At 41.6% G+C, this 116,353-nt stretch overlaps 1 protein-coding gene and 1 long non-coding RNA gene across 8 annotated transcripts; one reads left to right on the top strand and one right to left on the bottom strand.

Annotated features, from left to right (window-relative positions):
• Positions 1–72,892: 72,892 nt before the first annotated feature.
• stox2b (storkhead box 2b) lies at positions 72,893–114,301 on the top strand. 5 transcript variants are annotated; one of them, XM_012856943.3, is made up of 4 exons: positions 72,901–73,797; positions 108,463–108,615; positions 109,417–111,778; positions 112,117–114,301. In XM_012856943.3, the coding sequence occupies exons 1-4, from the start codon at positions 73,458–73,460 to the stop codon at positions 112,319–112,321; spliced, it is 3,060 nt and encodes a 1,019-aa protein (XP_012712397.1). In that variant the 5' UTR covers positions 72,901–73,457; the 3' UTR covers positions 112,322–114,301. The 5 variants fall into 5 exon arrangements, with proteins under 5 accessions (XP_021168883.1, XP_012712397.1, XP_021168882.1 ...); XM_021313208.2 differs by lacking the exon at positions 109,417–111,778 and having other exon boundaries at positions 72,893–73,797; positions 112,117–112,224; XM_021313207.2 differs by lacking the exons at positions 108,463–108,615; positions 109,417–111,778; positions 112,117–114,301 and adding an exon at positions 78,950–79,888 and having other exon boundaries at positions 73,709–73,797.
• Positions 87,082–89,410, bottom strand: LOC118559367. 3 transcript variants are annotated; one of them, XR_004928800.1, is made up of 4 exons: positions 89,138–89,410; positions 88,798–88,859; positions 87,703–87,729; positions 87,082–87,614 (listed from the first exon to the last, which is right to left on the bottom strand). It is a non-coding gene; the product is annotated as an uncharacterized LOC118559367 (long non-coding RNA). The 3 variants fall into 3 exon arrangements; XR_004928801.1 differs by having other exon boundaries at positions 87,082–87,383; positions 87,462–87,614; positions 88,798–89,144; XR_004928799.1 differs by having other exon boundaries at positions 88,798–89,144.
• Positions 114,302–116,353: the final 2,052 nt, after the last annotated feature.

Here is a 116,353-nt window from a genome sequence, read left to right as displayed (position 1 = left end):
AAAAAAAAAAAAAAAAAAACGCGCAAGCGGTTCGACCCCGCCAGTCCCCAACCCTAAGCCGGGCATACACTGTACGAGTTTTCAGTGGTGGTACTAATATACATCTCAAACTGTACGATGGAACCGCGGGGTTTAAAAGTTCACCGCTCACGATCTGTGCGGCGCGACGCTCGGACGCGACCGGACTGCGTGCCCCCTCTGGGACGCTCGCTGTGGTGACAGAGGCAGGCGAGCGACGGTGGGTGACAGGGACCCAGAGCAGGGGGTCGAGCCCAGCTCACGCACCGCACCGGCGGCCGCGCGGCACGGCAGGTCGCCCGGCCCGCCCGCGAGCGGAGGCGTGCCGAAACAGGCGGCCAGCGCATCGCGCGGACCGGAGCGCTTGCCCTCCCCAACCCCCGCGAGCCGACGTCCGGTCCCCGCGGGTCCCGGGCCGGGCGAAGGTCGCTTTGGGGATGCCTGCTCCCCTCCCTCCCTTGGCGGGGACGGAGAGGAGGGGAGGGCGCTCCCTGGTAGCTCTGCTTGAACAGCAGGATGCGCTCACGAAAACCTCACGACGGCCGACTGAATTTCAAACATGTTTGATTTTCACCGACCATCTGATTTTTTATGTGAAATTTTCTTCTGGACTTCTTTCTTTATTTCATTGTGCTGTAGCATAATGTGTCTGATTTTGTCCTATGGGATCAATTCTGGACTTCAAGACAGTAAAAGAGAAGTATACAGTTCACTTAAAATGTCTCTCTCAAGTCTTATTAAAATGTAATATCAGCTTTTCTGGATGCCTAGTAGGTGATCATCAACACTCAGTTGTGTTTTATTCAGAACACCTGCCTGAAGGGTATTAGAAGGTGCGAAACGCGCATAACATAACAGTGTTAAAGCGCCTGCCTGTGGCAAGTTTAGACCCAAAATGGCGCCACTCGCTGAGTTGGCGCAACTTTCATTTAAGGGACTTTAGGTGGGCGGAGTCTACTTACTGGCGTCCTTTAGACTAAACTGAATAACCAGCAATTTATGAATTTAATGAACCCAATCCATATTCCAGCATTTTGACTGTTCACCTTGCCAAAGCGCTATTCAGTCATAAGTGATTAAGGAAGTATCACTACTAAATATATACGTGTTTGTGGTGGTTTGAGGTTGTTAACCTGAAGGTTTGGAATATTGATTCCTGAACTGGAAATCAGCTAGATTGAAATAGACAGCAAAGCCAGCGTCTGCTACTGATCAATCATTGTCAGTGTCGTGTTCTGCTTTGAAAAGAGAGACCTTGCCACCCATCTGGTGGACGTTGTGTGTAATTGCAGCATAATTGTTTTAAAGAGGGACACGATTCCCCATTTGCTGGACATTGTGTGTAATTACAGCTCAGTCTTCCCAAAGTGAATAGCACCCTGCCTCCATCTGGTGGCCAGGATAGGTAGTTGCAGTCACGGTTTAAAGACAGCTGAGATCACTTTTGAAAAGTCAGTTTCTTAAAAACTTGCCTTATGGTTAAGCCCTTTTGATATTTTTAATTTTTATTTTATTAATTTTTTTTCAACTTATTATATTATTTTTTATTCCTTTTGAAAATTTCTTTTTATTATTTTATTTTGGTAATTTTTTTTTCTTGTCTTTCCTCCCTCTTCCCCCTTCTGCTCATCATAAGTGGTCAAAATTGAGCTGTGATTTTGAAACTAAGGTTGCAATTTAGCGGTTTTAACTGTCATTCTTTGCCACCTGTGAAGTTCCAAACACTTTGCCATTTTCCCACACAGTGTGTAGAGCACCTGTTCTTAAATAACTTGCATCACAAACAAAGCCACAGCTTTATCATTTAATTACTGGCCGAAAGGTTAGTGGTCCATGCCACTCACAGTTAATATTCTAGAAGTTAAACAAGCATATTAACCGTTCCTAAACATAAAGTTGTAAGTCACAGGGTTGATTTTTCCCCTGTGCAGCCTAATTAAACGCACGTAATTTGAACACACTTCCTGCAGTAAAGTGTCAGTCATAGTGCGAGTTGCTTAAAGTGAAGCCACTTAAACAGTTGTTGCATAGCTCTCAACTCTCACCGCATTGACCGTGTGACACACGCATGTCACTACCTTCACACGCTCACACGCAACACATGGCATTTCACACTCAAAACATGGCATTTCTCACGCCTAAAAATCACAAAGCCCATCTGGGCTGCGGACGACAAAACTCTGCCTTCTGCTGAGCTGTTTCGGCTTCTTTCACAACTTGTGGCCATCAGTAATTCCTGCTGCAGTCGTGTTAACAGAGCAGCAGGAAGAGTGATCGAGTTATGAATAATTTTAGTCTTAACCAGTGGTGGAAAGTGAAGCCGGTGTTATGCTCAAAATGCATGCCTGTCGAGATATGCATCCCCTGTCGTGGAGCGCGCCTCGCTCTGTACCAAATGAATATAGACGGAAAAACGAATTAAAATACGACAACCGAGCGACTTTATAAGCGTTCTTATATTAATTATATAAAAACGTTTAAATGTACTTCTAGTGTGAAAAAAAACTGTGTGTATTTGGCAGATTCGTTTACAAAAGTACGGGTGTTATGAACAACATTAAATCCAAAGTTTTTATCCGAGGTACGGCTGATTTATTTGTTGTGGTCTCTTGTCATTCACACACAACAATAAACCGTGAGAGCCGACGTGAGGTTTGAAACTGCAAAGCTTTTTCTTAAGCGGAAGATCAGACGTGCATCCACACAGCTCAGCGTTCATAGACCAGTGGGATGCATTCGTGAGCGTCAGAAAGCTATGGTGCATTCAGGAGCATGGGACATTTCAAACTTACAAGGAGAAGAAGCATAAAACGGAATAGAACTTAACTCATACAATAATCTATTTATCCAGAAACAGTGTGGGCTTTCTTACAATACTGAATGCTCTATAATTGTATTTATGTTTTGATTCTGCACATCTGCTAGCTTTTTATTCTGAAAAATCTATAATATTACAGCAGCAAATTATCAAAGTTTTTCAAAAGCCTGTTTAAAAGCTCCAAATGGGGCTTCAGATCATAGAGCGACAATTGCGCTGTCATTGTTTTACAGGGCAGAATTTGTATTTGCTGACAATTGTCCTTTAATTACAGATGGATATACAGGAATACAGTAATACAAGTGTCAGCTCCTCTGAGATAGCAGGGGATGCGTTTTTTGGCAATGGGGCTGCCAAAAAACGCATCCCCCTATGTTTTTAATCTAAAAATTGTCCCACACACCTGAAATTCACACTAGTAGTTCAGAACACATGTGTAAACACGTAGAAAATGTTACAATCAACTACAAGTGTATATTTCTATGAAACAGCAGGGGATGCGTTTTTGGCAACGGGCTGGTTATAAACTGTAACAGTCTAGAAGTGCATTGAGCTGAAAAGAGGGGGACATCAGCAGCTGGATGGTGCATAAAGACGCAGCGGGAACATCTGTGTGCTTTAGTGTTGCTGCTGAGGGAAAATGTTGACCATAAAGACTTGATGAAACTCAGCCTGATTCACCAATCAGGTTATAGATCTACAATGATAAACAAACCCATAGATTAATGTGTAACAGTGTAATAATTCGGTGAATAACTTAAAACTACTTAATTTTATTCAGTATTATTTGAACAATTGTGTGTTTTTTATGTTTTAATCCATTAACTGAACAATAAGGTATTAATACGTCTCTTTCTCTTTTTAACAAAAGCAATACATGTCTACTTCAATGTCTGGTGGGATAAAAATGAGATGGAGTTGAGACTCCACCGGCTCTTCCCGGGTCCAGTTAGCCCCGCCCCAAACAAACCCCGCCCCAAAAATTAGCATAATCTCACTCTTAACTTTTGATAAAAAGTTGAGAGGTCTGGTTGTTGTTAACAGTTGTTGTTTAGCGCTGAGCTAAACTAAAGTGTGTATGCGTTGTTGCTTAGTGCTAAGCTAGAGTACAGCGTTGTTATTTGTTGTCTGTTGTTTAGCGCTGAGCTAAACTACAGTGTTGTGTCCGTTGTTGTCTAGTGCTAAGCTAAAATACAGCGTTGTTATTTGTTGTCTGTTGTGTAGCGCTGAGCTAAACTACAGTGTTGTGTCCGTTGTTGTCTAGTGCTAAGCTAAAATACAGCGTTGTTATTTGTTGTTGTTGTTGTTGTGTAGTGCTGAGCTACAGTTGTTGTGTTGCTATCCATAGCTGACAAAGAATGGATAGTAAAGGTTCTTCAGTCAAAGGAGCTGAAGGTCCAGAATCCTCCATTGGAATGGAGGCTCAGGGTGTCATTAGCTCACTGCTTAAAATGACACCAGAGGACCAAGACCGCTTGAATCGGTTTGGTATAGAGGACTGTGAAAGGAAAATTCAGGAATTGGTGGAGGAGGTCCAAAGCAAGCCTAAACATAGATTGGTAGCAGATGTTTTGGGTGAGCTCACTGCATTATACCACCGAAGGTTAACGCTAGAGACTGATCTGCGTAACAGAGAGGTTGAGATGCGGATCGCAGCTGAGGAAAGAGTCAGGGAGCTAGAACAGAGAAGTGTTCAGGGCAGCTGTCATCTCAAGGAGGAGCGAAAGGAGGATTGCATTAGCTCGCAGACAGAAGGATCTGAGTGTGAGAACCCCAAAGGAAAACATGGGGATCACACCTGGAGGACATTGGATGAACTGGGCCCTCAGACACCTTCTGAACAAAGGGTAAGCGAAGGTCAGGACAGATATAGAAGTGTGATACGGAAAGAAATGCCTAAACAACTTACGGTGGCAATCAGGACTGATCCACATGATGTAAATCATGGAACAACACCTGCTTCTTACCTGACCCCTGACACTGTCCGCTATGATCTTTTTTCCACACCAGGGCGACGGGAGCACCGTTCCTGGGACACAGGTGAACCCCACTCCTCTGAACTGCGTCCACGGACAAGGGTTCATGACAGGGAGGGTCCCCCGGCGTCTCACGAACGGCCGCCGATGCTAGGTAGGTGGTCAGAACTGGAGCCCCCTTCCCATCGTGGTTACCGCAGGCAGGAGTCGTCAGGAGAGGACTCAGATGGACCAGCCCCGATCCCTGAACAGGGACTGCGGATGCGTCAACTTGAGTCCCTGGCCCGAGACATAGAGCGCTTTGATCCTAGCAATACAGAATCCACCATTGATGACTATCACAGAGAGGTAGAGCGCTGTCTCCTAGACTTATATAACCCCTCTGCTCGAGAAAAGTTGAAGCTTATCTGGAAAACCACGTCCAGAAGTGTCCATGTTTTCATTGTAAGCCTCCCTCCAGCTACACATGACCGTTATTCAGCTCTTTGTCAGGCTTTAAGAGAAGAATATTCTGTGTTCACAGACCCAGCTTCTGCAACTCTTGGAGCTTTTGCAATTCAGCAAAAGAGAACTGAAGCACCCAAGGAGTATTACCGCCGTTTGCGGGCTGCTTACTTTCATGGTAAGAGACTTACAATGCAAGAAATCAGGAAATACGCGCAGGTGGCATGGAAAACGCGTGTCCGGCCCAACAAAGGAGCCGATAGTGAATAAAAGGGTTCTACAGATTCAGACCGAACCAGAAAAGAGCTTAGGTCTGGAGGGACATGAGATGCCTCCCTTCAAACCTAAAACTAAATTTGGGTCCAAGAAGCAACATGGTTTTGAGCCGCAGCAGAAGAAGGCTTCTCAGGATAGGAGAGGTCAGCACGACAGCATGGAAGGTGAGAGGTTTCAAAAATGGAACAGGCCGGATCCAGCCTGATACGGTAAGCAAACTGACAGGTCGGAAAAGCCGAAAAGCACACATGACAACAAAGGCTGGAACCTGCGTATAGAGGAATCAATGAGAAAGGAGATGGAGGAGACTTTTCGCAGGTTGCTAGCCGAAACAGTGCGTCAGTTTGCGCCGCAGCCGTCCTCCCCACCATCCAATCCTGCCGACCCCCCTGGGAAACCAGGCCCAAAACCCCCGTCAGTATGACTAGGCGTGGACCAGGCTCCCCCTTCTAACAGAGTTTATCTGATTAAGTGGGGGAACCAACCAAAAGTTTACCAACAACCTTCTAAAATCCCATCAGCAGGTGATCAGAAAACCCCTTTTCTAAGGTTTTTAGGTGAGCTAAACCATCATGAAAATGTGCATCGCTTATACTGCTCGACAGTTATTGGAGGATGTGTGACTGCAAATGCTCTTTTAGACACAGGTTCCGAGATCAGTCTGATGTGCTCGGATTTGTTTGATGAGGTGACCAGAGCTATGGTGTCTCTTGGGAAGCCATTCCAGGTGGAGACCTGTAACGTGGGCATCACCAGCTACACTCAGGATCAGTCATGCATGACCAAACGGGCGTGGTTAGACATCACTTTCCGTGACATGACCCTGGTGCACCCCATCTACATCTGTACTTTGGACACAGAACCTTTTCTTGTGGGTCAGGACCTGTTGAACAGGTTAGCTCCACTCATTGACTGCCATCATGGTCATCTTTGGGCCCAAGTGGGGACTACCAAGCCTCTTACTTCTGGAGGTGGACCATCCATCCCTATCCACCAGGTGACCTGCTCAGAAGAGCCCAAAGAACTTTTTGCATCATTTCTGCCATCAACAGAGCCGATTTCCAAATCCTCGGACACGCCACCGCTTCTCAGCGATCAGAGAACTTCTCTCTGCAGCCACACATCTTTCCTCTGCTCACTTAAACACTCTGGAGTTGAGCCCTATAACCCCAAAGTGGCTGAAGGTGTGCACCTGGAAAGCACATTCATGCCAGATGTGCTGCTGGCTCTTTGGTCAGAGAAATCTGCGATCAGCAGAGATCTGTATAGCTCTCTGTGCCGTGAAAAGCCCCGTCTGGCTAAAACAAAACACAGCCACTACTTGCTCTCAGCAGACTGGCCTCGCTGGCTTCTGAAAGCAACGGGGGTGTGCATACTTTATGCACAGATTGGCACAAGACAGCTCTCTCATCCTTCCAGCATTGTGGAGAGTTTGCATCCTCCAGTGTTTGTTGGTGCTGATTTTCTGGTACGGCTAGGTGCACAGCTGGACACTTGTAACCAGGTCCTGTGGGCCCAAGCTCATGTGACCCCAAGTTCCTTCCTGGGCATCCCTGAAGTCATGCAATCAGGGCAAACCTTCCCACAGGCTTGCCAGGTGGCTAGCGAAATAAACATGCTAATACCACCACAGACTGCACGTGCACCTATCAGATTAGCCATCCCGAAAGGACAACAAATAAAGAGCACACAGGTTTTCTTCCAACCCCTTTCTTATTTCCAGGAATCCAACCTGGCCATCCGGAGCACACCCCTGCTTGAGCTGAACAACCACTCAGCTTACTTTTTAGTGGAGAATCCAACCCCCATGCCGATCCAAGTGGTGGTGAAGAAACCTCTTGGGGTGCTCATCGAAAGCTCTTTCCACGACTTTGAGCTGAGCATTCCCGTCATTGGAGACCTGCCCTTATCCTTGACTGGCAGACAGGACTCTCCAGACACCGTGTTTACTTTTCCTTCCAACATGATCCAAATCAGGCAACATGAAGCTCTGCCTGCTGGACCCATTTGTGGTGCAACGCTTGAAGCTGAAGGAAACCTGTTGGTGTATGCGATAGCAACCAACCCAACAGAAACAGCACCAAATCAACCAGAGAACCGGGACTCACCCACTGAGCCCTGCCTTGGTTTTGTAGCAGAAATCATGCAACAGCTGGAAAAAGCTGATGCAATGACCCCTGAAACAGAGGAAACAGCACTTAAGGAGCTGTTTTATGAGTTTCAGCCTATTCGGCCCAAAGATTCATACGTTCACATTGACACACGTCCATGACTCACCAGTAGGAGGACACAGAAGCTGCAAAGCTATTCTGAAAACTCTCCAACAGGTGGCGTCCCGGCCTTCAACGGCCCAGGACACGCAGGAGTATGTACAAGGCTGCTCAACCTGCAGCCAGTTACAACCCACATGACCGCCAGACCGAGCCCTGCTTCAGCGAAGGAGGGTTACATTTCCGTGGTTACATTTGCAGACTGACTGGATCTGTCCAGTCTCCAAATCGTCAAGAGGTAACAGATATCTTTTGACAATAACATGCGGCTTCACAGAATGGGTCAAATGTTTGCCGGCACCGAATGCCCCCGCTGTCGCCACAGCAGCCCTGCTGCTAAACCACGATTTCAGCAGGTGGGGCCTTCCCCTGTCCATCGACTCGGACAGAGGAACGCATTACACGTCAAACATTATGACCGTGCTTTTCGACATGTTGGGAAGTTAAATTCCACATCCCCTACCACCCACAGTCATCGGGACAGGTGGAGCGAATGAACTGCACCGTGGTCAGCATGTTAAGGGAACATGCCAGCAGCCATGGCAGGGACCGGGACATAAAGCTTCCCCTGGTCCTAATGCTAATCCGCTCTACCTCACCATGCTCCACAGGGGTGACACTTTTTCAGATGATGACAGGGAGACAAATGACCCGTCCCCTGAATCTGATCTACCAGCCCGAAGACGTCAGTGTGACAACCGTCTACACGGCACACCAGTGCATCGCTGATTTAAAAGACCGTCTCCGAACGACTTTCACGTGGGCTGAAGAGCACCTAGAAGCCTGCGTGCAAAGTCCAGAGTACACAAGGGTTCATGCGAACCAAATTAAAACCGTCCACCAAACTCTCCTCACAGGGAACGGAGCCTAACTCCGCCCCCGCCGAAGAGAACAATGCATAGCATTAAATAGGGCAGGTGCATGTTCAATCAGGACATTTTAAACATGCACTAATAAAACAAATGTCCATACATAACTTCACGTCTATTATTTCACACTCAACAATAACACCATGCATGCTTTGGAAACGCTCACAGAAGTGGTAAAGAATGACATGATGTATACTCAGGCGGTTAGAAACTTAATGCAGGACCTCACTCGAGAGGTTAGGTCATCCATAAATAGCCTTGCTGAAGGACGGATTCCTCCGTACCTGGTACCAGTAGATTTGGTTGAAAAGGTTCTCAAATCTGCCTGTAGTGAAACACTGCAACCACCGCAAACACGCCTGGCGTACAGCCTAGGTAGTGCAATTCCAATATTTGTAAATCCTGACAACTTGGAGATAGGATTTATGCTAAACCTTCCCATCATTGAAAGAGCTAACGTGTATAGGCTTAAATCAGTATTGAATGTCGGTTTTTGGCAAGGTGACACCCACGTACACCTACAAACCCCCTCAATGTTGGCCTATCATGATGCTGACCCCAAACTTTATTTAGTCCCTAATTTGGATTTGTGTACCAAAACCAAAGACATCCACTGGGTATGTCCAAGCAATCCATTTATCAGAGATGTTACCAATTACCAGTGTGGTCTAAGGCAGGTGTGTGAAACTCATTTTGGTTTAGGGGCCGCATACAGCTTAATCTGATCTCAAGAGGTCCACACGAGTTAACTCATTGCAAGATTAAATAGAACTAATAAATGTGGACTTGTTGATTTTTATATTAAATTAATTTCACTTTTACACTATATTATGAATAACCTCAGCGTTTTTAAGAAAAGTATGTGCAATTTCAACAATACTTTTACTCAGTTAAACATTTACTTGTGCATTATGCATAAGAACTGATCACAGTGATTATAGAATGTTGAAAAACATTTATTCACATTTTTTGGAACTTAAAAACACTGTCCTGCATGACAAAATACATCAAACAGATAAAGATTAAGAAATTGCCAGACAGGACACTGAAAAAATAAAAAATAAAAATGTTTTTTTTTTTTTTTTTTTTTTTTTATAATGATAATGCATTTAGCCACAGGGCCGAACTAAATTGTTCGACGGGCCGGATCCGGCCCGCGGGCCGTATGTTTGACACCCCTGGTCTAAGGAATGAATCCCCTGAACAAAACTGTCAGGCTAGAATGACCCTTAAAGATGCAGGTGTTGAAACCAAAATTGAGCGGGCAGGTAACCGCTGGCTCGTTAGCACCCCAGAGGCAGAAGCCCTGTTATCTTACGAGCAGCACGACACAGTTACTAGACTAAAACTGCCCAACCAAACCATTTTCTGTTCCCCACCTCAAGGTGCTGTAGTCCACATTGGAAACATGGTCCTGCATCACTTTGACATTGACAAAGATGACTCAGAGATTGAAATAATAGATGTCTTTAAGGGATACAATTTCAGCATTGATGTCGGCATTGAAAGACAGCTTTTACTTGCGGGCACCCAGCTGATTAAATTCAGTCTCACTCCATCAGAGTTGAGCTCGGTCCCTCTGATTCGCTTCCCCAGAGCTACAGACTCGACCGACACTCACATTATGACCATTATTGTGGTTCTCCTTGTATTTGGATGGGCCATCACTACTGCGATGGCGTATGTAGCATACAAGCAGATCAAACAGTTGCAAACCAGGGTTGACACCCTCACCTTCGTCGTCCCCAGGTTCGTAACATCAGCCCCTCAAAGGCCACAAGCTGATTAGACTACGAACCGCTGTCTCTTTCCTTTCCCCTCTCTCCTTTCCTTGGTTCAAAGTTCAAACCTGATGACCAATGAATGTACCGACAATGGTGATTGTGAAGTTTGCATTCATTTTTTTTACTTTATTGTTTGCCTTATTAGCCAATAGAAATCACTAGCTCCACTTTGCCGCTTGAGCAAAGTGGAGGACGGTTGCTTCGCATCGTCCATTCATTTCTGATAATGGACACATCGTCGGGCATTATCCCTTACATAACTGTGCTTCGATTGCTGGAGATCCCTGCAAACCTGCACAGATAAGCCGGTAGCCTATGTGGATGGATTGAAGTTACAGAGCCTGTGTTTGAACAATGAGGGAGGGAGTTATAGATAACTTGTGGACCCATTTTCTAGAATAACAGGGACAGTCGATCTGTCCCCGTTTAAAATGTACCCGAATTTGTCTGAAATTTTAGCATTTTATGAATGAGAACTAGGTCTGAAGTAAACAGCGGGAGCTGTTGTTAGACAGACAGAAACCATGTTCCACACATGAGGATGCGGTTAGACAGCGGCCTCCTCCCCCTTCCCTTCTCTCTAACAGGGTCTTTACAGTCTTCACAGCCTGAAGCCTGCTCTTAGGAGATTGTTAATACACAGCTTTGTTTATTTACAAACATGCTACAATGTTGTAAGACCAGGAGCCCGTTCTTTTAAAAAAAGAGGAAGAAGTTGCTTTTTAAAATATAGTTTAATACATAAAGGCGACCATTTTGTAAAACATTCTTGTATTTCACTTTTACTTGTCCCTGTGTTCTAGTGGGTCCCGTGGAGGCTCTGACATAAAAGAACAAAGCAAATATGAAATGATTAAAAAGCAAAAATACATACTGTAGAAAGTGATAGAAACATCTACCATGGACAGCACTCATGCATGTAATTTGTCTGCTACTTTTTGCCAGCCCTCTCTCCTGGCTTTAGCAGACTTTGAAGTGTTACCTGTTGTTTTAATTAATGACTCAAATTCGGCATAACCTTCCATTAAAAGCTCTTGTTCTGTTTGTGAGAAAAACTGTGGCCGTTCTTTGGCCATGCTGAACAGCCAATAGCAGCGTTGCTGATCATTGTTTCTACTATCGACACGTTTCCCCTTTTAAACCGACGCATGAACGCACAGTTATCTCAGATAACTCAATCAAGCCATGCTAATCATAAACAACAGGTGTGTTCGAAGAACCCAATTAGCTGGATCATGATTAGCCGGATGAAATCATCTTGGATGTCTCATTTGATCTCGGATGTTTTAAGCAACGTACGAAGAATGGGCCCCAGAACCTTGTTCCTAGAACCTAGTGTTTCAATAAAATACCTTGTCTAATCCCTCATTCTTCTCCACCCTAGATCCACTCCAAATTTTCTGTCTTTGCTTTGTCAGTATTGTAGAAATTAAGACTGTATATTTCATGTTGTTTGTGTTTACCGCAGGTATGATGAATCTTTGCATAGTTTATTTCTGTCCTTGACATACTTGAGTGTTTGTTTTTCTCTTTGACATTCAAGGTTGTTCTCTTGGCCCCAATGATCCAGTGAGTATTGCCTTATCTTTACTGAGAAGCCAATCAACATATGCCTACAAACGTTCAACACCATGTGTATAAAAGGAGAGTATGAGGAGATTTGTGTGAAACACACACCTGTTGCTGGTGAAAATAGAAATACCAAATGGATTCAATGAAACACACTATGCTGTGCTGTTTTCTGCTTCTTGGTTTTGGTGAGTTCATCATTAAATTAGCTTTTTTTTTTTTACTTACAAAGGAAATTTCTTTGGGGGGGAGGGGGCTCTGTCTTTGTAAAGAGATTTTTATCTCTTTTAGATCAGGCAGATGAAAGTTAGGATTTCTTGATGTGTATTCTTTGTCATATGGGACAAAGTGACGTTACTATTTGTATGATAAGTAACAAAGGATGAAGGAGAAGTAAAAATAGAAATTGCTCTTTTTAAATACAGTCATTTGGCAAAACTGAATTTTATTATGTTGCATTAAACTAGCCTTTTTTAACAAACTAGATTTTCTGACTTGAAGTGATTACAAGGGAAATTTTAAAACATAAAGACTTTGACATACCATATTAACTTTTATACAAAAGAGTTTAATTAAAAACAATGACAAGACGTACTAGAATAATCCTAGTGCACATCTTATAAACTGGGGAACATGATGGTCTAGAGAAGTTTGACACATTCAAAGGAAAAATGGTCTTTCTGAAGTATCGTCAAGTATGTGAGTGGTGAAATATTTGATACTGTTTAATTTTTTTATGATCTATCACCGTGTGAAAGCTTAATTTATTCATACAGCATTTTATAAAGAAAGATAATTTACAAGTAAAGTTTAACGCGTGCACACATGTGCAGTCTTTTGTCAGGAGCATGGCATTTTGACCCAGACTCTGGGAGATCGTGGACAAGTTTCTGCAAAGCCAGTACAAGCTCTTTTTGGAGATGCAGAGGTGGGTTTTCTCTCAATTTTATTTAAAAAATGCTTCACGTTTAGAATCATGTTTTATATTCTGTCCAAAAATACTGTCAGAGCTGATCAAATTCCCAATTCCCTATGTTATATTTGGATTTTAGTAAAATATTTTGTGCAGGACTACAACTTTGACTTTGAAAACACATTTTTTTTGCAGTTTCAGAGGTAAGTTTTTGCTGTGAAATACCAGACAGAAAGGCTTTGTGAACAAAGCTTTATTCTCCCTCTTCGGTTCTCAACCAGACTACACTAAAGAGAGATATTTGTACTCTTAGTATTAATTACATTTAATCAGCTCTTGTTCAAAATCTTAAAATGCTTGAACTAATCAAAACTACATTGATTTATTCAATACTACATACCAAACAATTTATAATTTTTTATAATTTATCATTTTTATGTTTTTAAAACAAATTATTTCAGTGCATTGAAATGACCCTTTTTTGATGCCCACAAATACAGTAACTGACAGATCACAAATATTTTCCAAAGAATATGTCCTTACAGTAATTAGTTCAGTTATGAAGTGTTGTAGTTTTTGAACTGAGGCTGATTAAAGATGGATCCGTCAAATGTGGTGAACTTGACAATCCAAATGCAGAAAGAAGGCATATATATGCCTTCTTTCTGCATATGGATCGAACACTGACACTACATTTGGATCAGACAAAAGTTTTACAAAAAAAAAAAATCTAAAACTGGAGTCAAGGGACCGTCCAGTACACTAATTCACTGGAGGAACACAATTAACAAAGAAACAGACTGGTTGCAAATGCAGGAGGATCTGACAGTTCTGACATTTACTAAGGAAAGCAGGAAACAGGTGAATCAATGGCCAGACAAGAGAAGGCTGAGGAGTACAGGAAGCTGAGACACTGCTGGATGGTAACCAACACAAAGAGCTTAACTAAATACAAAGAATCTATAAACCAAAGGGGGAAAAAGCCTAACATCAACATCGGAATTGTAACCAATGTTTTCTTTTTTTTTCTTTTTGAAAGTCTGTGCGTTGTGAGTGGGGCACTAGGGTGGGAAGGTGTGAATGAGATTGTGTGTTATTTTTTTTACTTGTCAGGTTTGGGTCCAAACCGCTCCCTCTCCCAAGAACATCTCAAGTCTCCGCTAGGTACGGAGCCCCCCGTCCAACCCCCCTCCTCTGGCTGGCTCCTTGGCCCACTGGTGCATTGGCGGTCCTCGGGTTCGGGGCCGATTCCCGGGCGGCCGCTTCACGGGGACTGGCCACCCGGGGCTCGGTTGGGGCTCTTTCCGGGGGACGAGGCGCCCCTGGGGCCTTGGGGCCCTGGGGCCCATGGCCGGTTCCACATCAGCGTAGCTGGCTGCCGGTGGAGCCCAGGGGCTCACCCCCGCAGCTCCTGGGAGCTTCGGCATTGCGACGGCTGGGGGATTTCCTCGGGGTCATCTCTCCTCTTCCCTTGGTGGGGGGGGAAGGGCAGATTTCCTGTGTTCGCCCCTCTTGGGCGCCCTGCTTTGGGGGCCCCTTTGGTGGTCTGGGGTTATGGGTCCCCCGGCGCCTGCCTCGGTGCTTGTGGTGGGGGGCAGATCTTTGGTTCTTTACAACCATTATTGAGCATTTTTCTTTTGGATAAATTTTTCATACACAAGTGTACTCTCACAAACACCTACAGGTGCTGGGTTCCAGGTACTCAGTGTTCACTTCTATACAGATAGCCCATCATTTATTTATTTATCTTTTTTTTCAGCTATCACATTATACATGTCAGATTAAATAATAATACATAACATTCAGCAATGGTATCAAGGTGTTACTTTATTGTATCTGTTATATTATATCCGTTGGTTGTGCAGTTCTTTTTACATCTCTCTTTCCAGGTGGTGAAGCAGACTGAAGACGTTTTATCATTCTCTCCATTTTATCTCCTCTTCTCTTTCTTTTTTCTCTTCTTGTTCATTTACTCTTCTACTTTCCCATTGTAGTGTCCACATAATTTGAAATACTCCCCACATGAATCACAATAAAACTATTTACATGCATAAATCAAGCATAGCACTATGGTGAAAGCTGACTGCTCCACTTGTGAAAGTAAAATCTGTCGAGCTCTTTTTGGCATTAAGACAACAATTCTTATTGCCACATTGCTAGACAGGACACTGGGAAAAAACAAACAAAAAAACATTGGAATCGTAACCAACGTGAACAATAACATAAAAATAGGCAAGAATCTCAACACAAATAAATTAACCAAATTGCAAGACCCAAATGACAATAATAAACAATCCATGAATAAATTGAACTTGAAAAGCAGAGCGACAAGATCCAAATTAAAAAGCACAAAACCAAAGTCTCATAGATCATCACAGTTCCATATGCCTTACAGTAGTAAGTAATAAGTTTTTATTTAAACTGTGATTCTGATGTTAACTTCAGGGTGGCAACAGTCCATCAGACTGTAGACAATAGGGTGATAAGTTAACATGGTTAAGATGGTTTGCTAAAATGCAACAATCTAATATACTTTAAAAGCAAAACAGGCTAGAGTTAAAGTTACACATCTTGATGAATAAAGTATTGTATAATACAAAGAAAACAACAATCCTCTACATGTCAACAAATAAGACAGATTTTGAGCTTTTGTTAAAAATCTTATTTAAATTAAGAAAATTCATCAAATCAACATTAAAACCAACTGCAATAAATGCTCGTTTAACAACTCAGTCTCAAACATACAAGCATAACACCAACTATACTATTGTTATGCAATTACTCCTGTTTGATTATGAAGATTATTATTAATTAGGCACCCGCCTAAAGGTTTCCATGACGATGGAACTCTGGGAGCCAGAGGGAGAAGCTCCATTGGGATACAATGGCAACCAGTGGCGGCTGGTGCTAAAAAAACTGAGGGGGGCGCACACAAAAACAAATGAAAAACAAACAAAGCAAATCTTAAAAAATAGCACTATTTGAACATGAATTTTGCCCTCCTTTCCTTCTGCCCAGCAAATTTCTCAATTATATTCTTAATTGTTAAAGTCAGTCATCTCTGTGACTAGTCTTTTCTCCATTGACAACATGGCCAATGCATTCAGCCTGTCCTGAGTCATTGAGTTTCTCAGAAAAGTCTTGATTCTTTTCAGAGTTGAAAAGCACCTTTCAGCTTTCAGCTGTGGTCATGGGTGTGGTGATGAGGGTCTTCAAGAGCGTGACAGTTTCTGAAAAGACTTCTTCTAGATTGTTTTCCTGATTTTAATAACATTTGCTGCCATTTTTTAAGGCTGTGTTATGAAATGTGTTACAGCATTTTTGTGGGACAAGATTATACAAAATTCAGTAACCAAATGTTTTATTCCCCATTACCCATAAACTTCAGTACAACTTAAATAATAAAATATCTTGCTGACAAACATTACATCAACATACCTACACAGCATAGACACAACTAAAGGTATTTCTAACTACAAAGCACATCTTCCTAATATATTAAATAACATTACAATAAACCAGTGTAACAGTGATTTTCCACAACAACTCACCTCTGCAGCAATCCTTTCATGGTCTTCTAAACTGAGTATCCAACACTAATTCACTGGCTGACTACTAGCTACACTGCTTTATCCAACCATGGAGTGGAGAGATCACTTGCCTGCTGCTGAATTTGTAAATTAAGACGATCCGGTCCAAGCTCCTTTATCCTGTTTTTTTTCTTCAAGTGAACGCTTTGTAAAAGCATTTTTTTGTAAAGACAAAACAGAATTTTCTCTCATTTTGAAACTACTCAACTTTGCAAGCATAACCGTGAATCAACCTAACGAACTGCAGCTGAGCTGAGTCGAATCGGGGATTGTCCAATCACACAATGTTTTTAAAAAAATTAGCCAGTACTGACACTCTACCAGTAATGACGCAACAGAATAGGTGTGTCCGGGACGCAGAGCAGTGCGCCCCTATGCAAAACCCTAGATAACCAATTAAAAGTCAGCCTCAGATCACGTGCTTGCCCAAGTTGCTGCGCCTACATTCACTCCCATTAGACCGGCGCCCTGCACATAGGAAAGGAGGAAGTGTGCACAATGTGAGCAATTAAATAGAATTATGTATTTACTATTTTAATAAATTCTAACATGTCTATTGGACACACAGTATGAATAAATACATTTCTAAGTACTTTGCAGTTCAGAAATCATTTATTATCTAAACGATTTAAAGGGGGCGGCGCCCGAGCGCCCCCTACTGGCCAGCCGCCACTGATGGCAACTTTCGACGCCCGCTGCAGCAACTGTGATTAATGTAGGAATCTGAAATTTGCACAGTCACTTCCTCTTGACATTTTAAAATTTTCATGTGACTTTCAGCCATGTGTCAGTTTTCTGTGCCATTTTGCATTTAACATGCTTTCCTATTGGGCCTTTGCTTCCAACAGGAGCTGGCATGATGCCCAGAAACGACCCAATTGGCCAATACAGCACCACCCACCTGTGGGAAATGGTGCTACACGTCATTTTGGTCAAATGTTGAGTTCTGGGCCCAGATGTGGTGAGGCTGAGTTTCTAAAGGAGGCCAATCTGTCCCATGAACTTTGGTCACGTTTGGTGACAATAAGTATTGGCACCCCTATTTGAGGCACTTCCCAGTACAGGATTTGGACCAAACTGACAGAGTACAATCACCCGGTCATACTGAACACAACCATGTTAGCGGCTAACAGTTAGCATGTTGCTAACCGGAAGTAGCTCTAGGAAGGTCTCACCAACTTCTGCTTCACAGAGTTTGTACTTTTCATGCTACACTGAAGTATTTAATCATGTTTTAATAACACCAATTTTCCATGCTGCTTGGATGCAGACCTTCTCCTGTCGGCTGGTTTTGACGAAGACAAATCCTTTTCACACTCAGAAAATTTGATTTAAAATCCCCAAGTGATAAAAGCCTACGACCAAGGAACTCAGAAGCTTTGCCTTTGACGGTTACGCGCACCACCAGACGGGCGCCTTCTTCAACAGAGTTCCCCCGCCTTTTCAAAAAAGTGCAACAAATACTCATGTTGTTCACGTCTACATGCCTATGAGAAATAGTTTTTTTCTGCGTTAACATCAAAAAGAAGTAGCGGTCAAGCCTGCAGGTAAAGGTTAATATGATTCTTACTGTCAACTGGCCGCATCAGAGGCCTGTGCATCTCTAAGAAGCAGATTAATTTCTCCCACTGATGGGCGATAAGCACAGCTCCACTACTTCCTGAACCTGAGCAGCTCCTTTGTTTTTTTGTCTTTAATCACTGGATGAACGAGTTAGGCAACAGAGTCCGCAGCTCAGCAAAGAGTTAGCCAGAGCACAGCAGAAGGTCCTTCAGCATGCAGAGAGTCCACAGCTCGGCAGAGAGCTAACCAGAGCTCAGCAGCAGGCCCTTCAGCACGGCAGAGAATCCACAGATCGGCAGAGAGCTAACCAGAGCTCAGTAGCAGGCCCTTCAGCACGGCAGAGAATCCACAGCTCGGCAGAGAGCTAACCAGAGCTCAGCAGCAGGCCCTACAAATGATCAGAAGGTGCAAACCAGGCAGACAGGCGAGGAGTAGGTGTTGAATGATGACGGACTGGCAAAGAAGTTGTCAGGAACCAGGGACGGATGGACCCAGTATTTAGCCAGACACGAAAAGTGCAAACAAAAATGCTTTAATATAGCTCAAAAATAAGCCAGACAGGCATAAGCAGGCTCAGTGGTCAAAAAACAGTCCAAGGTCGATACACAAAAATGGCAGTCCAAAACCGGCAGAAATCCAGACAGGGATAAGGCAAACTCACAATCAAAAGCAATCCAAAAACAGATACTAGTCAGGTAATACAAATAAATATCCGACAGGAAAAACAGGAACAGGATCAGGCTGGCTCAGAAACAAAGGCAATCGGGTCAAAATCAACAGGGCTATCAGAATACAGAATGCTGGCTAAGACTCACCAAAGGCTTGAAAAACAATGATCTGGCAGATTGGAGAGGTTTGTAGCAGGACTATATAGGGGAGTGAGCAGGTGAACAGGAGTGACTAATCACAAGTGACAGGTGGAAATAATCAAAGGGAAGGTGGTAACTGAAATGAACTGAACTGATTCGTTAGTGACTAGAGGTTGACAAGTGAGCAGATCTGACTGGCTGGTAACTGGTGATTGGGGAGTGACAGATAAACAGATTGAGTGAGCTGGCAGCTTGCTGGGAGGAGACAGAACTGAACTGGAAACAGAGATGTGAACTGATCAAAATAAAGCAAAGAACAAACAAAACAAAACCCAAATCGTGACAGAAGTGAAGGCAGAGGGAGGTTTAAGTAGGGAGGCTGGCAGGTGAAGTGAGTCTGGCTAATTAGTGACTGACAGATGAGATTAACTGCAGTGGGAGTGATGGGAAGGCTGAATGAGAGGGGTAGGAGGAGACTGAAAACTAACCTTAAATAAAGCTATATCCTATCTAAACCCAGACAACGAGGAAGAACTGAAAAATAGTTAACAAAAGCCAGATCCAAACTAAACCCTGACAGTGGTGATGTGAGGTGAAAAGGTGTTACACATGTTAAAAAAAAGCACAGACTTGGAGACCCCTTGACAAGAATGCAAGTGATTGTGTGTGTAGTGCAGCATGAGCATGTATGAGGCATTGCTGCAAAGCCATGGACAATGCAGTCGACTCTCCCTGTAGCTCTACGCTTCTCCACGAGTGAATGCTGCTTGTCGGGACTTTGAAGCAATCAACTGGTTCCCTTATTTAGGACATTTTTGACCAATCTGTATAATATGATTGAATTTGACTTTGTAAAGTGCCTTGAGATGACATGTTTCATGAATTGGCGCTATATAAATAAAATTGAATTGAATTATAAACTTACACAAAGTGTGTACAACTACATTATGTGTATGTGTATGGTAGTAGTTGATGTGCAAGTATATTGTTTGCTCCTATAAGGTGAGTTAACTTTAGTCAGTGAGTCAGCTAACACGTGATCATCTCTCGTTTCTTCAAGGCCTTCTGTGTCTGAGGAGCCATCAGCCATGGTATCCAAAGGTCTGGATAAAATAAGAGAAGACGACGATATATTATGTGCAGAACATACATTTTTAAAACACAAGAAAAAAATACAACTAAACTGCCTCTTCATTCTGCCAAAGCTAGGATAGTGCAGTAAAACTCAAGCTCAGTACAGAGACTCAGAAGGAGGTTATATCCTCAGACAAGTCACTCTGTTTTACATAGCATACTTTGCACACTACATTACTCAATTAGTTTATCACTCAAATCATGTCATTGCTTTATCACTTGAACTTTATTAATACTTTTTCTTCCTTCTTGTCAACAGCTCTTTCCATCAGTGTTCCTATTTTCCTCCACTCTCATTTAATCTCCTTTCTATCTTCCTATCTTCTTCCTCTCTTCTCTTGTATCAATCTTACGTTATTCTAAAACAGAGACATTATATAATTAAAATCACTTACACAAACATTAGAATGTGCAAGATGAAAACGTATTATTATTATTATTATCTCATCTGATTAAATACTAAAAATGGTAATTACCACAATATTAGGAGCTACAAGCAAAAACAACATAATAAATTAAACAGGTGGTTATCTCTTCGTCCATCATTCTCAGATCATACAGATCTTGTCTCATTCAGTTCTCCTGTTACTGACTCCTTTTTTCATGAGGAACTTTCATATATCCAAACTGAGTAGTAAAAAAGCACACCTAAGCCTGGAAGTCTATGCTCATAAATCACAACCATAAATCAGCTAAACAACTTGTAAAAACTCTACTTATAACTAACTAACTATCTGAAATATAAACTAAAGGTCACCAATCAGTTCTAAAACCACTTTAGACAAACCCTTGTTGATCCCTGGAGAACCAGCATACCAGATTAGCACCTTATAAAGAGTTTTCAATCATTGTGTTACATTTTATCCGAGTGTCTTACTCATGCGAGCAGCAACTTGTGGTCTTGTCTTACTTTTTTATTGATTATTTTTTAATCAATAAACCAAACATTTTTCACAGGATCAGCCCGATCCAAATAAAATGAATCGTTTAACACACTTACCATAACTCAGGGAGGCTCCACATCAGTTTCCACCGTTTATGACCATGAACTTCCACATCTTCTTCTTCTGTTTTAAAAGTGGTGCGCTCTTCTTCTTCTCCGTGTTTTAATGGGTGCTGACCACATCCAAAGGGATCACTACCGCTCATCTAGTGGCGCTTTGTTCCTCATCTTTATATTATCAGCAGCGCAACCAACTACCATAACACCTGTTTCTGGGCGCAACAGCTCTACCGTAATAACAGTCTACATGCAACTTTTTCACCCTCGGTAAAATCGGGGACATTTCCGTGGACAGCTTTAGCCGGGGACAGGTGGTCCAAAACGGGGACATTCCCCGGAAATCGGGGATGTCTGGTCACCCTACCCTTACAGGACCTTTTAAAATAGCACTGTTGGTTAGTCACATGGGACAGCCAAGAGGAAAGGCTGCACATTAGTTGAGCTCCTGAAACCTGTCTTTATTTTCATACATTTGAAACATACACTTCGGCTTAAGGTCATATTTCTGAGCATGTTGCTGATTGGAAACACCCTTTTTCAAAGGAGCAATGGCTATGAGGCTAACTACTAAGAAACAAGCTAGCAACCACACCGACTACAACATAGATAACGCCTCACTCCTGGTGAATAAATCCAAAGCACAAGATGAGAGTGCTATTGTGACATTACACGAACAGCTGAAGAAAATGAATAACATCCTGATGACGGTGGCAGCTGACGTGACCACTATTGAAAATACAACTGAAGACCTAAAGGAATCGGTGGAGAGATTTCAGGTGCAGATAAGCAAATCAGAACAGCGCATTTCGGATCTGGAGGATGACAACAATCAGGTTGAGAGCAAGTTGGACAAATGTGTAAAGAAATTTGAAGCATTGTGTGTTGAAGCAGATGAAGAAAATCGAAGTTGAAGAAATAATGTCCGCTTGCTGAATCTGAAAGAGGGGCTTGAGCAACCAGGGAAGATGCCGCAATATGTGCACGAGATCCTTGCAGATGCTTTTGGGTGGGGGGAATTTAAGGCTTAGGGTGCACACAGAGTCCTGAGCCCACCTGCTCTAGATCACAAGCTCAGGCTCCTTCCCCACCAGAGAGGTGACATTCCACGTCCCAAGAGCCAGCTTCTGCAGCCGAGGATCGGCGATATATATTGAATATATATATATTGAATATATATATATATATATATATATATATATATATATATATATATATATATATATATATATATATATATTTTTTTTTTTTTTTTTTTCCCCCGCTAATGTCTAACAAAGCTCTGATGCCTTCACAGAGCAGCTGCAATATAGATAGATAGATAGATAGATAGATAGATAGATAGATAGATAGATAGATAGATAGATAGATAGATAGATAGATAGATAGATAGATAGATAGATAGATAGATAGATAGATAGATAGATTTTTTATTTATTTTTTTTGTTATGGCCTGGGTCTTGGACCATAACAAATCCAAAGGGAAGCCCCACATGGGATAACTTAAAACGGGATTTATTTAACAAAAATCATAACTGGTTGGAGAAGAGAGGGAAAGAGAGAAGTACATGGCAGAGAGAGAGAGAGAGAAAGAATGAGCTGAGCTCCTCCGAGCTGGTCTGATCTGAGCTGCTCCCAGCTGGGGTTGATCATCTGGTGCTTGGGCTGAAGCGGAGCTTGCGCTGTCAGGTGAGGAAGTTTGCTGCCGTCAGTCTGGCAGCTGCCTTCACTTCCAATCAGCACCAACTAGAAGCTCTACACAGGGACTCAGAGAAAACTATATATATATATATATATATATATATATATATATATATATATATATATATACTGTAACTGTGTTTTTGTATATAGTAATAAAAAATAATTATTAAAGTGTATGAGTGGCTGTGTTTTGCAGCATACATAAATTCTGTCAGAATATTCAATTACTTTTAACCACACTAAGAATATTTAAATGCACTGAACCATTTGTGATAATAGCTATAGCTTTAAAGTAAAAAAAAAAAAACAACGTGAAAATTAGTTCAATAATCAGCGAGTATAGTTGACTAAAATTGCTTCTGCACCTGGTTAAAACATTACACTGAGCGGAGTTGTCGACCGCCCCAAGGTGGCGCCCCTAAATCTCGTCAGCGCCTATAGGCGAGAGTGGTCGATGCAGGGTCTACTCTTTATATATGGCCGTTTCTCAATATGCGTTCTTGAGCGTTCTCGTGTGCTCGTGACACGTCATCAGCCTCAGCCCGAGCACTGTTCCAATACCACTGAGCTATATTATATAGCTCAGTGTCCAATACCCGAGAACGCCAAATTCCCTGAATTTGGAGAACGCTGAATTCCCCGGATGTTGTTCTCGCCCGCCCTCTTTATCGAGCATGCATAAGAGCAGACTTGTGCGTTCTTTAAACTGACCGCTTGCCCAGAATGCACCCCGGCCGCAGCTTGATTCGAGACAGCGCAAACAGAGCTCAAAGCGGTAAGTAAAAAAATTCCCTTTTCTGCTGCTGTTGTTCTTCAAAAGTACGTTTTAAGATCGTTTGAGTTGAGAACATTATACTTTTAAGCTTCCCTATGTGGCCTGTTTACAGAGTTAGTGCGTAATTAAAAAAAGTAGTGTGCGTAATACCGCTGGTTATGATTTATTTTTTTTGTGTTTATCTGACTGACGTGTGTTGCTTTATTAACTCAATACTTTCTGGAATAAATTGTAAATGTCTGCCAAGGACGACAGCAGCATATAAAATAAATAAATAAATAAATTCTATAAATGTTTTTCCTATCTAAGTGAGTTTCTTCTGAGTCAGGACACAAATAATTGAGAGGAGAAAGAGGGAAAGAAAACAATACTAATAATAGTATATGAAAAAACAGACATTTACTTTATACAAATGTTTAATCTTTGGAAAAGAATGAAGGTGTAATATATTCAACAAATTATTAACAGTTACTAACATGGTTTAAAACAAAGACATAACTCCTATTAAGATCTTATACAAATAGACAATGCCTATAAACTTACAATTAAAAATAGTTGGAATGGAAATTATTTAACAATTATTTAATGTAATTTCACAGGTGGTGAAAAAATGAAACGAAGCAGCATGTGAACATGACTCCAACTGATCTACGTTAGGTCAGGTGTAGTCATGTTCACTTAAACATGCAGCTAGCTGGAGCTGCTCCCTGTCTTCAGCCGCTGGATGGTCATCCTCTTCTGAGGTTGACCTCCTCGTCCTCCTCTGGGTCCACCTCCTCGTCCTCCACGTCTAGCTGGTCCCCTGCCTGTATACTAATATTGTGGATGATGCAGCAGGCAGCGATTACTTTTGGGGCAAACGTTGGGCGGACCTCCAACGCCCTAAAGAAGATGGAACGCCACCGTGTCTTCAGACCACCAAAGGCACGCTCAATGATGTTAATCAGCCTTGGCGTGGTGTCTGTTGTAGCGTGCCTCCACTAGACCTGTACCAAATATATAATTAACTTGTAATTTAGGTAATATGCTGATATGTCTTAATCTTCTATCCAATTTATATAATCTATGTATCAATTGTGTGTCATTGTTGGCTCTATTTAAGGACAAGAAGGTAAGAGATCTTACTGGCAAGCTGTTTTCACTGCGGGCCAGCCAGTAGAGGGTCCGCAGCACCTCTATGTCTCGTGGCCATCCATGGGCCTGGATGGATGGGCAGCAGCTGAAGGAGGAGGACGATGGTGGCCCTGTTTAGCCTGAAGGCTGGTTTCAGGTCCCCTTCATTAAAAAATATTTGGAGGATTGGCACAGAAGTGTTTATCCTCACATATTTTGTTTCTGTTTCTTCCTGTAAATAAAAAATGCCAAATGTTACCATAATTGTTTTTTTTTTCAATTCTCACCTTTTCACACCATAAAACTATACCTGCTTAACATGCAGAAATTATAATTCTCAAGAAAGAAAAGGTAAAATGTATAGTGTTGTAAAACTAGTCAAGTATAGTAAATGTAACAAATGGCTTCCTTTCTCTGGTCTTTTTACCATTTCACTGAAAAATGAGCTGAACTAACTGCACATAATTTATAGATTAATCACTGTAAAGGTGGACAGACATACAAATATGTTTTTTCCTTTCTTAATCAATGCTGTGAAGGTCAGGAGGTGCAATAAAGTAGCTTAACCCTACTGTTACTAATGTTAAAATTGGGTCTTCATTTTAATTATTTATAGAGAAATAGTCACAATTGCAACCTGATCACGTTTTTATTACCATCCTCAATGTTTTTTTAAAGATAAAAGTAGGAAATAGGCTGTCAATCTTAAAATGCCTACCAGTTGGCAATAGATGGATGAGCAAAGCCTGCCTTCTGAGCCTCCTCTGCTGCATCACCTCCTCTTCAGCCTGCTGGTAAAGCTGACCAACAACCGAAGCAACAGCAATATTGCTCGTATTCCTCATTTTGCTTCTACAAAGTGCTGATTTTTTAAAAAGATTCAATCGCCTCTACAACTACAATTACAACTCCCAACAAAGAAATTCCTGCTATTGCTGGTTTTATACCCACAATTTTGTAATTTTTTTTAAGATATTGTAACCTCTGTTGAGGGCTCCCCGAAATCACCACACACAGAGTTGGGTAGTCAGAACATTCACGTTTTAATGGCGGAACACACAGGTCTTTTCATTCGAACACATAGCCTTTTCGCTCACGGTTCGCTCCCTCTTCTCTGCCGCTAAGCCTCATGGGAAAACACATAACAACATAACATCACCCTCTAATCGCTACATTGCCCCCCCTCAGACGGTTAGCTGCCCCCAGCAACCAGGAATGCCTAAGTGAAATGAACCACAACATTGTACAACAACAGAACTCTTAACCCATTACGAATTAACTACAAAGTCTCTGAACCGTGCAGGAAGGCGCCGTTGTCTGGGGTTAGCACGCCGGGACTCACCCATGACAACTTGAGGCGTAGGCGAAACCACTGGCAGAGGGTCCGTCTTCAGCTCGCTCACCGCAGGCTTGCCTGGCTGATATGGGGCCAAACGGTCCCGGTGAAGAACCACCAGCCGGCCCCTCTTGCGCAGCCGCACCCGGTACACCACATCAGAAAGTCTGTGAATCACCACAGATGGCCCAGCCCACTGACTGGTGAGCTTTGGGGACAGTCCTTTCTTCCGTTCAGGGCAAAACACCCAAACCTTGTCCCCAGGCTCGAAGTTCCTCCCCCGACAGCGCGAATCATAGGCCCGCTTCTGCTTGAGTCCGGCTGCAGTTAGGCACTCCCGAGCCAGTTCATGAGCAACCCGCAGACGCTGCTTTAAATCACAGATGTAGCGCAGCCCTGGCCCAACAGGTTGCTCCGTTTCGGGGGGTGGTCCAAACACCAAGTCCACTGGGGTGCGTAGTTCATGGCCAAACATCAGCAAAGCAGGGGTGCAGTGAGTAGACTCCTGGACCGCTGTCCGATAAGCCCACAAGATGACAGGCAGGTGTAGATCCCAGTCATGTTGCCGTTTATCCACCAGAATAGCCAACTGGGTGGACAAGGTCCGGTTGAACCGCTCAACCAGCCCATCGCTTTGAGGGTGAAGTGGCGTGGTTCGTGTCTTCTTGATGCCAAGCCTCCGGCAGACCTCGCCAAACACCTCCGCCTCAAAGTTCCGGCCCTGATCACTGTGCAGCTCCTCGGGGGCACCGAACCGACAGAACATCTCGCTCACCAGTCTTTCAGCCGTGGTGGCAGCACTCTGGTCGGGGATGGCATATGCTTCCGGCCACTTAGTGAAATAGTCCATGGCAACTAGGATGTAGCGGTTCCCTCTTTCCGTCACAGGAAATGGGCCTAGTACATCCACACCCACTCGTTCCATTGGAGCACCCACCTGGTACTGCTGCAAGGGGGCATGTGAGCGCTGGGTTGGCCCTTTCTTTGCTGTGCAAGCATCACAACAATGGACATGGAGCTCCACATCTTGGCGGCAGCCGGGCCAATGGAATCTCGACCGGAGGCGTTGCAGTGTCTTGGCGACTCCAAAGTGACCTGCCCCCACAGAGCCATGGACCATCTGGAGCACCTTGGCCCGCAATTGTTTGGGCACCAGCAACTGGAGAACGTCACGCTGTGCTGCTGGAGCTTGCCACTGTCGATAAAGGAGCCCACCGTGGCAACAAATGGTGGACCACTGGGAGTACAGTGTCTTAGTCTCTGGATCTAGAGCTGCTATCGCCTCCCAGGTGGGCCGCTGGCCAGCCTCCACCCACTGCTTGATCCGAGCGAGAACAGGATCCCGATCTTGTTCCTCCTGCAGTTGTTCGGCCTCCATAACTTCCACACCATCCACAGACTCTTCGGTCACCCTGAGACACCTAGGATGTTGTGGGTTTTTGCTGGTGACTTGTAGAGCCACGGTCTGGGGGCCCATTGACTCACGTCCTTCCACCCGTTGACACTGCTTACAGCCAATTCCTGTTGCACACGGCCGGCGGGACAGGGCATCAGCATTGCCATGAAGCCGACCAGCCCGGTGAACGATTTGGAAGTTGTAATCCTGCAGTGCCTCCAACCACCGTGCTAGTTGCCCCTCTGGCTCTTTGAAATTCAGCAACCAGGTCAGGGATGCATGGTCAGTGCGAAGAAGAAACTTCCTCCCATAGAGGTAGTGGCGGAAGTGTCGAACCCCCTGGACAACAGCCAGCAACTCCCGCCGGGTGACACAATAGTTCCTTTCTGCCCGGCTGAGGGTGCGGCTGTAATAAGCAACAACCCGTTCTCCTGTCTCTCCCCCTTGCGAGAGCACCGCCCCAATGCCTCCATCACTGGCATCAGTATCCAGAATGAAGGGTTGGTTTGGGTCAGGATACTGCAGTACTGGGGCCCCCACCAGTGCCATCCTGAGGGCAGAGAAGGCAGCAGCACAGTCTTCATCCCAGTGGAAAGTTTGTCCCTTTTGGGTCAGCCGATGCAGGGGGCTGGCGAGAGTGGCAAAGTCCTTTACAAATCTCCGGTAATAGGAGGCTAGCCCCAAGAAGCTACGCAGCTCCTTAGTGTTCCGAGGCTCTGGCCAATTTCTCACTGCACTGACCTTGTCTGGGTCTGTAGATACTCCGGCTGCACTGATGATGTGGCCCAGGAAAGTGGTCTCTCTCCGGAGCAGGTGGCACTTCCGTGGGTGAAGTCGCAGGTTAGCCTGGCGAATGGCATCAAACACTTCCTGAAGGTTGGCCAGGGCGGCCTCGAAACTGTCTGCGTGCACCAGAAGATCATCCAGGTAGACCGCGCAGCGGCTTCGTGGAATATGGGCCAACACCCTTTCCATGAGGCGTTCAAAGGTAGCTGGGGCGTTGCAGAGACCAAAAGGCATCACCTTAAATTGCCACAGTCCTTGACCAATGGTGAATGCTGTCTTTGGGCGAGCTTCTGGAGACAGCTCCACTTGCCAATAACCGCTGCGAAGGTCAAGGGAACTGAACCAACTGGACCCAGCAATGTAGTCCAGCGTATCGTCAATGCGTGGGAGGGGGTAGGAGTCTTTGCGGGTGTTTTCATTCAGTCGTCGGTAGTCAACACAGAACCGCCAGTCTTTGTCTTTCTTTCCCACCAGCACTACCGGTGCGGCCCAGGGACTGTTGGAGGGCTCTATGACATCGGCCTTTAGCATCTCTTCGATCTTCTTCTCTGCCACAGCCCGCCTTGAAAAAGGCAGACGGTGGGGTCGTAGACGGATAGGTCTCGTTTCTCCAGTGTCGATGTCGTGCTGTACCAGATTAGTGCGAGTACACTCCTCATCCTTAGCAGCAAAAATGTCAATGTAGGCCTCCAGCAGGTCCTGTAACCGTTCACTCTGCTCCTGGTCCAGTCCTCCACAGCTTCGCAGGCACAGCTCCCGTACAGCCTGCCTTGTCTCCTCTGATGGCAGTTCTGCATGTGCCTCCTCCGTCTCCACCAAGTCATCCAGTGGCCTTTGAGGAGCCCCGTTGCGGTCTTCTGCTAGTGTTGGTGCATTAACCTGTTGCACCTTCTCTTGACGTTGGGAGTGAAGTTGAACGGCTTTGTGGCCCATTCGGAGCGTGGCTGAAGTAACATCTATGATGCCCCCCCACGCCGCCAGCAAGTCCAATCCAATAATACAGGGGTCCTGGATTTTCGCTAGCCAAAACATGTGTTGACTTTTCTGACCCTCCACCTCCACATCAAGGACCCGCCAGCCTTTCATCCTTGAGCGCTCCCCAGTGGCCGTGGTGATGTATTTCTTAGTTAGGGACCATCCTCTAGGACTTGGTGCCTCTGTTCCAGGCAGTATGCCCGGTCGAACCAAGGAGGCCGTGGAGCCAGTGTCTATCAGAGCACAGAGGGCAACACCATTTAGCATAATGTTCACATATAGTCCATGTGGGCTGCCCAGTCGTCCCAACCGCATTGCATTTTCAGTTGTAGGGGTGTATTCTGGTGGTGGCAGGCCCCCTCCAGTACCACCCCAAATCAGTTTAAAGGAGGCTGTAAGTCTCCTTTACGTGGAGCTGGTGCGGGACAATCACGAGCCAGATGCCCCAGCTCTCCACAACGGTAGCACTCTGGTCTTCTTCGTCGCCGGCCCCCGGATGGTGCTCGCGGTTGGACAGCTGTTGCTTGTCTCAGGTTATCCTCATCATCGCTCTCAGTACACGCTTGGTTTGCATACAGCCTCACCCCTGGAGCAGTATTCTTGACGCTTAGAATAGGCTCTACCCTCTCTGCCTCCTCCAGCACCACTGCCCAGCTGTTATGGGGGTGGACACTGATATGTTCACGAAGTCTGGCTGGCCGAAGTCCCCTAATGAAGGCTTGGAGGGCAAGTTTCTCCTGTATTGCTTTCTCCAGATCAGGGTAACCTTGTCGCGTTTGTAGCAGAATGTCAGCGGCATAAGAGCCTAGGGACTCACCTTCCAGGCGCCGGCGATTAATCAGCTGTTCCCTTGCATGCTCGGCATAAATCCTTCTGCCAAAACGCCTCCGGAGAGCTTCCTGGATCAACGGCCAACTGTGGCGTTCTTCTTGGCGTAGGTCAGACAGTACTTGTAGGGCACCTCCCTCTAAGCTCAAGGCGACTTGGAGCGCTGTCTCCTCTGGGGACCAGCCACCCAGTTCGGCAGCCATCTCCACCTGGACAAGGTAACCATCCAGTGCCGTCTCCCCATTATAACGCGGAAGCTTGGGTAGAGTTGGAAGGTGACGCCGTCGGGGAACCTCCTCCCTAGCGATCCTCTCCTCCGACTCTTGCCTTCCGATGGTAGGCGGGGAAGCAGGGACGGGGGCACCCGTCAGCCTCGACAAAGGCCGCCCTCGGACAGCGCTTGCTCCATCCGGTCGGCTGCTGCTGTCTCGAGTGTCCCTCGCGCTTTGCTCCGCCGTCTGCCTTAACAAAGGCAATTTGCTTCTTCTTCTCCGTCTTTCCGAGCCAGGCTGCTCCTCCGTGAAAGCGAGTTCTTCTTCCAGTTCGGCTAGCAGCCGTTCAATGTTCTGTAATGATGTCATTTTTAGCATCCCACTTCTGACACCAATGTAACCTCTGTTGAGGGCTCCCCGAAATCACCACACACAGAGTTGGGTAGTCAGAACATTCACGTTTTAATGGCGGAACACACAGGTCTTTTCATTCGAACACATAGCCTTTTCGCTCACGGTTCGCTCCCTCTTCTCTGCCGCTAAGCCTCATGGGAAAACACATAACAACATAACATCACCCTCTAATCGCTACAATATTTTATTAGACTTTTTAAAAATTACGTTTTCAATAAGATATGATGGTGTAGTGTATAAATAGTTTGAACGTTAAAGAAATGCTCAAGAGCTGCGGTGTGATGACGTCACGAGTACGCTTCTGTTCCAATACACAATATGTGCTCCGTGCTCGCGTTCTCGTCAAGTCCGATCTTCCTGTGTTCTTACCGAGAACAGACTTGACGAGAACGCGATTATGGACTCGCGTTCTCGTGAATTGAGAAACGGCCTCTGTCTATGGGTGTAGGTACCAGATCGTCTCGGGCTGCCAGATTGGCTCGGGCGCTACCCGATGACGTCTATATATGGCAACTCAACTCAAACAAACTATGTTATGCCCGCGGTATCCATTTGTTAAAAATTTATTTTATTTTGTTAATTTACCGTTATTTTCCTGTAAATTAGTCGAGGCATGAAAACTTTTAACATCATTTTGGAATACTTGTGTGGTAGTCTGACAATTTAATCGGTAATTTTGCAGGATCAAAGTTACAACCTTAGAGAAATTTAATTCCTCCAATTTTTTTTAAGTTGTGAAGGGAAACTAAACCATAAACTCATTTCATTTTTAATAAAAGTCAGCAGCCAAATTTAATTTTATCACGGCATTCATCACTTTAAAATCAATAACGTTCATTCCTCCTTTTTGTACTGATGTTGTTCTTTCTGATCACATGTTTTTTTTATTATTCCAGATGAAATTGTGATGAATTTGATTATTTTTTTATTGTGGTATTTGGTACATTTAAGATATATGCTGGATAAATTAGTCTGGCTAGCCCTTCCATTTTTGTTAACAATATTCTTCCAAACATTGAGCCAATTGTCAAATTTTTGTTGATTTTTTTTTTTTTTGTAAAATGGCTTGAATATTTGTTCAAGCTTTTGAGAAAAAAGAAACCGCTAAATTAACTTAATAAAATTGATTCGTTACAAATGCAGACAGCGGGCTCTATGTAGTTTGTTTGAGTGGTGTTGCCATAAGGTGACGTCATCGGGAGGCGCAAGGCCCACGGAGAATGTGGTGACGTCATCGGGAGGCGCAGGGACCATGGCGATTTTCTTCGTAAAATTGTCCGTTTACAAGCCGCAATCCCGCTCTCGAATAAAACCTACACCCCGCTATAATTACTTTAGTAAGTTGTCCAGACCAATTACAATATTTTGCGCAATTGAGCAAACGTTAAACCAACAATGTATAGTGACGTCATCAGAAGACGCAGGACCCGAGTCAATCTGGCAGCCCGAGGCCGTTTCTCAATATGCGTTCTTGAGCGTTCTCGTGTGCTCGTGTACTCGTGACACGTCATCAGCCTCAGCCCGAGCACTGTTCCAATGCTGAGAACGCCAAATCGAGAACGCGCCGAATTCCCCGGATGTTGTTCTCGCCCGCCCTCTTTATCGAGCATGCATCAGAGCAGACTTGTGCGTTCTTCAGACTGACCGCTTGCCCAGAATGCACCGCGGCCGCAGCTTGACTCGAGACAGCGCAAACAGAGCTCACAGCGGTAAGTTAAAAAATTCCCTTTTCTGCTGCTGTTGTTGTTCAAAAGTACGTTTTAAGATCGTTTGAGGCGAGAACATTATACTTTTAAGCTTCTCTATGTGGCCTGTTTACAGAGTTAGTGCGTAATTTAAAAAAAGTAGTGTGCATAATACCGCTGGTTATGATTTATTTGTTTTGTGTTTATCTGACTGACGTGTGTTGCTTTATTAACTCAATACTTGCTGGAATAAATTGTAAATGTCTCCCTAGGACGGCAGCAGCATATAAAATAAATAAATAAATACATTCTATAAATGTTTTTCCTATCTAAGTGAGTTTCTTCTGAGTCAGGACACGAATAATTGAGAGGAGAAAGAGGGAAAGAAAACAATAGTAATAATAGTGTATGAAAAAACAGACATTTATTTTATACAAATGTTTTATCTTTGGAACAGAATGAAGGTGTAATATATTCAACAAATTATTAACAGTTACTAACATGGTTTAAAACAAAGAAATAACTCATTAAGATCTTATACAAACAGACAATGCCTATAAACTTACAATTAAAAATAGTTGGAATGGAAATTAATTTACGCATTATTTTATGTATTTTTCCAGGTGGTGAAAACAAAAGAAATGAAGCAGCATGTGAACATGACTCCAACTTATCTACATTAGGTCAGGTGTAGTCATGTTCACTTAAACATGCAGCCAGCTGGAGCAGCTCCCTGTCTTCAGCTGCCTCCTCTGGGTCAACCTCCTCATCCTCCACGTCTAGCTGGTCCCCTGCCTCTATACTAATACTGTGGAGGATGCAGCAGGCGGCGATTACTTTTGGGGCAAACGTCAGGCGGACCTCCAGCGCCCTGAAGAAGATGGAACGCCACCGTGTCTTCAGACCACCAAAGACACGCTCAATGGTGTTTATCAGCCTTGGCGTGGTGTCTGTTGTAGCGTGCCTCCACTTGACCTGTACCAAATATAAAATTAACTTGTAATTTAGGTAATATGCTGATCTGTCTTAATCTTCTATCCAATTAATATCATCTATCAATTGTGTGTCATTGCTGGCTCTATTTAAGGACAAGAAGGTAAGAGATCTTACTGGCAAGCTGTTTCCCTATAGGATGCACCACAGGCCAGCCAGTAGAGGGTCACCAGCACCTCTATCTCCTGTGGCCATCCATGGACCTTCTGGATGGGCAGCAGCTGAAGGAGGAGGACGATGGTGGACCTGTTTAGCTAGAAGGCTGGTTTCAGGTCTCCTTCATTAAAAAATATTTGGAGGATTGGCACAGAAGTGTTTATCCTCACATATTCTGTTTCTGTTTCTTCCTGTAAATAAAAAATGCCAAATGTTACCATAATTGTTTTTTGTCACCTTTTCTATGCATAAAACTATACCTGTTTAACATGCAGATTATTATAGTGCTCAAGAAAGAAAAGGTAAAATGTATAGTAAATGTAACAAATGGCTTCCCTTCTCTGGTATTTTTACCATTTCACTGAAAAAATGGGCTGAACTAATTTATAGATTAATCACTGTAAAGGTGGACAGACATAAAAATGTTTTTTTTTTTTCCTTTCTTAATGATCAATGCTGTGAAGGTCAGGAGGTGCAATAAAGTAGCTTAACTCTATTGTTATTAATGTTAAAACTGGGTCTTCATTTTTATTAATATAGGAAAATTTCAACAATTTCAACCTGATCACGTTTTTAATATCATCATCAATGGGTTTTTTTTAAAGATAAAACTAGGAAATAGGCTGTCAATCTTAAAATGCCTACCAGTTGGCAATAGATGGGTGAGCAAAGCCTGCCTTCTGAGCCTCCTCTGCCGTATCAATCTTCTCCTTGCTCGGATTTGCCTCCACAACTGCATCACCTCCTCTTCAGCCTGCTGGTAAAGCTGACCAACGACCGAAGCAACAGCAATATTGCTCGTATCGCTCATTTTGCTTCTACAAAGTGCTGATTTTTAAAGAAGATTCAATCGCCTCTACAATTACAACAATTACAACTCCCCACAAAGAAATTCACGCTATTGCTGTTTTTATACCCACAGTTCTGTTATTTTAGATATTTTTTATACTTTTTAGAAATTAATTTAAATAAAAACGTTTTCAATAAGATATGATGGTGTAGTGTATAAATAGTTTTGAACGTTAAAGAAATGCTCAAGAGCTGCGGGTGTGATGACGTCACGAGTATACTTCTGTTCCAATGCACAATACGTGCTGCGTGCTCGCGTTCTCGTCAAGTCCGATCTTCCTGTGTTCTTACCGAGAACAGACTTGACGAGAAATGAGAAACGGCCCGAGTCAATCTGGTACCTACACCGGCGGTGTGCGAACCCCGCCAGCCGCCCGGAGCTGCGGCGGGGTGTGAACCCCGCCCGCCGGCCGGCACCGCCGCGGTGCGCGAACCCCGCCGGCCGGCACCGCCGCGGTGCGCGAACCCCGCCGGCCGGCACCGCGGCGGTGCGCAAACACCGCCGCGGTGCCGGCCGGACATGTGGCGGTGGCCAATAGGCCGGAGTGCGCTTGGCTGCGAGGGCCGATCGACGCCGCTTGCGGCTTTAACATCTTTCATATGCGGCATGTCAGCGTACCTCGAGTCGCTGTTGCGCGTTCCATAACAACAATGTTTAAAAACCATGGTTAGGAGACGTCTTAGACTTGGAAAAAGCGGTAGTTTTACCGAGTAAAACCAGGGTAACTACAGCGAAAGAGTTATTAGTGCAATGGAATGTTACTGCTTCATGTCATACATCACGTCACGGCATGTTCCTACAACGAACTTGGATCAATAGTGACTCGACTCGGACTTGACTCGGATGAGTAGTGGACTCGACTCGGACTCGACTCGGATTTTTTTTTTAATGACTTGGACTTGACTCGGACTTGAACACTGGTGACTCGAACCTGGACTCGGACTCGAGGCATAGTGACTTGACTACAACACTGGTGACGTCATCAGAAGGCGCAGGACCCGAGTTGATCTGGCAGCCCGAGTCAATCTGGTACCTACACCAGCAGCGTACAATGGGGCGTCTACGTATATAATGTCTATGGATTTGCTCCGCATATCCATCTGGAAACCTTTCGTTGAAGTAATTTTGGGAAGGGGCGAAAATACTGGTTAGCTGATTGGCCTATGTTGGTGATAGACAGGCCAAATAAACCAATCAGATCAACGAAGCATATGATGTACTCGTCAACATGCTTCGTCGTCGCTCTGTTACGAGCGACGACGAAAACACAACCACAAGCCAAGCTACTCTTGCTACTGCAGGTAAAGGCTCGTTAGCTCAGCAAAGAAATACTCTGTAATTCCGATAAAACTTGCTCGATAGCCACGCTAACGCTAGTTTCATCGGCTGAAGCCGCCATGTTCTTTAGACTGAACTGTCGCGCTTCTTGTTGCGTCACACCTCAACCCGCCTCAAAGCCAACACTGATTGGACGTTCGTTTGGTGAACGGCTCCAAATTTTCTTTAACGGAAAGTAGCCAGACTGATCTGCGAGTGAAACCTTGAAAGCTCGTGAGATCAGGATGGTCTCACGAGGCTACCCCCCGCCCCCCCCCCCCATGCATTGTAGACATAATCCTAAATTGCCTACCAATCAATGTAATTTGTGTGCACTTGTGAATCCGAGTGAGTGAATGTAGCTCTTGTATTAAGTGCTTTGAGTGGTTTATAACAAGGAAAATCACTTACCTGGTGGGCTCAGTTTTTAGTCTGTGTAGAAAAACTGAAATGCTTTATTCTAATTGTAATTATTAATTTGTATTTCTCCATTTGTGTCTAGCCTGACTGTGATAGTTATGAAGAAAAAGGCTGTACAAAGGAGTATGATCCAGTTTGTGGAAGTGATGGAAAAACATATGGAACTGAATGTGTCCTCTGCCAAGAGAACAAGTATGTAACACATACGTACATGTACAAGCAAACACTCATAAATGTTTGCATTACATACATACAAACACAACCCAGTATGAAAAGTGCTTTTCAAACTACACCTTCTTGAAATGAAATGTGTTGCAGATAGTTTTGACTCTTTCTCAAAACAGCAAATTATATTAAAGTGAATGGAAATGTGAAAAATGTGCTTCAGTTAAAATGAAGATATGCCTTGAAATAAAAAAAGCAAAAGACTGTAAATTATTACTTGTCTGCTGTTTAAGTTGTGACAAAAGCTTTTAAACTTTTCACTTGAAAGGCTTCTTTGTGATGAGATGAATAGATTTGTGCGTGCATTGTTTCAACCCAGTTTTCTGTCAGCAGTGCTGTGCCAAGTCATCCTTAATGCTAACTGCTTCTAAACTCAGTTCAGCTAGATTAAAATGAATTGATTTATGTCCATGGATCACTGCCTACTAGTGATGGGTTGATGAGGCGTCGTGAAGCGTTTCAACACATTGTCAAACTGTATTGATACTGTGCCGATACTGTGTCACTGAATACTGACACCTGCTGGACCTTAAAAATCCCTACAGGCAACCTGGTTGACAGAGTTAACTGACACTGATTTGATGACCAGGTATACACAATACAATTGAAATCATTGTATGTTGCATTGTATTATTTTATATTTTCATTTGAATTAAACATATATTTGTTTTTTTTTAGATACATACAATAAATAATGTGAACGAGGATGCTTGTGGACTGGCTTTTTTATGTATTTATTTTTACAAATGTTTTGCTGCTATGTCCTTTTAATGCAGCCCCCCCCCCCCCACACACACACACACACACACACACACTCACTCCCCCTTTTGTGTTGAATGAGTCACGTGTGAGAAAACAGCTTTAATTCTCCATCACATAACTTTCATATCGCGCATGCATTGACTTTTTCAACAATTCTCTTGTTCACACGACTTTGACTTTTTCAAAAAAAATCTCTTGTGGTTTTCAACAGCAAAGGCATTGTTTCTTATGGTTTAATATTGTCCATATGCCTTCTTTAAAGATTTCTAATTCTACTTGTAGGACATGCGTACTTCTAACCTTATTTCCTGTCATTGCCATGGTGAATCACGTTATCTGTGTTCCAGGGCTTTTTTTCATGCTCATGCTCACGTTCAATGGTTGATTGGGCACTGTGTTTAGTTACCTGACTGATATAATCTGTTCTGAAATCGGAAATGCTGAGTATGAAAAAGGGAGGAAGAACTACTCACAGTAGCAGCTTTCTACTAAGGGTAGATCAGCCGTTATTTCTGAAACGACGCTCGGCAAAGACGCACAGCGCAACCCGCCCAACCATAAAGGCATCTGCCCAACCCATCAATCAGCGGTGCGCTCCGATTAGCACCTGGGGCTTACAGAGCGAGACTGTGGTACACCATCACACCAGAGTTGCAAAATGTTTAAAAATTAACCATTATTAACCGTTATTTTGTTTTGGTCAAAGGTGGTTAGCAGGGCTTTCCAATTTTGTGGGGCCCAAAAAGCTCTGACGCCCCCTAAGGGGAGAGTGATATGAGGAAAAGAAAAGACAGAAAAGTAAATACAAACATTTAGCCTATGCCTGTGGCTGTCAGTGGAGACAAAGTTCCCCCACCTCTTCAAAAAAGTGCAACAAATACACATGTTGTTCATGTCTACATGCCTATGAGAAATAAGTTTTTCTGTAAAATAAATGGTAAATGGCTTGTACTTGTATAGCGCTTTAACTAGTCTTGATCTCCAAAGCGCTTTACACTACAGTTCAGTCATTCACCCATTCACACTCACATTCACATTCACACCCTGATGGTGATGAGCTATGTTAGTAGCTACAGCTGCCCTGGGGCAGACTGACAGAGGTGAGGCTGCCATGCACCGGCGCCACCGGTCCCTCTGACCACCGCCAGCAGGCAATGCGGGTGAAGTGTCTTGCCCAAGGACACAACGACAGACACAGAAAGAGCGGGAAATCAAACCGGCAACCCGCCAATTGCAAGACGAACTCCCTAACCTCTGTGCCACATCGCCCCAAACATCAAACCACAAGTAGCGGTCAAGCCTGCAGGTAAAGGTTGATATATGTTTCTTACTGTCACCTGACCGCATGAGGGGCTTGTTTATCTCAAAGTAGCAGATTCATTTCTCCGACTAATGGGCAATAAGCACAGCTCCACTACTTCCTGAACTTCAGCAGCTCCTTTGTTTCCTGTCTTTCATTACTGGATAAGATGATTAATCCAGGTGTGTCTGACTGGTTACTGAGGTCAGATACACCTGGATTAATCAGTCTGTCCAGTAATGAAGCAAGGGAGCTGCTGAGGTTCAGGAAGAAGTGGAGCTGGGTGATTCTCACAAACATGGTCCAACATGTAGCAAAAATTAAAAAACTTTATGTACACACAAAAACACTCACTTTTTATAAAATAGATCCTAATCTTACTTTTCACTGTAAAATTATAATCTATATGCACATTTTCTAGGTTTTTTTAAACATTTTATACTAACTTTGAGCAAATAAATTCATTACTGTAACACGATTTCTATGAAGAAATTTGAAACCACAAAACCTTTTTTTTTTTCAAATTTTTTGGACACCAAGGACTTCAGTGTGCACAGAGAGACCGATATAAACAAAATTAGGCATTTTCAACAAAACATTTTATTTTACTGCAAAAAATCATTTCTTCACCGTAACAGTGATGCAAATTTCAAAGTCAATTTTGATTGTGATTTTGTATCAAATAACTACATTGAAAAAACAATATAACCATAGTATAAAGGGTCTGGCACATTTCATCAAGGGATTAAAATATAAAAGCAATTCATATATCTAATCTAAATAAATCCTCGTAAAGTTAATGAAAAAACATGTTGGTAATGAATAACAATGTTCCGGTAGTGAACCCTTCATAACTATATTAATATTTAACTACACAAACAACAAAATACCCAAGTAAAACATACATTAGCAAATTTTTTTCAAGTTTATTAAGTCGACATACACAAACTGAACAGAAAAATAGTCACATATTTGCGTCACAGTGCTCATAGTAACAGCTATAAGGATTCGGAAGTGAATTGGAAGTGCCTTGCTGATGAACAGTAAGGCAGTGGTTCAGAAATAGTACAAACTGAAGTAATATTTATTTAAAATAAATTGGCAACATAAAAATAGCGCTATTTTAAATGCACCGTTTAAATTTGCACATATTTGTGAATTTGGTTGAAGTGCATAGAGCCCGTTTGTGACAACAAAATGGGTTGTGGTGATGTGAGGTGAAAAGGTGTTAAACATGTTCAAAAAAGCACAGACTTGGAAATCTCCTTGACATGAATGCAACTGATTGCAACTGATGCAACTGATAATTTGCACACTACATCACTCAATACGTTACTTTATCACTCAAATCATGTCAATGCTTTATCACTAGAAATGTATTAATACATACCATACATTGTAAATATGTGAAACTGGAACATTAACTGAACAGGGTCTGAGGCAGTGGCCCTGGTAATTTGGATGAAATAATAATAGAAGAGAAGACAAGACCAGTAAAAAGGAAAAATCTGGCCAATATAGCCAGTGGGATGAGCCGAAGCTGTCGGAGCTGTGACGTGGCGTGATGAAGGCGAAAACGAGGGCACCGGTGAGGCCTGCTTCTGTAGATGATTTAAAATCTCTCCGACGCCAGCCTGTAACTGGGTGATAGATTTTTCTACACCTTCACGCCACTGTTTGTCTGTCAATGTGTCCATCTTTTTGGCCAGATTATTTCTGTAATGAAACCGAGACAGGACCCAGTAGTTGAACAGACACGAGAGAATAGTATACTTACACAGTCTTATTGGATGTGTACTGCCACGGATCAAAGGAGTCGCTGGCGGCGGGACCCGGAGCCACTTTTCATTAAACGAGGTCCAAGCCGAAACAGGCTCTATGGGAGTCCTTCCAAGGACTGGTCCGAGTACAGTAGTCGAAAGGCAGGCAGAGGGCCGAAACAGGGACAGTCCAAGCTCAGAGAATCACAAAGGAGGTCAGGTCAGGCAACAGAAAAGGCAGTCAGGTCCAACAAGGGCAAGGCAGAAATCAGAGAATCCAAGGTCAAAAACAGGTCTGGTACCAAGCAGGCAGGATATGCGGGTGGATCAGATGAGAGGTAATAAGAAGCAGGCAGAGCTGAGCAGGTGTGTAGAGTGAATGATCAGACCAGCATCAGTGCCGAGATCATGACAGGGAAAGAACACTCTGGACTTGGTTCACACCAATATAAAAGAAAAATTCAGAGCAGACCCCGCCCCCACCTCGGCTCTTCAGACCACCTATCTGTAATGCTAATTCCTGCATACAAGCCCCTGCTGATCAGAGCACAACCTACAGTGAAGCAGGTGCGGGTGTGGACTGCGGGGGCCATGGAGGCACTCCAGGACTATTTTGAGTGCTCTGATTGGGACATGTTCAACATATGGCAACAAGATTAACATTGATGAGTCTGCCATGTCTGTGTCAAACTACATTAACAAATGCACTGAGGACGTCAGCACCACTACGAACATCATCACCTGGGCAAACTAACGACATTGGATGACTCACGAGGTTGAACAAATGCTAACAGCACAGAACTCAGCCTTCAAGTCTGGCGACAGTGAGGCACTGAGGACAGCGAGAGCCAACTGTGGCTCTACGGTTCCCCAGGAGTGAATGCTGCTTGTCGGGACTTTGATGCAATCAACTGGTTTCCTTATATAGGACATTTTTGACCAATCTGTATAATCTGACCCAATCTGTATAATATGATTGAACTTGATTTTGTAAAGTGCCTTGAGATGACATGTTTCATGATTTGGCGCTATATAAATAAAATTGAATTGAATTGAATTGAACTTGAACCGTCCCATCAGGTTAGGGAAGCAGAGCCACAGTCGGAAAATACAGGATCTTTCCCATGGCTCCAGCAGCAGCAGGAGCATGTGGCTAGGCATACGGGCGATCACAGACTACAACACACCCTCCCCCCCGGTGGGAGAAGCTGACTTCCGCCATCTTTCCAAGATGGCGCTGCGCAGTCAGCAGCCAATCACCCTGGCTTCGTCTTTTCTTTTCCTACTTTCTCTTCTTTTATAGTGTTTTTTGAATTGTTTTTATTTTAGTGAATACAGTATCTGGTATTCCAAACTTATGTGCACTGAAGAAGCCAACTTTTGGGACTTTAGTGCTGAGCTTTCTGCTACTTTCGGTACTTTTTGATGCTGCAAGGGGAGACCCCTTTGTCCGCGACTCCGAGCGTCCCATTGTTTACACTAGGAGTCAGCTTCTCAGACTACGGGACTCTGCATCCTGTCCCGGGATGTCTGATTTCGTGAGGAAAAGTTATTTACCATTGGTTGTCATGGGAAACGTAAGATCTCTCCGCAACAAGACAGAGGAGCTCGCAGCACTAACCTATTTCTAGAGGAGGTACAGGGACGCTAGTATCATGTGCTTCACGGAGACGTGGTTAGATGGATCTGTTCTGGACTCAATGGTTTCCCTGGACGGCTTTAAACTCATTTGTGTGAACAGGACTTTGACGGAGAGTGGAAAAAAGAGAGGAGGGGGCTGGTGTTTGTGAGTGAGAGATGGTGCAATGCGTCTCATGTTCACGTGAAGGAGCAGATATGCTGCTCGGATGTGGAGTTACTTGCTGTGAGCGTAAGACCCTATTATCTACCGCGAGAATTTGATCACGGATCGTGCTGTGTGTTTACATCCCTCCCTCCACGGACGCCACTGCTGTGTGCGAGCGGATTCATCGCGCAGTTACCAGACTGCAGACACAGACACAGCACCCCCACGCTCTCCTGCTCATCACAGGAGATTTCAATCGAGCCTCCCTTCATTCCACCCTCCCCACGCTCACCCAGTACATCACGTGTGCAACAAGGGACAATAAAACTCTGGACCTTTTTTACGCAAATGTTAAGGACGCCCACACCTCTGTCCCCCACTCGGATGCTCAGATCACAACCTTGTCTACCTGCTACCCCATTACATTCCACTGGTGAGGAGAACAAAAGCGCAGAAGAGGTCACTGAAAGTCACTCTGACCTCCCGCCTGATGAAGTCATGGAGCGCCTCATCCTAGTTCACCTATGCACCGTGGTGAGCCCCATCCTGGACCCACTGCAGTTTGCCTACCGGCCCAACATCGGAGTAGAGGATGCCATCATCTACCTCCTGCAGCGGGCGCTCACCCACCTGGAGACCACCGGGAGCGTTGTGAGAGTCATGTTCTTTGACACCATCAGACCAGTGCTGCTGAGGGGGAAGCTGGAGGACGCTGGAGTGGACAAACATCTTGATGACTGGACCATTGACAACCTCACTGACCGCCCTCAGCATGTGCAGCTGCACGGCTGTCAGTCAGAGGTGGCAGTCTGCAGCCCCAGGGCCCCCCAGGGCACCATTCTGTCTCTGTTTCTTTTCATCCTCTACACCTCGGACTTCACCTACAACATGGACAGCTGCCATCTTCAGAAGTTCTACGATGACTCAGCCATTGTGGGCTGTGTGTCTGAGGGGAACGAGCTGGAGTACCGGTCGGTCATCATGAACCTTGTGGGCTGGTGTGAGAAGAACCACCTGTGTTAAAACACCAGTAAGACCATGGAGATGATGATCGACTTCAGGAGAAGACCCCCACCTCACTCCCCCATGAACATCCAGGGGCAGGACATAGAAACTGTGAAGAGTTTCAAATACCTGGGTGTTCACGTCAACAATAAAGTGGACTGGACTCATAACACCGATGCTGTATACAAGAAGGGCCAGAGCCGCCTCCACCTCCTCAGGAGGCTGAGGTCCTTTGGAGTGAGCATGCCCCTGCTTAAAAACTTCTATGACTCTCTGGTGGCCTCAGCCCTCCTCTACGCTGTCTTCCGCTGGGCCCCAGGCAGCGCAGAGCGGGACAGAAAGAGGCTGAATAAGCTGGTGAGGAAGGCCACTTCTGTACTGGGCAGCACTCTGGACTCGGTGGAGGAAGCGGCCGAGAGGAGGGTGTTGTCCAAGCTCACATCCATCATGGACAACACCTTTCACCCCCTGCACCAGACTGTAGAGGAGCTGAGCAGCTCCTTTAGTGACAGACTTAGACACCCTGTCTGTAAAAAGGAGCGCTTGCCAGGTCATTCATCCCTGCTGCTATCAGACTTTACAATGCTGCATTATTACTGTAATAACTACTGTGCAATTCTATTTAATACACTGTGCAATAACCTGTGCAATACCCTGTGCAATAATACTGTTGAACAGTGGCGGCTGGTGCTAAAAAAACTGAGGGGGGCGCACACAAAAACAAATGAAAAACAAACAAAGCAAATCTTAAAAAATAGCACTATTTGAACATGAATTTTGCCCTCCTTTCCTTCTGCCCAGCAAATTTCTCAATTATATTCTTAATTGTTAAAGTCAATCATCTCTGTGACTAGTCTTTTCTCCATTGACAACATGGCCAATGCATTCAGCCTGTCCTGAGTCATTGAGTTTCTCAGAAAAGTCTTGATTCTTTTCAGAGTTGAAAAGCACCTTTCAGCTTTCAGCTGTGGTCATGGGTGTGGTGATGAGGATCTTCAAGAGTGTGACAGTTTCTGAAAAGACTTCTTCTAGATTGTTTTCCTGATTTTAATAACATTTGCTGTCATTTTTTAAGGCTGTGTTATGAAATGTGTTACAGCATTTTTGTGGGACAAGATTATACAAAATTCAGTAACCAAATGTTTTATTCCCCATTACCCATAAACTTCAGTACAACTTAAATAATAAAATATCTTGCTGACAAACATTACATCAACATACCTACACAGCATAGACACAACTAAAGGTATTTCTAACTACAAAGCACATCTTCCTAATATATTAAATAGACAAAACAGAATTTTCTCTCATTTTGAAACTACTCAACTTTGCAAGCATAACCGTGAATCAACCTAACGAACTGCAGCTGAGCTGAGTCGAATCGGGGATTGTCCAATCACACAATGTTTTTAAAAAAATTAGCCAGTACTGACACTCTACCAGTATTGACGCAACAGAATAGGTGTGTCCGGGACGCAGAGCAGTGCGCCCCTATGCAAAACCCTAGATAACCAATTAAAAGTCAGCCTCAGATCACGTGCTTGCCCAAGTTGCTGTGCCTACATTCACTCCCATTAGACCGGCGCCCTGCACATAGGAAAGGAGGAAGTGTGCACAATGTGAGCAATTAAATAGAATTATGTATTTACTATTTTAATAAATTCTAACATGTCTATTGGACACACAGTATGAATAAATACATTTCTAAGTACTTTGCAGTTCAGAAATCATTTATTATCTAAACGATTTAAAGGGGGCGGCGCCCGAGCGCCCCCTACTGGCCAGCCGCCACTGCTGTTGAATAATCCTGTTAAATAACTGACTTCAGCTGTATAGTTATCTCACTACCTCACTGTTGTTCTTTACCTGGTACCACTTAATGTACAATGGTCAATCCATTTGTATATAAGTCACCTCAATGTACATAGGTCATCCTAAATATCCGCTTTATTTCCTTTGTATTTTTTTTATACACTGTATATATGTGGACACACTATATACCTTTTCCTACTTTTGGCACCTTCTTTTGTTTATTAAGCCGATGTGTGTCAAGAGAATTTCTCCACCGTGAGATTAATAAAGCCTATCTTATCTTATCTTATCTTATCTTATCTTAACGGACTAAATAACTGCTTTGGGAGGTTTGAGGGACTAAACAGCACTCCAGCAGTGAAAGTTGTTCCCCATCAGCAGGAGGAGGCACTCTGCTTTGACACAGCCGACGTGTTGAAGACCCTGAGAAGAGTCAGGCTCCCTCCAGGGCTGCGTCCTGAGCCCCCTGCTGTTCACTCTGATGACACACGACTGCTCTACAGAAGCACCATAGAGAGCATTCTGACCACCTCTCTCTCTGTTGTGGAGGCTGCAGCGCCTCCGACTAAAGGACGTGAGGAGAGTGGTGAGGACAGCAGAGAAGATCATCGGGGCTCCTCTTCCCTCCATTAAGGACATTTCATCTCAGCGTTGCGTGTCCCGAGCCTGTAACATCATCAGTGACCCCCTCACACCCCCACCATGGACCGTTCTCCCTGCTGCCCTCTGGAAAGAGGCTTCGCAGCATCTGCTGCAGGTCCACCAGGTTCCACAACAGCTTTTTCCCCGTTGCCATCAGACTTTCAAACTGTTGAACTCTGAACTGGACTCTGCAATCACACATGCACAGAACAGAACTTTATGACCATTTCGCATAATTATTTTGCACTGCCAACGTTGCTGAACTTTTATAATCAATTTAAATTTGAAAGTACACAACTGAACGTTGTTGAAGCCGTCTTGCTTCCCCGGGTTCGTTAATTCGTTGTGCAGGACTTAAAACAAAAACTCAGCCAAGACGCAGAATTTAGTTTCACCTTCGCGAAGGGAGAGCAGGTGCGCCCGCAGGCCGCAACTCTGACTCTCGCTCTCCCACCCGTTCAGGCTCGTTTTATTAATTACAACAAACAGGATTTCACAGCAAATGATGCACACACCTTATCAGTTCTTACTCCCTAAAAACTATCTTTTACCAAATGTGAAGTTGTTGTTCTCTCCTGCTCCCTGGGAACTGGCCTTGAGACTCTTTTCTGCTACTTTGCTCGCAAACAGCGCATTTTACCCTAATCTATTTACATTTTATTCCTCTGACCAACAGGTGCGGCCTTGAAGCATATTAAGGCTTATTAAAAGCATGTTAAACCTGCATAAATGTGTATTAAAAACGGATCAAAGTTAATACATTCCACAACGTGCATTTTTGCACTGCCAACATTGAACTTTTCAAATTAATGGCTTTTTTTGCACCATTATCTTTGCACTACAAACGTGGTTTGTCTTAGGAGAGGGAGGCAGTGCAGTACCAACATTGTTTATAGTGGGGGTGGTGTGCTGCTGATCTCGACTTGAGACGTCGTGCGTCAGTGGGCGGAATACTTCGAAGACCTCCTTAATCCCACCAACACGACTTCCATTGCGGAAGCAGAGCCTGAGGACTCTGGGTCGGGTTCTCCCATCTCTGGTGCTGAGGTCGCCGAGGTGGTTAAAAAGCTCCTCGGTGGCAAGGCCCCGGGGGTGGATGAGATTCGCCCTGAGTACCTTAAGGCTCTGGATGTTGTGGGGCTGTGTTGGTTAACGCGGCTCTGCAGCATCGCGTGGACATTGGGGGCAGTTCCCCTGGATTCTCCTTCCAAAAAAAGTAAAAAACAAAACAACTGGACTTGTTTTTTGTAGTTGAAGACGTTTCGCCTCCTCTCCAGGAAGCTTTCTCAATTCAAAAAGTCTGGAGTAATGTGAAGTAACAAGCTTTATACCACTGCCTAACAAAGACCTTGTAATGGCTTAGATAACATGCAAGTTCAACCGAAACAGGTCCACCCCTTAGTAATGTGCGGTCGTTTAAGCCATTAAGACAGCAGATTAAACCGAAACTGGTCCACTCCTCTGTAAAAAGGGGGGGCTAGGGTTCTTATTGGCCTGGCTTTAAGGAGCGATGTTTTGATTACCCATATGAGGGTGAGAATTGAGGTAATGATTGGCCGGAATTAATCCTATAGCTGTATTGTACGTTTTTGAGAGTTGGAACCTAAGGCCCCCTCCTCTGTTTAAGGTTGGTTTTTCTCTCTTAACGTAGATGGCTTCATTCACACCCCTTTCAAACCATCTGTCTTCTTTGTCCAAAATGTGAACATTTTGGTCCTCAAAAGAGTGTCCTTTGTCCTTAAGGTGTAGGTGGACAGCAGAGTCTTGACCTGAGGAGGTGGCTCTCCTGTGTTGAGCCATGCGTCTGTGGAGAGGTTGTTTGGTTTTTCCAATATAAAGATCAGAACATTCCTCACTGCACTGAACTGCATACACCACTCCGCTATATCTTAGGTTCGGGTGTTTTGTCCTTGAGATACACTAGCCTCTGTCTGAGGGTCCTGTTAGGTTTGGGATGTACTGGGATCTTGAGTTTTTCAGAGACTCCAGCATGACGATATTTTTGCGTTTATTTTTCTCACCATTATGTTCTGCAGCGGGTCTTTTGGATTTTCTTGCTGATTTGACAAAAGCCCAGTTAGGGTACCCACAGGTTTGGAGGGCATCTCTGATGTGTTTCTGTTCCTTGTGCTTCCCTTCTGTTTCAGTCGGGACATGCTGGGCCCGGTGTTGTAAGGTTCTGATGACCAAAAGTTTGTGGGTGGTGTGAGTCAAAAAGAAGATATTGGTCTGTGTGTGTGGGTTTCCTATACACTTCAATGTTGAGGTTTCCATCTCATTCCATGTTCACCAAACAGTCGAGAAAACGTAGCTTGTTGTCGTTGGCATCCTCTCTGGTAAACTTGATGTTGTTGTCCACCGAGTTGATGTGTCTCATGAAATCTTCCACTTCTTTTAACTGGATTTTGACAAAGGTGTCGTCCACATATCTAAACCAGTGGCTTGGTGGTGTTCCTCTGAAGGTTCCCAAAGCTCTCTTTTTCCCCTGGATTGGCAGACTGGGGTGGTGGTCCCCCTATTTAAAAAGGGGGACCGGAGGGTGTGTTCCAACTACAGAGGAATCACACTCTTAAGCCTCCCTGGTAAGGTCTATTCCGGGGTTCTGGAAAGGAGGGTCCATCGGATAGTCGAATCTCGGGTTCAGGAAGAGCAGTGTGGTTTTCGTCCTGGCCGTGGAACACTGAATCAGCTCTACACCCTCAGCAGGATCCTGGAGGGGGCATGGAAGTTTGCCCAACCAGTCTACATGTGCTTTGTGGATCTGGAGAAGGCATTAGACCGTGTCCCTCGAGGGATCCTTGTGGGGGGTACTCCGGGAATTTGGAGTACCGGGCCCTTTAATAAGGGCTGTCAGGTCTGTATGACCGGTGTCAGAATCTGGTCCGCATTGCCGGCGGTAAGTCGGACTCGTTTCCGGTGAGAATTGGACTCCGCCAAGGTTGCCCTTTGTCACCGATTCTGTTCATAACTTTTATGAACAGAATTTCTAGGCGCAGCCAAGGTGTTGAGGGGATCCGTTTTGGTGACCTTAGGGTTGCGTCTCTGCTATTCACGGATGACGTGGTCCTATTGGGTTCATCAGGGTGTGATATACAGCTCTCACTAGAGCGGTTCGCAGCCGAGTGCGAAGCGGCCGGGATGCCTCCAAATCCGAGACCATGGTCTTGAACCGGAAAAGGGTAGAGTGCCTCCTCCGGGTTGGTGAGGATGTGCTGCCCTAGTGGAGGAGTTCAAGTATCTTGGGGGTCTTGTTCATAAATGAGGGGAAGATGGAGTGGGAGATCAACAGGCGGATTGGTGCGGCATCTGCTGTGAAGCGGGCGCTGTACCGATCCATTGTGGTGAAGAGAGAGCTGAGCCAAAAGGCAAAGCTCTCGATTTACCGATCTACGTTCCTACCCTCATCTATGGTCAGGAGCTTTGGGTCGTGACCGAAAGAACGAGATCCCGTAATGAGTTTTCTCAATAGTGTATCTGAGCTCTCCCTTAGAGATAGGGTGAGGAGCTCAGTCAACCGGGGAGGACTCAGAGTAGAGCCGCTGCTCCTCCATGTCGAGAGGAGCCAGTTGAGGTGGCTTGGGCATCTGGTAAGGATGCCTCCTGGACGCCTCCCTGGTGAGGTATTCCGGGCACGTCCCATCGGGAGGAGACCCAGAGGGAGACCCAGGACACGCTGGAGGGACTATGTCTCTCGGCTGGCCTGGGAACACCTTCGGCTGGAGCTGGCCCAAGTGGCTGGGGAGAGGGACGTCTGGGCCTCCATACTGAAGCTGCTACCCCCACGACCCGACCCCGGATAAGCGCGGAGACAATGGATGGATGGATGTATGGACATGGTTGAACATTCTTCTGCACACTTTTTTTTAAAACTGTTTTTCTCCTGCACTGTTACATTCTTATCACTGCTGTACTTTATATTGTAATATTATTTTATTTCAATTCCAATCTCATTACATTGTTGTAAGCTGCTGGTGAAGATTCTCAGTCATCCAGGTTTCCAGTCCACTTTCCAGTTAACTTTTTTGAATTGTTGCAAGCTGTATGCAACAGAATTTCATTTTGTATGCATATAAAATGACAATAAAGTTTGTCTAAGTCTAAGTCTCTTCTCCTCCTCTTCTGCTTGAATGAGGAGCTACAGCTGGTGTAGCGGCAACCTTGCAGCCACCGCTTCAGAGTAGGAGTATAGGCTAGATCCCAACGCGCGTCTTAGAAAAATATAGACATTTATTTGTCTTTAACTTGCATACACACAAAAGCGCTCCCGCATCACGCGGTAGAAAAACTGTTTCCACTCTACCTGACAGGCAGGTAACGGCACCTATATTACGTCAATAGATCAGCTTGTCAACGTCCCGCCCACCATACAGGAAGAGCAGCAAATAGGCACATCAGAATGAAAACATAAACATATTTACAAATAAAGATTCAAAAATAAATCAGCAGAATTAGAATGCAAATATGTTCATAATAAATTCAGAAAAACAAAAGAGATGCAAAACAGCTCCAACAGCTGGGGTGGATCCTGATGGATAGATTGGACCTTCTTTTATGAAGGGCAGTGAAACTCCTTTAATAGGTTCAAATAAAAACACTGATGTGTCTTCAGCTTGTCTGGTGTGTGGAGTTCATAGGAGACCTTACTCACTCATTTAGTGATCTGATACGGGCCATACCATTTGGCCAACAGCTTGCTGTCACTGGTGGGTATAAGTAGTAATACCCGCTGTCCAACCTGAAAAGTACGTTGTCATACCAGAATTCCTGATTAACTGGTGAGGTCCTCGTGTACTCCTATGCTAGAGTGGCCATCTGCAGTCTGTTTCTTATCTTAAGAACACAGGCAACTGCAGTGTCCTGTTGTGATGTAGGTATCTCCCAGTGATCTCTCAGGAGATCCCATGATCCCCGGACCTGACGACCATAAAGCAGTTTAAATGGAGAGAATCCTGTAGTTGCCTGTGGTACTTCTCGGTATACAAACAGAAAAAGTCCCAGTCAGAGCTTGTTTGAGAGACAAACTTCCGCAGCATGTTTTTAAGAGTTTGATTTAATCTCTCAACCAGTCCGTCCATCTGGGCATGATATGGGGTGGACCTAATACCCTTAACACCTAGCAACCCATAGTCCTGCTGGAGTGGTTTTGATAAAAAAAAAAAACAATTATACCACAGTGAGTCAGGACAGCAAAGCTACTGACATGAGGCAAGTTTGACAGTCAGCTGTTGGGTTGACCTCAGCAGTGGGGTACTCCTTCCATCACCATGAACACAGCAGAAGTTAGCTAATGCTCTGATCCAAATGTCCCTTGACACAATACTAGAGTGAACAACAGTTTTAAAACCGCCTGAGTCTAATGCAGCCTCTTTTCACTCACTATCGATTAAGACCCAGATCGTTAAAAGCTTTTGTAAGATGTAAGAGGCTGAGAGGATCTATGAACCGTGAAGAGGAGAGACTTTAGACTGTCTGGTAGAAGGACATGTATACTGGGTGTGACCTGGTTCATTGCAAAGGTAACAGCAAGTGTCTTGCCTGGATTTGGAAAAGGATGGCTTATTATATATTCTTGTGCTACTAGGCTTAGAAAAAGACTGTTTGAAATTGCTATGGGACTTACTTTCCATTTGTCCGCCCCATCACCCCCATAGGATTTATTTTGTTAAGTGAAGCGGCTGTCAAAGTGGAAGGTAGTTTTGTGGAGGTGTTCCCGTCGGCCAGAAGAGGCCGACGGGAACACCTCCACAAAACGGGCAGCATCCTTAGCAGGCTTGGTGTCCCTCTCATACTTTCATTTCTGGTTTCATCATCCTCAGGAATTGTTCCAAAATGAGTAGTTCTTAGATATCCTTTACTGTTGAAGTCTTAGGTTTTACCCATTTGTTGACGGGGTCTTTTAATCTCACATACAATTCATCAGGGATGGGTACCTTTCACTTTTCAACCGATATGGTACCGATGCCCGTTACCTGGGAATCAATACTTAATCGGTACTTAACGGTACCTATTTTTTGTATTTTTGTGTGTTTATGTAGTAATAAATGTTGCACTTAAAACAAATTTTTATCAAAACAACAGTTATCCAGGTACAGAGTTAACGAGGTGAATACGAGATTGAAGCTGTGTGTAAATAAAATTCAGCGAATTGTTTTAGTGCAACTGTGTTAGCGAACAAAAAAATTAATATAAAAAATATGATATTTTATCCAGCTTTGTAAATCAGGGCAGGATACATTTGCAATAAGGGAACAGAGGCTGTCCTATCTGTACTACAGGCGTGTACTACAGGCGTGCTTGCGGTAATATGCTGATATGTCTTAATCTTCTATCCAATTCACCGCTCTCCGAAGACAATAACTCCAGAATGATTGTTACTTTCATGGGAAGTCACCAATAACAGAAAAAAGTCGCTAGTTATTTCGCTAGTCACTTTTTCGATCTCTGGATGGGTCTGAAAAGTGTCATACTGCTTTTTCTCAGACATGCGTGCTTCATTTATTGGACCTGTGGCTACTGATGACTTCACACTCCTGTGCGTGCAATGCTGTTTTCATGTTCAGTATGGAAAATCGCCCACTCTTCCACTCCCTCAGTGTCACAGTGATGTTTTAGGTACCGAGACATGGTACCATTGGATTTTACGTAAATCGGTACTCGGTAGTACTGATGGGGTTCAGTTGGGGCCTATAAAGTTACCAAATTCGGTACCCATCCCTACAGTTCACATGGGATTTCAAAAGGGTTGATGTCCAGTGAACGAAAACGCCTCTGGTATGTGTCACATGTAATTTCATACTTTGCCAACATCACTTCTTTAACCTTGTCATAATTGGCTGAATCATCAAAGTCCATCATAACATGTGCAATTTTTTATTTGACAAAAATAAGGGAATAAGTTCAATGGCCCATTCTTCTTTTGGCCAACCACAGACTGTGGCTATTCTTTTAAATATCATTAAATAATATTCAATGTCATCATCAGCTGAAAGAGAAGGTATCTTGGGCTCTTGAGGTAGCTGTAGCAATGTGTGGGGAGCTCAGTTGTTTGATCACTTGCAATCACTTGGTGACCAGTTCCATCAAGATCATTATCAGCAGCAGCATTCACAGTTCTATTTTCCAAGTCTTTCTTAAACTGCAGGCTCTTCCAGGCTCTTCTTTGTTCTTGCTGTGATAAATCGGTTTCCACCTGCTGATCTCTGGAGGCTTTGTTGCAAATAAGAGACAAGAATGGTTAATTCTTCCAGTTTATCAGGATGGCTGGCTGCTGCTGGTCCCTGCTGGTCAGCTGAGGGAGTTGGCTCACACCCATCAGCACCATGGTGCTCCACTTTTTTATACTACGTGTCATCTTCTGTGTTCTTAACTGTAACTTCTGAGACCACTTGTCAGATGCTTGTCAAACTTGTCGAGCAGCCATAGAATTCAATTCAATTCAATTTTATTTATATAGCGCCAATTCATGAAACATGTCATCTCAAGGCACTTTACAAAATCAGATTAAATCAGATTATACAGATTGGGTCAGATTATACAGATTGGTCAAAAATTTCCTATATAAGGGAACCCAGTTGATTGCATCAAAGTCCCGACAAGCAGCATTCACTCTTGAAGAAGCATAGAGCCACAGGGAGAGTCGTCTCCATTGTCCATGACTTTGCAGCAATGCCTCATATTGAGCAAGCATGAAGTGACAGCGGAAAGAAAAACTCCCCATTAACGGGAAGGAAAAACCTCCAACAGAACCAGGCTGCCTCGACCGACTGGGGGTTAGAGAAGACAGAGCGGAGACACAACAAGAGAGACAAAAAAAACACAGAAGCACACATTGATCCAGTAATCTGTTCTACATTAGATGGTAATAGTGGGTGATCTGTCTTTCATGGATGATGTCACAGCTAACAGAAGGCCAGACCAGATGTACCTACTATGAAGAAAAAGAAAAGAGAGAGAACAAAAAGTAAAAAGCTGAAATGACGACAAGCAATGCAAAATTGGAGAACCGTAGAACTCAGTAGAGTGAGAAAAATAAACCCTGATGTCCTCCAGTAGCCTAAGCCTATAGCAGCATAACTATAGAGGTAGCTCAGGGTAACATGAGCCACTCTAACTATAAGCTTTGTCAAAAAGGAAAGTTTTTAAGATTAGTCTTAAAAGTAGACACAGTAGAAGTGGGACCCAAACAGCAGTCGGAAAAAAAAGGCAAGAAGTGACATCTGTGGAAGCTTCATGGGTTTTTTATTATTAGCCATCAGTGTAACAACCTGCACCAACACCCAACAATAAACAACAAACAGCAAACTGCTTAAATATAAATTAAATTTAAGTGAGGGAAAAAAACCATTATTACCATTAGAACCAGACTGGCAATAAAAAACATTCAGGTTTGGACAGAAGAGGCCTGCTCAGCTCTAGGGGACTATTTTGGAAACACTGACTGAGATGTATTTAAAGATGGCGCTGACTTAGAAAGCTACGCATCATCTGTGCTTTCCTATATCCACTTCTGCTCTGATGCTGTCCTATCCACTGAAGGTGGTAGGATGAGAGGCTGATGGTTCTCCAGCCAGAGCAGCACCATCAGCCTCTCGTCCTACAGCTCCACCAAGTAACCTCTTCCCTGAAAAAGGTCAAGACCAACAAGGCCGCAGGTCAAGACATGGTGTCAGCCCGGATGCTTAAACCGTGTGCGGACCAGCTACCAACCTCACCCTGCAGCTAACCACGGTTCCTGCCTGTTTGAAATCGCCCCCTGATGGGAAACTGCAGTCCAGCGCTTTAAAATCACCCCACTGCTACTAGCCCCTCATACTTTACAATCACTATAATGTAACTGCCTACTTGCACACTATCGTCTCAGAATATCTGGGTGCACATTGCTGTGGACGAAGCCTCAGGTAATCATTGTTCAATGGGCACCCTACTACCTCATTATCTGTTATCTGTGGCTCTCCTGAACGCCAAAAATGTTTTAACCCTTGTTCATTGCATGTTTGTTTGTCAGTCTTTGCATCATTATGTGTAATGTGAACTGCAGTGGCCAAAGAGAAATGTTGCCGCAGTACACACGGTGACAAATAAAATATTCTTGATTCTTGAAAACACAGTTTACATTTAACCAAGAGAAAACACAGCAATACATTTACAAACAAATACATACTGAAAATACCTTAAAAACATTCCAATGGTTATTTTAGGATATACATTAGAAGAAAATTCCTTTCTGACTAGAACCACCTCTATTTAATCCACATCTCATTTGAAACCATCCCAAAAACAATAAATTGGGCGCAAACCGCAAGGGATTAAACATGGGAAATGAATTAAAAAATAGCATGGTACAATAGAAAGAAAGAAAAAGAGAGAAATTATTATTATTGTTGTTGTTAAAAAATAATGATAACAATAGCGCTACTACAGAGTATAAGGTCTACTGGTGGTTCCCAGAGTCTCTGAAAGTAGAATTTTTTTTAGTTATCAGGCTCCTCTCCTGTGGAACCAACTCCCAGTGAGGCAGATGCCCTGTCTACTTTTAAGACTAGGCTTAAAACTTTCCTTTTTAATGAAGCTTATAGTTAAGAGTTGCTTAGGTTAACCTGTGCTATCTCTGTAGTTATGCTGCTATAGGTTTAGGTTGCTGGGGGGACATAATGACCACTTTCCCCCACCCTGCTGCTACATTCCTCTAATCTCCAGTTTTGCATAATTCGCTATTACTTGAACGTTTAACTTTGTTCCCTCTCTGCTTTTTCTCTTCATAGTATTGCATCTGGTCTGGTGTTCTTTTTAGCTGTGACAACATCCTGGAGGGGGGCATCGGCTGAGGAATTGTTGCCAAGAACATTATGTTCTCCTGCTATGATACACTTGGCCCTGTCGTGGTTAACCCTGTTACTCTAAAATACATAGTCATGAGCTGAGGTTTAGTGCAAATAACTGTATGTGACTGCCTCAGACCATATCTGCTTATCCGAGTTTCTCACCTAGATGAAGCAACTAAAGGAGCTGGTTACCTGCAATTACCCTTTCAATATTCTTTCAAGTAGGAAGTACCTCTGGATCAGTTCTTCTGTGTTCTTTTTGTGTACCTGCTCTGTTTTGTGAAAAACCCAGTCAGTTGTGGCAGATGGTATGGAAGCCCGTTTCCCCCACATGAAAGTAAAAAAAATGGCACATAGAAAGTCATAATTATGAGGTACAAAGTCATAATTATGATACAAAGTCATAATTATGAGATAAAAAAGTCATAATTATGAGATACCTAGTCGTAATTATGAGATACTAAGTCATAATTATGAGATACCAAGTCATAATTATGAGATACTAAGTCATAACTATGAGAAAAAAAAGTCATAATTATGAGATACAAAGTCATAATTATGAGATACAAAGTCATAATTATGAGATTAAAAGTCATTATGACATACCACAGCAGTTGGAGACTGACCTTTGCGTAACAGCATGCATTATCAGATTCTTATATGCTCCAGAAACTTACAGTAGCTTGCTTTTTCTGTATACATCCTCTCTTTTTGAGGATGGGAAATAGACAGGGATCCGTTTCCTTTCCACTGCAATTAGACAATACTTTGGGTCATTTTAAAAGCAGTTTCAAATAAGGACAAAATAATGCTTCAAGGCATAGTTATGCAAAGTAAGCTGCTGTAAAACAATAGGAGACTAACTGAAATTAGTGTGATTTCTCAGTTGTTTTCTATTTAAGTTTTAGATCAAACTGTTACATTGGAAACAATCTGTTGAGGATATAATGATATATTTACAATAACAGAACTGAAAGTAAAATGTTGTGTGAAAAAACAAGTTTCTATGAATAAGGATGATTAGTACTTTGTTCCATTTGCTTCAGAACTCAAACTGATGTCACGTCAAACTCAACCATCTTACTCTTGTTAATCAGAACTAGCAAGATGTGTTAACTGTAGTGGCCACCAGACAAACCAATCATTTGAAATATCAGCCAGCAAGATTTTCATATAATTTCTTTGTTACATTGAAAAACAACAACACATTCACCTCCAGAATACTTAAAGTGTGTACCGGTACATAAACCATGTCACTAACATAGGACGCAAAACTTCAGGAATGCAAATAAGCAGTATTTTATCAAACCTAATGCTAGATTTATAAGCATGGGTGCCTTATTGCATTTTTGACTCAGTTAACTCCAGCCTTTGTAGTCTCAATTATAATTATTTAAAAAAAAATCATAACAGCAATAGAAAACTTTGAAATATGTTACACCCAAACATTTAATAAACAGATTTTACTGCATACTCAAATTTCTGTTTTAAACTTTTTTTTCTAACTTTGAGTACTTTAACAGAAAAAAAAACCTAAACACCAGTATGTGAATGCTTACTACTATTACTACTAAGGCTTTGCCGGTCTTTATATAGTCTCGGGGCACAAAACAGTGCAAAAGTACAAAAGTGTGTGGGTATAAATGAAAAGAATATTTTTAAAACAAAATGGTAAACTTCCATGTTCCTCAGTTGAAATTTGTTACACTATGTCCATCACCCATACACTGCTTTCTAGGACTTATTTCGCGTCAAAAATCTGGGTAGTTTTCATAATTAACTGGCAACTCCAGGTAGCAACCGCATGTATGGGCAACTGGGCGTCTCTGAACACCTTAAAGTTGAGTGAAGCTAATGCTGATGTTACTTCCGAGAAACAAATCAGATCCCGTGCAAAACCGAAGAAAACGTCACAAGTGCTGTTTGTCTGATTTCCTGAGATAAGATCTTAAATATTTAGTGATATTTTTCTGCTGTTCAATCATGATTGTAGGGTATACTAGTGAATGCATTACCTTTCTGCATGTTGGCTGGAGATTTTCATAGGCAGCTGTAATACATTCCAGCTCAGACCTCAGTAGGAAAAGCACAGTGCTCCACTGCTCAATAACAAAAGCAGGTTCCTGAATCAGCTTTTGGTGGGCAAGCTCCTCAAGTAGTAGTTCAAAGTTATCAGCTGTTGGTACTCTTCGACAGTAATGGAGATCCATGATTTCCAGTACTGCTCTTCACTGTCCACACTCTCAAAATCTGATCGACAAGATTCAAACACGACTCGATCTGACTCTGTAACATACCTGAGGAAGCTGTCAACAAGAGGACTCTTTATACAGCCAAGAGCTGCTTGTTCCAGTATTACTGGGGCACGTTTTATAGGCAGGCACTTCTGTTTTTGCCAGCCAAAGGCTAGGATTCGGCCAATGCTTTCCCATTCTTTCTGTCCAAAATCGTGACGCAAGAAGGCACCTTAAAGTTATTGCCCAGTGTACACTGTTCATAAAAGTCTTGCCAAAACTCGGAGAGCACATCCCTCAAAACTCCTCCATCATCAATAGCCTTTTCTTGCTTTCCATCCGGGAGCACCACTTGAATAGATATGTCCTCCTGAGTAACGCTTACATCACAAAAATGTGAAATCAGTTCTTTAAGGATTTGGCCATGGTGAAGAACAAGGATTTTTTTTTTACTTTTTCCTCTCTGAACAATGGGCTCCTGAAAAGAATCAAGATGAGAAGAAGAAAGCACTGGGCTAGATGACTGTGGAGACAGCAGAAGGGTGTCATCAAGACTAGCACTATCTGTATTTAGAAATACGTCCTGTGAAAAAAGTAACCGTGCCACTATCTTCCAAAATGTCCACATTCATTGCTGCATCTATCTCATGGACACTGGATAAATTCCTGTGGATGGAATTCTAAACAATAATAACTGAGTTCCCATCTTTACTAAATGAGGAGGCGGTGGTGATGAGTTCCAGCACCTTTATTGAGAAATAGAGCAGAGATCACATAGATGCAAAGTAATCGCACCCCACGGTCCCGCTGCAGTCTGCGTCTGCCCTGTCTCTGCCTGTCTCGCTTTTCGGCTCCCCCTAATACTGCACAGTGGCCTTGGCTTGAGACATAACAAAGACAGTTTATCCTAGACAATCAACATGCTGCACAGTATCTACGCAGCATTGAGCCTTGCACTCAGCAACAGTGGATCTTATACACAGACATCAGGTCTCCAGGCCTCCTCTGTCCGAGTGGTGTGAGGCCATAGTGACTTCAGAATAATAATTCTTATAACAATCCCCAATGTCAACTGTTAACTAGGTGAATATTATCACTGCTGCTGTTTGTCAGTACACTGCTGTTTCCAACATATATGACATCCTGTTGGGCATTTGCACTGGCGCTTTCTGTTTCTGAGTCACTGGCACTGTCCTTTCTTTTGGTTGTTAAGTAAAAACGCAAAAGGGGTAGTTTGTCTGCTCATAAAGTTCTCCAACAGTGATATGCTCATCAAGTGAATGTTCCTGAAAATCTGTTATATCAACCTCAAAATCCGTGATTCTTCCCTGTGTGTTTCTTTGAGCAGGAAAAAACAAACCAACTGCCTTTTCAACTAACTCATTTTTTCTACAGTCCTTTGACAGCAATTTTTCTTGTTCCACCACCTTTCTTTGTCCTAACTTGAGAATATTTTCCATCTCGAAAATTCAGCCATCCTAATTCAACTTTCCATACACTTTTTTTTTAGCATTTTTGATGGTTTCATTTTCTGAAACCTCCATATGATCCTTGCTTTTGTTTCTTGAAATCTTTGCTCTCAGTCTGTCAAGAAGTTTTGATTTCCGGCCAGCAGGATCATTTTCCCTCCGTCTGCAATATCCAAGAAGGGCCAGTCGATCACCGTAATATGGGAAATACACCTTCAGCTGCTCATCTGTCATGAGCGGTATAACACTGGAATCGATCTACAAAAGAATGTTAAAACAATTATTTGTTATTTTATATATTTATAAAAATTAAAATAAAAAATCTATACAATAAAAGAAGCAAATGAAAAATCAGCTCTCTTTGCCATATCTCTGCAATAGTGTTTTATTATAACTGTTAAATGGAAAACATTTTCTTAACATTCTAACTACCTTATCCTTTTCCAGTTGTTGTATGACTTCCTCTGAAACATCCTGTGATCTTAAGAAGTCATACAACATAAATTAATTGCCATAGATAGAATATTTCTATTTAAAAACAGTCAGAATAGTTTCTATTGTGTTCCATATGATCACTAACTACTCTGCCATAACTTGACAATGAGGTTCCTAGAGTCTCTAAAAGTAGAATGGGAGGCAGATACTTTAGTTATCAAGCTCCTCTCCTGTGGAACCAACTCCCAGTTTTAGTCTGTGAGGCAGACACCCTGTCTACTTTTAAGACTAATCTTAAAAGCTTTCTTTCTGTGTGCTTAGCTTAACCAGGGATGTCTGCACAACAGTTTGTGAGGGTTTTCCACAATCACGTTCATCTCCACAATGATCACCAAGTTGATGTGTGCCATAGATTACACGATTATTGTGACAAGGTGAAAGGCAATCACTTTAATTGCTGTAAACAGTAAAATTTACTTGTGCGTAATGCTGCACTGTGAATGCATTGACAGTGCTGGAAGATCTTAGATGAAGAATTAGGAGGAAATGCAGTTTTAGAAATCCTTTTATGTCAACCTTTCACAGCCACAGGTTTGCATTTAAGCCTCCACCCTGACCAGACATTATTTCCCATGTTTTGCATAGAGTGCCTCTAGATGCATAATTATGCATGCTGAAAGCTGAGTTTGAAGTTCTTCTCAAAGCAGATGTTTGTGCTCCAAGCGGACCCAGTGAGGCCTGGACTCCTGCTTCTTCTTTAACCCACTAGCAATAGTCTTAAGCCTACAGGAAATACCACTATAGCAAATAGCACTTTTATTTATCTATCGTAACCCAAAATTCTACAAGCCACAGCCCTTTGCGCTCTGCGCTTCACTGCGTCACACTTTTCTACACAGATGGCTGTTGAAGAACAATAGTCTTTTTGGGAACTGATTGTCCGGTCCCAGCATTATTTATGTTCAATGATAAACATCATGGGCAAAATGCATAAATACAGCCTGTAAAGCGCTCTATTTAAAGAATGATGAAGAGGAATGAGGAATCTGAGCTGAAGCTCCCAGTGTAACAAGACCCTAAAAACACCCCTTAAAAGTAAACATCGACATTACTGTGTGACTAAATTTAGTACGTGCACCTGAATTCAAGAGCAAGGCGACGCAGCAGTCCAACAGTGCACCCACCCCAAAAAGAATCCGCCGCTCTTCTGTTTCTCTGTGCCCCTAAGAAGAATGTCCCTTTTGGCACACATCATGACAACATTCAATACCACTTTCACATGCTCACAGTTTCTCAACAACTGTGATGTTTCCAACATCTCATTGCATTTGGCTTATTACAGTCTCCATTTATTAAGCTAATTTCTCTCTGTGCCGCTGGATTACTCAGAACTACAACATGACGCTTGCTGTTTTCATATATAGGACAAGCATACATTAAATTTTATTCTGCCTCGTTTTATTTTATTTGGTGGCTATTTTTATGAGTGACACCCCTAAAATTAAATAAATGAATAAATAAATAAAAATGTCCCAAAGGAAAGCCACTTTATTGGGTGGACCCTGAAACAAAGTAGCCACCCATAGCTATGCTTCTGTCTCCAACCATCAGAGGGCAGGGAAGGTGTGCATACTGCTCAAACTCATGCAGAAGTCATTATTTTTATTTATGTGGAAAAAAAAATTTTTTTGGAGGGGGGCTTTTATTCCTTCCTCTCCCTCCTTCCTATGAATGAGCGCACAGCCTCAGAGGACTTTCAACACGGAGCACGGCTTTCAACTGACATTGAGAATAGGAGTCTTGTTTAATTTTCTAACAACTTCTTTTAATGTGGGCAAAATCTTTGATTTTACCTCTGACTTTCTCATTTGATGAACACCTATCTTTAAAACTTTTCCAGAGTATTTTTGTTTTTTCCCCGTGATTGCCACTTCACCTTGGTGAAACAAACGATCAGTTGACATACTAACATTCATGAGGTGCTTTGTATTGACAATTAGTAGATGAATCTGGGCGTGTAGAACGCAGAACCTAAGAAGGAACCTTGTACGGAAACCTTCAGGAAAAGCTGTAAAATGAAATTGCGTGCTGGTGTGTGTTCTCATGATTTTGTTAATCTGAATTTTTTTTGCTCTACGCCATTTTCTTTTTCTTGGTGTACATACACTCTTAGTATGGATTCTATGCAATGTTTTATAAATGAGACCCCTGCTCTCTAAACACTAGGCAACCATCTAACAGTTACAAAATCTGAACTCTTGTAACTTAAGTATGAAATGTAGTAACTAAACTTAAATCCGAAACAAATAAGAAGTTTTATTGTCATTGTAGTGGTAGTATAACGAAACTAGAAAATTTCTGAAGAAATTTAGCAAGGCGCCTGCCACTTGGTGCGTACCGTACCGTCAGAAATAGCAACAGGAAGCAACACTGCGAATTTCAACTTCCTACGGCCTTCACAGCCCCCCCAGCGGCCGTCGAAAGTGGCCATGTTAAGTCAATGGACCTCCTAGGAGCCTCTTGCTAGCAGCGTTGTCATGGAGACTCACTGACAGCTGCAGCCCTCTCTCTGTCTGTAAAGGCAGAAGAACTCTGGCTAAGCAGCTGTTGGTAGGACCTTCCTAAAGCTATTTCCGGTTTTCTCTCGTAAAGAGAATTGTTCTTTAGAGACTGATGAAACTACTTTGTATAAATGCCAGAGGACTACGTCAAAAGAAAAGCTGTTTTTATTTTTTGTAAGGACTACGATGCTGATATTATTTTCATCCAAGAGACTCATTCATGCAAAGAGGACGAAAAGTTATGGAAGAGTCAATGGGGAGAGGACATCTGGCTGACTCACGGATCCAATCACTCAGCAGGGGTTGCTATTCTCACTCATAAATTTAAAGGGAAGATCGTTAATACTGTTAGGGATACCAATGGTCACTGGATTATTACTATTACCTGTTTGGAAGATGCTTTTTTTATTTTAGGCAACATCTATGGGTTCTGCTCACTCTCACAAAATTCAAAACTATTGGAGGAACTGGACTCGGGGTTAAATGAGTTGATGTCTAAATATCCTGCAGCTAAGGTAATTTTGGGCGGTGACTTTAATATGGTTATGAATAACCAATTAGACAGATGCCCGCCAAAACAAGCTCCAACCTCAAAAAAACTAATTGACTTTACAAAAAGACTGGATCTCATTGATATATGGAGGGAAAAAAATACATTATTAAAAACATTTACTTGGAGTAATAAAAACCATACGCTACAATCCAGGATAGATTTCTGGTTGATCTCGGCTGACTTAGAGCCCTGTGTTGAGTCATGCTCTGTTTCTCCGGCTGTTCTAACAGACCATAAGGCCATTTCTTTATCTATTCAGAACAGCAAGGAACAAAGGGGGAAATTTTCTAGTGGGTATTGGAAATTAAATAATTCTCTACTGTCTCATGAGGAACTAAAAATGCAAATAGAACTCCTTATCTCAGAACAATGGGAAGCTGCAAGAAAAGGGAATCATTTTGGGACTTCGTGGGAACTTCTCAAATACAAAATTAGAAGCGTCTGCTCGGGTTATGGCAAGATAGTGGCACACAAAAAGAGGATTGTAACATACACGCTAATCAACAATATTAACATGCTTACTGAAAAAGAACAGCTGAGCCAAGAAGATAATAATGCCTTATTAGACTTACAAAACCAATTAGACGTTTTATATGAGAACAAAGCAAAAGGAGCTTTTATAAGGTCACGTAGGAACTGGATGGAACAGGGAGAGAAAAACAGCAGATACTTCTTTTTCATGGAAAAAAGAAGACAAGAAATCAATGTTATAAGAAAACTTAAAATTGGAGAAAAAATTAGCGAGGACAGTAAAGTTATTTCAAACTATATATCGGCTTTCTATGAAAAACTTTACTCAAAAGACAATAATCTTAAAGACCCAAATGACATCTTTAGCCTTATCAACCCACCTAACTATGTAGATGAAGAATATAATCATATCTGTTGTCAGGACATAACTCTTGAAGAGATTAATTGGGCAATAACTCAATTAAAGAACAATAAATCAGCAGGCTGTGATGGTCTGACTTCCGAGATGTATAAAAGCTTCTCTGAGTCATTAGGTAAATTTCTTCTGGCCGTCTTCAAAGAATCTCTTGACAGAGGGGAGCTTCCTCCCTCTCTGAGGCAGGGTGTCATAACACTTATTCCAAAACCTCACAAAGACTCTCTATTAATTGAAAACTGGCGACCCATTACTTTGCTAAATAATGACTATAAGATACTAGCATCTATCTTAGCAAAACGTCTCAAATCTAAATTACACACTTTAATTGACGATTGTCAATCTGGTTTCATGAAAGAGCGTCACATAGCCAATAACATTCGCTTAGTGCTGGATCTAATAGAATACAAAGACTTTCTAAAAGATGAACACCTTATCTTATTCTTAGACTTTCAAAAAGCGTTTGACACGTTAAGCCACAAATTTATTATTGACTCCTTAAACTTCTTTAATTTCGGTCAGACTTTTATTAATGCTGTGAAAATTCTGTACATGGGAGGAAACAGCTGTATTAAATTGGCGAATGGAACCTCACCTAGATTTTACATAAAGAAAGGTATCCGCCAAGGCTGCCCCACATCGCCTCTTCTATTTTTAATTGTAGCTCAAATTCTATGTAACCAAATTCACAAGAGTCCATTCAAAGGAATTACACTAAATGAAAGAGAAATAAAGATATCACAGCTGGCTGACGACACAACATTGTTTCTAAAAAATGAATCCCAAATAGAAGATGCACTAAAGGTTGTGAACAAATTCTCAAAGAGCTCAGGCTTGAATCTAAATCTATCAAAATGTGAGCTGTTTTCTCTTAAAAATAAGCACTCGGGTCAAATTTGCGGGATAAATATAAAGAACTTAGTAACCTATCTTGGAGTTAAAATTAGTCATAATCACAATTTAATAACAGAGAGTAATCTTTCTTTACTGTACAACTCTATTAATAAAAAATTTGATTCTTGGCTTACAAGAGATTTATCTACATTTGGCAGGGTTCTGCTTTCTAAAGCAGAAGGTCTCTCACGAGCAGCATATTTATTTACATCTATAGAAATACCTAAAGTTCACTGTGCTAATCTAGACAAGCTATTATATAACTTTATATGGAGGAAGAAGCCCCATAAAATCAGAAAAAACATCTTGACTAATAAAATTGAGGAAGGGGTTTTATCGGTAATCGACTTCTCTCTTTTTAATGAGATATTAAAAATCAACTGGTTTAAAAGATTCCTGAAAAATCCAAACAGTCTGTGGAACATTGTTCCAAATTTCATCTTTGAAAAACTCGGTAAAATCACATTCTTGCTTCAGTGCCCGTACTCCATCAACAGACTGCCAATCAAACTGTCAAACTTCCATAAACAGGCTCTAACTTGCTGGTCGCTTTTATACAAACACAATTTCTCCCCTCATAAATGTTTTATCTGGAACAATATGCACATCATACATAGAAACAAGACTCTCTTTATACAAAACTGGTTTAAACATGATATTGTTCTGGTAGCCCAACTGTTAAATAACTCAAAACAAATTTTAACATATGACGAATTCACTCATAAATTTCACTTCCATCCTCCAAGAAAAGAATTTGACGTTGTAACCAGAGCCATACCCCATGGGATCATCACCCTACTTAGAGACGAGAAAGATTTGGATCAAATGAATGTTTTTGTCTCCAGCAATATTTCGATAAATGGTTTATCTTTTCTAGACAGAAAAGTCAACAACAAAGTAATTAAAAACCTTATATGTGCAAACTCTATCCCTGCCTCCAGGTACAAATGGTCCCCCTTGTATGAAAACATTAACTGGAATAGAGCATGGAGTAACCCACATAAATTTTTAATTACAAACAAAGTAAAAGAAATAACATTTAAAATCCTTCACCATTATTACCCCTGTAATGAGCTCATTTCAAAATGTATCCCCCCTGTAGATGTAAAATGCTCCTTCTGCTCTTTGGACATAGAATCAATAGACCATTTATTCTATAGTTGTTCACATAGCTCTTCTCTGTGGAATGATATGCAATGCTTTATTAATGGTCACTTTGGCTCAAACATTCTTTTATCCAGTTTTGACATTTTCTTTTATTTCTCTGACTCAAACCCCTCTATACAATATATAGTCAATCTATTTATTTTGCTTGGAAAATTCTTCATCCATAAATCAAAATTTATGAAGAACAAACCTCTTTTCAGTGTTTTAAAAATTGACTTAAAAAATTATATAATCTGCATTTCTGGATTAAAGGATAAATCAGCATCAAAATGTTTACAACATTTATCTACTTTAAATTTGTAATTAATTTGACTGATATTTATTTTTTGTTACTCTGGCTATGTACTTTAATTGTTGGGACCATAAGGGGTTTGATCCCCCATTGAAAAGCATTGGATGTTTGACACCTCATAGCTTAGAGATGCTTTATCCGACGTAGCCCAAATTTCTTGTGGAGCTTTCTCTCTAAAGTAAGAACAGACTCTGTGAAGCAAAAGTTGGTGAGACCTTCCTAGAGGTACTTCCGGTTAGCCACATGCTAACCGTTAGCTGCTAGCATGGTTGTGTTCAGTATCACCGGGTGATTATACTCTATCAGTTTGGTCCAAATCCTGTACTGGGAAGTGCCTCAAATAGGGGTGCCAATACTTAATGTCACCAAACGTGACCAAAGTTCATGGGTCAGATTGGCCTCCTTTAGCAACTCAGCCTCACCACATCTGGGCCCAGAACTCAACATTTGACCAAAATGGTGTGTAGTGCCATTTCCCACATGTGGGTGGTGCTGTATTGGCCAATTGGGTCGTGTCTGGGCATCATGCCAGGTCCTGTTGGAAGCAAAGGCCCAATAGGAAAGCATGTGAAATCCAAAATGGTACAGAAAACTGACACATGGCTGAAAGTCACATGAAAATTTTAAAATGTTAAGAGGAAGTGACTGTGCGAATTTCAGATTTCTACATTAATCACAGCCACTGCAGTGAGCGATGAAAGTTGCCATTGTATCTCAATGGAGCGTCTCCCTCTGGCCCTCAGAGTTCCGTCGTCATGGAAACTCACTCACACGCCTGCAGCGGCCGTCTACAGAAGTGCAGACACTTACCGTCAGAGTCTGCCTATTGGGTTATAATGGAGAACTTTGCCTCGAACAATGCTTCATATCTCCTAATCCATAAATGGTAGAGACGTAATTTTTTCTGTGTTTAGTTCGTAACGGATAGAGGAAGAAGATAAGCTATTGTTTTTTGCTGGAAAAAGTTTAATAAAGGCATATAAATTTATGATCTAAAGGAGATTTTTATGGATTTTCAGAAATCCTCTAAAAACGGTCCCGAACAAATCGCTGTAGCTCAGAAAGTATAAGAGATATCAAAATAATTATTTCACTGTGAGTATCAGCAGGCTTTTGAGGACTATGGTGCACATTTTTATGTTTGTACAAGAATCGGTGTAGGCACAGCGACGATGTAAAAAAGTGGATGATGTGGGAGAATGCAGCTCCAAAGCATTTTTATGAATTTGCACATTCGCTACTCCCGAACAAATTGTTCCTGCGGAAAAACCGTAACAGTTATCCACAAAATTCCTTTTTTGTGAGTGCCAGAAGGGTTGGGACATTCATATGTGAAAGTCTCATGTCTGTACATAAAACGGTTTAGGAGTAGCGACGATGCGAAAACATGTGATGTTTTGGTTATTTAGACGTCATTTTTCAAAACCGCTCCATAGGAAATGAATGGGGGAGGTTTCGGGTTTGTGTCGGTTTGAGGTGATTTGCGAAATATCTATAAATGCCACACCAATGAGGGTTACATTTCCCGAATCCTGACAAAAATACCTACATTTTGATGTATGATTTGTCTACATAGAGTGAAAATTGAGTGAGTAAGGTCAAGTTGTTCGGAGTTTTGAAATCTTTAAAAAAGCTAGAGTGGGCCACTCTAGCGGTTGGAGAATTCCGTCATTGACTTTCATTGTAAACGATGATTTCACTGATTTTTGGACATGAGCTTTGAGGAGTAACTGTGAGGAGACGATAACAGATATCCACATCCCGTTTTCACTTCTGAGTAGTTCACAGATATATCTACAAACTGGAAGTTAAACGGTGTTCGTAGGTGAAAGCATGACGACACAGTATAGCTTTGAAATTGGTCATTTGGAGGCTTTTTTTGAGGCTTTCTTTCTACCCGACTCAATTCATTCCTATGGGTTTTTTGGGGGTGGTTTTTCGCTAATTTTGTTGCCATGGTAACTCGAAACCCCAATAAAAGTAGTAGCACACCATTCCCGACCGAGCCGCACATTTTGATACCTATATTGTGGGAGTGCACGCTACGGTTCGGGCCGCATTAACAAAGCACAGCACTGCCTCCTCACTGCACATGCAAGGCAGGCGCCTAATTACAAAGAGATGGCAGCATCTCTTTGGCAGCAATTTTTATTGTCAAACTTGAACAATAAACAAACAGCCTCTAACTCCACAACCAACTTCAAAAGTTGGCTTTCCCCACATTTCATAACAAAAGCACAAAAGTTAGCATAACCTTTCCTGGTTGACATAATCATCAACATATAGGTATGTACTGACAACTCCATACTGTTTAGGGACCCAACACCGTTATTTTCTGAGCTGACTTAAATTATTGGCCAAATATGTTTTTCACAACTGAAATAGTTTTTTCAAACCAAAAAGAAGCTATTTGTTTGCAGTGTACATACAAAACAATAGGAACCCTCTCTGGGAGCTAATAGCTGGTTTTGCATCAAAATGTGAAAAAAATATGTTGCTTGGTTCGAGTTTAAAAACTAAACATTTATTCCTAAAGTAGCTAAACACAATAAGGTCCTTCAGATTACCACATAGCTTTCATTCCTGTGTCTGTTCTAAATCTACATGCTGACAGATATAAACTGGGAAATTATATCTACTGATGACACTAAAACATAGTAGTAAGGCTGCTTTATGATAAGCATTTAGTAACATGCATTTCACAAGACTTAACCTTTATAGTCTAGTGATCCTTAAATCCTTAACATCTATAGTTCTATTATTTGATCTGTCCCCTTATGTGGTGCCGTTCGGAGACTATGCATACATGCAAGTTGAGGGCTGTTTTAAGCTCATATTAGATGGTGGTTAATATCAGGCTAGGAATTTTACACATTGTTACGACCCCAAAGGTCTAGGGGTCCAGGGGTCCAGGAGAGGTAACATAAAAAGAACCAACACAAAAGAGTATGAAAACAAATGCAACAATTTATTGATAAGTTGGCTATAGAAACAAACATGATGGAAACAATAAATACACTACCAAAAAGGACAGGACGTGATCTAATAACAAAAGAAACCCAAAGATGACTTAAGGCCATAAGAACTAATGTGTGCTAACTAAAATAAACCACAAGACAGAACATCCAAGTAATGACAACCAGCAACTGAAAGGCTTAACCAGAGTGCCACGGCAAATTGCCCAACGAGTGACACAGCCTACAATAGTCAGGTTAACAAAGTGTCAGAAAACGAGTAACACAACCAGCATTGTCAGGTTCAAACAGAGTGTCACGGCAAATTGCCAAACGAGTGACACAACCTGCAATTATCTGGTTAACAGTGTTACAGAAAACAGGGGACGAGTAACACAACCAGCATTGTCAGGTTCAAACAGAGTGTTACGGCAAAACACCTAACGAGTGACACAACCTGCAATTATCTGGTTAAACGAGTGTTACAGTAAAACAAAAACACATCACAACAAACAAAAAACACAACCAGCAGTGTGGCAAGCTGCTCTAGAACACAGCTGCCCTGATTGCATGGGAGAGCTGAGTTTAAATAAGGAGGGCTCTCCATGGATTGGTGAGGCAATCAGGCGAGTGTCCAATCCAGAATGAGGATGATAGCAGAAGGAAGTGGCTGAAGTTAAACGAGGAGGAGACATCAGGAGGTTTGCAAGTTTCCACAGTGGCACTAGCTGGCAGGAAGATGCAACTACACCTGCAAACATATTAGAAAGAAAAACAAAACAGACAAAAAGGCCACTGGCCGTAACATTAACTCGCCTCAATCAGTGTATTAATTGACCTCTTTTCACACTTTGACATAAAAACGATCTAATAATCCTTCAAATTATCCACATACTTATCACAAGTTAAAACATCCTAGCATGAGGCTAGCTAACTTTGCTATGCTAACTTTGCGGCAAAAGCTGTTTTAAGCTTGTGCAGCTGGAAACAACAGCACAAGTGAAACAAGCATTCTAAAGCCGCTTCAAAACGAAAGAATTAAAACAAAAACATCCAGCAGCTTATTTCTGATACTTACATTTCCCTCGATAACATTTGTATGATTTGGTAAATCCTGTCTGCAGACGTCCCTGTAGAGACAGAAAATTAACACACGTAGCCTACAATGCAACCCATGTGATCAAAGTAGGCTACCAGTATGACCCTAAACTAATGAGTGCTGTGACTCATAGATGCTAATTATGCTTACCAAGTATTTAGGAGCAATGCCTGTAAATGAGTTCGATCAGCCACGCTGTTCCTCCAAGGAGGCTTGTCTCTCAATGGCTCCGGTGGGCTTATCTCATAGTTTGAAATTATGACTTTGTATCTCATAATTATGACTTTGTATCTCATAATTATGACTTTGTATCTCATAATTATGACTTTCCATGTGCCATTTTTTTACTTTCATGTGCCGGAAACAGGCTTCAATAAGATGACCATTTACACTGAGCCTGGTTCTGCTGGAGGTTTCTTGCAGTTAAAGGGAGTTTTCCTTTTCACTGTTGCTACATGCATGCTTGGTATGAGGGATTGCTACAAAGCCAACAGCTCAATGCAAGCGACTATCCACTGTCACTACATGCTCATTCCGGCAGAGTGAATGCTGCAAGTCTGTGACTTAATTCCAGCTTTGAGTTTTCTTTCATAAAAAACTGTTTAACCAAGTTTCGGAATGATTCGATAGAATTGAGTGTAAAGTGCCTTGACATGAAATGTTTTGGTGCATGTGAATTTGTGCTATTTGAATAAACTGAATTGAAGCTGAATTGACAGCTGTCCCTTGACATGGTTCCATATCCTATCAAAGTGATAGAATAACATTATGACAGTGTACTAGGTTGAAAGAATACAGATTATAATTTTTCATTTGTGACACTTGCACACAAAATCATGTAAATGTCAAAACCAAATGACTTGATACCTTTTATGGCAATGTATACATGTATAGAACCTTATGTCTCCATGTAAATTGTTGTTGCACATAAATCTTAATTATATTATAGTAATGATTAATAATGATATTTGATAATAATTGGCAGTACACTATAAAACATCACAGACTTGAAGTTACAAATTAATTACACATAAATATAAGATTTTGAGTTGATAAGTACATGTAAAATACATACACACACACACGCACACACACACGCACGCGCGCACACACACACACTAAAATGCTATTGTCCTAACAGTGCATGTAATTTTTTCCCCTTCCTTACAGACAAGAGAAGAAAAATGTCAAAGTGGTTGGCAAAGGACCGTGCCCTCATTAAATCTATGAACGACAGAGACAAACAACCCTTACCAGCCATGGATTGACTCCCTGTACTTGGCCTCCTCAATAAAACTACATCATGCAGCATGTCTGGTGTTATCATTCAGTACTCATATCTGTGGTCTAAACACAATACTGTGTGTAGGCAAATGATGAACTAATTTTAGAAAACGGAATAAACCTTTTACTGTTAGAAAATACTGTATAGATTAGATAAAGGTCCTAATTAAAATAGGGTATTATTTTTTAAAAGATTTTCTGTGCAAATCCAATTAAAACATTTCTAATGAAAATGTACTCCTACCTCACACCATTGGACCCTACACGTAAATTAGATTCAGAAATCATTCAACTTGAACTTTCAATTAAAAATAATCAAGCAAGCACATTTTAAATTCAGTAAAACAAGAGACAGCAATTCTGTTTTTTATTCTATTTAATTTTTAACTGGACTTGTTTTTCAAACTTCAGATACACACAACATTTTTTTTTGTAATCCTTAAAACAAATTTTAACTGCTTAACGGCAGGGCAATAAATACATATATAATATATCTACAACAATCTAACAAGTAAAATCCCAGATGCAGAGAATTGAAGTGATATTTTTTTCTAAAATTTTTACACGTGTGATGTACTTTTTAATTTTTTAAGACCGTGTGCTTCACCTTTTGGCTGATTCTATGGCAAGCCATTTTAACATAAATTCGGTTTTACCGCCCTTACGTTCGAGATATCTCAAATTGTTTTATGACTAGACGTTTTAGCAATTTAAGATATCTCTAATTGTATTTTGACTAGTCAAAATATCTATTCGAGATATCTCTAATTACATTCTGACTAGTCGAAATGACATCAGATTTTCCATTGAGTTGTATGGAGACGTCAATTCAAGATATCTCGAATGAATTACTGACTATCTGAAATACCCATTTCAGATATCTACAATTAAATTACGACTAGTCAAAATTACAATTCAAGATATCTTAAATTGAGTTTTGACTAGTCATAATTCTAATTAAAGATATCTCAAATGCCACCATAATTCAAGATATCTTAAATGTATTTTTGGATAGGCGAAATGCAGTTTTGACTAGTAAAAAATAAATTTAAGATATCTTGAATTGTAATTTTGACTAGTCAAAATTCCTTTTAAGATATCTTGAATTGTAATTTTGACTAGTCAAAATTCATTTTAAGATATCTCTAAATGAATTAGAGATATCTTGAATTATTCAGCTTTTCCATTTAAGATATCTTAAATTGACATTCTGACTAGTCAAAATGACGTTACTGATATCTTGAATTACGAAACGGCTTGCCATATATGGCAAGCCGTTTTAACATAAATTCGGTTTCGTCTGACTATCCGTAATTACATTCCAGATATCTTAAAATGCATTTTGACTAGACAAAACTACATTTTGACTATCCGGAATGGTAATTTAAGATATCTTTATTTACATTCTGACTAGGAAGAATGATAATTCAAGATATCTTCAATTACATTTTGACTAGTCAAAATCCCTTTCAAGATATCTCAAATTACGTCACCGGATTCGTCATTGAAAGCGTCACACATCCGTAGACGTAATTTAAGATATCTCGAACGTAATTATGACTAGTCAGAATTACAATTTAAGATATCTGAAATAAGACATTGCGTGTAAGCAAGATATCTTAAATTGTAATTCTGACTAGTCATAATTACGTTCGAGATATCTTAAATTACATCTACGGATGTGTGACGCTTTCAATGACGAATCCGGTGACGTAATTTGAGATATCTTGAAAGGAATTTTGACTAGTCAAAATGTAATTGAAGATATCTTGAATTATTATTCTTCCTAGTCAGAATGTAAATAAAGATATCTTAAATTACCATTCCGGATAGTCAAAATGTAGTTTTGTCTAGTCAAAATGCATTTTAAGATATCTGGAATGTAATTACGGATAGTCAGACGAAACCGAATTTATGTTAAAACGGCTTGCCATATAATTCTCTGTTTACGCTGTCGTGACGTAGCTCCGTAATGACGTTTGCTTTCACTGTCTGGATGAGACTCTTGCATGCAGGTATGGTGTCAGGCTAAGCTGCCGAGCCAACAGAGGACCGTGCACTACATCGACTGGACATCTGGCTGCCTTACACCTCGTGAGGGCTAGAACAAAGAGTTTCTTGACTGCCAGCTGTGGATGAACCTGGGTGAACTAACCACGTTAGCATTTAGCTAGCTAGTTTGTGATCTAGCAATGAGCTACCTAAGAGCCTGCCTGCTTGGTAAATGTTCCAATGTCATGTCATGTATGCGTTTGAAAACAGTTCTTCGCTGAAAACCAGCTCCGTTCACGGCCTGACGCCCTGCGCTCAGAGAGGGGGGGGGGGGGAGACCAGAAATGACTTTAGTACAACCTTGAAGAGCTAAGGCAGATTTTGGGCTAGCACCGTTTAAATAAAAAATAAATTGTAGGCTATGCCGTCAGTGCAGAGTTTAGCCGCACTACTGGCTAGGGTTTTGCTTCCCATTTTTTGGAAATGACTATAATTATATAATTAATAAGCAGTTAGAAGGCCGTAGCAACAATGGAATCATTCTTGCAGATTGCTCCCCATTCTTTGGCAATAGTGTTGGCCAGAGATGGAGGCGCAGAGGCACCAGCTGCAGCTGGTGTGTCAGAGAGCGAGGAGCTTCCGAGACACCACACAGGTTATGAGATTTTTGCCGATTTCAAAGCAGAAAACTCTCAGCAGCATATATGGAACCAGCGGATTATCGAAGCTGTGGCGGAGACTTTCTTCTTGGGCTGGATAGATGAACACGTACTACTGATCCAGGGAAAAGAGAACCATCTGGAGGTACTAAGAGAGGGATGGATGCGGAGATCTCTTAACCCTCCCCGGGGCTTCACCATCAAATGCTTGGGTAAGGCCTATGCACCCGCCAGGGTAGTGCAAAAAATATTTAATTAGCCTTAAAAAGAAATGAATTCCGTAATTAGTTAATTTTATGACATTTGCTCTCATACCCAATCATAAACAAACCCTGTGCTTAGATACGCATGCAAAATTACATGTTTTTTATGTGTGTAGAAAGCACTGAAGCTGTAAGTAGCAGTTGCATTTACTTGGAATTTTTGAAATGAGAGGAGCCAAAACCTAACCTGACAACAGCCAGATGCATGTCTCGCTCCGCCTAGCTCCACTCACATACATCTGGGACATCGCCCATTGAAAGTGATTTCCCCAACCAAATTTATGTTCTGGCCAATCAGGACGCAGGGCGGGTGTTTCCTGGATGTGACGTAGCGGAGAAGCGACCGTGAGATTCCAACAACAATGGCGGCTCGCATCGAGGAAGCAAGCGTTAGCATTGATGCTGCTATTTCTTCTGTGTTGTCCAATCTACCTGATATTGTTTCATTAAAAGAACATCAGAGAATGGCTCTGAAGGCTTTTGTTGGTGGAAACGATGTTTTCGCCCTTCTCCCGACCGGATTTGGCAAGCGGTTAGCCGCTAACCGTTAGCGGTTAGCGCGAACCATGTTAGGAGGCCTTTAGTCCTCAACGCGGTCCGCCCGGGATCGATTCCGACCCGCGGCGATTTGCCGCCTGTCCCCCCCCCCCCCTTCTTCCTGTCTGCTCACTGTCAAAAAAACCTGCGTCACGTTAGCTTCGGTGTGAGTGGTTGAAATAGCACGTCGATAAAGATGACAGACAAGTGGCTTATCCAATCATATGCAAGAATTTTTGATAAGCCCCAGCCTTCAATAAAGGCAATTCCTATGGCGGTGTCCCAGATGTATGTGAGTGGAGCTCGGCGGAGCGAGACATGCATCTGGCTGTTGTCAGGCTAGCCAAAACTTACAGGATCTCAGAATATACATTAATCATATTCCCTAATTTAGGCTACCTCGTGGGTTGGGTTATTCCTTCAATACAGCCCAGGGTTTCATGCATATCTGAAGCAAAGCTATTACATTTAACTATGTCACTGTCGTTAAATGTTATTGAAAGGGCTGTGTTAAACAAATCTATTTTCGAATTTTGAATTGATTCTAATATTAATTCTTAAAAATCCATTCATATAACCAAAGATCGATTTTAAAAGAAACAAATAAATAAATTTCACAGTGTTCTTAGATGTGTGAGCCGGCATTACTTGCACGGACATGAGTCCGCACTGACCGCGTGTCTCACTATAAACTCTTCGGCGGCAAGAAGTCTTCACATTAAACTGTTTCATATGTAACACTGAGCTTGATACACTGAGCTGCTCCAAGCAGGCGGTTGCAAGGACATTCAGCATCACAGTCCCTCCCTCTGTGCGCACTGACAGGTGTGCGGTGGGTGCCTGCTGGAAAGGAACTGCTCTATGTACTCAACTAACTAAGCTACTCAAACATTTTATAATCCCTTCCCAAGCTTTGTCTAACTGGGAAAAAGTGTGGGAATTGTAGGAATGTGTATTTTTTTTTTTTTATTAATCGAATAGAATACCAGCTGTAGATGTCTCTGGTGTCCTCGGTTTTCTACCCTGGATCTGATTGGTTATTCTGCCCCACAACATGTTTGTGAAAGCAACTGTCTCAACATTCCGGAAGAGGGTTTGGTCCATACAGCCGCCATTAACTATCAATGCTTTATTCATTTTCAGTAAATGTTAATATGATACTAGTATCAATATATTGCATAACTACACAGTCATGAAATTCAGTTAACAGCTAAAAATTTTTTTTAATAGCAGCAATCCAATTTCAGATCGAATCGAAAATAATCTATTCCAAATCTGGAGAATTGGAATCGAACCGTTACTTGAAATTTCAATCGAAAACACAGAACTAAAGATTGCATTATAAAATAATGTATTAGTTTTTATACAATGCCTGAATCTACGGGACATACATCTAATTTTACCAGAGGCACATGCATTGAACGAGGTGATTAAGTGATTCAAGCTTTGTGGTAATCAGGTAATTATTTTAGTTCAACAGTTTCAGAAAAAGGAGACCATTAAAACTATATTTACATTATATTTATATCCTGCTTTGTAATCCAGGGCAGAATCACCGGCAGCTTAGCGCATGCATTACACATTTGCAATGTGAATACAGGGTACAGCAGGTCTCCTCTGCTCCCTTTCTTCTGACTTCATACAGGGCTTTCACAATGAGACAGCTGCCCGTGCCAATGAGACGGCGTCTCATTGGCACGGGGTTTCCGGGGGTCATTAAAAATCATTAAAAGTTATATATATTTTTTTTAATTAAGGCCTTAATTGGCATTAAAAGTCATTACCTGTGATTATAAGTGGCATTTAAAATGGCTTATTTTTTTTCTAAAAAAAAATCTTCACAAAAACAGTTTCGTCAGATATATTATATCAGATATAACTGATTCCTCGTCTGTGCGCTTGCGACTTCAAAAACTGTCCACCTCCCCAGCCAATCACAGACATGTTTCTTTCCATCCAATCAGAGTATTGCTTGTAAATACTGCATTCAGATGGATTAAATCAAAATGCTGCAGCTTTTGGCAGAAATTGCTAAACATAACGGTGGGATTGAAGAAAAAAACAACCAATTAACAATTTAATATTTTAGCCTAAAATATTTAGTTTAAAATAATTCCTTGAGTTATTAAGTAAAGTGTGAAAATGTTTTTGTCTCTTTTCTTTCCAGCTTCTGGGAGGTGATGCAAAAGTTTCGTGTTATCATAATCACCGTCATTGTCATTGTTTAAACAGCACTTTAACACGAGGTAAAACAACATAACATCTAATAATATGACTTGGGTAAAGACTCAACAATTTAAAACAATAATAATAATAATAATAAAAACTTGATATCAAACATAATAGAACCAGCCGGCACAGCAGAAAGAAAAAGAAAGAAAAGTTGAGAAAGATAAAATCTCAGTAAGGTTGAAGGGCAATGAGTAAAAATAGGTTTTAAGACAGGTTTTAAAACTGGACAGTGGAGGGGCCTCTCAAATGTACAAAGGTAAGTCGTTCTATAACTTAGGGGGACCCAATAGAGAAGACCCTGTTCCCTCTAAGCTTCTGCTCAGAACAGTGAATGACCGTGAACAGTTGGTCAGCAGACGTGAATGAGCAAGCAGGGGTGTAAAGGTGAAGGAGAAGCTCATTTAAGTAAGGTGGGCAAAGCTGTTTAAAACCTTAAAAACAAACAGAAGTTCTTTAATGTGAACTCTAAGATAAACAGGCAACCAGTGAAGGGAGGCCAGGAGGTGTGCAGTAGCGTTTGAACCAGCTGCAGACATCTGAGTGAGGACTGACCGATTCAGAGATAAAGAGAATTACACTAATCCAGCCATGATGAAATGAAGGCTTGGAGTGTTTCCATATTTTTGCATTGAAAGAATAGGTTTTACCTTTGCTTTGTTCCTTAAATGATAAAAAATTACTTAACTGAGGTCCTTTTTTGACTGTCAAGTTTAAAATCCTCGTCCATTTTAAAATCGAGGTTCATAAATTGGGGCCAAACATTCATTGTCAGGGAGTCTAAATCAACAGGATCAACACTTCTTTGGGTGTTTCAACTGGTATATTTGACAATTCATGATTTGCAAAGCCAAAGTGATTCAACTTTTGATGTTCTCCTCGTCATTACCTTTATCTCTTTCTACAGATTCTCTTTCTCATTCTTTTCAGGACTTTCCATATGCCTTATCATCCAGGTATATTGAAAAACCTACAGTAAAGTAATGAAATGTTCATTCTGGGTGTAGTGTATAGGAATTTCTTCAATATAAACCAAAGTAAATTTTACATTACCAGCCAGAAGCTGGAAAAAATCTTTAGAAAACAGTATTTTCAACAGTATTTTCACAACTCATGTAGTAGCTCAAGGAAATATTTTAATCTAAATATTTTAGGCTCAAATGAGTAAACGCTACTGATGGATTTTTGGGTAAACTAAATAGAGCAGTGTTACATTTTTGATTGTTTCTAAAACAGCATTTTTCTGAGCTGCGTCTAAAAGGGCAAACATTGAGAGTATACCTACTTCTCCAGGGACCACTACACCACTGCGGACAGCCACAGATCAGCTGCAAGGGGCAGACAACAGCTAACCATGTCAAGAGACCTTTTTCACACTTCTGGGTTTTAAAGTGGATGTGGGGTTTGACAACTTCCGATGGCTATAACGTTAGCATTAAAAGTCTAAGAAAATGGCTCAGTCTCGGCGCAGTTGTTTTTATTCAGTACCTGGTTGTTCATGTGGGGCAAGAAAACGGCCATAGCTGTCCTATCATGCGTTCCCGACGGACCCGGACCAACGGAGGGAGTGGATCCACGCGATCCGAAGAGATGAAGGTCCCAACTTTTGCATAAAGACAGGGAGCACTTTCGTATGTAGCCGCCACTTCACACTGGAAGATTTTATTAGCGAATCCCCCACCAGCCGCCTTTAAAGTGGAGCTGTTCCTTCCCTTTTTGCCTGGAATACCTTCACTGCACCAGCAAAGAGAGAGTCTGCTTTCGATAGGGCTAAGAAACGGCAGTTTGTCCTCTCTTAGAAAGCTGGCCAGGCTGAAGATGCTACTGTGGACCATGATTATGTGGCACATCCACCCGCAGGTAAACATCAAATTAAGATAGTACATTGTATACATTTGGCATGTAAGATAATTTCAGTCAAATATAACTATTGCTATAATAATTTTATTATTATGTTCACATAATAATAAAATAATTACTAATCGATTATGTGGTAGTTGTGTATTTTGTGCTACATAACTACTACACAAATGTGGTAGTTATTTAGCACAATTTTGTGGAGATTATGTATATACATACATGCTCCGACTTACAACATGTATTGATCTTCACATTACTAATGTTACATCTATATAATTAAAACTTCTCGCCACCCGCATGTTATATTTTATTTTATGGTTTTACAGCTGCACTTGATGAAGCTCTGGATTACATCAAGGAGTTGGAGGCCAGACTTCAAAAAGTGAATTTGTCTGCCACAATTTTTAGCCGCTACTGTGCCTCTGATGACAAGATCCGATTCTACACCAAATTCCCATCTGAATGTGTGTTCCAGATCTTCTGGGAGTCCATTGCACCCTCTGCATCACACCTGGTGTACTAGACCAGAGCACAGAAACTTGAAGAGGAAGCCTGTGCTGAAGCCAGCTCTGCCCGCTGCATGCCTCTGATTGATGAGTTCCTGATGTACTCATTCAGGGTAGCAGTGGGCATGAAGGAGCAGCTCATTGCTGACATATTTCAAGTCAGCATAGCCACTGTCAGCCGAGTGACCATCACTTGGGCCAACTGCCTCTTCACTGTGTTCGCTTTCATCAACCTGTGGATTAGTCGTGAGAAGGTAAAAGCCAGCATACCTCAGAAATTTATGAAGTTCTCTCCAAATGTCCGTGTCATCTTGGACTGCACAGAAGTTGCTCTGGAGACGCCATCATCCCTCACCTTGCAGTCTGAAACGTTCTCTGCCTACAAGAACCACACCACTCTGAAAGGGCTAATCGGAGTTGCTCCCTGTGGGTTGGTGACATTTATTTTAGCATTGTACACAGGCTGCATCTCAGACAAAGAAATAACAAAGGTTAGTGGAATCCTTCCTCTGCTGGAGCTGGGAGATGAAGTCATGGCAGATAAAGGATTCCTCATTCAAGACCTCCTTCAAGAAGTTGGAGCCAAACTCATCATTCCGCCATTTAGGCATCCTGGCCAGTTCAGCAAGAAAGAGACAGAGGAGACCCAGACCATTGCTCGCCTGCGGATCATTGTGGAGCGAGCAATCGCTAGAGTAAAGTGCTACCACATCTGGGATTCTCCGGTGCCTCTCACTTTAATAGGAACTGTCAATCAAATCTGGCACAACTGTTGTGTTTTGGCTAATTATCAAGGCACATTTTGTGTTGCTGACTAAATTATTTCTGTATGTTAATTGTAGTGCTATGTAAAAAGTTATTTAAAGACTAGACTAAAAATATATATTCAATAAAACGCATTTGAGCAACATACTGTACTTTTTTTTCTGTATTTTCTTGTTTAAGTGAAATTGCAAGGGAAATAAATAAAGTACAATTTACAATATCTAAAAACAAAAAACCCTTTACTATTTCACATCCTATAATTGTACACCATACACTAATTTAAATTATCCTGCAAATTAATATTTATCAAATATAAACAACAATAGTTGCAAATACTTAAGACAACCTTAAGAAGAAGCAACTTTAAAACACAGGTTATAAGACAACTGCACTTAAAACAATTTTTTGTAAATTATGCAACTGCCTTTTAAAGAAATTTGCACATCTGTGTATGTTTCATTAATACCAACTATTTACAGTGATTGACACAGCTTGAGATTGAGTATTTGAAATGCAAAGGAACAAAAGGTTAAGTTACACATTTTATCATTCTTGTTGCATTGACATGAACGCTTTAATAAAGGTGTTGAAGTAAAATAAGTCCAGTTTAGATTTCATTTGATCAATGAAAGACTCATCACGCCACATCCGCTCAACAGTTATTGTTGTTAGCGTGTCCGTGACAAAGTCGCACCATTCCAATCCGGTGATTGCCAGCTGACCCTGTACCTGCCAGTAATATGCGTGGGAACGCCTCAAAATAGCATGGCCATCTTGAACCTTGAGGTGAGCAACCTGAGACACATCATTCTTTGTACTGCTTTTTACCTCAACCAGTCCAAACGGGAGTGATTCTGACGGATCATAGACCTTGCCATCTGGACTTGCACCAAGATATGATGTGTCAGGGCGAACAATGAATCCCACCGGGAGCACATTGACCTTCAACATCTCAGCATAGTTTGCCACCACCTCAGACTCCATCTGCAGACCACGCTTCATGGTTGCAGTTTGTCTAGTTGACCCCCTGAACATCCGAGATGCCAGTGCCGTGGCAGCAGACTCCTCCTCTGCACTTCCTCTGCGAGCATCACGGAAACGGCTAGCAGTAAGTCTTGGCTGTCGAAGATGTACCCATGCAGGACATCTCGAGTGCTCTCTTGTTCTGGCCTCTATTTCATAAGGCATTTCCAGTGACACTTACAGAGACTGAAGATGCATAAGTTGACCGAGTGTGGGCACAAAACACATATTCGGAAGACTATGCAGCATCAAAGGAAGAGAAGGGAAGTCTGGAGCCATGTGTTGCAGAATAATACTTCCAGAGGACTTCTCAGGTGGGCACTGATAAGACATAGGTGAGCCCTGTGGCACAGGCCCAAATTTGGATGGAACCAGCTCCAAATTTGAAAGACCATCTTGGACAAGAGCGATAAGTGGTTGGGACTCCAGCTGGCGGAGTTTTTCTCCTGATGCCAGAATGTCGGGATCTGGAAGTGGTCCTACAAACGTCGGGATCTGGAAGTTGTCCTACAAACGTCAGAAACAAAATAAAAATAATAATAATCATAGTAACTTTTGACAAAGGAAACATAGGTGCAAAAAACTAAACCAAAAGTTGTACCTGTGTAAGCTCTGTAAAGTGTGGAGTGCAGATATCTCTTCCCCATAGTTTTGGGCTTTTGCACCACCATGTCGCTGACAGGTTCAGGATGTATCCCCTTACAAGAATTGGACAGAAAGATATGTCAAATTAAAGAAGAAATAAAGGGATGGGTTAGCAATTTCTTAGGACTTAATGGGACTGATTTGGCACAGTTTAGACTTTTACCAAACTTGCAAATAAAGCTAAATGATAGCAGTTGAGCCTGTATTTTTTTCACTACCTAGAAAAAATATTTTTTCCCAAAAAGTATGAGAAATTATATTTGACACTGGTAATATTGAGATTACAACAAATTTTATATGGCATTTATAAAATACAGGTGGTAAAGGAACATAAATGGCTGCGTGACACAATGGAGGAATAAATTGTTTACACAACTATAGTGCTGTTATTTTAAGATCATATGTATTTAATGTAGTTTATGTAATATATTTACTATATTGTAGGATATGACGTACCATAGGACAATGTGTTCCACTTTTTTTTCTTACCTGTGTTCTTGGTCTGTGCCATCTTTGTAACTCACTAGTGCAGGCCAGTGCAGCAGGAACGTTTGGCAGCTGGAGTTGGGAGTAGTGTGCAGTCTGGTAAAGAAGTGCAACTACATGATTGCAAAAACCTTTACCAGCTGCACAGCTGTAGGAATAATCCAACAATTCTGCATTTTCTTTTCCAACACCCAATGATATCTAAAACAGAAAAGTGTTTTAGCAACAAATTTATACATAAATACATATAGCATGTTTAGCTTTAAACACGTAATAGCTTCTAGTTTGAAGGTAAGGTTCAACAACAGCAGAAAGAAAACACAGATTATGTTGCAACTGCAACAGAAACATAAAACATATAGTAACCACTGAACAGGAAAATGTTAGAATATGCTCTGAATAAGTAGTCCAGAAGTCATACGTGAAAGTTCTTCAGCCGTCAAATATGAACAGGAACTCCAACCAACAAACAAGAGCCAACCGGCTTTCTGACTGTTTCAAACCTGCAGCTTGTGTGGTTCCTCATTTTTCCTCATGGATCTGAAGCATCTAGCTCTGACAAGTACCTGTCCCTCAACAATATTTGACACTACAGGCATGCAGAAGTAAAGCATAGTTTCAACATCAAGCATCATCTAGTATCTCAGAACTAACATAACATTCTAACATGCTGTTTTTTCACAAGCTGTAGTGGCAAATACATTTCAGAATGTCAAAATATAACTGAAAAGTTTAAACTATGTCTGTCTCCAAGATTCCATGTAATTTAGCAAACTAAGTTAGGCTTCATTACAATGTTTGTGTAGTTCATATCTTGCAGCTCTTTTTTTACCTTGATAGCTGTGGATATATTCTTCTTGTATCTTGTATCCTTTTACAGATTTGTTGGTGGGGGAATTCGCCGCTGCGATTTTCTCTGCATCCGCGAAAGAAAGTGCTGGCAAATTAAGTAAGCACGATGAAAAGGACCGGAGGAGGAGAGACATTTTTCAGAGTAAAACAGGAAGTGCCCCTGCCCTTTCACACGCAGCTTCTGGTTATCGTGAAAAAGGTCTAGTTACCTTTCTGTAACCAACGCAGTCACATCCGCAGTAGCTACCGCAAACAGCACAGCAGCAGCTGGAGGAATCAGATGGTCTTGGGACACATTGTCCTAAGACCGTGTTATATATATAATATGTATATATATATAATATGTATATATAAATACATATATATATACATATATATATATAAATACAACAACATATATATATATATACATAATACACACATACATATGTATTTATTTGATATATTATTATATATTTATATTATATATGTTTATATAGTATCTTTATATATGTGTTGGTATATTGTTAATCTCTAATTGTGTGTATATGAAATTCTATATGTGTGTGTAGTATCTCGTATCCTATATCTATGTGTGTGTATCTATGATAATATTATAATAAATATCTAGTACACTCTATCTACACATGTCATATATATATATATAATAATATGTGGTTATGTATATAAATACTATCATCTGTGTATCTCTCTCTCTAATATTATGTGTATATATATTATATCTATATATTGTGTAATATTATTTATCATCTCTCTCTATATATCTATATATATATATCTATCTATATCTCTATCTATATCTATCTCTCTATCTATATATATGTGTCTGTGTATATATATCTATATATACATAGATATTAGGGCTGGGCAACTTAACGCGTTAATTTCGATCAGTGGTCATATATATATATATATATATATATATATATATATATATATATATATATATGTGTATATATATATATATATATGTGTATGTATATATATATATATATATGTATATATATCTCTATATATATATGTATATATCTATATCTCTCTCTATCTATCTATGTATATGTATCTGTCTCTATATATCTATATATCTATGTATGTATATATGTATATATGTGTATATATATATGTATATATATATGTATACAGTGTGCGATTTGCAAAAAAAACAGAGGGGGGGATCATTTCAAAAGTTTTATTAATGAATAAAAGTTTTATTAATAATGGTTAGCTAGCAGGTGCTCTTTCAGGTAGCTAGCTAGATCCAGTAGGTTAGACTATTGTTTTTAAACTTGCGCCATCTACTGTCGGGACTCGGGAGTGGGTATTAGTTTACTTTAACCGCTTTGAGCAGAAAACGTAATAATACTCTTTAAAAACAAACAACAAAATTAATTTACAAATGTGAAGGACACAAGACATGTATTAATATAAATCCATAATATTCAGGGGTTAAAGCAAAAATAATCAATTTGACTGAAAATCTTTCTATTCAGCTCATATTTCCGTGGCCGTGAACGTCATGCCACCTTAGTAACCTAATTTGCTTACTGTGCAAAGTCCACTTTAACCAAATCTGGTAGTTCCATTGACAATTCCTGTATCTCTCCACCTTCCATATTCAGAGCCTTGGCACCATCCTGGACAGCCCTCTGCATAATCTCCTTCACTTTCCACATCCATAACATCACCTGGTTAACTTTCATATTTGCACCATCAAGCAAGTTCTTCCTTCGCACATTTGCCAAACTGGTCCACAGTCCACTCACCTTTCCACTTTTCAATTTCAAAACCCTCCATAAACTGCAGCTAATTCAAAAGACAACAGCTTGCATCATTACATCATCTTCTTCACACCTGTACATTAACTCCACTGTCACATTCAATATAAATCAATCCTATATACTCTGTGTTCCCACCTCTCGGTCATTAACTGCCAGAGATGGTCAACAGCGCCTCCACGACCTTCTTTGTTACAGAAAAGTGCAGGTGGAATAATGTTTATGATTTTTTTTTTTTACTTTTTCGGAATGAGACCCAGTCAAACCGGGACATCGTTTCACATTCCAACCCTCCTTCTTCTTAAAAAAAAAAGCGCGTCATGCTAAATTAGCCGAGCCAGAGCGTTACTCTTTCAGTTTTAAATAAAACATAACAGCAACAGACACACTTACCGAGGGAAGAGACAAATGTACATTACATTTAGAACACATTTATTCATCCATTAATTATCATACACGCACACCTATCCCTATAGTGGGATTGTTAAGGCTGCTGCGGTGGATTCTGGACAGATTCCCAGTCCATCGCAGATTAAGAAAACCATCCATCCATCCATCCATCCATTTTCTGACCCCCGCTTAAACCTTCATGAGGTCGCGGGGGTGGCTGGTGCCTATCTCCAGCGTTGATTAAGAAAACAGATATAACCAAATACTTGCTGGTGCTGAAGTTCGAATAACAGATTTTGATGTTGTGAATGGTACTCTTAAAATAAGAGTACCATTCACATATTTTAGATTTGAATAAGTTCAAATCTAAAATATAATAGCCTTCGCCTCATTTAATAAGGACTAGATAGAGGTTTGGTCGGTGATACAATTTTGGCCAATTTAGTACGTGCACTTTTGTTCTGTTTATTTGCCAAATATTTTTCTTACTACTCATATTGTGAATACATTGTAAAAACAAACTAAAGGACTTTTGAACTTCTAACAAGTGGCATTCCGAAAACTATAATATACTTGGTTGCAGTGTTGACTCAACTCAGTGTTGACTCAACTCTTATCATTGTTTACCATAATTTCTCATTGGAAACTTTTAATACAAGGACTCCAGCTGAACCAGTAAACTGATTGGTGTCCCACTATTCCATTTAGAATTTCCACATCAATTCTACCAATTGCAATCGATTCATAAACTGCGTTACAAAGACCTTAAATATCCAATTTTTGCAAAACCCAAGGGGATTCATTTGAAACTTTAAGTCTTAAAGAAAGGTTTTTGAAAGTTTATTTGACAAGAAATAATCTTTGGCGCTCAAAACTGTCAGTAGACATGGCGCTGGTAACTGCCAGAGGGAATGATCTGCTGTGGATGAGTTTTCTTTTTTCTATATAAAAACCTTTTTGAATGAAATCATTGGATACATAAATTAAACTAATGTGTAAATTCTAACTATAACTGTCTTCATCTCACCTGCTCAGCCAATATCCTGATAACACGCCTCCGTCCCAGCCTAACGGCGGCGGTCTCATCTCCTCCACCCTTTATAAAGTCCGGCTTGATGTGTGCAACTGCTCCTCACCTGAGGTTTCTTCACCCCTACACGGTCTCCACCTTTGCACAGCATACCTTTCATCTTATGTTTGTGTCATGACTTTGTAACCGTACAAAATGTTTCTGTATGTGCTTGCTTTATTACAAAAAAAGAAAAAGTTGATTCTGACTGTTAAAACATAAACAACTTAGCCGTTTATCAGTTTTGTAAAGAAATTTTTTATTGATTCCAGTCATTGTTCAAAAACAATAAGAAACATTGTATTTACACATATAAAATATTGCACGTTATTAACTTTGCTTGTATATCTAATTTTCAAAACAAGATTATCCAATTGTTAAACAACGCTGTTACAATATATTTACAACTACTTTATTGGTTCTACTTTCTCTCTTCAAGATATTACAGCCACAATGTAACAACACCATTTAAATGAAAACCAAATAATGATAATAATGTAATACATTAAAATAACACATTATGAAAAAGAATGACTGCATTTGGCAAATGTGCTTCAGCAGAAATTATTTAAAATGGCATGTCACAAAAAAAAACAACAACAACAATATGTGACAACTGAAATGTGTAAAAGACTGGAAAACAACTAATATTCTCCTTGCATTCAGTATTAAAGGCATACTATGCAACATTTTTCAGTTAATTAATGTGTTCCATACCATTTTGGATGATTAAGTGAGTCATTTCAGGTCGAACTAAGGTTTTCTCGGCCGCCCTGGTGGGGGAAATACCGCACTTGCAATTGCAGGAGCACTCGGCCCGCACTCACAGGCTCAGTAGTCTCGTGTGCATCGCGAGAGTCGGTCTTGCTTTACGGCGAGAACTGCTATACGCCCCCAGTGAAAGGCATGTTCGTTGCTAGATTTGTGCAGTTATTATGGCGGAACCAGCGAGAAAACAGCGAAAGCCCATGTTGGAGCAGGCAAGAAAGAGGAAAATGGCTCTGGACAGAGAGAAGAGTCCTACACGGGTGAACATCGGGCAAGCTTTTTCAGAATGGTGAGAACTAAAAGAAAAAGAAGGCTGCAAGGCTGACGCGGACCTCGCGTTTCTGCTGATGCGATTGTAAGTAACATAGTAGGGTTTCCCTCACGCTACCGCCTGGCCAACATTCCAAAAAAAAACTAACTCCATATGCGCGCAAAGCTAGTCTCCCCCGCTCTGCCGGTTGCAAAGCTTGCCATCAGAGTAGTAACAAGGGTACTCTCCTCGTCTTCCGTTTCCGGTGAAGCCCACACAGTCTTTATATTACCGGTTGCAGGAAGAACACATTTCAACTGCAAAAGGAATCCGATTTTCTGCCTTGAATGACTCTGAAAATTTACCCCAGTGGATCTCACCTGTTAATAAAAAATAGATTTCATGTAGTTCAAATCTAATTTCGCATGTTTTAAGTGAAAAAGGTCAAAGGTCCTTACCATCCAGCCAAGCAAAGTGAGTCTTCTTCCCAGAAACAAAGCACTTGAAGGCCAATGCCGAGGTATGTCTTGGCATGCCAGGGTGAGGTAAGCTTTGTCTCCCTGTGCTAGTACCACCACCTGGAGAACAGCTTCAAGTCCATTCAAAGGCATCTGAAGATAAAAAAAGATAAAATAAAAAAACAGGTGCACTGTCATACCGGAAGAATGGCTATGACACGTGATTATGAATGAGTCTTACCTGTAAGATTGGCGATATCCTTTGCACCTGCATGGGGAAGAGCATTAAACAATAGTTAATACTTTATATCTCTCTAGATCTTATCCTTTCCATCTCTAATGGTATAAAAAATGCTGTCCAAATAATGAATTTTTATTTATTTTTTTAAATCATTTAGGGTTTTAGTGTCATTTGCACAGTGTAAATTTAACTTTAACATAAATTTAAGGACAAAATGTAATAGCTACTGACCTAAAAGGAAAACGTCAGTACTCATCAGGAAATATACAAATGATTGGTATAAAAAAGCATGTTTGAAATTAATCACTGCAGATTCTTTAACATTATTGTTACTGTTTTGTAGGATTTAACAATTAATTTTAGAAGTACCAATAGCTTCCAGATAACAGATATATATTTTGCAAAAAATTAATTAAAACTGTAAAAGTGATATTGCTCAAACAGCCAAGGGCAGGTATTAACTAATTCTATTTACTCAATTACTCTGTAACTTTTGACAAAAAAATAAAAAAATTAGGACTATTTTTCCTTATGTTATAATCTTGAGTAAATTTTGTTGATACGCAACCCAATGCGTGTAACTTAACTGAATGAAGAACACATTTTAACCTATAAAAAAATAAAACACGATACACACATAAATGTTATTCATGCTAGGTTTCTTCTAACCTTAATTTGTTTTCTTGTAATAATATTTCAAATTTTTGGTTATAAAATGCCGAACAGTGCACATAACTTCATTTTTATTCATGTCTGCAGAAATAAATGGCCAATGTTACATTGCACATTATGATCAGTAAAACAGGACTTAATAATAGCCATCTCACCAAATACTTTGTTACTCTTGTGTGTGTGTTTTTGCACAGTTACTTATTAAAAATATATTGAAGTAGTGGTACTCGTGGTTATTAGAATATCACATCTGGGTACTACACCCACCTATGATGGCAGCTGTTAGTTTATAAAAAATATTTGACTTTCCATAAATGTAACATGAGTGTTCCAAAAACATATTTAAAAATAAAAGAAAAACACTTGAAAACTGATAAGCATGTAAAAAAATATTTCAGATTTTTCAAGTGTTATTTTACATACCGTTATGTTGAGCCATAGCAGCTTTTGCTATATGGTTCTTTACCTTGTACGAATCATCAGCACTGTATGAGCAAAGGGGACATCAATATGTTGCAAATAGATATATATGTGGATCTGTGTGATTAAAATAACAAAGTTTGAGCATATAATACATTTCTCAACTTTTCTATTTCGATTTAATGGTGCCCTGCAGGAAAATATTATCTATGCTACATGTTAAAATTAGCCTTCCCTGTATAAATTACGAATTTCACTTGTCTACAGTTGTTAATTATATTTTCAACCTAATTTAAAGAAATTATTTACTATGTGAAAACAAGTTTTAAGAAGGTAAAAATACCTTTTGCTGACTTCGTAGGTTTTGCATTGTGGATCGTGTGCCGAACATCAGTGGAAGAACCTCTCAAACTTCTTTCAATCGACCTCTCAACTTCACTTCTTTAAGGTACTGGTGATTATGAAAATAGCGCCCCCTTCATTTCCGGAGTGCAATAGTCCCATTTCCATATAAGGTATGGGACTGACAGTGGTCCGTCCCCGCCCCTTTCTGCAGGCTGCAGCGAGGTCCTTCTCAGATTTCTGCTTTGCAAAGACCCGCCCTACTCTCCTTCTGATTGGCTAATGTCCTGGCTCTGCCAGATTTCATTGGTTGAATGCAGCTTCTGTTTAAAATCTTAAATAAAAAGTCTACACGGAACATTCTGCGCTCATTTTCCAAATGACGAAAGTCCCTCACTGCGACGGAGAACATTAAACCCCTGATAATATTACTTATTCAGATCACAGGGGGAGGAATGTATCCCCCCCAGGGATAAAACATGAAGGATCAGAGGGGGGGACATCACAACCAGAGGGGGGGAACATCCCCCCCAGCAAATCGCACCCAGTATATATATATATATATATATATATATATATATATATATATATATATATATATATATATATGCATGGAGAATATATGTGGAGAAGACAAGCTTTGCGCGGAGCGGGGGGAAGAAGACATGCTTTGCGCGGACGACCGATGGGGAGGGTGGGGAAGACCGGCGGAGCGGAGCGCCTGTTATTTCACTATATATAAACAATAATAAACATGCAAGCATATCGACTTAGGTTTTTTTGAGGCGGCCGCCTCGCCAAGATAGCGCTGCGGGAAACAGTGGTACAATTATTCAGCCTGTTGTTGCCTCCATTCTATTTTTATTTAAAATTGCCTTTCAAGATGACATGTCTGTTCTTAATGTTGTATATTATCAAATAAATTTCCCCCAAAAATGCGACTTATACTCCAGTGCGAGTATAAGTCTATCTATCTATCTATCTATCTATCTATCTATCTATCTATCTATCTATCTATCTATCTATCTATCTATCTATCTATCTATCTATCTATCTATCTATCTATCTATCTATATATCTATCTATATATATATATATATATATATATATATATATATATATATATATATATATATATATATATATATAGGAGAGTCACGGGTACTTGTTGATGGCATTACAATTATTTCTAAGACCATTAAAAGAACATTAAAAAGCATTAAATTAGAGTTACTCATTCCTGTATAAACCCTGTCATAGCAGCTGCCTGTGAGACAGTTCTGAGGAATTAGGGCGACATCATGTAGCTCTAGCTGCTGTAGTGATACAGTAATGGTAGATTGATTTCTGCTTTCACTTGAAGCTGCTAAAGTCATCAAGCTTTGTTTCTAGTCTGTTTTTTGAATAAAAGTTGCCAGAGGGGTCTAAAAAGTCCCCAAATATAATAAGGCGGTCACTAAGATGCCATCACTTGACTGTCGTCTCTAGTATTCCTTCACTATGGAGAGCAGTGCAGCCCAATAGCCACCAGTAGCTTTATGCACTAGCAGTTTCACTGCGGCCAGCGAGGAGCCAGAGGTGTGCACAAATATACAGTAGTTATGCTATATCATATGCTTTCATTGTTTTATACATTCTGAAGGTGTGTCAGCTTTTATTTGGATGTGGCGGTGTGCCACGATCAACTACATGTTGCAGAAACCCTGCAGCCATTGATTCAATTGTTTTAATACACTTTACACATTACAAAGCCATGCAATTTTCTAAAAGTGGTTATTATGATCTATAGTAATATTATTCCAAGGGGCCAGTCAATGGACCAACTACATGCACACACACACACCCACACACACCCACACACACACACACACACACGTTTTAAATACTTACTGAGGACCGTCCTGACTTCCATTCATTTTCAACCCTTTCTATGGCTTAACACTGACCTTTAACCTAATTGACATGACAGCCCTAAACCTAACCCCTTGATCAGAAAAATAGTGAAGGTCCTTACTTAACATCAAACTGCACACTTTACTAGCAAAATGAGCAAAGATATGTATGTTCTCAATAAGCTACAGATACATACACAAACAAACAAACAAACAAATACCCTTAGGGCTAGTCGGTCTCTTGGCTGGTTATTGATGAATTATATTCTTTACACTTTCTAGATTATTGCCCCAACAGTGCTCACTGGAATATTCAGATATTTAAAAATACATCTTTTACAAATACCATTGCTACTATTGTGCAATTACACATGTTTTTAAGTTATTTATTGTTTACCTCATAACTCGCAATCTGTTGATTATCAGCACAAACAGCTTATATCAGGTCAAGATTAAAGAATGATTCCAGCACTGGCATTTTTCTAACAGCAAGCTCTGCACACATATGGAAAAAATGAGGGACAACTTCAAGTATAAAAAAATCTTAACAGAAATAAATGCTCATTCAGAGGACACCATTATATAATGTTGTTTACCTGAATTAACAATAGGGTTGGACGATATAGAGAAAAAAAAGCATAGCGATAAAATAGAAATTATATTGATCAATATTGATAATCATCAAAAAATTCAACGCATCTTCTTTAAGTGTAGCCCTAGCCATTTTATGCTGTTGCTAAATAGCTTAATTTAAGATAAAGAACACACCTCAACTGGCTTCTCCCAGGGCAGTCAACTTTTTTACAGTAGCAGGCCACACACTATCAGGTAGGAGGGTGCACTTATACTGGTGCCCGAGCCCCGAAGGGGAGAATTTTGAAAAATAGAGTCTCCCTGATGTATTTTGGAAGCTTTCAAGACAGGTGATTATTTAAAGAATAGAGTCAGAATGCATGTTTTAAATTGAATAAAAAGCAAAAAAAGTGAATGATCAATTCTTCAAAAGCGACCTCTGTTTTTTTATTATTATTCTTAAAACGTTTTTTCACATGTTATCATGTTTTAACAAGGTTTTGAACAAATTTGCATAAAATTAGTCAAATTTGAATTACTAGCACCATATAAACAGATCAGATTAGGTGAATATATGACAATTTACTAACTTCTGAGCGTGCAGTGAGACAACACACGCGCGCTCAAAACCGGTCTCGCGCACACTCAGTTCCTTCTCTGCTCATTCCATGCTCAACACCAGCTATGCTGTGCGCTCGCTTGGCTGTTTCTCTGCGAGCGTCACACGAGAAGAGTTTTTCAGAGTTGAGCTAGGATTGGTTCCTGCGCGCTCAACCAGAAGGCACAAATATCGCTCCATTATATAATCGGGGAAATGTAGGCGGCGGCAAGAGCTGCTATAGATGGCGTTTTGCCGCCGTTGACCAGCTACTTTTGACTGCCCTGCTCCTCCACGTCGAGAGGAGTCAGTTGAGGTGGCTCGGGCATCTGGTTAGGATGCCTCCCGGACGCCTCCCTGGTTAGGTGTTCCGGGCACGTCCCACCGGGAGGAGGCCCAGGGGAAGACCCAGGACACGATGGAGGGACTATGTCTCTCGGCTGGCCTGGGAATGCCTTGGGATTCCCCCGGAGGAGCTGGCCCAAGTGGCTGGGGAGAGGGACGTCTGGGCCTCCCTACTGAAGCTGCTACCCTGGCAACCTGACCCCGGATAAGTGGAAGAAGATGGATGGATGGATGGATGGATGGATGGATGGATGGATGGATGAATACACAAACACTGAATTCAAACTAAACCCATTACACAACCAACATTTTACCAAAACTGCAAGTTTTTAAAAAAAGAACACATGTTCTCTGAACTCTTTGAAGGGGGCGGAGATCCTCAAAAAATCCAATTGATGCACGTTGCGCATGACAAAACCAAAAAAAAAAGTAACGTGCGAGATTTGACATGGCACAAGAGCGCCACAGTGACACAGGACTGAAAATGGAATAGAGTCATTGATGAGGGTGAAGAGAGCTAAACAGCAGGGTAAATCGTTACTATGTCTGACGTTTGTTTTGTTTCAAAGTGAGGAAACCCTGACAGCTTGGGATCTGTGAGCGGAGTCCTGCGCTGCCGAAGTCGTGCTTTATGGTGCCGTCTGAATGTCAGCCTGAGGATCATCTAACGCGGCTGTTAGCTTGTTAATGACAGGGGCTGTGTTTACATGCGCAACGTTTCCTGATGTGATTAAAATGTGTTTGGATTAGAAAAATATTCTGAATGCACCGTTTATATGGGCTGAAAGTCAAATAATCCGATCATGACGTGTGTTTACTTGCACCAAGCTTTATTCAAAGTAGAAACTCTCTGATGTTAGCAGAGTTGTTGAATTTCCATAAAGCAACCGCAAAAGTTTTATACTTCTTCATGTGGAAGTAAAAACTACAGCAAACGCGGATGTGTGGATGCTGACTGTTATGAGCGCATAGAATGGACCGCATCAGGTTCTGAGATGATTGAGAACTCATGCTGTTGCTGTTGAGAGAGCGGGAGGAAATTCTGATCATCCCAAAATATTCTGTACTGCACAGCACTGCAGCCCCATCCTCCCCGCGCAGGCGCTGTAAGTTCATGAATTAATTGGAACAAGTGTTTAGATGGATGCTGATCGGGTTATGGATCATAAAGCAGCCCTGTCAATCACAATACAATTTTATTCTGATAGTAATAATTGGTTGATTAAGCTTTAACTTTTCATTTGCAGACAAAGTCTGAGTGAAGGTACTGTATGGGAGAGAGGAACAGGGCTCTAAACTAAAATTTCAAGAGTGTTTATTGTTGTTGAATTACACAATGTTTTAAAGTTATTTAATGTTTAATAAATAACTATCTGTTAGGTATTGTCTGGTGAATGTCAGCTCTAGAGCTGATATCAGGACAATAGTTGAAAGGGATGATTCGAGCACTGGCGTTCTTTTAACAGCAAACTCTGCACACATATAGAATAAGGAGTGACAACTTCTCTTCAAGTTCAAGAATTTATTAACAGAAATAGAATGAACATCCAGAAAACACCACCATATAATGCTTTTTATCCGAATTAATACTATATTTCAGTCAACAAATCCTCTCTACAAGGCTAGTGAAACTTAACCAAAACTACTGAGTAAAATGAAGATAAAAAGAAGCTAAGGAACTATGTACACCCAAAAGAAACAAAAGACAAAATAAAGTTGTTGATCATCATCAGCATCATCAGAATAATTCAGTGAAACAAAACATTATTTGATCAAATATAAAATTTTAAAGAAAGATTTTCTCAGTAAAATCATTCACTTTTGGGATTCTTGATTCTGGTAATGTGAATATACCTCCAGGAGGCTAGGGATCGCTGTAGCGATCGGTCGCTAAAATCGGTTAATCCTAAAGTTAAACAAAACACCTTTAAATTGACATTAATCTATATTAATGCGGTGATAATGCTCGTAGCATTTTTGAACGATGGTGGAGCGAAACGAAACAAACCTTATGTTTGGAACAAATCGTAGTCGCATATCCGGGAAGAGCGAATGTTACCGGAAGCTAATAGCATTTAGGCTAGCGGACATTCGCCGCTAACTTTAAAAACCATCGGCTTTATTGTAGTCGTAATAAGTGGACTGGATAAACACAAACATTAATATCCCATCAATGTATGAAACCCTTGTTGAGATAACGTTTGTTATAACCATAAAACACACTCAAATTAAATCAGCCATGGCATGGTTCGAAGAGCTACGTCAGTCAACTCCATGTGTTTAAAAACACCATGTAAATGCAATACATAAGCCTTCTAAATGAACCATTTTACTTTCCCTGTTTGTTTCTCTGCCAAAGCTGTCAGGAAAACATTGGTCATTTCAGCAGCGGGTATGCGGCTATGAGGTAGCCAAAACACGGTCGGAGCAGGCCGGTCCAAGGTCCTGCATGCGGTCTCTGACCCGGTCGCAGTCGAATCCCCGGCATGCAGCAGGTGATTTCAGTTCCGTTTTTGCTCTTAGCAATGGAAAGTGGATCCTGTGCCAGGTTTTCGGCTCCGTCTGGATTTCCTGCAACAGCTGAGGAAGCAAAACAAAGCTGGTTCGGCATAGATGGATTAATTCACTCCGGCATATGTTTTAAGCAGAATTGAGATTGCAGCCTTATCTTTGATCCGCCTGGTACGGTCCTCTGGACTATGTCGCTCCATTGAAGCGACGGGAAATGAGTTTCACAGAAAGCACATTCTTACCCAGTTTGAGAGTCTTTGAGTCCCATGAGGCCCGGTCAGGTCCTCTGGGTGAAGAGGAATCCCCCCCTTTGTCACCCCAGGCAGGAGTGACGGGACTGAGAGCGATTGATTGTCTGTGGAATCAAACCTTTATAGCACTGATGGCACCCTGCTGAGGGGTGCCTGTGAAAGTCCTAAGCTTCCTTTGCTTCCAATTCAATCTCATTTTTATTTTTCTCATGGCCAGGCGGCACAACATTATATAACCATAATGAAATTTTGGCGAGACGCTGAGAGGTTGCAGACCTAAATTAAAAAACACTTACAGAAAAACGAGACATAAGCATCCCTAAAGGACACCCTCAAAAATGTAAAACCCTCAGAAGAAATAAAAAGTATTAAATATCTAACAGCCTTTTTGATTCTTCAAAGAGAAAATAGAAAAACTTAATAGAATAAATGTCTTTGTAAGAAAAATTTGGACAAGGACAAATTTAGCATGAAGTATTTACATAAAATGCAGCTTGTGCTGAAACAGTCTCTTAAATGGGCTGCCAGTTTATGTGATTGTCAGAAGTGGTGTTTTTGCACTGGTTGCATTGTTTTGCCCAATTATTTTCCTAGATGCACAAGCATAAGGGTGATGTTCAACCAAACCACGTTTTACACCCCAGTTTTAAGGCTTCACTTTTGTTGTGTTAAATCGCTGTTCATATAGACAACATTGATTATTAAAGGATTGACTTACAATCTAGTAAACATAAACATCTTTATTTGAAGCTAAATTATTTATTTTCTAACATTATTGTAACAGAACACCTAAGTAGCAACTTGTGTTTTGTGCACTTATTAGCTCTTTCATTCTAAATGTTCAATTTTGGAAAAAAGTTCAAATAAAACTTTTTCATTGATTAATCGACCGGTTATTCGATTATTAAATAATCTTTAGTTGCAGCCCTAGATTAATATAAGATTAATATATGTAGGCGATTGCATTTAATTGTTCTGTTTTCTCCCTCCATTTCCAGCCGGAGTTCTGGGAGACGACCGTTTATCGGTTTGTTTTGGAACTGTGTGCGTCTGCTGGCTTTGTGCTTGTCTTTCTACAATCTTTGCTGGGACAGTGATGTCATTGAGGCTTCCTGCTACAATGCCAAATGGTCTTCTGTCAACAACCCTCGGCTTTTGCATCTGATGTTTCGAGAATCTATTATGTCATGGGCTTGCTGCGGGACCAGGCTCTAGCATGGGCGCTTGCATTCACGTCTGCTAACCCTCTGACCACCCTCACCTTTGCACAGTTCTCCTCCGAAATAAGCCGGGTGTTTTTCCATCCAGATCATGCGGGAGATGCATCAAAGTGTCTGTCAAAGCTCCGAAGTGCTGTGGAATTTTCTGTGGAGTTCCGTACCGTGGCCACCGAATCTGGATGAAACGACAAGTCTCTCAGAGGAGTATATTATGATGCCTTAAATGAAGCCTTAAAAGATTAACTCTCCCTCAAAGAGGAGGCTGCGGATCTAAAATCTTTAATAACTTTGTCCATCCGCCTTGACAACAGGCAACGTTAGTGATGCCAGGAGCGGAGCGGGCGACTCCCTGTTTCTCGATCAGTCCAACCGGTCATTGGGGCCCACAGCGCCCTCTCTCCCTTGACTCCCGAACCCCAGAACCTCCTGGTGGAGAACCGATGCAGATTGGAAGTACACGCCTATCAGCTGCCAAAAGATTGAGGCGGCTCCAAGCTGGTGACTGTCTTTATTGTGGCTAGCCAGGCCACAGAGTAGTCTACTGTCCCCTACGGCCAAAAGACAGAGCTCGTTAGAAGTGGGGAGTCTAATGGGCAAAGATGAGTTTCCCCAATCTTCTAGTCGCCTTCAGGTAGAAATTAAAATATGCCTTGATTCCACTTCCCATTCCCTAGCAGCCTTAATAGACTCTGGGGCAGAAGACAGTTTTAATGATGCTGATTTGGTTGAACAGCTGCATATCCCTTTTGAACCCCTCAGTTCCCCATTGGTTGCTAACGGCTTAAATGGCAAACTTTTGTTTTGGGTGACCCACCGGATGGTTCCGGTTATGATAGTCACTTCGGGTAACCATAGGGAGTTTATCCAGTTTATGATTATTCCCAACTCCAATTTTAGTGTTGTGCTGGGGCACCCCTGGCTGGGGCTCCATAATCCTCATATTGATTGGTCCACAGGGAGGATAATTAGTTGGAGTTTATTTTGTTTGAGTAATTGTCTTCGCTCTGCTCAGCCCAAGTTGGATACCAGAAACAAGGTAGATGAACCCCCGGATTTGTCACGGGTTCCCTCTGAGTATCACAACCTTGCGGATGTTTTTAAGTCAGACTCAAGCCCGGTCATTGCCCCCACATAGACCATATGACTGCGCCATTGACCTTCTTCCAAATGCCCCACTTCCCTCCAGTCGCCTCTACCATCTTTCTAAACTGGAACTCGGGGCTATGGAGAAGTACATAAATGAGTCCTTGGCAGCCGGTCTCATTCACCGCTCGTCTTCCCCTTTGGGGGCAGGTTTTTTCTTTGTTTTCAAAAAGGACGGAACCCGATACGTCCCTGTATCGATTATAGGGGCCTAAATGACATCACTGTCAAGAACAAATATCCGTTGTCCCTCATGTCCTCTGCCTTTGAACTACTTCATGGAGCAACTGTTTTTTCTAAACTAGACTTGCGTAATGCATATAATTTGGTTCGCATCCTTGAGGGGGATGAATGGAAGACGGCTTTTAAGACTCCGGTTGGTCATTTTGAGTATTTAGTAATGCCATTTGGCCTAACTAATGCCCCAGCTGTCTTTCAGGTGCTAGTGAATGACGTGCTAAGAGACTTCCTGAACCATTTCATGTTCGTCTGCCACGACGACATATTAATTTTCTCCAAGACTGTGGAGGAGCATGTCGGTCACGTTAGGCAAGTCCTCCAACGCCTGCTGGAGAATAAACTATATGTCAAGGCTGAGAAATGCAACTTTCATTGCCCTTCTGTGCATTTCCTAGGTTTTGTTATTGGGGAGGGACAAATTAGATCCGATCCTGCCAAAACCAGAGCGGTGGTGGAGTGGCCAGAACCCAGATCCCGCAAGCACCTTCAGCGTTTTGCCAATTTCTATAGAAAATTTATTAAGGACTACAGTCTCGTGGTCCAACCTCTAACCAGACTCACTTCCATCAAACAACCTTTTGTGTGGTCATCGTAGGCAGCTGCAGCATTCAAGGCACTAAAACTGCTTTTCACCTCCCCACCAGTCCTGATCCAGCCAGATCCTTATAAGCAATTCATGGTTGAGGTGGATGCCTCAGAGACCGGGGTAGGAGCAGTTCTGTCCCAGTTTGACAATCCGGCACAACAGTTGTTGCCCTGTGCCTTCTTTTCTAAACAGTTAACAGAAGCCCAACAAAATTATAGTGTGGGGGACCGCGAGCTGTTAGCTGTCAAACTAGCCCTGGAGGAATAGCGCCATTGGCTGGAAGGTTCCATACAACCTTTTTTAGTCTGGACTGACCACAACAATCTGTCTTAAATACAGTCCGCTAAAAGATTAACACCCCGTCATGCCGGTTGGTCCTTATTTTTCTCCCGCTTTAACTTCATTCTTACCTTCAGACCAGGCTCTAAAAACGGAGAGGGTGAATCAAGACCTAGAGGCTGCCCTCCGTTGCATTATCCTGGACGACACATCTTCTTGGTGCCAATACTGACCATGGGTAGAATATGCCCACAACTCACTCACCAGCTCCGCTACAGGTATGTCCCCGTTCAAAGTTTCTCTGGGCTATCAACCTCCTATATTTCCCTCTCAGGAGCGGGAACTTGCTGTTCCTTCAGTTCAGCACCACCTTAGGAGATGTCACAGGATCTGGCGAAAGACACGAGCAGCTCTCTCCAGGACTGCGGAAAGAAACCGTCACCTCGCCAATCGCCACGACACCCCGCTCCCGATTACCAACCTGGTCAGGAGGTCTGGTTGTCCACCAGGAATTTGCCTTTGAGATTCACTTCCAAGAAGCTTGCTATTCACTATTGACCGGATTATTAACCCCGTAACAGTTCGTCTGAACCTCCCCAAAACAATGAGGATCCACCCATCGTTTCCCAAATAAAGCCTGTAATGTCTAGTCCCTTGTCTCCTCCTGTCAAGCGACCACCACCCCCAGGATTGTAGACGACGACCCGGCCTACACTGTGCAACGGCTTTTAGATGTGTGCCGCCGTGGACGTGGTTTCCAGTACTTGGTTGACTGGGAGGGATACGGTCCAGAGGAACGCAGCTGGGAACCCTGTTCAGCCATCCTTGACCCTCAGCTCATCCAGGACTTCCACAAGCGGACAAGTCACCGCCGGGTGCCCTTGAGGGGGGAACCTGTCACATCAGCTGCTGTGACCCTCACACCTGCGGGTCGTTTCCCAATCAGCAACGGCCCCCATATAAGGATGGCGTCTCCACCTGCTCAGCGTCAGATTGTTGTCTAACCCTTAGTGGTAAACACTCTCAGGCCATCTGTCTGTTCACGCTTCGACTAAGCCAAGTTTGTCCCCTCTCCTTACCTGCCTGTTTCTCTCCCTTGTTTAGTCTCGTTTGATTACCCGAACCTTCGCCTGCTGACTTGGATCCCCCGGTGACGACCTCTTGCCTGCCTGACCTCTGACTTAAGGAAAGCCCCGAACCCGGATTGACACCATGGACCTGACCCTTGCCTGCCTGACCAAGATTTGTTAATAAAACACCATCTAATCGTGCCACTGCTCAGTTTCTTTTTCAGTGTCTTTTCGAGCCTTTAGATTGTGACAGGTCCGCTGAAAAACCTTAATTTTACGACTTCCGACTGCGGTTAGAAGATAAGTAATTAGTTTTTTTCTGATTTTTGCTTGGCCAGTTCATTAGCTCCGATGTGTATGATTAGATTATCAATGTTTGGCTGATCAGTAGTTAATGAGGGTATTTTCTCTGTTTTTTTTCAGACACTAAAAACTCACTAAAAACAGATTACCTTTGTTCTCTTCTGCAAAGGCGATCATTTCCGTTAACTGCTTCATCCCCAACAATAAGAACTTTTGGCAGAAATTTTGGTTTCTGGGTCACTTTAGGAGGTTGTTGTTTTGATCTTGTTTTGTGCCTGTTATTGATGTTTTGGAGGAGAGATGTCCATCGTAGGCTCCTGCTGAAGAGCAGCAAACCTGTTTTTCAGTGGAATTCCAGCAAAGTTTAGTGGGTTTCCAGTTGAAGACATGACAAGATGTGTTATGGCTCAAGCTGGCTGTTTAGTCCTTGGTACCGAAGTTAAAGAAGGTGGAACCACGTCGGCTCCAGCTGCTTGTTGTTTTTTCTTTGATGCTGGTACTGACGAGGGGATGTCTCGGCTCAGTGCTGGCCACGCTGTATCATCTAGGTGAGGGGTCCGTCCGGTTAGACGTCTAGTCAGATCCAACGGATGAGATTTATTTTTCGGCTTGACTCTGAGACAGTTACACGTGGGTGAGCTGCTTGCTGAGGTGCTTGGAAGCTGTGAAATATTTTTATATACCTTGTTACTGTAACCCATGATTCTTGTGTGAATTGTGCTAACGTCTTCTGTAAGTCTTACATGTAAATTTGTATTTGTATTGTATTATATATATATATATATATATATATATATATATATATATATATATATATATATATATATATATATATATATATATATATATTTGATGAATATTTATTTTCATAGACTATTCATTGCAATCCCTTTTATCAGGCTGGGTCTGACCCAAGATGGCCGCTCTGTCGGCACGCCTCTCACTCGACGATGGGGCCTCTACGTATATAATATCTATGGGCAGGGCTCTCTACTCTCACGCATTGACTGTGTGACACACGTATTTCACTGACTTCACACGCTTCACACGCAACACATGACATTTCACACGCAAACATGGAATTTCTCACGCATAAAAATCACAAAGCCCGTCTGGGCTGCGGACGACAAAACTCCGCCTTCTGCTGAGCTGTTTCGGCTTCTTTCACAGCTTGTGGCCATCAGTAATTCCTGCTGCAGTTCTTTTTAACAGAGCAGCAGGATGAGTGATCAGAGTTATGAATAATTTTAGTCTTAACAGTGGTGAAAGTAAGCCGGTAAGGTCCTGTACCGCGTACACAGGTGGGGAGGGGGCGGGGGGAGAACTGCTGCCAGATGACCGGTTCATTCAGAACCAGTCATGGCTGCACGCTGGATCATAAAACAGTTCTGCTAACCAGATGCAGTTTAAAAAGCCACTTGGTCTGTTTATAAGTTTCTTTTTTATTAATTATGCATTTTTTAACTACATGCACCGTATTTCTGTGCCTCTGCGCTTGCTCCTCTCCCCCTCCTTTCCCTCGGACCAGGTGCTTTTATCACCATTCACCATTCAAAACGTGAATCACTACGTTTAATGTTCTCACATCGGTAGCAACGTGTGCCAGTTAAAGTCAATAGGAGAGTTAGTAGCTGTATTTCATGCTGTTTTTTTTAACAACATAGATTCAGTGGCGCTTTGGTGGGCGTGCTGCCTTGCGCTTTAATTCAGGTGCGCACTTTTAAGGGTCATTTTAAAGAACTTGTAAGATCAGGGGCTTCATCTCAGATCTGTCAGTACCCCTGTTCCCTTTATAGGAGCCGTTACAGTATTTATTTATGCATTTTCCCCACTGTGTATCCGTCGCATGCAGCGCACGGGGGTAAATCCGCCCAACTCACCGCCCAGAGCACACTGACGAGAGCAATAGAGATTTGTCTGATCAGCGCGGCGACTGACTGAGAAACCTGTCCTGGGAAAGGTGATGAGAATGTTATAAACTGTAACAGTCTAGAAGTGCATTGAGCTGAAAAGAGGGAGACGTCAGCAGCTGGATCGTGCGTAAAGACGCAGCGGGAACCTCTGTGTGCTTCAGTGTTGCTGCTGAGGGGAAAATGTTGACCATAGAGGCTTGATGAAACTCAGCCTGATTCACCAATCAGGTTATAGATTTACAATGATAAACAACCCATAGATGAATGTGTAACAGTTTAATAATTCAGTCAATAACTTAAAACTACTTAATTTTATTCAGTATTATTTGAACAATTGTGTATTTTTTTATGTCTTAATCCATTAACTGAACAATAAGGTATTAATACGTCTCTTTCTCTTTTAAACAAAAGTAATACATGTCTACTTCATTGTCTGGTGGGATAAAAATTAGATAGAGTTGACTCCGCCGGCTCTTCCAGGGTCTGGTTAGCCCTGCCCCCAAACAAGCCCCGCCCCCAAATTAGCAAAATCTCACTCTTAACTTTTGATAAAAGTTGAGAGGTCTGTCTATGGGGATTGGGTCTAACATACATGTTGAGGGTCTAGATGAAGCAAAAATTTTAGATAACTCAAAAAGCTCTACCAGGTCTAAACTGTGTAAAAGCTACTGCCCCCTGTTAGCAGTTGGATGCCTCTGCATCCTGTCCTGGCCTTTTATTTATTTATTTTTTTCAGACCACAAGGCACACAGTATGAAAGGGTGCACTGTGAATTAACATGTCTACGTGTGTCTATGTCCACACATAAGGTGCACCAGATTATAAGGCACATTAAATATTCTTCCCATGTGTGTAATATCACAGCACCCCTCCCCCATACACGGCGCTCTCCTGAGAAGGAGACCTATCCATCTCTGTCGAAGGGACAGAATAGTTGGACTACACTGCCCTGTTTTTAACAAAAGGCCAAAATAAACGTAACCTTTATGTTAAATCAACTTACTTGGTTTATTGTTGCTAGTGCGCACTCCGGGCATGGGCTGCCTTACATGCACTTCTATTTTAGTCTAAAATTGAAATGTCTAAAATCAGGTAGTGACACAGTGTACCGTAATGCTCGGAATATCCTTTGAGCGGAGCAGCTTCGTTGCTAACCAAAGTCGTTTTCAGTGTTCTTATTCGTGTTATCGCCACTCCAAGCTCTAATACAATACAGGAGAGATGAGCTGTTGGAACTGCGATCCGACCGCAGTGTACAGATCATACCAACCGTCAAAACCGCACTTTATTCATCCCGACCTGGAATGGACAACGCTCCGGAGGCCCAGGGATAGGGGTAAGGGAAGAAGGAGACAGTGAGGTAGATGGGCAGGGCTGCTGACTCGGCTAAAAGCTAACCCATACAGACCAACACTTCCGAGCCTTATTCTGGCCAATGTAAGATACCTCGCCAACAATCTTGACGAGATCCAGTTAAGAATCGCTGCAAGTAGGCTGGACAGCTCTGTAACCATTTTCACAGAATCATGGCTAGATGGCAGCAGTAACCCAGATGCCGCTGTGATCGTTGCTGGGGACTTTCACCATGTTATTTTAAAGGCTGGTTTCCCCAAATTTTATAAATTCATTAAGTTCCCGACCAGAGACACTAATACATTAGATCAAGTTTACTGTAACATCCCAGGAGCATACAAAGCTGCTGCAGCTCCTCACTTCGGTTCATCAGATCACATCTCTATATAGCTGATTCCTACCTACAAGCCACTGATCTGCAGATCCAGACCGGTGATAAAAGCTGTCCAGGTTTGAACAGAAGAGGCCGGCTCAGCTCTACGGGACTGTTTTGGAAATGCCGACTGGGATGTATTTAAAGAGGCCGCTGACTTAGAAAACTACACATCATTTATGCTTTCCTATATTCACTTCTGCACTGATGCTTTCCTATTCACAAAGACAATCAGAGTGTTTCCTAACCAGGAACCATGGGTGGACAGCTCGGTGCGGTCCCTGCTAAAGGTCCGGGATGCAGCGTTCAGATCTGGAGACAGACCAGCTTACAGCAGGGCTAGAAGTGAACTTAAAAAAGTAATCCAGAAGGCAAAGCAAAGATTCATGTAGCGCATCGAGAACCACTTCAGCAGCAACAATCCATGCGACGTGGAGAGCAGCAGGGAGCCTAAACATCTTCCCCAGCCAGAGGAGCACAATCAGTCTCTCGTCCTACAGCTCCACTAAGTAAGGCCACTAACAAGGCCGCATGTCCAGACATGGTGTCAGCCCGGACGCTTAAATCACGTGCTGACAAGCTAGCAGGGATCTTTCTGGACATCTTCAACTTCTCCCTGCAGCTCTCCACGGTTCCTGCCTGTCTGAAATCATCCATTATTGTGCCTGTCTTTTAAGAAACCAATTATCACCTGCCTCAATGATTATCATTCTATCATACTGACGCCCATCATCATGAAGTGCTTCGAGAGGATCCTCCTAAAGTACATCATTGACGCCATCCCTGCCGGCCAGGACAGCCTGCTGTTTGCCTACAGGGAGAATTGCTCCACGGAGGATGCTGTCTCATTAGCACTTCACTCAGCTCTGACTCATCTGCAGCATCCCAACACCTATGTTAGGATGCTCTTCATGGACTTCACCTCAGTATTCAACACCGTGCTCCCAGATGTTTGCTCTAAAGCTCCACAACATGGGATTATCCACACCTCTCTGGTCCTGGATCAGTGACTTCCTTGCCAACAGGCCACAGGTGGTGAGGATAGGGAAACGCACATCGCTCCACTGATCCTCAACACAGGAACGCCGCAGGGTTGTGTCCTCAGCCCTGCTCTCTTCACCCTTTTCACCCAGGACTGTTCTGCTATTTACCCACAAACACAAGGGTGAAGTTTGAACACCAATGTAGTGGGTCTCATCTCCAATAATGATGAGTCCCACCACAGGGTTGAGGTCAGCAATCTCACACAGTGGTGCTCCAAGAACAACCTAATCCTGAACACCAGTAAGACCAAGGACGTAATAAAAGATTCCAGGAGGTCCAGGAGGACTGAACATGCTCCTCTCTACGTACAAGGAGAGGTGGTGAAGTGTGTGGACAGCATTAGGTTCCTGGGTATTCACATCTCCTCCCACCTTTCCTGTACTGTGAACACCTGCCACCTGATGAAGAAGGCCCAAACGGCTCTTCTTCCTCAAGATACTGAAAAGGACTGTTCATTCCACTAAGCTGCTAAAGAACTTCTATAGAGCTACCATAGACAATGGTTTATGTATCAGCATAACTGTAGGGTATGGGAGCTACACAGTTCAGGAGAAGGACATAGCACGGATGGTGAGAACAGCGCAGGGGATTGTGGGATGCCGTCTGCAGGATCTAGATTAAATTTATGCAGAACAAGTCCAAAGAAGGGCTAGACTCATCTCCACTCATCCCACCCACCCAGGTTTGCCCCTCTCCCATTAGGTAAATGCTTCAGAAGTCTCAAATCCAAAATAAATAAACTTAGAAACAGCTTCTTCCCAACAGCTGTGAGAGCAAAAAACCCTGATGAGAGACTGCAGTCCAACTTTAAAATCACCCCACTGCTACTAGCCCATCATACACTACAATCACTTTAATGTTTTTGCCTACCTGCTCACTATTATCTCAGAATATCTAAATACATATTTCTGTAAATGAAGCTACACATTATCATTGCACAAAAGCACCTTACTATATCATCATTTGTTATCTGTGACTCATGAAGGACAACTAGTTCATACAAACTTTTAAATGCACTTAAAATACTTTTTTAAGCTTCTGAACACTATAATGAAAAACAAAACAAACAACAACAAAAAAATCACTGTAACCCTTGTTCATTGCTTGTTTATGTAGTTGTCTTTACTATGTGTACTCTCCAAAAAGAAATTTCACCATGGTAACACGCAGTGACAATAGAGAATGTTTGTATCTTTTTTACTTCAGAGTGCCCAACATTTTGTTATTACTATCTTGATTTGTTAATTATACAATTTAACCAATGAAACCAACATGGAAAGCTTGTGCTCCTTAGCTGCTGTCGTTACCTCTCCTAGTATGAATGTTAACTTCAGTATATGTTTAGCCTGAAATCAGTACTGATGTTAATCAGAGCATCTGTTTATGCTTGATTTTTGAGTTAATTGAATAGAAACAGCTCTACACTTTGTTGCCAGATCTGATTGTTTCCAACCCAAACCAGTGTTTCCCATACATACAAGATCCAGCCCAAATCTCAACCTTGTTTGAACTGAAGTTAAGAGCATCAAAGTATTAGTACACATAATAAAGAACACTCCATTATCACAAAACTACACTGAAGTAGAGAGAAAACATCACACATACAGGCTCCCCACTAAATATGCAATCAAGCAACCAGAAAACCTATACACACGAGCAGTCTCCCAATCACGTTGTCGTAGAAACTGCAAGATGCCTCCCAACATGAGTTTGAAAGTTACATTTCTCTCTCCATGAAGTTTTAAAGTTGATCAGTAGATCTCAACCAATTTGGGGCATTTACTTTGATCAATACCACTTCATAGTGACACTTCATTAACCAGAGATGGTTATTCTTTCTGTATATCAGGTTCAACAGATTCCACACATTTCAGTATAAATTAACTAATAAAAAAGTGCAAGAAGACATGATTTTATTTAAATGTAGAAGTTTTTACTTTTCTGCCACACAACTATTTTGATATAATTTTTTTCTATGATTGTTTATAAAAACTCACCAAATGTTGTGAAAAATCAGCCCACATTGTTACAACATGCCCAAAGTTATTTTTTCCAGCCCAAGCGTGTACAAAAGAAGCCCTACTAGTAACACATTTTTTTTTTTTTAGATTTTGGACTATAAGGCACACTTAAAATCTTTACATTTTCTCAAAGATTTATGGTGCACCTTATAATCCACCGCACCTCGTTGTGCTTACTGTTTATGGTAAGTTGTGCAATTCTTTCTGTGTTTTCACTCTTGCGGAAATTGTGGGCCCCTGCGGACTAGCTACTTTATCGATACATTATATTACATAGTCAGCCCTACAATATGTTAGAAACTTTACTTAGCTCTGAAACACCAGCTTTGCAGAGTTGCATCTTAGTTGCACCTTAGCTAGGGATGGGTACCGAATTTAGTACTTTTATATGCACCGACCGAATCCCGTCGGTACTACTGGGTACCAATTCACGTAAAATCAAACACAAACACACACATACCTAAGAAAAAAAACCTAAGAAAAAAAACTGAAAACACTTTATTTTTAAAGTTTTACGTTATTTTCATAGGTGGTATATGTCAAGTTATTTTTTATCTTTGCATGTTTTTGTGTCTGCAAGTTTGCATCATGCACAATGGTATTGTTGCTTTTTAATTGCTTGTTCTGTTTTTTAAAGGAAATTTTGAAAAATAGTTTTATGGGCACTTCTTAGGATAACATTTCTTATTGCCATTACAATATAAATAATTACAATGGTGCAATCTTCCAGTTGTAGCAGCAATCAGTCATAGAAAAGAAGAGATTATTAGTTTCTAACGGTTGAAAAAAATACATTTTTATTTCTTGTGTTTTGTTATGTGTTAAAAATATAACAAAATAATTTGCCACTTAAATCATGTTTGGATATTAAAAATGGAAGGTTGAATGAGACAGCTTTAATTTCAGCATGATGCATCAGAATATATATATTTTCAAATTTCTCAAACTCACCCCATATCCGATGAGTCCCATGTGCTGCTTTCTTTTTCGGCTGGTAAATAATCCATCTGTAAAATTCCCACAATCTTATGGGCCTTTCAGACGGGATGGTGTTTGTGCTGAGCTTGCCGCAGGATTCAGTGCATTTGCACAGCGCTTTGCTGGCTGGGTGGCTGGTCATATATTCCAAGTCATATGAATTCCTGCTTTGCATAACAGTATTATATTTTATCTTTTGATTGGAGTCTAACTAGATGTCCCTTCACATATTACACAGATAACCTAGTGCCCATGCTCAAGGTCACAGAGTATTAGAAGCTTCATAAAGATAGATGAGAAAGACAAGAGGGATAGAAATGTGGATTTATTCTAAGTATCATAATCACAATATTTCCAATTGATCTTTTTTAACAAAATTAATTTTTAGTATGACACAGCTTCACAGGGAGTAAAGATAGCAACAGAAATCTTTGGTCTTCACATCATTAAAATGTGGTTACAATTTTTAATTTTATAGCTGCTTTGAAATTACGGGGATATTAAGGTTGGTGTAAAGCATGGCTTAAATATTGACATGTTAAAAGTATTTACTAGATTTTTTTTTTTTTTTTTTTTTGTACAGTGGATCTTCATTTCAGTCACTCAAAATTAAAGATGTGGTTCTCTTTCCAGGTGATGTCTCTCCCATCAGTATGTCCCCTATCAGCCAGTCACAATTCATCCCACTTGGAGAAGTACTACTGTTGGCTGTCTCTGCTATGAACTCTGTTCACAAGCCTGTCACTCGTGAGGCTCTAACAGAACACCTGCAGACATGTTTTCCAGGTAACACGAGTAAATTGTTCAATATAACCTTGCTTAAGGCTTGAAGGATGAAAAGTAAATAAATATGGGACCAAGTCTTCTAGGATGTTTAGTCAGTTTAGTTTGTAGTAAAAGAAAAGGAAAGAACACCATGGATAGAAACAGCTAACTGACAGCCAGGGTTCTCGCCAGTGCATTTCAGCAAAATGAACCGTTACACTAAAAGTTGTCAAAGTTATGCTGAACGGTCAGTACGACACGTAAAAGTACGACACAGATGGTTGAGAGCAACATAGTCAGCAAATATCTTTAACGTGCATCAGCACAGCTATAAACCTCCCAAACCACATGAGCAAACGACAACTGTTATTAGCTTGACGAACAGCCCCTTTGAGCTGCACTACACAATGCTCCGCTGTGGGAATTCATCTAAAGAAGTAACGAAAAAACACACCAGTGTGCACACCAGCCTCCCGGCACACAAACGCGTGCGCTCACGCAACCACTCCGCCGCCAGCTCTTTCGCTGAAAAACATTCCTGGCTAAGCTAAGCTGTTTAACTTACTAAAATACTTAAAAATGTATTGTAATTCCATTCATAAATAGATTCATTACATACATAATTCCATAAGATTTTCATGTAATTTAATTCCCCATCCTGAGCATGCAGGGGGCAGCATTCTCTTGTATATATTGGGCAAGACTAAAAATAGGTGCTCATCTAGCTCAACAGATATATAAATGCATTAAGAGTTTTAATGATTTCGAAATATATTTATCACTTCTGGTTTTGCTTCTTTTTTCTGATTTTTGTTTTCTTAGGAGTTCCTACACCAACAGAGGAAGTGCTACACCACACACTTAGCTTACTGGTCCGGGAGCGTAAAATCTACCCAACACCTGATGGATATTTCATTGTAACTCCTCAAACCTACTTCATCACTCCAAGTCTTATCCGAACTAGCTCAAAGTGGTACCATTTAGATGAGCGATCGTCCGATCGATACCAGCATAAGAAACAACAGCCACATCAGCAAACTCAATGCATCTCTCCTCTTTCTGGCACTCTAACACCATCCAATTCGGGGGGGTTTCTAGATTGCACACTCACAAAGTCCAGCCAAAACCACTGTGCAGTGGGTGATGATTTTTTTTACAACAGTAGTTATCGTGCAGATGATCAACCCAGCCACCACACTACTCTGCAGAGTCAGTCTCCAAAAGAACACAGAGAAACATACTCGTCACAACACTCCCCACAAACACCTTCTCAACAACCAGTCAGCAACTCAGAAAAAAACCGTAGCTCTCTGGGATTCCCGTTCAAGACAGACACCCTCATTAAGCACCGAGGAGGGCTGGTTGGAGGTGGAGGAACAGGGGACCTAGACAAACAAACGGCAGGCAGTACAGGCGGGAGAAAGTTTGGTTTGAAGTTGTTCCGTCTGAGTTTTAAAAAGGATAAAGCCAAACATTTGACTACGTTCTCCGCACAGTTTCCCCCTGAGGAGTGGCCACTTCGTGATGAAGAGGAGCCCAACCATTTGCCCCGTCATGTAGAAATGGAGATTATACGTAGAATCAACCCCGACCTTACTGTTGAAAATCTGGCCCGACATACAGCGGTCATGAAAAGACTAGAAGAAGAACGCACACAGAGGAGCAAAGCATCATCTGCTAATCAGAGCTCTAAAAGTAGAAGAAGTGGTAGTAGGCACAGAAAGCAATCTCAATCCAAACTTAGTCGCTCAAACAGTAAAACTAGGACTTTCCGCTTTGAAGTGACTGATGGTTCCCATTTAGATTTATCTGACAAAGATTATAGAGGTTACTCTTCCTCACTGGCTCGGTCACCGAGAGAACAAGCTCTGGCCATAGAGCGTCAAAGAGCTCGACATCACCTTGCATATAGCATTCCAAACATTCTTGACTCACCTCATCTACCTGTCACACCAGAGTGGGATGTATCTGGGGAGCTTGCCAAGCGCCGCATGGAAATGCCCTTCCCTGAGCCAAGCCATGGTCCATCAGCTCATCATCCCAAAGTTCCCCGCTCACACTCCCACACCCAGGAGAGGAAGTCAAGGAATGAACGCAGTTGTAAGGTTAAGGAACGTTCTAGATCTATGGATAGTTCTAAAGGACCAGTTGATGCTGGATTGATTGGACCATCACCTGATTATTACGATGACCGCAGTCGTTATTTTACTGATGATGGCACTTTACGAGCTAATCAGAACTCATGTCACTACACTCGTGCCACACCACCTTCGTCTAATGTTGCAGCACATTCATTTGGCTTGGATGATGTCAGAAACTTTGAGAAGAGTAAGAGCAGAGACAAATTGTCAGCAGTCTCACCCAAACCTCTACCTGCCTCCAACCCCCCGGATGATTATTTCCAGTGTACTGGTAACTCTGAAGTTGCTCTTACAACAACAATCTTACTGAGAAGTCAAGGTAAAAACAGCCACTGTGGATTAAAAGCAAGTATGGCTGACAGACAAACAGAGAGACAGATGTCCAGCCCCTCAAATGAGGACTTGTCAAAAGTTGGATCCAAAGGTGGAAGCCTACCTCCATCTGTCCCTGACTCTGCAATTTCAAATGGGCAACCTCCCCACATTGACTCCACTGGGCAGGAGAAACACAAGGACATTTTTAGTAAAGATACACTCTTCAAACCTCCTCCCAGCCTCTCATTGCCTGGCTATAACTCTTTGAGAAAATCAGCAGTTCTTGCCTCAATTACTCTGTCTTCATCCTGTGATGCTCTTGATTCCCACAAAGGATATGATCCTCCAAAACCACTTGTAGCAACATTGTCTGTTCCCACACAGGAGATGGAGCCCATATCTAGTGCTGCAGAGAGCTCTTTTGACTACTACAATGTCTCAGATGATGATGAACTTGAAGATGGAGGGACTAAAGATCATAAAGGAGGGAAAAAAACTAAAGGAAGTGCTTCTGAGATAGAAGGGTGTGGAATAGGGACCATGGAGTGGCTGTTGGAGAGAGAAAAGGCAAGGAATTTACAAATGAGGTTTGAAAGAACTCTTACTTTCGCTGGTGCTCCGGAAAACCATTCAGAACCCCGTCAGAGCCAGCATTCAGTCCACTCTGCTAGACTTGACAGTATGGACTCTAGTTCCATCACAGTTGACAGTGGATTCAATTCACCACGGTGAGGGCATTGGTATTAATACTTTATTGCAGGGTTTTTTGTACAACTTGTATTTATATCTGCAGGTGTTCAAATAATCTTGAAATCAACCCAATTCCTTATGGTTTTAATATCGCTGTCAATTTATTGAACAGTTTAATGTAGACTACTTTCCTACCCAATTTATTCACGCTATGTATATAAACCTGCTTTTTTATTTAAAGAAAATATCTACCTCTTTTGCTTTGTCCATTTGTTATTCCCTGAAACATGGTATTTGAACATTTGGTATAAGTGCAAATCTTCAACGTAGGTACAAGTAGTCGCTACAATCTCATGTTTTGTATCTGTCTTTTCAGGACAAGGGAGAGCTTAGCATCAAACACCTCTTCAATAGTGGAAAATAACCGACGTCAAAATTTTGCCCTGAGTCCCGGACACCTCAGCACTATACCTGGCAGTGGTCCTTCTTTTTCCTTTCGTGCTATTTCAGAATCTGCCACTAATCAACAGGAGAAACTACAGAAGGCTACTACCTGCCTTGCTTCAATCACCAGTGTCTAGGAACAGAACTAAGGGCTGAGCACAAAGTCATTCAAAGGGACAAAAAAGCTAAGTCCCACTGCACAGGACTGTTGCACCAACAGACTGAATTAGTGTAGCTGTTATTGGTCACCCATGGAAAAAGAATTTAGAATAGTCCTCTCTCTTTCTTACCAATATAAAAACATGCAGGCATCACCATGCACACATTAACCCTAACTCAATTGTTAGATCCGGCCTCTTGCTTGTATTTAACAAACTACTGCTCTAGCATTTTTTTAATCATATATATATATATATATATATATATATATATATATATATATATATATATATATATATATATATATATTGGTTGAAGTGTGCCTGTGTGAATAGTATGAATATTATCTGTAATCTCAGGTTTTGTTATTTCCAGTTTCATTCTTGTTTCGCCAGATCAGTGTATCTCTTTGTAATGGTGCTACACAAACGACAACTGCAGTTCTACTCACTACTGTTACTGATGCACCCTACTCATTAGTTTGCTTTTCCACTGTGGTGTCACAGTTGCCACTTGCAGACACCCTTTAAGGCAAGACAAAGCAGGAAAAAAAGATTTTTCACAAATTGGTATATTTTGTGGTATTTTGTTAACATGCACAAGTCTTATTTCAACATTTTGTATTCAACTAACAGCTGGGATTTATCTTACACTTTGCTTCAGATAAATGTTGTGACAAGGTCTCCAAACAAAATAACCAATGATTTTTAATGTGGTCTGGTCACAAATTTAAGTTTAAAAAGTAATGGGACATAATGTATACATCTATCCATTGCATGACATATTTGTGATGATTTTGCTTTCAAAAGTCTTAACTTTTTGGTCAGAGAATGTTTGGATAAAGAGACATTGTTTACAACGTCCAATTTGATGTGTCTTAAACAAAAACAAAATTTTAAAGGAGCAATGAGCAATAATTAAATTTTTACAAAAAATATGATGTGAAAAACTGTTTATTTATCCTTTGCAAATATGCGCATATGAGGCGACGGGTCAAAGGGGGTCCATTTGTATTTGTCAAAAGGTAATACAGATGAGCCTAGGAAACAAACACTGCCTAATCACATACTGGATCCCGCCCATTTCTGTCCAAATGGCTTGTCACACACATTGTTTTGGTCTACAGATGGTGCTCAGTAGCCCATCTGGTAGTGAAATTTTGCTTATTGCGCCTTTAAATTTGATGCTTGAATCCAATGTGCTAGAAAATGTGTAGAATAGGTGCATCATTATCATACACAAATGATCAGTAATCAGTAAAGGACATGTATTTTTTGTCAGCATTTTCCTATGTATTTAAGAGTTGTACAACGTTCATAACAGCTCTAAAATGTTTAGAAAAGTGATGGAGCCGGATGATTAAAATCAAACTAATGTTTTCTTTCTATTTTAATGCTGCTCATAATTAAGACAGATACTAGAGGATTTAAGGTACAGTGATGACTGCCTGCATGGTGTGTTCATCCTGTTTTGCTGCTACAAGCAATACTGGATCTTGTGTGCTGTAAGTAGTTCTATAATGTTAAATATAGTTAAACATTCAATTATGGTTATCAAAATAATCCCATGACACAAAGTTTTACCTTAGGGCTTGTTGTAATGATAAATAGACCAACCTAGTTGACAAATATTAATAACATTTTCCCAATATTCAATTCACTTTCAATTAACTTCAGTTTATTTATATAGTGCTGATTCAAGTAAAAACAAACATCCATTTTGTATACTGAAATATACATACAAATCTACTTTATCTACTAAACAATACATCAAATTCAGTTTATTATTCAAATTGGTAAAAAAAAAAAAAAAGTACCAGTACAAATTGGTATATTGGTGATCACAGTGGAAAGTCGATTGCATTGAGTCATAACTTAGCAGCAATCCTCCATACTGAGTGTACTTAAAATAACAGTGGAGAGGAGAACTCTTTCAACAGAATAAAAATTTCAGCAAGACCTGTTTCATTGTGTGAGCAGTCATCTGCCATGACTGACTAGGTGTTTAAGAAGACAGAGCGTACATATAAAAACACAGACGGACTGATCTAGGAGCACTTTCTATGTAAGAAAGGAAAATTAATGGCAGTAGCTGCCGTAATGGCTTCATCTAGGTTCTATGAAGGGAATAAAAAACTGAAATAAGACGTTAATAGTAGAAATAACAGCAGATAATGCTAAATTTAACATTGTAGAGGAAAGTAGCTGAGAAGTCATTAAGTCCTCCAGCAGCCTAAGCCTGTAGCAGTATAACTGCAGAGATAGCTCAGGATAACCTAAGCTTGTCTGACTATAAGCTTAATCAAAAAATAGAATGTGTTAGGCCTAGTCTTAAAAGTAGATAGGGTCTCTGCCTCAGACCAAAACTGAGAGTTGGTTCCCCAGGAGAGAAGCCTAATAACTAAAAGATCTGCCTCCCATTCTACTTTTAAGGACTCTAGGAACAACCACTAGACCTGCAGTCTGAGAGCAAAGTGCACTGTTTGGAACCACATTTGTGATGTATGATGGAGCTTGGTTTTAAGGGGTTTACATGTGAGAAGGAGATTTTTCAATTCTATTCTTGATTTAACATGAAGCCAATGAAGAGAAATTAAAATGGCAAAAATATGATCTCTGGTTTTAATTTTAATCAGAGCTCTTGCTGAAAAATGTTGGATAAGGTGAAGGCCTATAACTTAACGTTTGCACTTCCTGTAGTAAAGATTTACAACAGCCCAGTCTTGACATAACAAAAGGGTGGACTTTTTTCTGAATCACTCTGGGACCGGGTATTGCTGATTTTGGTAATATTGCTGAAGGAAATCTTTAAAACATATCTATCCATCCATTTTTTATCTCTAAGGGAGAGCGCAGACACTATGGAGAAAACTCATTTCAGCCGCTTGTATCCGGGATTTTGTTGTTTCAGTCATGACCCAAAACTCATGACCATAGATGAGGGTAGAAACATAGATCGACCATTAAATCCAGAGCTATGACTTTTGGCTCAACTTTCTCTTCACCACAACGGACCGGTATTGCGCCTGCTTCACAGCAGAGGCAGCACCAATCCACCTGTCAATCTCCCATTCCATCTTCCCCTCATTCATGAACAAGACCCCAAGATACTTAAACTCCTTCACTAGGGGCAGTGCATCCCCCCAACCTGGAGAAGGCACTCTACCCTTTTCCGGCTCAAGACCATGTTCTCTGATTTGGAGGCACTGCGGACCAAGCTCTGACACCGGTCATACAGAGACCTAACAGCTCTTATCAGAGGGCCCGGTACGCCATACTCCTGGAGTACCCCCCGAGGGGCACAGTCAAATACCTTCTCCAAAACCACAAAGCACATGTAGATTGATTGGGCATACTCCCACACACCCTCCAGGATCCTGCTGAGGGTATAGAGCTGATACAGTGTTCCACAGCCAGGACAAAAACCACACTGCTCTTCCTGAATCTGAGATTCAACTATCTGATGGACCCTCCTTTCCAGAACCCCGCAATAGACCTTACCAGTGAAGTCAAATGACACAACAACAAAGTCGATCGTTGAAGTACGGTTTAGGGTGTCCTGGTGCCAAGAGCACATATGGACACCCTTATGCTTGAACATGGTGTTCGTTATGGGCAATCCATGACGAGCACAGAAATCCAACAACAGAACACCACTCGAGTTCAGATCAGGTGGGCTGTTCCTCTCAACCATGACCCTCCAGGTCTCACTGTCATTGCCCACATAAGAATTGAAGTCCCCCAGCAGAACAAGGGAATCCCCAGGAGGGGCACTCTCCAGTAACCCCTCCAAGGACTCCAAAAATGGTGGATAATCTGAACTGCTGTTTAGCACATTAGCACAAACAACAGTCAGAACCCTTCCCCCCACACGTATGTGGAGGGAGGCCACCCTTTCGTTCACCAGGGTAAACCCCAACTTACAGGCACTGAGATGAGGGGCAACAAGTTTGCCCACTCCTGCTCGGCACCTCTCACCAGGAGGAACTCCAGAGTGGAAAAAAGTCCTGC

Source organism: Fundulus heteroclitus, unplaced genomic scaffold (assembly GCF_011125445.2).
Source record: "Fundulus heteroclitus isolate FHET01 unplaced genomic scaffold, MU-UCD_Fhet_4.1 scaffold_28, whole genome shotgun sequence".
NCBI lineage: Eukaryota > Metazoa > Chordata > Actinopteri > Cyprinodontiformes > Fundulidae > Fundulus > Fundulus heteroclitus.
Note: the sequence above shows the minus strand (reverse complement) of the source record. Positions and strands in the feature narration are given on the sequence as shown.

Coding starts and splice junctions, on each gene's coding strand:
- stox2b (XM_012856943.3), top strand. CDS start 73,458: ATGGAATCATTCTTGCAGATTGCTCCCCATTCTTTGGCAATAGTGTTG. Junction 108,616..109,416: donor CCTGCAGACATGTTTTCCAG/GTAACACGAGTA, acceptor TTGTTTTCTTAG/GAGTTCCTACACCAACAGAG. Junction 111,779..112,116: donor AGTGGATTCAATTCACCACG/GTGAGGGCATTG, acceptor CTGTCTTTTCAG/GACAAGGGAGAGCTTAGCAT.